This window comes from Copadichromis virginalis, linkage group LG6 (assembly GCF_057382275.1).
Source record: "Copadichromis virginalis isolate Kocher_CV1m ecotype Utaka linkage group LG6, C_Virginalis_male_GT1.1, whole genome shotgun sequence".
NCBI classification, from domain to species: Eukaryota; Metazoa; Chordata; class Actinopteri; order Cichliformes; family Cichlidae; genus Copadichromis; species Copadichromis virginalis.
This window is the reverse complement of record NC_140623.1, coordinates 13,881,603-14,020,752: the sequence shown is the minus strand read 5'-3', so window position 1 is coordinate 14,020,752 and position 139,150 is coordinate 13,881,603. Positions and strand designations below refer to the sequence as shown.

Genomic DNA, 139,150 nt, shown 5'->3' with positions numbered 1-139,150 from the left:
CCACTGATTTTCAGTACACTTCTTATGAAATTAGGCACACTTCACCCTTTTCTCCCAGTTTCCTTTCCTTAACTATGACTTCTTGACCTTTCCACTGATGGATCAACTGGATCAGGTGAAGATCCTGATGCATCTCTCCTGTCAGGAAGCAGCCAGTGTCCAAATAGGAACTTTGAAGAAAGCCTGGAGAACTATTGTTCAGGACCACTTGGAAAAATTACAAAAAAGTCCTGCTCCTTGGAAGCAGGGGTGGTAACTAAAAATATTTCAGCTAGTACTTAAATCAATTAGCCTGTACTAAAATGTGAGAACATCTTTGTGTTTTTATCTTATTATTGTATTCGTAAGTGTAAAGTCTTCAGTTGTTATTGAAAGTAAGTAGAGTATAAATATCCTTTGATGGCTTTAATTCCAAAAGTAAATACAATATATTGATGCCCTGAGTAACAGTAGAACATTTTCCAAGACCTTGTACCACACATGACAGACATGCAGTTAACATCTCAGCATCAGAAACAGATTTAATCTTTCAAAGAAAGGTGTACACATTTATACATTTACTGCCTTACTTTTTTATTATTATTAACAAAACACAAATATTTTAACTTTACAATGCATTAATAAACTGTAAAAACCAGTGTCAGAACAGATTGAATCCTCCATATGCAAGTCAAGCAGTCCAGCTCTTCCCCATGTCTACAAGCTCCATGCCTTCACAGTAGGACCGTGGTCGTGACACCCTGACCTGGTTTCATAGAGAAACATCGCATCATTCAAACTGTGAAACCACGCAGACATTTGTATCTTACCGAAACTCTCATGGAAACCACATGTACAGTCACACACTCACTGTGGGTGTCCTGTGAGAAGCCAGTTGCTGCAGAAGTGGAAATGGAGTCCAGTGAATGGGTTCCACTGGCCAGCTACACACTGAAAGGTCACTGGCCTTACCCGAGTCCAGCACACCATCCCCCATGCTCATCTCACTCCCCCTCCATCCATACTGGGAACTACAGGATGCAAAAGGATTATTTACATTATTTAATCACTTCAAGCTCAAATTAGTAGCTATTTTAAGCAACAGTTAGGGAAGTGAGTAGTGAAATCTTTGAATGAGTGGGTTTTTAGAGAGATTACTTATTAACATTTAAACTAGACTCAAGTGTATTTTGCATTTATGTACAAATTATTATGTTGTGTTAAGTCCTGCAGTTAATTATGGATAGTTCATTTCATTTCCTATCCAGTTCAACTTATTCCAAACTATATGAAGTGAGTTTAGTTTGGATTATTTTGGAGGCCCAGTCCACTGATGCCCTAACATCCTACTTCTTGGAGAAACCTCTGCTGCACATGATACATTCATTAGCGTTAGCTGCTGTGGGCACTGGCAATTAAAAGCACCTCACACACATTTAGAGCTCACGCTAATGCCTCAGAGTTTAATTAGAAACTCCATTTCAACATTAACTCTCCAGGAACTGACTAGAAATTTGGACTCTGTGCTTATGAATCAAAATCTGACATTTTATTGAAACTACCATGTATTAGTGAGATGCAGAGGTGGCGAACAGAAGGTATTTGCGACTTCTGCTGAAGTGCCAAATACTGCATGCTCTCTAATGGCAACTTGAGGCTGGCTCCAAAAGCGAGTCAATGTCCACAGACTCCCATCCATGTTAAAATGGCCAGCTTTACAGCCTTAAAAAACAACAACATGTCCACTACAAAAATAGATTGTCCCCTCTCCAAAACATCTATACGGTGGGTGATTTATTAGTTTCAATTTCTTCTTCTTATTTTAATAATTGATTTATCGGGCTACTAGAGTCTGATATTCCCCACCTGACCTGGATATATGCTGTTGATGCCATTCTGGAGCATTTGGAGAGTGACTGGGACATGAATAACTTGAGCCGATTATATAATATTTTATTACAGTGTATTTCTTACTAGGCAGCTCATTCTCTTGACAATGATTTCTTTAAAGCTATAACACATTTTGGGGTAAGACTGAAAGAAAGGCAGATTTGAAATGTAAAAGGGAAGTCAGAGGTCAAATGTTACATGATATTTGGATGCAAGCTATGATGTGAGATTTACAATCCCCATGTACCAGGACCATTTCCTAAATGCTGCCAATGCAAACACAGGCAGAAGAATTTTAAGCAGTTTTAAGATAAAATACATTTTATGAAAGTTTGACCTTAGGGTCCAAAGTAACATGGGATTTAGAATCCGAATATAGAATTCCTTATATTCCATATGCTGTCAATACAAAAAAAAAAAAAAAAAAAAAAAATGTCAGTAAGAAACAGTTTTAGCTTTACTGGCTTTAAAACATGTAAATATTCCAAGGTGACCACAGTGACCATCACTGATAACTGTGAACCAAGCTTGTTTTTAAGCTTCAAGAGTGGCATTGGTGAGAACAGAGAAGCTTTTCACTGAAAACTCTCCCACATTTTGGAACACACAACTCACTGTCAGACAATGAACACTGTGTGTGTGTGTGTGTGTGTGTGTGTGTGTGTGTGTGTGTGTGTGTGTGTGTGTGTGTGTGTGTGTGTGTTGTATATACCTGTGGGGGTAGATTGTGTTGATTCGTGTTCCGTGGCTGGGGCAGGTGGAAGCCAGTGACAGCGTGTCGTCGTGGTAACAGCAGGGGCGGTCAAGCGCTCGCAGATGCAGCAACTCATCGGAGCGTGTGAAGGCAGGATTGTCCAATGAGTCTGCTGATCCCGCCCACGAGCGCAACCAGAAGCGACCTGACAGCTCATCAAAGTGGTTGAATCTGCGATAGCTGCGCAAACAAAATCGTGAGAGGTCACAGGGTACAATGCTTGTTGTTGTTGCTTCTCTTTGCAATCTGGGTTTTCCTCTTTTTTTTTTTTTTTTTTTTTTAACAATTGTGTGCCAGCTTTAAACGTTTCACATGAACAAAATTTCAAGAAGGGAAAAAAAAAAAAAAAAAAAAAAAAAAAAATCAACCTAGTCGATGGGAGACAGCCCTTTTACAATGTGGGGTCATAACTTGAACCTTATCTCTGTGGCATTCATAGAAGCTCTTATTTTACCCCTAAAAAGAGTTTCTTCTTAAAAGCTCTTCACAAAGCTGCTCAGTTTCACCAAGGAACAAAGAACTCCTATGACAACAGAAAGGTCGGAGATGACCCCGCTCATACAGATGATGTTATGTTTCATGAATGAACTGATGTGTCACAGTGACACATGACTGCCCCTTGCCAGTGAATAACTTTCCATTTACCAGAAATAGATCAACAGGTAAGAAGAAACATTAACAGATTTGTTTAAAACATTGCAGATCAAGAACAATATAAAACTATACCGCTTAATCCCCATTTAATGGGCACAGGTGATTTTTCCAAGTTATTTTAATAGCATAAGTTCCACTTATAAACACCTTTAAAACCCAGCCATTGCCCTGAAACCAGTAGTTGTCAGCAGTTTTGTAATGAACTCTAGTTTACAACCAGGGTTTGTGTATACTGGCAGGAGATTACTGCTCTAAGATGTATAAAGTTATAAAAGGTAAATCCTCCCCATTATTTGTATAAAAATCCTCTGGAATAACTTATTTTAGGCTAATTTTAAAATATTTTCCTGTGCTAAATTATATGCTTTGCAAAGTTTCTCTAAACTCGGGCAATCATCAGCTACTTGGGATGTTTAAAAAGATGACTCCAAAGAGGCCCCAATTTCCTGGAAAACACACATTTCCTACTCTAGACATACTGGACTTAAGGCTTAGCTTCAGACTTATTACTTCCTGTCTGATCTTTGTCTTTGTACATGCTCAATATTCAGTCAAACAAACAGTATCTTGATTAAGATCAATATGCTTTTGCCTCTTGCAGTCTCAGTTTGTTATTAAGGTTCAAATGAAAAGTGCTTCGACACAAGAATCCTTGTAGGTAGACTTTCATGAAGCTGAATCCAAGTCTCTGCACGCCATCATATTAGAACCATCCAAAACCACAAGGTCATTTTTTCCAGACTACACTTGGAGGAACACCCGAGGTTTAAAAACAAACATTAATATGAAAAGAAAGTACACAGAATTGAGATTGCATTTATGCTGGATTTACTAATATTACCATGCATACACCTCTAATATTAGTTGTGTAGGAGGCATTTCCATTCAGGAACAACTAATAGGTTTCCTCATCTCCTGGCCCAGCACCCTAATGAAACATGTCACAGTATCAATGACTGTGTCTGTGTGCTCAGCTGTCAGCATATGTGGAGGTTAGACATTCAGATTGAGCCAGCAATCCAGTTCCACCTTCATCCTTAGTATGTGCGTTGTCAGCTAGACTGTGCCACCTAGTGGCAATGAGTGTTTACAGTTACTGAAGAGCATGTGCGTTTATGTCAGTCTCTGGTTTTTCTCTCATGGATCACAACAGAATACTTTCACCTATTGTGACTACTGCGATTTACTGTACGTCACAAATATGCACGTTTTTACTATAAATTTTAAGGTTTATGGAAGTACTTATCGTCCAAAAAAAAATGTAACCTTTGCAGTAAAAACCACAATGGATCTAAAAGCAAACAAGATGTGACTGAAGAGCAATCTTTCAGTTTTAATTAATATATAATATATAAATATAATAATAAAAAAAATCCACTGTGGTGGTGCAGAAAGGCAAAATTAGAAAAATTGTATAATTAACAAAATATGCATACGCCTGAACTGTAGGTGCGTCTTAATAAAAGCCTTTTCCTACCTGCTGCGAGTCTGGTCTACTTTGGCCTGAATCAGAATTGCTCGATAGCGTCGCACTGCCACAAACGCCAAAATGATGATCACTGTCACTATGATGAGTAAGATGGCAAGGCACGCACCAATGAGACGTGCGCGGGTCATCCTGACATCGCACCTCTCACCCATGAACCAGAAATCGTCACCTGCAAGGCAGCTAATGCCCAAATACAAGTCATTTACACATGCAAACAAAATATGCCTGGGTGAACAAAAAGATTTGCTTTTCCTTTTAACGTTCTTACCGGCAAACTGGAAGCTGGTGTGGATGGTGTGTGCAGATGCCGTGATGGTGGCAGTAGTCAAAGTGGCAGACTGAGGAACAGCTGTAGTTGGCAGTGCCAGGCTGGGAAACACACTTATATCCTGCAGAGCACTGCAGCAACCAGTCACAGATGTCGCCCTGCAGACCTGAGGGGAAGGCATGTTTAAAAAGAATTAAAGAAAATAATAAAGGTGGTGCCATTTTTTTTAAATTTTCTTATCATAAAGTGATCTCATTGTAATGATATATGCATCCAAAAATCAGACAGACACTGAAGTTTTTAGTAGTCACGTGAATATCATGCAATTACACATTAAGCTAATGTGTCACAAGGCTGAATTTTCAGTTGTACTTGAGATACTTGAGACTTAACTTAACAATTGTTGATTAGGTTCTCCATTAACCAGCTGATAATGTTTCTTATTTGGTCTAAACAGTAATCCGTATTTCAAAAATTGTTACAAGTATGTGCACTGTATGGACAAAAGGTTACATCGCTTGATCTTTGAGCTCAGGTGTTTTCAGTCCTGTGACCACAGGTGTGGCCCTGGACTGAGTTGTGAAAAAAAAAAATGTGTCTTTCTAAAGAGTTAACTGAATTCAAGTGTTGGACTGTTATTGCAAGGATGGTTTCATTGCAATAATTCAATTTGTCAAATCTCTTCCTTCCAAGATTTCCACCATTTAAAAGGGATCTCCACACCAGGTAGTTGTAACAGTCACCAAAGTAACCGATCACATAAAGTCACAAAGTGGTGAGGTACATAGTGTGTAAAAGTCACCAACACTCCGACTCCAAACTTCCTCTGGCATTAACATCAGCACAAGAAATGCGCATCAAGTGCTTCATGACATGAGTTTCGATGGCTGAGCATCCCCTGAAAATGGAAATGAACCGGCCACATTTTCAGTATCTTAAAGGTTTTACTTTATCACCTGGAGAAATATAAAAAATTTATTAGAAAGTTTCCCCACTTTTAGAATAATTCTCATCTTAAAGCTACATGACATCACTCTTGCTTTTCTGGTGAAGATGTCTGTAGCATGTGCTCTCCTCACATGTTATGCCTCTAACAAGCTTGCAGTACAAAAATGAATCACTGAACCTACTGCGTTTTTTACCAAATGACTATTTAAACTACACTGCAGCACTTCTGCATTTTAGATTTTTTCTGATGCCAAACATTAAAATGGAAACAAATAAAATGACTCCACGCTATAGTAAAGAAGAAAAAGTTTGTTAGACCAAGCCAGGTAGAATAATTAGATTTTTCATAATTAGATTTTGAGCTTAACTGAGTCAGGCTAACTGAGTTACGATGTTTACATCAGTTTTCCTGTATCTGGGTTAATTGAATTAAGACGTTAAAAAAAAAAAAAAAAAAAAAAAAAAAAAAAGGAACTTTCTCTCAGGTTAATGAAGAAACTCAGGACATCTTGGTGTCAATTTTTGACATTGATGACAAACACAAACACCCAGTCTTCTGCAGAAAGATGACAGGAAATGAACGGAAAGATATTAAGAACAATGTGCATGAAAAGGCAACCAGACTCCTCCCAAACTGCTCAGCCACCAGGGCTTCAGTCAGCTGCCTGCAGACCGGCACCTGAACACGGGCTTACCTCCGACTGTGATGTTGGTGATCCTGGAAGTCCTGAATGTCCTCTTGTTGCGAACAGCCTGGGCTAGTCCAGTACGCTCCAGCAGTGATGTGGGTTCTGTTATGCTGAGCCACTCCAGAGCTCTGCTGGTTTTGAACTCCAGCAGGCTCTGCACTGCACGGCCACTGGAACAAAAACAGAACTGGAGATTTACCTCCTTTTACGCAACTTTCTGTGACCGATCCCAAAGCATAACCCAATTACAATTTCCACTGTGCTTTAGTTAGATCAAAACATTCCAGTTGGGAAATTATCTGAGCCCTGTTGACAAACTGAGGGATGGCTAATAAAATTAATGTCGGGAAAGCAACATAGAGGTTAGAGACCATTACATAATTTAATGGACACTGACTTTAGTTTCCAAAGTCCCATTAGCTGCATGGGTAAAAAAAAAAAAAAAAAAAAAAAAGGTTAATACTTAAGAAAGGGGAGAAAAATGCAGAAGGATGATGAAGAATTTATGTTTTTTTCACATTTTTTCCCCTAATGATGTTTAACTCTGGTGGATTTTTGTGGTGTTTTAATTGTGTTTACTTATGTCTGAGAGTTTATATCTTCCCCTAGCAGAAATGATGTATTTAACGTCCCATAACCTGGGATAGGAAACACACACAACTGAGAAATGGACAGTGCATATTGAGAGACAAGGTGGAGCTAATTGAAATCTAGAAAGAGCCTGGAGGTGCCTTTCATTTTCAGCTTGTCTGCACCACCTCACCTGCTCCAGACTCCCAGCAGCCGGCTGAACCCCGGGGCTTTCTGTAGGTATGGCTTCATCTGAAAGAAACCTTAATTGAGAACTCTGTAAAAACTACTCAGCTGAAGTCAAAAATACTTAATTATTTGATTATTTCTGCTTTTTTGTGCCAGTGTGTGTTACTGTACAATCCCTCACCCAGGTAGTAGTGTCGTTCTCCAAATTGACATTTGAAGCCAACATGGGCTCTTCTACAACTATCTGCAGCAGCAGCTCAACTGACTCCACTGGACAGAACAAGTAAATAAACTAATTTCAGGACTTCTGGATATATAATCAGGATATTTACCTAAACGTAAAACACTTCAGTGGTGTTTGGGAAGTACCTCTGATGGCAGCAGGCTGATCTGGCACGATGTAGAACTTGGGACTGTTTGTGGAGCTTCGAGCAGGTGTGGAGGTTAAAGCAGAAGAGGGCTCCTGGCTGGGATGCATGGTTGTCTGCTGTGGAGGTTGCTGTGGTAGTCCAGATGTGGGAGTGCGTGTGGTCGTGCTGCTGGAAGACCACTGCCAGAACTTATACTTTTCTACTTGTTCTTCTCCAGCTCCATGTCCATAATCTAATGTTACAGTAGAAAGGAGAGGAGTATGTGCAGTAGTAGTAATAATTAGGGGTTGGGATTGGTTACGTGTTGGTGACATATTAGTAGAAGTCTGAGGAGGCGGGTGATTGTGTGTAGGAGGTGACATTTGTGGAGGTGAAGGCGTGGCTTTGCTGACTGTGTGGTCCGTGGTCTGAGACACAGACGAGGTTAAAGCAGGGTGTGAACTATCAGGAAATGTACTGTGTGTGTGGAGTGTGTACAAAGCTGTAGAGGACTCTGTGGATGTGGTGGAAGATGAAACAGCAACAGCAGTAGAATCTGTGGGCGAGTCATCACGTAGGAGTGTGTGAGCAGGATGCAGAGTGTATGTCACTCCAGTGGTTCCTGTGATGGCTGAGTTTTGGGTTACACCTCCCACGGTCAGCGCTGCCCCGGGTGTAGAAGAAGAATCGGTGAACCCTGAAGTCCAACTGTAAGCCTTGGTAATACCAGGTGGGGAAGGGATAGTGTTTCTAGTCGGGTGCGCATCAATGATATTTCCGCGTGCACTTTCTACTGCCGTTTGTGTCTCTTTGTCTGTCTGTGTAAATAAAGATGACGTGTAAGCAGAATGTGTGGGGCTCTCTGTGCTTTGAGGAGAGTCTGTTAGACTCCTTGAGGAAAATGGGAGCGTCATCTCAGTTTGTTCAAACTTATCAGGCAACTCAGATGTGACAGTCTGAGCAGCAGCAACAGATACAAATGAGTTAATTTGACTTATGTTTGGATGAACTGGATCAGCCTCCACAGTGCTAACAACGTTGTTGAGCTCTGTGAAGTGGGTGTTGAATGAATGAGTGCCGCTGTAAACTTCTGAAGATGATGATGATGCAGTGGGTTCAGTGTGGGTTTGTGCACTGAAGTCATCCTGCAGTGTTTTGATGGAGGATTTTAAAGGGTCAGAAGTGACAGCAAAGGTCAGGTCAGAATTATGTCTGTCTGTGCTTCTCTGGCTCCTCCAGGAATGAGGCTGTTCATCTCCAGATGTCCCACTAACACCAACACCATGTGCGGTTATGCCTGTATGACCTGTCCTGGAGGAAGATAGCTCAGCTGGAGCAGAAGTACGGAGAGGAATGCTGGCGCTGGACACTCTTTGATCCATTTGTGTGGCAACATCTTTGCCTGTGTTTTTAGATGTCTGAACGGATGTATCTTGTATAGCTTTGTCAAGCATGAGAGCTGAACTACTGGCTGTTTCCTCTGTCAATGCCATCAGAGTTTGAAGGCTTTTTTCAGTCGGGTTTGAGGGTGTGCTTGTATTGGGGCCTGCACTGAGTCCATGCTGAAAATATGGGTGTGTTGTATTTCTGGCAGCCATGGGCCCATCGGTGAGGTGAGCAGCTCCAGATGTTTCCGCTCCATTGTTTGGTTTTTCCTCAGGAAGAGGGAGAGTTTCCCTATCACTTCTCCCAGCGACAGGGAGTCCCTGCTGGGGTGAGGTGGGGTTCAGCAGTCCTTGATCCAGAGAGGAGGCACTAGACACAGACAGAGGTGCAAAACTCCTCTCCAGACCATCGTAGGTGTGATCTCTGCCCTCCTTCATGCCTCTCGTCACTTCTTGATCAACAGGAGGACTATTTGTAAAGCTGGTTCCTGTTGGAAACCATTGAGTGGGGTCTAGGTCTGGATGTTGGGTTGAGTGGTCCTCCGAGGAATTCCTCTCATCTTCCTGGACTGGAAAACCAGGAACAAACACAATAACAGAGAGAGAGAGACAGGGTGAGAAGAGACAGAGTGGAAATCACAACAACATAACATTGCTCTGTGTAACACCACAGAGGGAGATAAGATCTTTCCGACAGATTCCCAGCTCACGGCACAGTTGGAACAACACATTTTCACAGCATGTTAAGTTATACACTGCTCAACCTGACTCCTACTGTAAATCATGAATATATTTCATGTATTCACTGAGAACATCAGGAGGCAGAAACAGCTCTAAAAATACCAGAAATAAATGTCATTATGATTCTCGTGATTCGCGCTTTATCTGAGAAGAGAAAGAGAAAAACCTTGTTAGACTTTTACAGCTCAAACTGCATTTGTGGGAATAAGCTGAGGGAAGTACAACCAAAAGGTTAATTTAAACAGAGAATTTCAGAGCTTACAGAACATCTTATTTCCATTGACTAACCCCAATAATATTGAGGTTAGGTATTCCATACCGACAGTGTGCATATCACTTTGATTTAGCCTAATTTAAAGACAAAAGAATAGCAAATAGCACAATAACATCTAACATGTCAGCGGCGGGCGGGCGTTCTTACCTGTTGTGACGATAAAAAGCAACAGACAGGCGTGGAGCTGCATTTCCAATGGTGAGACATTTCAGTGTAGAACACCCTTTTAATCCAAAACACATGCAGTTTTTTTTACACTGACAACATGTACATGTTACGAGGAGGACGAGCAAACTGCGCAAATGATTAATGAGCTCCAGTCTTTCCTGTGGACTGTCCCTGAGAGAGAGAGAGAGAGCAGAGAGGCGTCAGAAACTTTCCTCCTCCATCATTTCCTTGTAACGGAAACCGCTGCGCTGTCAGGGGCACAGCGCCGTACACTCACCTAAATTAAACACACGTGTGTGTGAGAGGCAGCCTGTCCTGTACTGCAGAATGGACAGAGGCTTGCGGATGGGAAGGTTTTACGCCGCCTCCAGGCTGTTCCACACGACATTTCAGAGATGAGAGGAAGGAATCCAGTGCGTAAAGTCTACACAGGAAAATTACCGCAGGCGGCATGGAGGCATGAGAGGGAGCAGTTCATTAGAGCTTTTATACTTACGCCCCACTAGGAGTGCTCGAAAGACTAAAAATGAATGCTACGAACACGTAAACAGGTTTTAAGTCTATAGGTTCAAAAAAAGTTTAGGAAATGCAGAACAAATGAAAATATACCGGGAAAGCGGATGACATCATTTCTTAAACATGTGGGAGAAAATGAACTTTGGAGGTGTCTTTGTAATCAGAACGTGTAAGATCTGTAAACACATTAGCTTCCTCCCCTATTTTATAACACCATGACACCCCCATGGACTGACTTGTGAAGAAACGGTTGCTTTCTACAAGATGGTGACCCGAAAATCAGAACCACATTGTACAGGAGAAATTTCCACACATTTAAAAACAAACAATCAAAAACAATAACAATCACACAGGACACAGTTTTGTTTTATTCATATAATGCCAACAACAATAACCACGTCAAAGCACTTTAAAGTGTAAGGTAAAGAAATACAGTTTCATAGAGAGAATCCCAGTAAGCACGTGATGTCACTGGAGAGAAATAATAAAAAACAAACAAAAAAGAGAAACATCTCGTTTAAATCAGTCAGACCATCTGAATGAAAGTCTGCAAGGCTGTGATTGCTGCCAATAAAGGATTGTTTGATGAAGCAAATTTCAAATTAATATGAAAATACATTTTCAATCTTGGTACTATCATTATCCTTCTTTCATATTCACACATTTTATAAATGACAGTATATGTTTTCCAGGGAGACCTTAAACAAGCAAATATATATATTCTGGGAGCTTGAGGGTGCTGCGCAGTATCTTTGCTGTTCCTAGGACTGCGCTCTTCTGGACAGAGAACTCGGATGTTGTTCCTGGGATCTGCTGGAGCCACTTGCCTAGCTTGGGAGTCACTGCAGCTAGTGTTCCGATTACCATGGGGACCACCGTCACCTTCACCCTGCACATCTTCTCAAGCTTCTTCTCTGAGCCCTTGGTACTTCTCTAACTTCTTGTGTTCCTTATTCCTGATATTACTTTCATTCGGTATCGCTACATCTATCACTACGGCCGTCTTCTTCTGTTTGTCTACCACTATGTCCAGTTGGTTAGCCACCACTATTTTGTCTGTATCTGGAAATCCCAGAGGATCTTAGCTCGGCCATTCTTAACCACCCTAGGAGGAGTCTCCTATTTTGACCTTGGGACTTCAGGTCCATACTCGGCACAGATGTTTGTGTATACTATGCCAGCTACTTAGTTGTTGCGTTCCATGTATGCATGCGTGATAGACCCCAGCCTCGATTAATCTTGTGCTCAGAGCTTGTTCCTGTGCTGCTATGATTAGTGCCTCTGTGCTGTCTTTCAGTCCAGCTTTGTCCAGCCACTGGTAGGACTTCTGGATGTCAGACACTTCCTCTATCTGCCGGTGGTACCATGCCTGTCCTTCCATGATGGTTCCTCCTCTTCCTCCTCTTTCTTGGGTTTCTGCCGGCTGAGGTAATCACTGAGCACGCGGTCGGTTGGGGCCATCTTCCTGATGTATTCGTGGATTTTCGTTGTCTCACCCTGGACTGTGGTGCTGAGACTCACCAGTCCCCGGCCTCCCTCCTTCTGCTTAGCATACAGCCTCAGGTTGCCCGACTTGGGGAGAAACCCTCTATGCGTGGTAAGGAACTTCCTTGGCTTAAGTGGCTTCTATCTGCTCCTTTGACCAGCTTATTATCCCAGCACGGTACCTGATCACAGGCAGGGTGTAGATATTCATAGCCTGGATCTTGTTCTTACCGTTCAACTGACTCCTCAGGACTTGCCTAATCCTCTGCAGGTACTTGGTGGTTGCAGCCTTTCTAGCGGCCTCTTCATGGTTCCCATTTGCCTGTGGGATCCCCAGGTACTTGTAACTGTGCTCTATGTCTGAAATGTTGCCTTCTGGTAATTATATCCCCTCAGTTCTGACTACCTTCCTTCACTTGGTTACCCGACTACACTTCTCCAGTCCGAACGACATTCCAGTGTCATTGCTGTATATCCTGGTGGTGTGGATCAGTGAATCGATGTCTCGTTCACTCTTGGCATACAGCTTGATGTCATCCATGTACAGGAGGTGGCTATGGACCGCTCATGTTTCCCACTTTGAGAGCAAAGGAGGCATCTTCAAAAGCCTTCTGCATCTGAGTTAAAGCAGAAACATACTCTAAGCCATTATCCAAATAAAACTCATACATCATCAGCACATGTGACATGCATCTACAGAAAGTGAAATCAAAAATATTTAATTAATTCCATTTTTTTAGAAAGCTTGTTAGTGCTTAGTTATAGCTTGGCTGTATGTGCATATTTTCTGCTGCAGATTTAAACACACCAGTTTAGGGAGACATGGGTGCATAGAATCGGGTCGGGTGCACAGGAGAGGTGAAGAGGAGAGTGTCAGGGGAGATGTGCAACAGAACGAGAGAAAACATTTTTATAAGATGGTAAATTGGGACACTGGAAAGTTAATTACAATGACCATTGTGGCCTCTGGCAGCGGACTCTGTGCTTGTGCTGCTAGACCTCAGTGCAGCAGTCGATGCTGTTGACCATAGTATTTTATTACAGTTATTAATATTTATTAAATGGAGAGTTATCTTTACACACTGAGTTTAATTATGGAGTTCCACAGGGTTCTGTGCTAGGACCAGTTCTATTTACCTCATACATGCTTCCTTTATCATTAGAAAGGATAGAAAATATGGACCAAATATGGTTGTTTCATGGGTACCTGCTCTATCATGCTGTGTTTTTTGAACACTGTGACACAAATGCGAGATCAAATTTTTTTTATGTGAGTACACAATCCCATTGCATAACATCAGCATTTTTTATATACACTATCAGTTAAATGTTTGAACATACCTTCTCATTTAATAGTTTCTTTTTTTCATGACTATTTACATTGTAGATTCTCACCAAAGCTTCAGAACTATGAATGAACACATTGGAATTGAATGTAGTAAACAAAAAATATATATTTTAGAATCTACAGAATACACACTGTCAGGGCTCTGTGTGCAGGCAGGTGGAGAGGAGGATCCAAGCGCAGGACTCAGACACTGAACTGTAACTCAAACCTCAGCTTTATTGCTGGCATAAAACAAAACATAAACTGAGCAATGGCAATGAACGTGAACCACTGCCACAAAAAACACACAGGCATAATCTGAGAATCTGAGAAAACACAGGGCTTATATACACAGGGTAGTAACGAGGGAATCGGCAACAGGAGGGCGACACAGCTGGGAGAGATCAGGGCTAATGAGACAGGGGGAACAAAGCTGCACACACTAACATAAGACAAAGACTTTCACAATAAAACAGGAAACATGAATCACAACTCAGAGACACGGACTCAACACAGAGAGACAGACAGAAAATGACACATGGAACTGAACTGTAAGTGAAACCACAATTCCTAAAACATGGATAACAGAAACATGAAACTCTAATAATCATCATCATCATCATCATCATCATCATCATCATCATCATCATCATCATAACAAGAGAATGAGAAAACAATCCAAAACACCAAGATAACTGAAACACAAAGTACCAGAGAAACATAAAGAATAATCCATGATGCAAAATTAAACCAAAACATAATAAACTCAAAATACTGGGTCCAATGGACCCAGAACCGTGACACACACACTTTGCTTTGATCACTGCTTTGGACACTGTTGACATTCTCTTTTTTGGAGAGAGGTAGTCAGTCTGTAGATGAGGTAGGCACCAGAAATGGTTTTCCAACAAGTTCCCACTCCATCAGTCCTTCTTGGTCAAACAGCCCTTACACAGTCTGGAGGTGTATTTGGGTGTTGAAAAATAAATGATGGTTCAACTAAACGTAAACCGAATGGGATGGTATGTCACTGCAGGATGCTGTGGTACCCATGCTGGTTCAGTGTGCTACTGTTCAACTCCCCAACAGTGTCACCAGGAAAGCACACAAAGACAAGGGGTGGAACCAAAGATCTCAGATTTGGACTCAGAAGAACAAAGCACAGTTTTCCAGTGGTTTTAATGTCCATTCCTTGTATTTCTTGGCCCAAACAAATCTCTTCTACTTGTTGCTTTTCCTTAGTAGTAGTTTCTTAGCAACTATTTGACCATAACACCTGATTCGTGCAGTCTCCTCTGAACAGTTGATGTAGAGATGTGTCTGTTACTGGAACCCTGTGTGGCATTTATCTGGGCCCTAATCTGAGGTGTTACTAACTACAATCTCTGAGACTCACATGAATTTATCCTGTGCAGCAGAGGTGACTCTTGGTCATCCTTTCCTTGGGTGGTACTTATGTGACCCAGTTTTGTCATAGCACTTGATGGGTTTTGCGACTGCACTTGGGGACACACTGAAAATTTTACCAATTCTCCAGATTGACTGACCTTTAGTTCTTCAAGAAATGATGGACTGTCACTTTTATTCACTTAGCTGATTGGTTCTTGCCATAATATTAAGTCTAACACTTTTCATAGGGCTGTCAGCTGTATACTGCCAGGCACACCTGTGAAAGTGAAAACCAGTTCAGGTGGCTACATCATAATGCTCATTGACAAAAGACCAAGGGTTTGCAGCGCTGTCAACAAAGCAAAGTGTGGCTACTTTGAGGAATCTAAAATATAAGACATATTTAGAGTTATTTATCTTTTTTCTCTTTGCTACATAATTCCTCATATCTTGCTTAACATATTTGATGTTTTTAGTATAATGTAGAAAGCAGTTAAAAAAAAGAAAAATAATTCAATTCGAGTCTAAAAAGAAAAATGTTTTTACTTACCTGAGAGAGCAGAGTCAGGTGGAAAGCTAAGGAGTCTCGAAAACACTGGTGCCAAACTGAAATCCTTGTGTGCTTTGAATAAAGCACTCAAAAAATAAAATTGGGTGGTTGTTACATTTATAACTTGTAATTTAAACAAAACAACTGTTTATATGGTGAACATCATTATATTGTGTAGGATCTGCATGAAATTCAGCCACTTTAATATGAGATGATATAATCTAGAAAGAGTGGTTAGTAGCCTGGACTTGCAAAATTCACGAGATCACACAAGATTTCAAACCACGGGAAATCACTCGTGTTATAAGAGGCAGAAAAAGAAAAAAAGTATTGCTATTTATATTAGTTTAACATGTCAAGGACAAAAATATAAATAAAAATCTGTATCAAGCCTTGTAATCAGTTATTATGTTAACCAGACTAGACTTTGTTTACTGACTCCAAAAAATATCATTTTAAACTTATTTTAAAAAAATCACGGAAAGGATTTCCATGTTAATAAATGCCTTTCTAGGATTAAATATTTTTGTTGGACTAAAATAATTTGAATGGGTTGGATCAACTCAATTAAATACAGTTGGACTTAACTGCAAAAAATAGGGTTATTCATCATTAAATAATTAACTTGGTGCATAATGCTAAAACAAAGCAATGTAATCATGCTGGAATTCTATAAACTCTACAAAAGAAACCAAATTCCAAGAAATCCAAACACAGAAATGTTTGCACAAATATGTGATTATGCAAAGAGGTCCCTACCAACCAACCTCAGATCTCCACGCATGCAAACATGAATACACATGACTTTGCACACAACCAGAAATGAACTCCACCAAAGGAACCAAAATTACGAAATCCAAACACAAAAATGTTTGCACACACATGTGATTATGCACAGAGGTCCACTCTACTGACCAACCTCAGATCTCCACACATGCACACATGAACGAAAATACATTTGAACACAAACAGAGACAAAACTCAACCAAAGGAACCAAATTCCAAGAAATCGAAACAGACAAATGTTTGCACAAATATGTGATTATGCACAGAGGTCCAACCCGACCAACCAACGTCAGATCTCCACGCATGCAGACATGAATGTTCTAACATTTGCACACAACCAGAAATGAAGTCCACCAAAGGAACCAAATCCTAAGAAATCCAAACACAGAAATGTTTGCACACACATGCGATTATGTGCAGAGGTCCACCCTACCAACCAACCTCAGATCTCCACGCATGCACACATAAATGAAAATACATTTGCACACAACCAGAAATGAACTCCACTAAAAAAACAAATTCGAAGAAATCCAAAGCCCCAAATCTGTTTCAAGATGTCGCCACGGGAGAGGCTGCCAGTTACAGGAGCTCTGACCAACTTCCATTCTTTTAAATTATTTAATAATAAAAAGTAGACAACAACATACAGAGCAAGAAAAGAGCGTATGGAAAAGGATGTAACTATTGCAGTGTTTACATTGTATTAGATGGAGGAGTTGTACAGGGAGATGGCCACAGGCAGGAATGATTTCCTGTGTCGTTCAGTGGTGCTTTTCGGTAATCTCAGTCTCTCACTGAACGTGTTCCTGTGACTGACCAGCATGTCATGGAGTGGGTGGAAGGTATTGTCCAACATTGTCTTTATCTTGGACAGCATTCGCCTCTCCGGCACCACCTTGAGAGAGTCCAGCTCCATACTCACAACACTACTGGCCTTGCGGATCAGTTTATTGAGTCTGTTGGCATCAGCAACCCTCAACCTGCTGCCCCAGCATGCAAAAGCATAGAGGATAGCACTGACCACAACAGACTCACAGAAAATCCTGAGCATTGTCTGACAGATGTTGAAGGACCTCAGCCGCCTCAGAAAATACAGATGACTCTGGCCCTTCCTGTAAAGTGCAGTAGTGTTTTTTAACCAGTTCAGTTTATTGTCTATGTATACTCCAAGGTATTTATAGTCCTCCACAAAGTCCACGTTGACCCCGTGGATTGAAACAGGGGTCAAGGGTTTCCTGGGTCCTAAACTCCACAATCAATTCCTTGGTTTTTTCCACGTTGAGCTGTGGTTGATTGTGCTCGCACCACGTGACAAAGGAGTCGACCACAGCCCAGTACTCTGACTCGTCACCCCTGCTGATGCATCCAACCACCACAGAGTCATCAGAAAACTTCTAAAGACGGCAGGTCTCTGTGCAGTGGCTAAAGTCTGTGGCGTAGAGGGTGAAGGGCTACATATCTCAGACCATGAAGATTTATACCAGGGTGACATGAGCTACCTATGTGAACTATGCGGGGAACCATCAACTGGAACTAGGTGGAAAAACTCAGGGAGAGGGTCATGACTCAGCAGGGAAGATCAGTGGTACTGGAATACAGAGAGAAGAGTGTCAGTCATGGCGGCGGTTGGTCTGGTAAGAGGAGTAATTAAACTGAGAGTGTCTTGCAGGTTTTGCAGGTGGAGGCTGGCGTGAGGGAAAGGCAGTCAAAGTGGTCTGGGTGAGTGTACAGAAGTCTAATTTAACAAATTTGCACTCAGCTTTGCAGTCTCAGATTTTGTAGCTGTCCTACGTATTTGTTTAATATGCACTTTGAAGCTCATAGATGACTTCAATGACTTCAAGATTACAGGAGCTATAATTAGCTCTATGCACTGACCTCTTTCTCTCTTTTATATATACATGCTTGATTATTTGGCTCACTGCTGCTGCAAGACCGGGGGTGGTCTGCTTGTCTCCACCCCAGAGCAAAGGGAAACATCTACTGGGTCCGGGGGCAGATTGCCCCTCTGATACCTGGACCAGGGGGTATAGAGTATGTTTGGGGAGTGTGAGTGTGTGTACAGTGTTCATTTCTGTTTGTCTCCATGTTGGGCGAGTGCTGAATATTTTTATATGTGTGCATGATGGTGGGAATGCATGTTTGTGTCTCTGTGTGCCTGTTTGTCTATGTTATGTGTCAAGTCGCGTCTTAGACTCCACCGCTCTGGAAACATCTTAGGCCCCCCCATGATGTGGGGGCCAATCTTCCCTTACCACACGCCCTGCCAGTGGCTGATGCCCTCACCTGTTAGTAAAAAACGAGTAGATCTTGCTTGCTTTATTGTCTTTGTTTTTGCCTGTCCCGTTCGGCACTGTAGCAATCACAATTATTGTCTGAGGGCCAAGAAAAATGCCCAAAAGATTTATTTTCCCAAATGCCCAAATGGATCATTACATCTTTGCCATACTGGTCCACTTGATTGATCTTTATAATGTGTGTGTGTGTGTGTGTGTGCTCTATGTGTGTGTGTGTGTGTGTGTGTGTGTGTGTATTTATGTATGTATTTATTTATAACTTTTAAGTTATTACAATCAGACATGACCGGGGATAGGAACGGGAAAGACATAGACAAGAGAAGTTCAAGAAAAGGAGAGGGAAAGAAAAACAGGGGGAGAGGGACAGTGAGAAAAGACACAAAAAATCTGCTACATCACTTGCCATGCAACACTCTGCAGCATGGCGCTGCAGCAACATGCCAGCTACGCCAGAGTGGACCGCCCCTGGGCCCAGAGCCCCGAGGTCCTAAGCTGGGTGCTTCTGCCGGCTGCTTGGTAGGGCCTGGCGCCCGTGGCTCTGTCAGGCCCTGCCACGCAGCCTCAGGGAGTCAGCCAGTACACATCCGAGCACCCAGCCTCAGACACTGAGTGGAAGATCTACTTGATTTTTTACTGTGAGCTGAATGGTGAATTTTACTGTTAGAAGCAGCTTTGATGGATTTGTGTTTAACTTGGTAAATAAAACAAACAAAAAACATGGAAACCCCGGGGCCCGCTGGGGAACTGGGAGAGTACTATTGCCATTAGCACCAATGTACATCTACCTCTGCATGTCATGACTACTCTATTACTTTGCAAGCTTCTATCGATAGTGTCAGCTTTGACTGGAGGCTTTAGCTGAACTAAAAGCTACTTTGCTGCTATTTTGAATGATACTTCCTTCTCATCAATGTGCCTCACCAGCAGTGTTGTAGAGCTACATATGCTTCTTCAAATTGTAACTTGGAGACAATTATTGTCAGTCACTATAATATATATATATTTTTATAGTAAAAAAATAATGCAGCTGGGATGCAGATACACACACATACACTCACACAACATGGATTCCCTTATAATTAGGTTTATCTGAAAATTAGTTACAGTAAAACAGCAACAGTACACGTATCTTTTATTTATTTATTTTTAGTTTGTGGCAATGATTTTTTTTAAACATTTTAAGAGTAATAAAAATCAAAAACATTATCAAATCCTTTTCTTGATTTGCAAATGAATTAAGCTATTTTAAGCTGTATAAAAAAGGTAGTGGGTTCATAGTGTAATATTTTACAGTTTGAGAATGGGAGGAGACACAAATTCCTCAGGGGTGCATCAGCTCTTTGTGAGTAAGGGAGCAGCCACAAGAAGCTACTAGGTGTAAAAACGTATTCTGAGTACTTCTTGTAAGAAATTACCATCAAAACCTGTCGTTACTCACCACGTTATAATTTTGAGGGTATATAACTTCATTCATACACATTTTAAAATCACCAGATGCTGAATTTAAAAATAATTTCCCCAGAAATTCCTACTTTTTAAAATCTGTATATCCAGACAAATGCACTTGTGTTTGACCTGCCCACACTGTGACATGAAGTATAATAGTCTTTTGTTTAACAAATATTATGTGATATTTTCTTGTTGTGTTATCACGTTTCTTTCTTTCTTTTTTTAATTTAACATTACCGTGCTTTTTTCATTTGTTTGAGAAGGTAAAAAAAAGGGTTACATGTATTTGACAAACTGAAATCAAGTATAATCTGAAAAAAATGAAACTACATATGTATATAAAATATAAAAAATAACTGAATGACAAATGAAAAGAAGATCAAATTTAAAAAAATGGATATGTACGATATATATACGAGGAAAATGAAAGAAAAAACCCATCAGTCATGTGACTCTTATGTGATCAACAGATTTATCACAATTGATTATAGGAGAAAGACATGCAGCCCCAAAATGCATTTCTCATTATGGAGATGGTGTATATTGGTGACACCAGGCTCCTGTGAGATGTGAGTCGCAGGTCAGAGTGGTCTTGAACTCATAGCTGCCACTGTCAGCTGAACAGGAAAATATACGTGTCCCCTGAGTTGGACGCCGGGAACATGATCCCAGAAGATCATCATAGAACAGATCCTCATCCCATAATTCAACATACACATCACTGTGTGTGTCCACCTTCATGAGAAAAAAAGCATTAAAAATAGGATTTAATATACTGTTGTCCTACAAATAATATGCTTGAGATTTTGTACCATATACAATAGTGACAATGGTAATTCACATCTAATTCATAGAATGTAAATTCTGGTAGCACTGTTGTGTTTTTGATATTTATGTCATATTGTTACATATTTTAAATAAGGAGGAAAATGTGCAGTAGCAAGATTTGCATTCAGTACTTTATGACACATGGTTGACATTGTTAAAGCATTCATATTAACCGAAATCATTACCTTAAATTGTTTAAATATACCTGATGAAAGAATTAGTTCTGCTTAAACTTAACCAAATGGAAATAAATAACCTCAGTTAAAGAACAGCTAAAGTTAACTGTATATAAAAGATGTTAGTAGCCCAAGTTCTAAAAATTGAAATCAGTACATCAAACCTGCAGTATTAAAATTCCTTTAATATGATCCTTGATCTTATATGTAGTCAGGGTTCACTGACCTGTCCAAGATCAAAATAAGCATTCCATCGGGGATAACTTGATTCGATCATGCGAGTCTGATGATTGATGGAACCAAACCTCAGTTTAACATAGCTGTGAGTAGGAGAAAGACACAAAGATGAATAATATTGCAGATTTCTAAATCTCTAAATCCTAGAGATTCGGAAATCTTTAGAAAACTCTAAATCCTAATCCCTAACCATGCTGGTTTCACCTGTCAGTTGGGCCAAGATGATCTCCTTTCAGATTCCAGGCCTGGATGATTTCCACAGTTAGCTTCCCCCTCCAGGCTTGTCGAGGACAACAGTTGAAATCTAGGTTAGAATTGCCCCGCCAGCAATTTCGTTGGCTGTGTGATTGACTCACATCATTGTCTGTTATGTACTGCTCTATGGCAGCCTTCATCCCTGACTTCTTTGTGCCTTTCGGTATCAGCTGATACATTGGGCGAATGAAGTAGGAAGCAACATCTGCATGATCCTTCAGACTGTTCAGCCAGTTTTTAAAACCCAGGGAGTCATCATAGGCAAGTGAAAACTCTCCCAACCACCCATCACCTCCCACCACATCCGTATAGTGTTGGTGGAGACCAGAGCTATACCTAGTGGCAACATCCCGGTTTTCCAGGAGGTTTTTGCAAGAACCTTGGACAGCAGATGGATTCAGCTTTCCCAAGCCAATGGAGACACCCATCGACAGGCAGGAGTGTAACTAGAAGGCAGGAGAAGACATAAGATGCAGGACTTCCATTAAATAGGAACACATGCCAAAGAGAAGCGCTTGTGATGTTAGGCCTACATGTCATGGAACTTGTGAACTAAGTGTGTCACTCAAGGGTTATTGAAAATGTCCTAAAAATATCCTGGTGTAGAGCCAATTTAAAATGTAATAAGAAAGCTTTGTTTAAACAAAGAAAGGTATTCATGTCTCATTGTTCTGGTTCTCTCTGTATTATTGAAGGTTCTTTACCTTACAATAAACACAGTTCCTTGAGACAACTTTTGCTGTGCTATATAAATCAAACTGAACTGAGCTTCTGTCACTGGACCTTTGTGCAGTATTGGCCAGTTGTGGCTTTCCTCCCAGAGGGTACACAGTGTGGTCAATTTCCCTGTGCCTGGTATGGTAACTTATTTTTCTTTGTCTTTGTCTTTGTCTTTTTGTATTTTCTGTTTGTTAATGCACTTTATTGATATTTGTTAAAACGCAGATGTTACAAATTACTTATACATGCATTCAGTGTTGAAAATTTTGGCAATGCTAACCATCACATGATTTCTTGTAAATTATGTGTACAGATCCAGATCCATACTGTTCATATTATTCCTAAAAAAGTAAAGTGGAAACAATTTGTAGTTGATCGTTAATTCGTTAAGTCTTTAAAATGTCCGCAGGTGTTTCTCTCTCTCTCTCTCTCTTTTTACCAAGTCCTAATGCCTGTTTCGGCTAGGAGGAGGCAAGAGTGAAATCACCATTCACCTGATTTACGCTATTCATGCCCACTGGCAGTTGAGAAATTTGAAAAACAGATAAAGAAAAATGGAGAAAAGGAGAGATAACAATGAAGAAAATGTCAAATATAAGTAAGTAAGTAAATGTAAGTAATCAGCAATTTTCAAACAGCAGTCGGTTGGATGTGTCTTTGTCACAGGTGGAACTAGTCAGGCAAGTTCTTGTCACAGACAGTGGGGAGCTGACGGTGTGTAGAGAGAACACTGGATCCAAATGCAGACTAAAACGGAGCGTGAAACGTGACTTGGACAAAAAGTGAGCCGTTTCTTGTGGCTGATAAGAACAGTACACAAACAAAACAAAGGCGAGTGGGGCGAAAACTAAACTAGAACCTAAACTGGAGAAATTAAACTTTGATTACTATGACAAAAACATGAATCAGAACAGGTGCATGTAGGAAAATATGAATATAAACATGAATCATGAACTACCTGAAACTTGACATGACATGAAAGAAAGAACACAGAACAACAGGACAAAGACTGAAGGAAACACACAGACTAAATACACACAGGAGGTGATCAGGGGAAGTGGAAACACATGGGGAAACAGCTGACACAAATGAACATAACAACGTCACAGGGGAAGAGTAAAACTAAGCACATTGAACAAAGAAACACGAAACTTTCAAAATAAAACAGGAAACATAGCAAGACGTAGACATGACAACCCAGAGTTTACAATATGAAACACGTGGACAAGAAATACAAAACAACTAGCACAGAAGGCCTGGGTAAAACAGACTAAACTAAAATTCACAGCCAATTAATAATAATCCCAACCTCCACATTATCTTCAAAATATAACAAAAGAGATGAAAACCAACTGAAACTGCTGGGTCACAGAACCAGCTGCTGACAGTTCTCATACAGAAGTGGCTAAAATACACTACATTTCCAAAAGTATTCACTAATCCATCCAAATCATTGAATTCAGGTGTTCCAATAACTTCCGTGATCACAGGTGTATAAAATCAAGCACCTAGGCATGCTACAAACATTTGTGAAATACATGAAAGTTTGGTGGAGGGAGGATTGTGGTGTGGGGTTGTTTTTCAGGAGTTGGGCTCGGCCCCTTAGTCCCAGTGAAAGGAACGCTTGATGCTTCAATACACTAAGGTATTTTGGACATGCTCCCAACTTTGTGGGAACAGTTTGGGAATGACCCCTTCCTGTTTCAACATAACTGAGTACCAGTGCAGACAGCAAGATCCATAAAGAAATGGATGAGTGAGTTTGGTGTGGAGGAACTTGACAGGCTCACACAGAGTCCTGACCTCAACCTGACAGAACCTTTGCAATGAATTAAAGCAGAGTGTCTGACCTCACAAATGTGCTTCTTGAAGAATGATCAAAAATTCCCATGAACACACTCCTAAAACTTATGGAAAGCCTTACCTGGAGAGTTCAAGCTATTATAGCTGATGTCATAATGAACCCTATGGATTAAGTATGGGGTGTTACTCGGGTTGATATGCATGTAAAGGCAGACAAGCAAACACTTTTGGCAAAATAAGTGTTAAAAGGTGCCGTGTTTATGGTTGTTGTTGATGTTGAAAATGGCAGCGACAGAAGCTAGAGGTTTTTCAGCACAGCAGAGAGAGCTCCTGACAATTATAGAGATAAGGTACAATGGTTTCTTTCACTTTGGTCAGTAGAACAACTGAGAGAATATCTTTTGGAAGGGAATAAGCTCCTTGCATTCATATACAAATGCAATAAGAATGATGTCACTATTCAGTTGTTGCCAAAAAACCAAACAAAAACACAACTATTTAGCATCCCTTATGTTCTTATTCATATGGAGTAGAAATATGCAGTCTGGTGACTGTGTGCAGGCAAATGTTTTTCATGTACCTCATTTGAGGAGAATCCGTTTAGTCTGGACAAACAGGTTCGTACAGCTGTGACTCGTCTAAGACGGCCACCAAGACGAACCTGTAATGTAGCACAAAGTTTTAATAAAAAAGTGTTTTTACTCCTGAAATAATCTAATTAACAGTGTTTCTGTGTTTTAACCTTGCGAATGTAATGTGTGCCGTAGGTATCTATGACCTCGTTGTACTGATCTCTGGTGGAGGAGTTATAGCGACTTGGCAAACTGGCCACATCCCTGCTGAACTCAGAGCTAAGAGTCGGTCTGCTTGATACCCGGTAACTAGATAGAATGAAACTGATTAGTAAATTATTAAAAACTGAAATTATATATTGTTAATCTAAACTTGTGGTATATGTGGTAATGCCAGGATTTTCACAGCTAACCGATAGTGAGTACAGGTGACCGTGTGTGTGCTCAAGGAGTAGTGGTCCTCTTTGGTCTTTTTTGTAGCAAATGCATATGCCATGGAGTGTGTTCCTCCAATCCCCACGCTGGTAGATATGGGATTTATATTTAGTCCAGCCTGATAAATAGAAATGTAATTTCATTACCATTTTTGTTTTTAATAATAGTCAATGTAATGTAAAAGTAATAAAAGTATTAGATATAATAAATACTGTCTTATTATTCATTCACTCAATTACTTTGAATATAATACTTTTTTTCTGGGGATCAAAAATATTAAATTGGAAATATTAAATGAAATAATGAGACAAGGAATTCATATTTGTATCACATTTACACAGCTCAGTGAGCCAAAATTTAATCAAATCAGCCCTTTTGATGAGAACTTGCACACTAAGGTTTTTATGTTATTACAGTCTGTTTGATTCAGTGCACATTTCACTTGTAAAAGAAAAAAAAAGAAACGAATCAGCATGCAATGTTGCTTACAAATTTTGCATTTCTATTAGTTTTAATAACAAGTAATTACAGTAACAGTATTTTGTAGTTTCAAACAGTAATTTTGAAACAAACAGTAAGTGCAAGATGCTTCCTACCTTCCAGTCGTGGATGTCCTGATCAGTGTTAGAGGTAAGTAGTGAACTGTGAACACAATTTGAAGGAGAAGAATTACTTTTTATTTACTTGTTTCATTTCTTTAAAATTTTTTTACAGTCAAGCATGGAGGGGAACCATTATGTTTTGGTGATGTTTTGTTGCTAAATGCTGACTTCACCAAATTTAGGGGCCAATGGATTTTATTTACCATAAAATCTCGGTCGAGAACCCTTTTCTGTCAGCCACAACACTTAAGGCTCGTCATGGATGGGTCTTCCAACATGCAAAAGAAGCATTAAGGTGATGGCCAAGCCAATCTCCAGACCTCAGTCCTATAGAAAATGTGGAGGGAGCTGAATCTTGGAGTTGCCAAATGACGGCCAAGAAATCTAAAGGATTTAGAGAGTTTCTGTAGTGTGCCCCAGCAAATAAATATAAATTCAGTGTATGTAGTGAGATGCTGTTTCTATTCTATCAGACTGTTGTTGCCAGTATCCCCTATTTTACTGCCCTCAGCTTTTTACACTGTGATGGGAATGCAGTATGGTGAGTAAGAATAGTATGTGGCTGCACATATTACTGAAGAAGGCTGGCTTATTAATGGGCAGGACTGTGGATTCACTGGGAATTATTGTGGAAAGGTGTATGGAGAAAAAATACTAGTCACCCTCTCCATAATATTTTGAAGGGTCAGAGATGTAAACAGCAGGCTTCTTCTCCTAAGCAGTGTAGGACAGAACACATTAGAAGTTCTTTTGTTCCTACTGCTATGAGATTTCAAAATGCTGATAATCAACACAAGAAATTTGTGACCTGGTCATCACTTTACCTTCCAGTATTGTAACAATTCACCCATCTTTGTTGTTTTATTCTACAGTTGAGGAAATATCATTTGATCCTTTTTTGAATATTAAAAAGTTTACTCACAAAGAAGTTAATAGTCTTTCATTTTGTTGGTGTTTCCTTTTAATGGAGAGAGACAAAGTGCCAACCAGACATCTAAGAAAAATATGTGTCTGTCATGGCTAACTGGTATTGTGACAGACTAGGTGAAGTAATGAGATGACAATGATCTCTGGGATGAAGTCCTTTCAGCAACAAATATACTACACTATACTGTACCTAACAGTGGTGTGTGCACTGCTGGAGATATCGGTTTTGCATTGGCTGATTGCACGCCAGTCGACAACAGAGGCCGGCAGCTGAAGATAAAAAAACAGAACACCATGATTAAGATGTGCACATAACCTATCTACTATAGTTTACTGGTAATCACAGTTTATTTACTTTTTGTAGAGTTTTGTTTTGATTGCGGTTGGTGCAGAGAGTACAGGTGCCATCTGGTTTGCGGTAAGTAGCTATATCAATCAGGTAGGCTCCTTTTCGGTGCAGGGTGATGACATCAAATCCCTCCCCAATCAGGTTGTGGCCTGGTACAAATGGAGCAGACTCACACTTGCTGTTGTTCACTGTCATACAGGAAAGAACCGGGGAGTTCCATGACAGAAAGATAAGGAGGCTCAGGTAAAGAGGAGGTGGGGTTGGACTGGAGCGCATGGCTGAAGTCAAAGACAAAACAGACAAAATGACAAAAGTTTTGCAAACAGGTTTTGTCTGGGTATCACAACAGGGGTTATCAATTCTCTTTATTTTAACTGTCACTGTTCTGACTGAGGTATGCAAGACTCAGTCTCAAAAGGAACAAAATGAAGCCATGAAAAATCCATTAAAAATTATTGGTAGCACTTTCTGTTACAGCTTGGAAATAATGTGGTATTGGTGAGGTCCTTTGTCAGTGACCAAGCACTCTGTGCTTACTGTGCTAGACCTCAGTCCAGTGTTGAACACTGTTGAGCTTAATATTTTATTACAGAGACTGAACACTTAATTACAAAAAATATTCAATAATATCAAAGTAGTTCTTGTACATCAACAGAGGTTATAGCTAATAGCTAAGAAATATGACATTGAACTTTATGTAGCTGACCAGAAACTGGTGTTACGACCCGTCTAGGGCCAGGCCATAACATGAGCGAGGCACTCGCTTCCCCCCCCAAGACCCAAGCAGTCACACGAAACCAATCCGTTAGATATGAGGTGATTTATTTACAATGTGAATAAAGAGAACCAAAACGGGAGTGTCAACACTTCAGGGTGAGCCAAGGCCAAAACAATAAACAAAACAAACCTACACAAATCCCGCACCCCTGACCTTACCAAAACAAAGTCAAAAATAAAGACAGAGTCTGACCTCCTTAACTAACTCAAAACAGGAGAAAACGGGTGATCAAAAGAAATGGCAGCTCACCCCTACCCACTCCACTTCCACAACTTTCAAGCGTATACTGCAGCCAGCGGCTACCACAGGACTACTGCTGGGTGATGAGGAGAAACGCGAGGGCCTCTCCCACTGTAGCACTCCAGCCTCCTTTTAATGGGCGGGTCCTCCAGCTGGATCCAATCACGCCGGGGCAGTATATCCACGCACCAATCGGAACAGGGCCCTGGCACAGCTAAATTAACATAGAAAAAACACAACACCTGCACAAACAAACACATGGACATACAAGTTCGTAACACTGGAGACAATAATGTGGAAACAAAATCTTGCCTATGAGGCAAAACCCATTACTAATAGTTTAGCAATATATAGGCAACAATATGACAACCAGATTTTACCAAAATGGTCAAATCTGTGCATTAGAACTTTTGTATAATGACTTATGGTAGTAGCCCACAATAATAAGGCAATATTGGTTTATACTTACATTAGGATACTATTAACATATTATTAACATATTATAATGCCGGCCGGCATTCTTTTTTGTTTGAAGCTAGCAATGTAAATATTATGTTTAATGTTGTGGCTAATTGTCTAAATATGTGTGTGTGGTTATTCTGTGCAATAACCAGCAAACAGGGCTAAAAATTGCACAAACCTTTATTTGTGTAATGAAACAAAAATGATATATTGCAGTATCATAGGTTTTGGCTCTGGGACATCACATGTGACTAATTTTCAATATTATATCTGTCTCCATTCATTTTAATGAATAAAATTTAAACTTTTTATCCTCAAATTTGATAAATGCTCATTGTTGTTCATTTCTTACTGGGGTAAATTGACATGGTAATTTACGCTATGGACCTAACCTGATCTGGAGCAGGTTAGGCTCCAGGTTAAAGACAGTAGGTCATACCTACTGACCACTCAATTCTTCAGAAATAAACATTCTTAAAGATCTACTGAACCACTGCATGGAGAGTAGGAGTAGGACAAAAAAAGATAATCACAACCAAACCATTTTTTTCCAATGGTATGTATGGTATTATATATTTCAATGGTATACTTATAATGGTAAGTTCCACTCACTTAAATTCAACAACTCACAGACACCTAATTCAGCAGCCTCATACACAAAGAAGCCATCACACATGCAACGAAGTCTGTTTTGCAGACAGTGCAGCAGTCTCACGCTCTTACTTATTAGTTACTTACTCATAGATCAGTTCTTGAAACAAATACCTTTTGACGGTCTGGAGGGCAGAGCCCAAAAGAAGAGGCCTGGTCTGTTTCACAGCAGTGATGGACATGTTCAGTTTTCTGTGTTAAACTGAGTTTAACATATGAATTGCTTCTTTGTGTGAGTGGCTGCTGCTGTGTTCCTCAATAAATCAGAAGTCAGAATTTCTAGAATACCCTCTCAACTCATATTTCCCTCACTGAAAGTCAGAGCAGCACCAGCATTACTAAAATTGTTAACTTTTAATCTGTACTGACACTGTTGTGCATTTTTGACTCACTAAATAAGACATATGCAGAGGACCATATCCATGAATGCACTTTTAAAGTGCAAAAAAAAAATGATACCTGAATGGTTCTGCCAAGAATCAAAACAAATGTTGTTTTTCTACAGTTCTACGTCCACAGGTTGTTGATTTTGCAAAACTGAAATTGTTCTGTTCAGTAGGGGTGGGTGGATCAACCCAAATATCGATAGTATCGACTTAATGCTGGTACTGACATTGAATTGTTACTATTGTGATCAGCTCAATGTGTTAGTTTGTTTCTCTTATGTAAGTTCAGTATGTTGCTACTGATCATCAAAAAGGAGACATGTCTGTGCAAACTGCTTCCCTCTCATGCAGGCACACTCTTGTCCGCTCCCTCCTCCCTGCTCAGTTGTGTTTAGTTGTCCTACAGTCATATGACTCAGATGCACTAAGCAAAACCATGCAAGCTGCAGTAAGTGAGAAATTGGAACAATATATAGAGCTACTTTACAGCTGTAAATCGAAACACTGCAAACAACGATGCCTGCTAGAAGGATGTTTTCTACTTTGGCAATCCTATGAACTTATATAAAGATATGAAAGACTATGAACAGCACAACTTTGTCTTAGAAAAGCAGCAAAAGAAATGAAGAGAGGATGAAGGAAATCGTTCAGACAGACCCAGATCCCTCGCACAGAGACAGAGCCCACTGTCACAGAGGGAAATTATAACCAGGTAGTTCATATATTGGCAGTGGCAGTGGGGGGTACAGTTGGTTAAGGGGCAGTGCTGGGGGGAGGCTGGTTAACGCAGCTGTGGTTATTTGGCTAATCTTACTTGCCTCCCCTGTCATTTAAAACATTAGAATGTCAGGACCAAGATGATGTGTGTGTGTGTGTGTGTGTGTGTGTGTGTGTGTGTGTGTGTGCGTGTGCGTGTGTGTGTGTGTGTGTGGAGAGTGAAGTGAAGTGATGGCTGAAATTTGAAGGAATATTAAAATGGATTTGCTACAAACTGAACACCTCTGTGCTGTGTTGGGTGAACCAGCAACATAAAGCCTGCTACAGTAATGTTTCAGCCATGACTGATGCTGGATCTACAGTAAAAAGGATTAAATTGTTATTTGTTATCATAGCTGTTACTTTAGCAGTCCAATGCCTGCTAAAGTAATATGATTACTTATAGACTATATTCAGATAATATATTCAGCCCAACATTATTTTATTGGAAATGAAATAATATACCTTTAACATGAACTATGAAAAATGTTAATGCGAATATACTCACCTTTTTGTGTTGACTGTCAGGTTATTTTATCATGGAACACATTTAAACAACATAAACTGACCCAAAGTGCTTTAAAGCTAGACACATTTGTCTTCCAGGTCTCCAATAAAACCCAAGAACAACAAAGTGTTTCAAAATACATGAAAAAGCTTAAAGATGTGACTTGTTGTGTTCACGGATTATTGCGGAAAGTAAAAATCACAGATTCAGTGTTCATTAAAATTTGTTCAGAATTTAGCAAATTGATGAACTCTCTCTACACTCTGCCTTTATAAGTTAAACGTATCGGTAGTACTGGCAATACTTGTATTTACTTGGTATTGGATAGATTGTAGTATCGCAGAACAATACGAGAGTTTCGCTTTTAAATCGGTTGGAAGAGCCACGTTTTCACTGAGTCTTCACTTCGTGCGGCACTCTGCAAGGAGAATGTGTTGTGCAGCTTGTTAAGCCGTACCATACTCAAACCACCAAATGAGGCGCAAACTGCGTGTCGAATTATCACGGGAATGTGCATGTATTCATTTGGTGATTAAGAAAATACATAAAATGCGGATATACTTGATTATAATCTGCTGTTTTTCTTTCTTTCTTTCTTTTATTCTACTGGGATTGCTCAACAGCACTAAGAACACCTGACCAATCAATAAAATATATTTCCATTTGGTCTGCGACAAATTAAAGCGTTTTGCGTTATTAGACTTTGGCGCAGTCCATTTAAACATTTAAGTAGAGTAGGCTTAAATGTTTAAATGCCAGTTTAAAGTTTCAGAGCTCTAATGTGCAGACATCGCCTTAGGGGAAAAAGCAGCACTGAGCACGCACTCAGTGACAATAATAAGAATTAACTGCATTAAAATGTTTATTTTTGTGCCCTAAATCACCAGATTAACAGTTTGACCCAGAATTCATCTTTTGTCCTTTTTACAGCGTGATATTTTACTAAACATTTATTATTTATTTATTATTTTCTTAAATTTTAATCACCATTTAATTGTTGGTGGCACTCACAGAAATTGTTTACTGTGGGCGAAAAATACATATGATCTGTGAAACAGCCATTTTAGATTAGTCAGATACTGCCAACAGCACCATTTCATGTGAACGCGCAGGAGACACTCTGGGTTAATTTGGCGAACTGATAACCAGCTTCGTGTAACTGCTCATCCCAATTTCCAATGTCAGGGAAAGTCAATCCAGGTAATGGAAAACTATCCTGTATGTTGAACTGGCATTATAGTATCGGGTTCAGTGAAACTTTAGAGCATGAAACAAAATTATGTACCGTCTCTGCTCCAGGGACAAAAGAGATTTCAAACAGCTGCAACAAACTACCACAACTACACAGCCCGTCTTTAGATCTGTGCGCAGGTGTGCAGAGATATACGCTGAGAGCATGCACAAGAACCTTGCAAGTCTATTGTGTTGTGGAAGAACGTGGCCCCAAAACAGACTAAAAAAAAAACCCCAGTAAAATAGTGAAACAGAGTAAAATAAGCAAAAAACGAACCTTTATTTAGGAGAGCAGATAATCCAAAGAACAGCCGGTAACAAAAGTCTGTCTAAACCGCAAAAAACAAACAAACAAAAAAATTCACAAGGTACAACAAGTGCGGACAAACGCCGCAGAGAACTGAGCAGAGACAGAGGCTACAGCCAAAATACACACATGGCAATCAGGAAAAGACCAGGCAACGCCAGGGGACACAGATGAAACCAATAAGGTAAGACAAGACAGTGGAAGGAAAACGAAATATAGCGCACATGAGACAAGATGCTGTCAAAATAAAACGGGGAGTTACAAAACGTAGACTTCACGACACAGAACAGCAGGCCCTATTCCAGCATGCATACATTTGCACCTAAGAGAGTCAGATGAGCTGTTCAGCTTGTGTTAAGCACGTTCGTTATCAAACGACCTCCAGCACCAACATCGCAAAGGAAAATAAAGAACATAGATTTAATTTTAATGCAGCAGATCAGGAACTAGGAACAGCTGTCAGTGCTGACCATGATATTTAACTAAAAAAACAGGAGGGGAGAAATGACTCATTTTAATCTGCTTGGTCCACTGGAAACTGGAATTTTATTTTTGTATTTGGCTTTTAAATGTAATTATTCAGCTTTAACACACACACACACAAACTCTCTCTCTCTCTCTCTCTCTCTCTCTCTCTCTCTCTCTCTCTCTCTCTCTCTCTCACACACACACACACACACACACACACACACACACACACACACACACACACACACACACACACTGTATCATCTATTTTGAATCCGGTGTCTCATTTTGAACACGATCTGTATTCTGTATTTATAAAACGAAACATACTTACAAAATACTAATGAACTACCTAAACACTTCTATTCGTTCTGTCTCCGTGACAGAGTAACCCATGTGACTAATTTCTTCCTTCTTAAAAATTTTTTTCTTTCTTTCTTTCTTTCTTTCTTTCTTTCTTTCTTTCTTTCTTTCTTTCTTTCTTTCTTTCTTTCTTTCTTTCTTTCTTTCTTTCTTTCTTTCTTTCTTTCTACAGCACGATCAGTGACATATGTGAGACGTGTTCATATTTCTCGGTCCACGTGGTTAAAATGCAGGCTCTGCTCTGTAATGAAAAAAATTCTGGCAAACTGAAATGCCAGTGGAATGCTCCACAGTTTAATGTTTTGTCTCCATATAACCTTTTAATATAAAATCTCAGCTGTATAAGTTATCTTTTGCAGGAAATGTTCTGACTGTATTCTGTAAATATAGCTGCACAGGTGTGGCTCTGTTAGGTGTAGTTCTAATAGGTATTAGGCCAAAGCAGTACCTCTGACAATAATTGTATCCCAGTCCCCTAAAGCGCGCTCACGAGGAACCGCAACTTTGTTGTGTTCTGCAAAGGACCGCGCGACTCCAAAGCAGATAGTTTCTTTTCATTCGTCGGTGTGCTGCTCATTACTGATCTATGTTCGTGGCATAAACCTAGAATGTTGGAAAACCCCGCTATTGTATCGTTTTGAAAGTAAAGTGAATACATTTTAATATCAATTTCAAGCAAAATCAGTAAAATATCTTTTATTTATGTAGTTCAAGTTACTAATGCAAATGATTGTCTGCTAGATAAATAATTCCGATCTTCCTTTAATAAAATGGAAATTGGTAAACAAAATTATAACACTATAGAGAAAAATACGTTTTAGTTATATAACTGTTTTGTTACGTAACTGTTTTGCTCACCTTCGTTATCTTCTGGAGGTTTGTGGTTGGACCTATAGTGTACCAAAATCCATCTCCTCTTTGTAACCACTCTCTGTCTTACTTCAGTGTTACACATTTTATCAGGCTGTGACAGCCAAAAAATATGTCCCCCTCTTCTATGATCCTCAGTCCTTCTATAGCCAAGTGTTTTATTTTGCAAAGATTTCAAGGGACTTCTTGGTAACTTTATAAGCTTTAACAACACCATATGTTTAACTGATTGAGCTGAAGTCTTTAACATGCTCTTCTAGTAAAAAGTGACAACAAGTGAGGTTTATCAGAGCATCTGTTTAAAAGAGAAAAACCACACACACATACAGTACACTGCCTACTGCACTTGTTACATCACTCAGACAACTGCATAGTTCATTTCAACAATAATTATAAGGGTAACATTTCTGTTGTTAAAACATCAAATAGTGGCAAATGAGTTACCTGTCTCCATGATCCAAACAAAGACTTCAATCTGGCCCAAACGGCTTCCTTCAATTCCCATAGTGGCCACCTGAGGGCAGACAATCCCCACAGACAAACAGGTGAAACTGTCCAACTCAACAGTATTTTAAAGCATATTTATATGCTTTCACATACATTTACATGGCACAAAAAAGTTTTTGGCCTGTATGGATAGTTTCTGCCTTTAAAACATCTATACCATGGCTTATTTATCTTTTCTTCTTTACAACTAATCTATCTGAAGACTGGAGACTGTCTGACACAAGAAGCTTGAGCCAATTAGAGCATGCCACGTCTAATTTCTGCTAATAATCCCAATGCTGACGATGCCTTTTGGAACATTTGATACAAACAAAAAACATTACCTGAAAAAAAACAACCCGGTGTGAGGCTGGGACGTGGCCCCAGAGTAGACCCGGGACTGGAGAGGTTACAGATCTGCTTGGGAATGTCTCAGTGATCAGCAGGAGGAGGTGGCTGAGAGGTAGGAGGCATGAATATCTCTTCTTAGGCTGCTGAAGCCCAGCTCCAGATGAGCAGTATAAAAAGAATAGATAAATGGTGTATCTGTATTCTGCATAGCTTAATTAGTATAAATGCTTAAGGGAGACATTAAATTTTTTTAAAGACAGATATAGAATCACCAATCTTCTGGTTAGTAGGTGACCTGCTCTACCACCTGAGCTACAGCCACTCAAAATAGCAATTATACATTTATCTGTAGTGTCACGGCGGGGTGCTCCGATTGTGTTGATTTCACAACTCAGATGCAGATGCGGAGAGTAGAGTTGTGTTTGAACGAAAAGCGAGCTTTATTTAGCTGGTCACCTATATTTCTACATGCTGAGCACCTCTGATGCTTGCACTTGATTACCAAAATGGCAATCGTGAATATTTTGTCCAACACTGAGCTCACGATTATTTACCACAGTTATTCACTGATTTTATTGACAAAGATGTTTTTATTACAGAAATGTAAACAGACACCGAAAAAAGACAAAATGATCGTCATTTACAAATATTTGCATTAATTATTTGCATTAAAATAAAAGAAACCCTCATTAATCACCTAAATACAGTGCATCTCTAAGAAAAAGAAAAGTCTGCTGATAAAAAAATACTAATACAGAAAACAAAATTAAGTCATTAGAGCACGGCTTTTACCTTAACATTGTGCTATTAATTCATCTTTATAAATCAATATTTGCAGAAAAATAAGATAAAGTCTTTCCCTCCATTCATTGTAGCAGATGGCTATGAATAAAACTAGCAAAGTACTCAGAGGAAATGCCTCTCTACTTTCAATCAGTGTTCAGTGTTGTGTTTTACACCCCAAAATTTCTCAAATACATCTTCACGAAGCTTAACCCAATCTCTGCATTTCACTATATTATAAAATTGCTCAATCTGTAAGATGTAGATTTTCCAGATTTCACTGGGAAGAACACTTATAGTTAATAAGAGCATTAGTGTGAAAGCATATGTGTAATAATAAAGTAATAGTGAAGCAAAAAACAGAAGTTGTGCAAATTAGGCAGAACAAAAAAAGTAATAGAATTTTGCTTGATTTATGAATTTATTAATGTACTGAGTGTTATCATACAAACTTTTCCAATATCAATGGGCTTAATTTTGGAAATAAATTCAGGCGGAAGAATTTCTCCCCATCAGGGTGCATGGTACCATACCCAGAGTGATGAATTAAAAATGGAAGAGGTGTAGGCTCGGCATACATCATTCTGGTGATGTAGACATGCATGCAGAGCCAGTCACTATGGGGTTTGTAGCAGTGTGTGCTTTGGTAGGTTGAGGGCAGTCTATCTAGAAGCACTTTCTGTGGACGATGCTGGCGCCAGACTCATCGTACTCCTGCTTGCTGATCCACATGTCCTGGAAGGTGGACAGAGAAGCCAGGATGGAGCCTCCAATCCATACAGAGTACTTCCTCTCTGGGGGAGCAATAATCTGCAAGGGCAGAGATGAAGAGGGTTCAGCAATGAAGACTTTTAGGAAGTGCACTTACATTCTGCCAGACATACAAATTCAGCACAGTGTTAAATACCTTGTTCGTGTGAAAGTGAAGCACCTTTAAAAAAAGAGTGAGTATGAAAGAGTACATAAGAAGCAATAACTTTACCTTGATTTTTAGGTTTTTGGGTGCCAGTGAAGTGATCTCCTTCTGCATGCGGTCAGCAATGCCAGGGTACATGGTGGTACCTCCAGACAGCACAGTGTTGGCGTACAGGTCCTTACGGATGTCAACGTCACACTTCATGATGCTGTTAAAGGTAGTTTCATGGATACCACAAGACTCCATACCTGTGGAGAGTTGGAAAATTAGGGGTTAAGGTTAGCCTTGCTAAGGACTACTTTTTACAAATCACAGAAATCTGTCTTAAAACTGACGCTGCTTACCAAGGAATGAGGGCTGGAAGAGAGCCTCTGGGCAACGGAACCTCTCATTCCCAATAGTGATGACCTGTCCATCAGGCAGCTCATACTTCTTATCCAATGACGAAGAGCAGGCAGCTCTTTCAATCTCTCTCTCAAAGTCCAGGGCAACATAGCACAGATTCTCCTTAATGTCACGCACAATCTCAAAATGGAGATATAAATGGAGATATATATATATATATATATATATATATATATATATATATATATATATATATATATATATATATATATATATACACACACACACACACACACACACACACACAGTGGGGCAAAAAAGTATTTAGTCAGCCACCGATTGTGCAAGTTCCCCCACCTAAAATGATGACAGAGGTCAGTAATTTGCACCAGAGGTACACTTCAACTGTGAGAGACAGAATGTGAAAAAAAAATCCATGAATCCACATGGTAGGATTTGTAAAGAATTTATTCGTAAATTAGGGTGGAAAATAAGTATTTGGTCACCTCAAACAAGGAAAATCTCTGGCTCTCACAGACCTGTAACGTCCTCTGTAAGAAGCTTTTCTGTCCCCCACTCGTTACCTGTATGAATGGCACCTGTTTGAACTCATCATCTGTATAAAAGACACCTGTCCACAGCCTCAAACAGTCAGACTCCAAACTCCGCCATGGCCAAGACCAAAGAGCTTTCGAAGGACACCAGGAAAAGTATTGTAGACCTGCACCAGACTGGGAAGAGTGAATCTACAATAGGCAAGCAGCTTGGTGTGAAAAAATCAACTGTGGGAGCAATCATCAGAAAATGGAAGACATACAAGACCACTGATAATCTCCCTCGATCTGGGGCTCCACGCAAGATCTCATCCCGTGGGGTCAAAATGATCATGAGAACGGTGAGCAAAGATCCCAGAACCACACGGGGGGACCTGGTGAATGACCTGCAGAGAGCTGGGACCAAAGTAACAAAGGTCACCATCAGTAACACACTACAACGGCAGGGAATCAAATCCCGCAGTGCCAGACGTGTTCCGCTGCTGAAGCCAGTGCATGTCCAGGCCCGTCTGAAGTTTGCCAGAGAGCACATGGATGATACAGCAGAGGATTGGGAGAATGTCATGTGGTCAGATGAAACCAAAGTAGAACTTTTTGGTATAAACTCAACTCGTCGTGTTTGGAGGAAGAAGAATACTGAGTTGCATCCCAAGAACACCATACCTACTGTGAAGCATGGGGGTGGAAACATCATGCTATGGGGCTGTTTTTCTGCCAAGGGGACAGGACGACTGATCCGTGTTAAGGACAGAATGAATGGGGCCATGTATCGTGAGATTTTGAGCCAAAACCTCCTTCCATCAGTGAGAACTTTGAAGATGAAACGAGGCTGGGTCTTCCAACATGACAATGATCCAAAACACACCGCCCGGGCAACAAAGGAGTGGCTCCGTAAGAAGCATTTGAAAGTCCTGGAGTGGCCTAGCCAGTCTCCAGACCTCAACCCCATAGAAACTCTGTGGCGGGAGTTGAAAGTCCGTGTTGCTCGGCGACAGCCCCAAAACATCACTGCTCTCGAGAAGATCTGCATGGAGGAATGGGCCAAAATACCAGCTACTGTGTGTGCAAACCTGGTAAAGACCTATAGTAAACGTTTGACCTCTGTTATTGCCAACAAAGGTTATGTTACAAAGTATTGAGTTGTATTTTTGTTATTGACCAAATACTTATTTTCCACCCTGATTTACGAATAAATTCTTTACAAATCCTACCATGTGGATTCATGGATTTTTTTTTTCACATTCTGTCTCTCACAGTTGAAGTGTACCTCTGGTGCAAATTACTGACCTCTGTCATCATTTTAAGTGGGGGAACTTGCACAATCGGTGGCTGACTAAATACTTTTTTGCCCCACTGTGTATATATATATATATATATATATATATATATATATATATATATATATATATATATATATATATATATATATATTTTTTTTAATTTATTTATTTATTTTTTTTCTTATATTTCGGGTCGATGACTTGTATAGACTAAGAGGCATCCTAACCAAAATGACTACCACAGCATTCTGTAGCACTATGCAATACCTTCTGCTATGCACCTAGTTGGTCATGGGTTCATCCTACAGTAAGCATAAGTAAGCTACAGTAAGCTTAAGTCCAAGCTATGCCAGAACTCCCTCAGGAAAAAAGAACAAGATGCTGAGCTTGAAAACATGGTCTCCAGCACAGTCTCCAGACTTAAACCCTCTTGAGCTGGTTTGAGATAAACTGGACCGAAGAGTGAAAGCAAAGCCACCTACAAGTGCCACACATTTATCGGTACTTTTGCAAAAGATATGGGAAGAACTTTCTGAACAGTATTTGATTTCTGTTTCGAAAGAATGCCACATGTTCAGCTGCTATATCTGCTAAAGGTGGCTACTTTGATAAGTCAAAAGTTAAGAATACATTTTGGTCTATATATTGATTCCATGATTTATTTTTTAACTGCAATTGCTTATTTGTAGCTGTCATTTCAGAGTGCAATGAGACATTAAACTACATAATTTTCAATAAAAAACTGGAAAAATTGGCGCGTTCTTTTGACGGGTAGTGCAACTTGAAAAGTAGTTGATATATGAAGATAAATTTTCACAACAATCATATAAATAAATCTAATTTTTGAACCATAAAATCTAAAATCATAAAATTCATCATAGGAGATGGTTGAATAGAAAATGTGGTCTGAGATGAAATGTACCATAATATGTATTCATGCTGTTGTTTCTGTATGACTAAACACATATTATGTGTTTAGTCATACAGAAACAACAGCATGAATACTGTAATAAAATGACTCTTTTGCTATACTGACTGTATAAGTCTGAGTGCAGTAATTTGCACTGCTATTAACAGTTACTTCACGCAGACACCAGTGTAGTTCAACATTTGTTTTCTACTTCAGCTTGAGTCTGATGAGTCTAATTTATAAACAGCAGCGCCCATGCTGCAGCTCATCATTTCTGATGCATCACAGTGCAAAGATAGAAACCCAAAGCATCTGCAAAGGCAAAAAAAAAAAAAAAAGTTTAAGGTAGGTTGAAGGAGTAGGAGGAAACTGGTGTCAGCCCTCATTACCTGTGCCATCCTTTCCCTGTTTATCTTGGGGTTCAGGGGGGCCTCTGTGAGGAGGACTGGGTGGTCCTCAGGGGAAACTCTCAGCTCATTGTAAAACATGTGATGCCAGAACATCTCCATGTCATCCCAGTTGGTAACAATACCGTGCTCAATGGGGTACTTGAGAGTCAGGATTCTTCTTTTGTTCTGTGCCTCGTCACCCACAAAGCTGTCTTTGTGGCTCATACCAATCATTACACCCTGGGCAACAAAGAAAAAAACAATTGTTACAAAATTTACAGGGTATTTGAGGTTTATAAAGTACTCTTGAGGAATATGTAATGGAATACCTGATGTCTGGGGCGTCCAGCAATGGAGGGGAACACAGCATGTGGAGCATTATTTCCTGCAAAGCCAACTTTGCACATACCGGACCCATTATCTATGACAACGGCAACAATTTCGTCTTCCATTTTCTGAACGAAAAAAAAAGGTAATAGAGGTTTTTTAGACTTGATGTTAAGCAGTAATCTGGGTTAAATCTAGCAGATAGCCTGGATAAAAAGTCTTGTTGTTAAAGAGAACGAATGCTGGATGTCGCAGTGGCGCAGTGTTCAGTGTTAAGTGACCTTAAATGACAATTTTCTTCATAGGTCCAACGACAGCAAAAATGTTAATTTTACTTGTTCCTTCTACAAAATTAGTTGGACCTGCAGTCATCAGCCAGCACTGCAGGCCTTGCCAAAGCAGATGCTAACTGTAAGGAGTTAGCATCTGCTTTGTAGTCTAACAAATACTGATTTGTTAGACTACAAAACTGAAAACATCGATGACCATAGTTATTACATACCATCAAAAATCCACTCATCAGCTACTTTGTTAGGTATAAGTGTTTAAGTGCTTGTTAACACTAGAACCCCTCGCACAAAGGTAACATGATCCTCTGATTAACAGAGGCCATACCAGATAGGCTTGAACAGAATTTGGATTGAAGGTGATAATTTAAGTAAAAATTAAAAAACTCTAAAGATTTTACTTTCCAGAAATTGTCCTGATCTCCACCAAAATTTGGCAGGTCTACCAAATATGAATGACCTAAACCTTGGTTCAAGATAAGTTACATTTTCAGTTCTACAGTATGTTGTGTTAAAATTATTGTATAGTTTCTTGTCAAAATCTGGAAATACTGATACGACTCATCTGATTTTAATTTATACTATAATCAAAGTTATTTACAGTTAAAGTTACCTATAACTGTAAGTGTAATAGAGGGTAGGGGAGAATAGGTGCTGAGTATATATATATATATATATATATATATATATATATATATATATATATATATATATATATATATATATATTATATATATATATATACAGGGTGGGCCATTTATATGGATACACCATAATAAAATGGGAATAGTTGGCGATATTAAAGTCCTGTTTGTGGCACATTAGTATATGTGAGGGGGCAAAACCCTCAAGATGGGTGGTGACCATGGTGGCCATTTAGAAGACCACCCATCTCCCATGCTATAGTTAGCAAACTGCTTGCTAAGTTTCGTGAAACTGGTTCAGTGTTGGATTTGCCAAAATGTGGATGCAAGAAAACTGTCACTAATGAAGAAACATCAGTGGCTGTCCTAGCTTCATTCAGCAAGAGCCCACAGCGTAGCACTCGCCTCATGTCACTGGAGAGTGGCATTAGTCGAACATCCCTTCGGCAGATATTAGCTACTCACAAATGGCACCCTTACAAACTCCAGCTACTGCAGCATCTCAACGAGGATGACCCAGATCGGCGCACAGAATTTGCAGAATGGGCAAAACAAAAATTGGAACAGGACCCTCAGTTCACGCAGAAGATTTTGTTCAGTGATGAGGCAAACTTTTATGTGAATGGTGAAGTTAACAAACAAAACCACCGCTATTGGTCTGACACTAACCCACATTGGATGGATCCCTCCAAGACTGTTGGACAACAAAAGTGATGGGTTGGTGTGGTATATGGGGTACAACGATAGTGGGTCCATTCTTCATCAATGGAAACCTCAAGGCCACTGGATATTTGAAATTGCTACATGATGATGTGTTTCCCTCTTTATGCACTGAAGCTGGCACGTTCCCTGAGTTTTTCCAGCAAGATGGTGCACCACCACATTATGGGTGCCAGGTCCGAGCATTCCTAGATGAACAGTTTCCTGGAAAGTGGATTGGTCGTCGTGGGCCAGTTGAATGGCCCCCAAGGTCTCCCGATCTGACCCCCTTAGACTTTTATCTTTGGGGTCACCTGAAGGCAATTGTCTATGGTGTGAAGATACGAGATGTGCAGCACCTGAAACTACAGATACTGGATGCCTGTGCTGGCATTTCTCCTGCGGTGTTGCTATCAGTGTGTGAAGAGTGGGAGAAGAGGATTGCATTGACAATCCAACACAATGGGCAGCACATTGAACACATTTTATAAGTGGTCAGAAACTTGTAAATAACTCATGAAAGAATAAAGTTACGTTGAAACCAAGCACACCATTGTTTTTCTTGTGACATTACCAATAAGTTTGATGTGTCACATGGCCCTATTCCTATTGAAAAAACAAAAGTTGTTTCCAAGATGGCCGACTTCTAAATGGCCACCATGGTCACCACCCATCTTGAGGAGTTTCCCCCGTCACATATAATAATGGATTGCATTTCTATAGCGTTCAAAGCACTTTACACTATTCATTCACTCTCACATTCATACACTGGTGGAGGCAAGCTACAGTTGTAGCCACAGCTGCCCTGAGACAGACTGACAGAGGCGAGGCTGCCATATTGCGCCATCGGCCCCTCTGGCCAACACCAGTAGGGGGTAGGTGTCTTGCCCAAGGACACAACGACCGAGACTGTCCGAGCCGGGGCTCGAACCGGCAACCTTCCGATTACAAGACGAGCACCCAACTCTTGAGCCACGATCACATATACTAATGTGCCACAAACAGGACTTTAATATCACCAACCATTCCCATTTTATTACGGTGTATCCATATAAATGGCCCACCCTGTATACAATATACTCAAATTTTCAATTGAATCTGCAACTGAAGCAGTTGGTTAGTATGATTTTGACTTTTTGAATTCCAGATGTTCGACTCTTGTCTAATTTAAAATAATGACAAAAGTAAGGAATAAATATTGAGTTTGGCTCAATGACTCCACTGTGCTTGTTCCTTAGTTATGTTATGTCTATATGATGGAAAGCTTTAAGTATCTGTTACTGAATATTTTTTAATTTAACTTTTAAACATGTTAGTTTTATTGTTGTTAAAATGTACAAGTACATAAATGTCATTAACTTAAAAAAAATAAAAATAAATTTGCCTTAATTTTTGTTCTGCTGACATCCTTGGGTTTACAGTGTGTGTATGGAGGTGTTTTCATTATATTCTTTTGCTTCTTTTTCTAAAAGATAAAATATTTCATCACTTGTCTTTGTCAGCTATTAGAAAATCGTTTTTGGTAATCTAGTAGATATTTATTTAACTATTAAAACAATATTTTTTTTTACAATTCTTAAGTCAAAGTCATGTCTATTCAGAGTTCAGACAGGCATTACAAATGGTATGATTTAATGGGATTTATTTGCTTAGTCAAAAGTTTCTGTTTTTGTCTTTCTAAAAAAGTCATCACATACCAATGTGTTGATGTCAAAGGAGAATAGCTGGACTGCTTTGATGTGACAGCAAGGCAACATTAACTAAAATAATCACTTTTTAGAACCAAAGAATGCAGAAGAGCATTTCTGAACATGCAAGACTTTGAAGCAGGTGGGCTAGAGCAGCAGAAGAACATGCCAGGTGCCACGCCTATCAGCTAAGAACAAAAAAAGTCTCCAAAACTGCAAAATAAAATCGGAAAAAGATTGTCTCATTGTCTCATCTGATGAGTCTCAATTTCTGGTGTGACATTTCACTGGTAGTGGTGTGTTTGCATGAAAGTACAGATGCAACCTTTCTTGTTTCAGTGGTTCAGGCTGGTAGTGGTGTAATGGTCCTGGGGATATTTTCTTGGTACACTGGGTATCAGCCGAGCATCATCTAAACACCAAAGTCTGCTTGAGAGTTTTTGTTAAACCGTGTCCCTTTATAGCCACTGTATACTCATCTTCTTATGGCTGCTTCCAGCAGGATCCCTCACCATGTCACGAAGCTCAAAACATCTCAAACTGTTACTGGTACTCAAATGACCTTCACAGTTCCAGATCTGAATCCAAGACTGCACCTTTGAGATGTTTTGGAATAGGAGACTTGCATCATGATGACCTGTTGCTTCACAGTAAGAAGGTCCTGGGCCTTTCTTTGTGGAGACTGAAAGTTCTCCTTATGCAATCGTGGGTTCTCTGCGGGTACTCTGGCCTCCTCCCACAGTCCAATAACAGATGAGGCTTCATCATTAGGTTATTCTTAATTGGCTGTAGATGTGAATGTGATGTGGATGTCTGTCTGTCTCTCTTTGCCAACCCTGTGAGAGACAGCTGACCTCTCTAGGGTGTATCCTGCCTCCGGTAAAGTCTGGAGCTTGAATCATGTAGGAAGAATTAAGGCAGTTCCGAAGGCAAGAGGTGGTCTACGCATAGCTACCAACACATTTCTACGAAAGCTGTCAATGTATAACAAGTATAATTTAAGTGGTTATTTCAACTAAAATGAGGACTTATAGAAAACCTGATCTTTTAACTTAAATGGTGAAAAAAAACCACTTCCTGGTGTTTAAAATACAAAGCTTAAAATGTCAAATGAAAACATTTTATACATGAGAAAAACTTCCATTGGCATTTAGCACTTGTCTTACCTGTGTGAGGGAGCGTATTCAGTGTAGGAGGACTGGCAGTAAGCACTATACACTCCAGTGGGATTTAGTATCTGAATTTGACTGCAAATGAAGGCCAATAAATTGGAGGATTTTATCAGAGGTCGTGCTGCAGCCCCTCTCCATAAGAGCAGAACTTTTCACATGAGTTACTCTGATTGGCTCAGACACATCCACTGGGTATGGCATATACAGTCACTGGTTCTGCACTTTGGCAACACGGGGGGAGAAGTTCCAGTAAACTAACCTATGTACTGTCAGTGTTAACTATCTGGGGTCGGGCAGTGTTCAATAAATCCTATTTTTATCATCTGTCCAAATTATCGCAGTGTGCACAACTTTGATAGGCATTATAAGTATTGTGAATGGGGCCAATAAATCCTGATTATGTCCATTATTCATATAACGTACTCATATAACATACCCTTCCATATTTGTGCACTGGAAACCTAACAGAATAATTAATTTATATAATTTAATTAATGGGATAAATGTGATTTCACCAGAGCATTTACGTGTTGCTCATTTGCAGATACCAGGACACTGGGTCTTGGGGCCACATGCACTGGAGGCACAGACCACATGGCACTCTGTGCCAGAGATGCATGTGGTCCGACTTAGGGGGGCTAATGTTTACAGCATGATTGTGATGAGACTATAAATTTCTTATCTCCCATCACCTCTCTTCACCTAACCTATGGTGCATGTGATTTTCAAGGACTCATTAATCTTGTAGGCCTGAATGAGATATGATTAACAGTTGTGGAATTTCCCATACATACCTATGTTTGGTATCAAAATAAAGCTATTACCCCTGTTATCAATTTATTACACATGAACACATGAACATTGTAGTGGAAAACTTGTATTTCAACACACTTAACCTTTTGTATACTAATGGTATATGATTGTAGCCTTCTTGTAACCTGACTGTGTGTACAGTGACAAACAAATTACTGTAAGCTGCAAGGTCATGAGACGTTTTATGTCTTTGTTATCAAGCAGGTGCCTATAAGACCGTGATAATAAAGTTCCCTAGAGCTGATGAGACAAAGTTTATATGCACACAATAAGTATAAAAAAGCAGTTTTCTTTCTGTATTAATACTGGTGTTACGACTGTCCGTGCTATATTGGTACATTTATAAAAGAAAGTAGGGACATGCAGCGCCAAAAGATTGTTACTAATCAAGTGTCTCAGTGTTTAAGTGTCAAAAGCAAGATAGAAACCAGATTAACCTCCTGTCACAGCAGTCACTGCACAGCAGCTTACAACATCTCAGACTGCAGGATGGATAGATGCCCCTTAAATCAAAAACTGGTTAGTTCTGCAAGATCACTTTATGAAAATACTAAGATGTCATGGTCTTGGGTCTGTGACACAGTTTTTATGTGTTTGGACTTTTGATTCTGTTTATTTAATATTGTGAAGTTAAGATTCTGTTCCAAGTTCTGGTTATTATGATTGAGATCCCTCTGTTTAATATTTGTTTTCTCAGGTCTTCTTAGTTTTGTTATCTAGTCTTTAGGTTTTGTTATCAAGCCTCTATGCCCCATACTCTTGTCTCTGCAGTCTCAGTGTCAAGCTTGAATGTCTTTTTCTGAGTTTCTGAGGCAGAGAACATAGAGGGAGAAATAATGAAAGGTGTTTTCAGTGTGGAGCCACAGTACATTGGTTTAATGATTGATCTGAAAAGGCAGGAACTGAAACTGTTTGACTCGGGTCGGAGGGTGAGAAGGGGAAGGTGTCATAGCCCAAAGTATTTCCATATTAACCATTCACCCAGACAGTAGATGAAAAGAGGGGGGGGTTACATGACATCCGTTTTGTCCCTGGAGGATGGGAAATGACCACGTCCAGTGGCATATATCTCTGTCTAACTGAACTCAGAGGCTGGAGGCCTTAGTTTGTTTGTGTGCAGTAGGTGTAGCGAAAAGAACAGTTCTAACTTTGTCTGACTTTGTAGGCTACTCAGATTTAATCCTTTTGCTCCATGTTCCTGCCACAATGGCTTCTCCAACACACATACATAGTCACCAGATGCTGGAAATTATCAAGTAAACATACTTTTTAACTTTACTGGAAAAAATATTTATTTCATTTAATAATTTAAGGCACTACACTAAGGCGCTAAAATGGCCCCTAACAATCGGGAATAGCGTTTTGTTCAAAAGCTGTGTTCCCAGTACTTTAGCATCAAGGTAGGGACTGGTGCACAGTGGCTCTGTAACTGGTCACAGTTAGGTTACATCAAGTGCAGAGCAGCAGAGATTAATTGTTAATTTAAACTGATGAGACACTTAGATTCATTCACTAAATTGAACATTTATACTATAATAATATGAAGACCTTTTGGCTCTCGGAGGAGGCGGACGCACTTTTTCTCCTCTCCTCTCCCTTATCTTCCCTGGTTAGTTCTTATGTCCTTGTCTAGTCTTGTGTTTTTTTTGTATTACTTTCCCTGGAACACTCTCTCACAGTCTGTTTCTAAAACCTAAAGAGAATTATGGATTTGATCAACTGGTCTCTGAATGCTATTGACACCCTTTTCTCAACGAGAAGTCTGGGCTAGGGAGAGCCCGAGTGCCCTGGAGGGACTTTCCCTGCCGGATACACGATGGATGGGTTGCAGACATGGAGGATCGTGTGCCTGGCGGGAATGTCAATCGAGGACGCTGAAGATATCTACCTATTCGGAACCATGATAACAGAGTTCTTGCTGATCGGAGCTGGCTTGGCCCAGGCTTAACGGAGAATTAAAAAAAGCGGAACCAGCTGTTCAAACCCCCCCAAGGCTGCCCACTGGGATTGAAACGATTGGACGAGGCGCGACTTCTCAGAACGGGCTCATTGAAAGCAGCATGGTTAAGACCTTGGAGACGCTTACAGCTGCCGTGAATACTCAGAATAACACCTCTGAGCATATATTGGGTTACATCAAGGAGAGGCCTGCTCAAAATAACACCTTTGAGTGAAAGTTGGATTACATCGTGGAACAGCTCACTGCAGTCGTGAGGTCTCAGAATCGGCTCTCTGAGCAAAAGAATGACAAGACCACGGAGCGCAAGTTTGATACCATCATCGGGAAGCTCGCGGTTCTCCAACGAGAGATTGAGAGACCAGTGTTGGAGTGTTAAAGAACAGCTTTGAAATTCTCATGAGTTGTTGCAAAAGAAAAATTACCATCATAATCCGGCTACCCCTTCGGCGCCAGCTGTGGGCTCAAGGCTGGAGCCGAACAAAAACTCCCTGATAACGACTGTGTTGAGTCTGTTCCTTCCCATTCCCTACAAGGCCACCTGGGTTGGCTGGTAGACTGTTTACTTAGCCTGGCGGGGCGAAGGACACTGTCTCAGCTGAACTATGGACACGCACACACATACATATACTGATACTGATAAGCACTCACTGACGCATCACCCTCCCTACCCCGGATCAACGCCACCTCCAACGCTTACCTCTCCTCTGATGTGGACATCGGGTCAGCTGGAGGCGCAGTCGACGATTGCAGCGGTCCCAGATCAGATGTACACACTGGAACACTTTCCCATGTTGCTTGTCTGTGTTTATTGTGCTATGGTGTGTTGATATCTGTGCATTCCTGTATTATCCTTTTGTGTTACACATTTCGATGTTTTTTCCTCGCTACCTAGCCTGACCTGTCTCCCCAATGTGATGTTTGTGTATTGTTTGTACGGTCGGCAAGGTCTGTCATCTCGGTTGTGGGCAAAAGACCTGCAACGGACAAATAAAGGCTATCTCATCTCATCATAAGCAGTATACTGTCAGTGTAGGGAACGAAAATCAGGGAAAACATTTTGTGAAATATTGTGTTGCATCTCATTGAATTCAGTTGTGTAAATCCATAAAGAGCAGTAAACCTATTCGCAGCAGCAGCTGATCACAGCTCGAACACTAAGGAAATCTGCTGGAGCCCTCAGTGTAAAGTATTGTGAGTTGTGATTCTTTTCCCCACAATGAGCCAATAAAACCGATTTTAGGGTTCCCACTTAAACCCTAAAATCGGTTTTAGGGTTTAAATTGAATACCCCTTTAACCCCGGACTCATCCGATTTTTCTGTTTAGCTGTGGAGGCAAAGTAAAAGGAAAATTTTCATTCCCATGTACTAATATTATTGGTATTTTTATATTAATAGCTATACTAAAGGCTATCTCTTCACCAAAAGAGCTTCTTCTAACAGCTGCTTTTTACTTTCTTATTCTGAGTTCATTTTAGAGCCTGGACTTTATCACTTTTACTTGAGTAAAGAAGTACAAGAAGTTCGTTAGCTATTAGTAGCTTCAGTATTTTTTTTTTCATCTAGCAGCTCATATATATATATATATATATATATATATATATAGAGCTGCCTGTACTTTTGCCTCCCTTGACAGTTGGACACATTTCTCTTGTTTTGCTTCCTTTCTTTATTTCTCTGTTTCAGTTAGAGTTGACTGTGCATTCATCTTTTCGGACAAATGCTCAGTCAACTCAGTTCATCAAGTGCTGCAGCCTCCCTGGCTACCAGTCCAAGTATACCACCGACGGTCGTGCTGTGAGAAAACAGTGCAGTTGGCAATGACCAAGAAGTAAAATATCTGTAGATATAAAAATAAATAATAAACACATTCAATAAGTAAAGCAAGTGAGACCAAAAACAAAAAAAGCTAACAAAAAACTAAAGAAAAATATCACAAAACTGATAATCTTTTCTGTCAATTTTGCTAAACCATTTTAATACAAAAATCTTGGCAGATACATCTTCATGAAGCTGAAATTGCTGCATTTCAATGTTTTAGAAGAAGAAGAAGCCATAATATTTCATGTTGGATTTATAGGTTTACTAATTTACTGATATTTATCAACACATTTCCAGTATTTTTTGGAAACATTTCTTATTTTTGAAATACATTCAAGTGAAAAAGAGTTTGTTACAGAAAAACTAAGTACAAATTCACACTGAATGGGATGCTCTATGCTTCCTGCAGAGTTTCTCCCCATGAGAAAGCATGGTGCCATAGCCAAAGTGATGGAAAAATGGAAAAGGTGTCGGCTAGGCATGCACCAGTTTGGTGCTATAGGCATGTATGCAGAGCCAGTCATTTCTTTTTCTTGCAGTGTGTGTTTTGGTGGTGGTGGGGTGGGGGCAGTCTGTCTAGAAGCACTTTCTGTGGACGATGCTGGGGCCGGACTCATCGTACTCCTGCTTGCTGATCCACATCTGCTGGAAGGTGGACAGAGAAGCCAGGATGGAGCCTCCAATCCATACAGAGTACTTCCTCTCTGGGGGAGCAATAATCTGCAATGGCAGAAGTAGAGTTGTCAGCAATGAAAACACGCCACATTTAAACATCACAGACTGAGGATTGAGCAACAAGAATTTTACCTTGATCTTCATGGTGCTGGGTGCCAGTGAAGTGATCTCCTTCTGCATGCGGTCAGCAATGCCAGGATACATGGTGGTACCTCCAGACAGCACAGTGTTGGCGTACAGGTCCTTACGGATGTCCACATCGCACTTCATGATGCTGTTATAGGTAGTTTCATGGATACCACAGGCCTCCATACCTGTGGAGAGTTGGAACGTTAGTGATCACTCAGCTACAACTGCTTAACAATTCACAGAAATCTATCTTAAAGCTGACGCTGCTTACCAAGGAATGTGGGCTGGAAGAGAGCCTCTGGGCAACGGAACCTCTCATTCCCAATAGTGATGACCTGTCCATCAGGCAGCTCATAGCTCTTCTCCAGGGATGAAGAAGAGGCAGCAGTTCCCATCTCCTGCTCAAAGTCCAGGGCAACATAGCACAGCTTCTCCTTGATGTCACGCACAATCTCACGCTCAGCTGTGAGACAAGAAAACGCATTACATTTAGGCTTTTCTGGGGGTTTTCCTGGTGTAAACCATCTTTCTTTGACTGTGTCCATTTTCTCACCTGTGGTGGTAAAGCTGTGGCCTCTCTCAGTCAGGATTTTCATGAGGTAGTCTGTGAGGTCCCTGCCAGCCAGGTCCAACCTGACAATGGCATGGGGCAGAGCGTAGCCTTCATAGATGGGCACAGTGTGGGAGACACCATCACCGGAGTCCATGACAATACCAGTGGTACGACCAGAGGCATACAGGGACAGCACTGCCTGGATGGCCACATACATGGCAGGAGTGTTGAAGGTCTCAAACATGATCTGCAAGGAGAGCAGGAGAAAAGAGATGATCAGTGAAACTAAAAGCCAAAGTACTCTGAAATAAGTTTCTATGTGTTAGTTCAATTGTACGGAAAGAACAGCACACTGGGTTGAATTTTAATAGTAAAACTACTTTATAGAAAAGCAATTTATTACAAAACTCCTTTGTTACACTGACTCTACAAGTTAAAGTGCCGCAACCTGCTCCATTCTTCTTTTTTTTACATGCAGACACCTGGAGAAAAAACCTGGAGGGTTGAAGGAGGATGAGGAAAGACAGATTGAGCAGGGGAAGAAACACCCGAGTGGCAACATAGTTTCCTGTTGTTGGGCACTGCAGCTCAACAGTTTCCTGACTTAGGGGGAAGTTCGTCAAGGTGTCAGCTCTTGTTACCTGAGTCATCTTTTCCCTGTTTGACTTGGGGTTCAGGGGGGCCTCTGTGAGCAAGACTGGATGCTCCTCAGGGGCAACTCTCAGCTCATTGTAGAAGGTGTGATGCCAGATCTTCTCCATGTCATCCCAGTTGTTGACAATTCCGTGCTCAATGGGGTACTTGAGGGTCAGGATTCCTCTTTTGCTTTGTGCCTCGTCACCAACATAGCTGTCTTTCTGGCCCATACCAACCATTACACCCTAGGAATGCAAAGATCAGTGTGATTATGAAAAGGTCAGCAGTTATGAAAAGATTACAAGGTATGTGAGGTTTATTAAGGAATATGTACCTGATGCCTGGGGCGTCCAACAATGGAGGGGAACACAGCACGTGGAGCATCATCTCCTGCAAAGCCAGCTTTGCACATTCCAGATCCGTTGTCAACAACGAGGGCGGCAATTTCGTCTTCCATTTTCTGTATGAAGGGAATAAAAAGGGAGGAAAGGATTTTTAGATCAGCTGTTAAGCTGTAGTGTTTTCCATGTGGTATGTTTTATCATCTGACATCGCTGGCACAGGGTTCAGTCGAAACCCAGTGCTCAGTCTGCCCATTGCTATAGAAGGCTGTTAAGAATACTTTTCACACAATCATCTCTAGGATTTACAGTAAGTGATCTGAAAAAGAGAAAATATAATGTGAGCTGCAGTTCTTTGGGTGAAAATGCCTTGTTGATGCCTAATGTTTGAGGCACATAGTCAAAATCCTTCAAGTTGATATGATGGCAACAAAGACAACGACCACACTAGCTGCAACTCCTATTAGTTGGACAATAGAAGATCGGAAAGCCAGTGGCCGCTGTGATGAGTCTCAATTTTGTGCTGTGGCATTTAATGTAGCATAAACAACACAAAGCACTGGCATTTCACAGTGAAGATCTTTCTTCCAAACCAGCCTTTCCGTGGGGACTTTACATATTCTTCCTGTGCCTGTGTGGCTTCCCTTCAAGTTCTTCTTTGGCTTCCTCCAATCCAAAGACAGATGTGGACATGTTCAGTGTTTTTTTTCCAAGATATTTTAAATAGGGTCTAGGTGTGAACTGTATAATCCTGTTAAGTCAGTATCCCCCAGAATCTCTCTGAAGAGTACGTTGTTGAATCTATTTCACAAAAAAAAAAAAAAAAAAACTAAGGCAATTCTTAGTGGAAAAGTTGGACTGGCAAGGGGATAGGTAAGTTTTAGAACCGAAGAAGCCTCTTGGATCAAAGGTAGAATGTCTTCTAGAAACTTGAAGAAGTCTGGACGCTTTCTTTCCAACTCCTTAGTCAATACATTTCTACAAACTACAGATGGCATCCTCTTGGAATGACTGAAACCAGCCCATTGAAGTCATTATGCAAATGTACTGTTTATAAGATTGGGGAAACCTGCAGTCAGCTGAGACTGAAGAAATCACTTGGATGAGTGACGAAACGTTTCTCCCACAAAACGCTACGTCCAGATGAACAGAATCAACTTTTGGAGATTTACTTATCTGGATGATTGAGCACACATCAAGACGCCATAACAAGAACATTATACATAACAAGTGGTTTCTAATGATCGGTTCAACTTAAGTAAGAAATTTAAGTAATGGGATTAAAAGATACCACTTGTTTGAAATGTGAAGTTTACAATTTGAGAGTATTTAAAATATAAGTAAAAGACATTCAGTGGGATCTGCTGTTGTCTTACCTGTGTGAGGAAAGGTTTTCAGTGTAGGAGAACTCTGACTCAGGGCTGCACTCCCATAGGATTTAGTACCTGAACTTGACTGCAATAAAGGGCAGTAAATTGCAGGATTTTATCAGGGTCCGTTCTGCAGTCTCTCTCCATAAAAGGAGAACTTTGTGCACAGCTCCCGCTGATTGGTTCAGTTTCATCCACTGGGTGTGGTCCATGCAGAAAATTGTTCTGGGCTCTGACATAACGGGGTGGACAAGTTCCACTAAACTAACCTATGCACAGTCAGTGTTATCAAACTGAGGATAGTTCAATGTTCAATAAGCCTTTTACTTTATCTGTCAGAATTATTGCAATAGTGCTGATACACAAGGCCAGTATGAGTATGAAACCAGCTGAAATATTTCCTTTTATGTATTTGTTATTCGTCCACTAGGAAGCACATTTAATAAATCCATTCAGTCTACAGTAGAATTGCTTTGCCATGAGGTTTCCTGAGAATTGGTCCATGTATCCCAATCACAACATGTGTAAAATACCCATGTATGTTTGTACACTGGAAAATTAACAAAATAATTAATTGAGCTAATTTATTTCATGACACACAGGAATATTGTAGAAGTGGATTTCACTATTGCATTTTACCAGTTATTTGCACATATTTGGTAGTGATTTCAGTATATAGGGTTGGGCATTTACAAGGGATTGGGAGATTATAATCTTAGGGTCATTGACAGCACAGTTAACACCCTATCTGACTCATTTGCTCAGGCATACCAATGTCCCTCACACATCACCAATGTTCCCTCTAATTTTTCACGTGTCTGAGCAAACTCCCTGAGCGGTCCCTTGGACTACTGTGAGCGACATCAGACGTGTGCACTGTGGTCATGCCAGCATCGAATCCATCCAAGTTACATGGTTTATTCAAATAATCAAATTACAGCATTTATGTTAGACTACTTTTAATTAACTGCTTTAGCCCATTTACAATGAAAATGTAAAAAAAATCTAGCCATTGACCTGTGTAGTATGTTAACACTATTGGAAGTAAAAAAAAACAACTTGAACTCCAATTTTGAAAACACAACTTTCTTTCATCCCCCCCCCCCCCCCCCCCGCCTTTTTTTTTTTTTTTTTTTTTATAAAGCTCTGACTTGTATTATGAGTCTGTGGTCTGGGAGAGAGTCCTGTAACTCTCTGTCTGCAAAATATAGTATATAATGACCAATGCTGGGCAATTAATTATATAGTTACTTCTTTAAAAAAGTAACTCAGTTTGGCAAACAGATTTTTTGCCAAACTGAGTGGAGATCACAAGTTTTTTTGCAGCTATTTTTTTAAAATACAGCCAAGGCATTTTTAAATAAACATTTCAAACTATTTACAGAACAATCAGCTGATCTGCATCAAATTTGATGCCACACAAATTATTTGTGCCACTCCAAAAAATACTTTCTGTCCACTATGAGATAAAGGAGAACAACAGCCTGATACCTGCAGGCCTGACAGCAGGAGATGTATCACTGCTGTAACACCTGTAACATTCAGCAGTCGCCTCATTGTTCTGACACACACAACAAAACTATTGACTACACGACACACTAACTACACAAGATTTGCGCTAAACGTCTCAAATCTCTCACATCTCAAAGCACCGCCGTCACTCCTAAAACTTCCCCCCGTTTTTTAACAACTAGATGCCTCGTTGCCATATCATTTTTTGATTGGTCGACATGGTAGTTTTTTGGACGAATAGGAAAGGGAGAGGGGGTGGAGTTTGTTTTTGCTCACAGGTGAGCGCTTTCGAGCCTTTTTTCTTATAAAACGCCGTTTTTACCGTTTATTCCCGCAGTAAATATAAACAACGACAGTATTCAGGAAGAAAACCAAACATTGCATTTTTTTTATCATAACTCTGGTTTTACGTGGCCTATCAACACAATTTAAAAACTGGTATAAAGTCCACACTTTTTCCGTTAATTGTTCCGTCTGCTCACATCTCCAATGGTTTTACACATTGTCATCAACGTGGCTTCACGCCGCTTTGCAAGCTAAAACACCGGTGTCGGCACATAAGGACGCTGTCAAAGCCTGTCGACGACGGTGATTAGCTGCGTATATACGAATGAATCGCATCATTGGCTGGACTATGGGATAAGGTGGCATCGTGACTAACACTGCAAAACAGAATTGTTAAAGTATTAATTTTAATTTCAATTCAGGTTAGGTTTTTTTGTGCGCAACACAGATTTTCTGTGCGCAGAGACCGTGCCAGCAGTGCGCAATTGCGCACGTTCGCAGCTTAGAGGGAACATTGCACATCACACGTGCATAAATAGAGTGACAGCGTGACAGTGATAGATTTGGTCTGGCGGAGATGGGTTAATGTTTACAGTATAACTCAGGAGACTGTAAATTTCTAATCTTCCCTCACTTCATCTCTCCGAACCTATGGTGCATGAGACTTTCAAGGATTAACCTTTTACACCTGAAGAGATACGATAAGCACTTGCGCAGTTTTCAGAACTTACCTATACATGGTTAGGTCACAAATATTTGGACAGAGACAACTTTTTTCTAATTTTGGTTCTGTATATTAGCACAATGAATTTTAAATGAAACAACTCAGATCCAGTTTAAGTACAGAGCTTTAATTTCATATATGGAACAAAGAGACTGCATAAAAATGTGAGGAACTGAAGCCTTTTTTAGCGCAATCTCTTCATTTCAGGGGCTCAGAAGTAATTGGACAAATTAAATAACTGAAAATAAAATCTTCATTTCTAATACTTGGTTGAAAACCCTTTGCTGGCAATGACAACCTGAAGTCTTGAACTCACGGACATCACCAGATGCTGGGTTTCCTGTTTTTTAATGCTCTGCAAGGCCTTTACTGTAGCGGCTTTCAGTTGTCATTTGTTTGTCGGCTTTTCTGTCTGAAATTTAGTCTTCAACAAGTGAAATGCATGCTCAATTGGATTAAAACAGTGGTTCCCAAAGTAGGGGGCGTGCCCCTTGGTGCAGAGCCTAGCATAACGGACATAATGGACAGGTTTGGACAGAAGATTTTCTTGTAAAACAAAGGGGGCCTAGCAAAAAAAGTTTGGGAACCACTGAATTAAGATCAGTTGACTGACTTGGCAATTCAAAAATATTGCACTTCTTGGCTTTAATAAACTCCTAGGTAGTTTTGGCTGTATGTTTTGGGTCATTAGCCATCTGTAGTATGAAATGCATTTACAAAATCAATTTGACTCTAGGCGGGCAGTATGTCTTGAAACACCTCAGAATACATTTAGCTGCTTCTGTCCCGTGTAACATCATCAATAAACACTAGTGTCCCAGTGCCAGTGGCAGCTTTGCACGTCCAAGGCATCACACTGCCTCTGCCTTTTTTTTACCGATGATATGGAGTGCTTTGGATCATGAGCTGTTCCACGTCTTCTCCATACTTTTTTCTTGCCATCATTCTGGTGAAGGTTGATCTTGGTATCATTTGTCCAAACAATGTTTTTCCAGAAGTGTGCTGACTTTTTTTACATTTTTTTTTTTTTAGCAAAGTCCAATCTAGCCTTTATATTTGTAGCATTTCATGTTCCTTTTAAGCCTTAAGAGTATAAAGGAAATGTACACCATTAAGTCCTGCTCTCAAAATCTGATATAGATGTAACACTGTCTGTGAAACTGGATTTAAGTGCTTAAAATTAAAATTTAAAAACATATTTAGCACCATCTTTTGTCAGTACGGAACTGGACGTTATCTGGTTGGTTGGCTGGTTGGTTGTGGCAAATAGACTTACATTAATTTTAGCTAACTAGTGACAGAATCAATAACTCAGAGGAAAGTGCAGTGCAATTTGCTGAGATGTCCAATGAAAATTACATAGTTTGTCTTCAGATAAAAAAAATAACATCTAATCTTTACGTAGATGCCAGTTGTCATCGTGAGACACTAAGTGATCTCCAAGATGTTCTCTGAGACCTTACAAAAACCCTTGGATGCTATAACTTTTTCAATAGTTATAATATCATATAGTGGTATATCTCACAGAGGTCTGGGCACTGCTGTAAATATAAGTCTTGCATCGGCTGAATCCACGCCAGTCCACTAGAGACACAGGCAGCTAAAAATGAAGTTCACATAAAGTATGTGCTACAGTTTAAGTTGCTGCTAACTAACTCTCCATCTCTACCCTCAGGGCTCTTTTCACCCACTGCAGCGACCCAGACAAACAGGTCTTCAACATACCTGGCTTGTCTTCTGAGATGATGGCACTCATCATTAACTTTGCTTACACCGGCTCAGTTTCCATAGCAGGGGAAAATGTAGTGGAACTTCTCATGGCAGCTGATCAATTCAAAGCAATGGACATTGTGAAACTCTGCTCTGACTTCCTCGGGGAGCAACTGTGCCCAGAGAACTGCGTTGGCATTTGGCAGTTCACAAAAGTATGCTTATCACCCGAACTACGCGCCAAGGCCTACCACTACATCATCAGTAACTTTGAGCAGGTTGTTCTTGAGGAGGAGTTCCTGCAGCTAACTGTGGAGGAACTTGCTGACATCCTTGATAGAGACGACCTCAATGTGCAGTTGGAGACCACTGTGTATGAAGCGCTTACAAAGTGGATTAGCCATGTACCTGTACAACGGAAACAACACCTCACCGCTCTGTTGTCCAAGGTCTATAAACTTTCATTACTACATTTAGTTTGGACTTAAATCTTCAGTATTTAAGTCATAGATTGAGTCGATCCATCTGGGTATAAGGATGCTTTAATATCTTGAGATGTTGCTCTTTTCAGGTGTAGCCAAACCACATTTAAGAAATTCTCTTCAAGAGCATTAAAACCGTATCAGATCTCTACATACATACTATAGAATAAATTATATTTATTAAGTATAGTTGCTAGGGCTATGACTAAAAACTGTCCCTGTTGACGAAAAGGCTAATGGTGTCTGACTTTGGTCTCTCTCTTGCTAGCAATAAGAAAATTAAACAACATTAGGAGCATTATCCTAAAGAAGCTTGAGTTTACTAAAACTGATGTAGTTGAAATTCATAGTCACATTCTCTTCTGTCATCTCTCTATAGGTCCGACTGGGATTGATGACGTCAGACTACCTGAAGGACCATGTGCTGTCTAGTGAGCTGGTGGAGGCCAATTCTGAGTGCCTGTCCATGATAAGTAATGCCATCTTAGACATACATGATCTAGGAAGCAGACCCTTCATATCTGCCTTGTATCACCCTCTTGCTCGTCCGCGCCTGCCTCATTCCATCCTGCTGGCCATTGGGGGGTGGAGTGGTGGTGAGCCAACTAACGACATCGAAGCCTACGATTGCCGGGCTAACCGCTGGGTCAACGTAACGAACAACCTCGAGTGTCCTCGTGCTTATTATGGAGCCGCATTCCTCAACGGGTACGTCTACTCCGTTGGTGGCTTCGACGGGGTGGAGCATTTCAACAGCGTCCGTAGGTTTGACCTGACCACTCGTGCCTGGAATGAGGTGGCGCCCATGCACTCCCGCCGCAGCTATGTGAGCGTGACTGTGTTGAACGGGTTCATCTATGCCCTGGGAGGCTACGACGGGCATGTACGACTCAGCAGTGCAGAGCGCTATCAACCTGAAATCAACCAGTGGAGTCTTATTGCACCGATGCACAAACAGAGGAGCGACGCCAGCTGCACAACACTTAACAACCGGGTGGGTGAAGTAAAAGAGTAGCAGAGAAATAGAGTAGGGTCTCAGGCACACAGGCCTAGAGACCTGTCAGCAACCTTTGGTAACAACCAGTTGCTAGGGAAAAATGTGTACTCCTCAGCTGGTTAGGCAGTGATTGTATGAAAGACTACAGATTTCTACAGCAAATAGTTTGAGTATTTGCAGACAAGTCAGAATACTCCATGCAAACCTCAACAGTCTGCTTACGACCAAAGGAAACACAAGGAGGCTTGTGGTGCAACACCTTCCTGGTTACAATTTCACAGTAGTGACAGCCATCAACCTCCAGCAACCACTTGCCAACCAGTCAGGGAATACACATTTTTACAGTGAAGCGAGGTGCAAGATAGGTCACAAACTGGTTTCTATGTTCATGTTTTCAAATTTAAAAGTATAGTTTAAAGTTGAAAAATATACTAATATATATCTATTTTGTTTCTAACTGATCACAAGTGCATCTTTGCATTTATGTACAGTACTTTAGTTGAGTTGACTTGTCAACTAAAATATAACAGATATTACAAAAAATTGTAAAACACATCATTCTTTTATTATATTAAGATCCCATATTACAGTTATTTATCTGCATTCCTGAACAGAAAAATTAGCCTTATTGATTGCATGTTATGTTTGATTCATTTCTGGCTTTCTGACTCAAAGAAGTCCCACATACTCAGGTAAAATTTGGGTACATAAACATGTTTTTATGAGAGGTAATTGTAAAACACACACATTTGTTAATTGTCATATTTTTCAGTTGGACACTTGGGTACTGAGTATCGGTCTTACTTCACAAATGATGTGGAAACATTTCACTTACAGGTAACATTGTTTCCAACTGAAATCTAAGAAATGTAAAAATTTTTAATGTCCCTTTTTTGTTTTCAGATTTACATTTGTGGTGGACTCAATGGCAACGAGTGTCTGCAGACAGCTGAATATTACAACCCAGAGAGCAACCAGTGGACGATGATCAGTCCCATGAACAGCCGCCGCAGCGGGATAGGTGTCATTGCATATGCGGATCATGTCTTTGCAGTAAGACCACAAAGTAGTGCTGACACTCACGTAACATACAAATCAAATCTGTAATGTGCTTTGATCAGTAAGGTTTAACACAGATTTGGCTGACACAGAATTTGGCTAACTTTGTTTTGTATTTATCAATGATCAGATTCCTATCCTGACCACAGGTTCAGAGAAGGCATTCTTACTCATTCTATGTATTAATTTAACTGATTAGTGATGTTTCTGCCTCTCTTTTTTTTTTTTCATGTGCCTCATTCCCAAAATGTTGTGTCTTTGATGATTTCACATTTCACTCAGTACAACAGAAATACTTATTCAAAACCAACATTGTCATCCTCATCGTTCCATAAAGGACATATGTTAGAGACAATTTCAAACTTATCCTGCAATACCTTTAGAAAAATGAGGGAATAAGCCAAGTGATTAGAACTCATCCTCTGGGGACGGTAGGCATTTTAGCTGTAAATTTATCTTGCTATTTGCCTTAAAACCACTTATTTAGTTGTTTTGCAGCTGCACCCTTTGGTAAAAAGCAAAGATTTTAGTCTCACCTTCTGAGACACACTTCTTTATTTAGCTAGCTACCGTTTAGTATTTATTTTAGTCTCTATTCAAAAAAAGGAAAAGTTATCATCAGCAGAATGCAGTGACCTTACCCTGGTGCTGACCTCAGGGTCTTTGATCAGGCTTTTAGGCCCCAAGGCCTATCAGGGCTACTTTAATCTGTTATAGGAAGAAAGGACTGGAACTCAATGTTCCTTTTTGGACTAAAGGCAAAAGAGCTTTGAAGACATTTATACGGAAAACACAAATACTTTGTCGAGGGCTATTCATCTTTGTTGATAATAGCGTGGTGTAATAGACAACAGTGCTTTAATAGCTGTAGTTGAGGCTTGAGTGAAAAAAGGTCTCATACAGACTTCCACAACAGCTGGCTTCTACTTTATTTTACTTTTTCCTTTTAATTCAGAAGTCATTTTCACACACCACTGCACCCTGATCTTTTCTAGACATTCCCAACAAATGTGGGCCTGTGAGAATGCAAATACTGGGACGTTAATGAGCCTTTTTTAAACAACTTTTATGTGTAAACTCCATATAACAGCATGAGAATATGTCAGGTAGGTGTTCGCTTTATCCAGGTAAAACCCTAAACCAATCAGAGTATTTCCAGTAGTCAGATCACACCTAAGGTAAACAATCTCCTTGTATCTGCTACATATTAAGGGCAACTTGGGACAATATTGCAACTTAATTCTTCTGTCACTTTCTGGAGTATCTGTGCAAAAGCAGCTAAAGACATATAGCAGGTGCATTTTCTTACAGGGGTACGGTGAAGCTGGTTACACTTACATTCAATCATTTGAGCCACGTATTTACTTTTAGGTTGGTGGCTTCGATGGAAACAACCGTCTGCGCACCGCTGAGGCTTACAACCCGCATACCAATACGTGGAACCTCGTGTTCTCTATGCTGACCCCGCGCAGCAACTTTGGCATTGAGGTAATTGATGATCGCCTCTTTGTCGTCGGGGGTTTCAACGGCTTCACCACCACTTCGGACGTCGAGTACTACACCGCTTTAACCAATGAGTGGTATGAGGCGTGCGGCATGGATATTTTCCGCACAGCCTTGAGCTGCTGTGTGGTGTCCGGACTTTCCAACCTGACTGAGTACACCTTTCCTCGTGACTTCCTGCCACTTGAAAATGTTCTAGAATTAGCAATGGAGTCAGCAGAGTCCACGTAACATCTTTAAAGTGCAGTACTGCCATGTGTCAACATCTGAGTCTCCAACATGAAGGACTGAAATAAATCTTTAGAGCATTAAACTGCTGGTGAACTGGACATTTTTTGTATGTATCTCAAAAACTTTCAGTAGGAGAGCCTGCACTGTAGATACTGGGTTTTATTAAGAGAATGCAATTGCAACAATAACAAATTGAAAAGATTTTTTCATTCCCTGTAATGTATGGCTGCTGAGTAGCCATACCAGACATGCACACAGGGTGACCAGATCACAATAAGCCGCATGTCGGACTTATCAACTCTTGCTAGGTAAACACCATAAGAATAAAGGGAAGTTTTCACTCTCCCTTGTTATTTCAGCTGCGGTTCTGTCTGGTAACAGTCTATAGGTTTGAGTAAGGATGTATCCAATATTTTACAGTTGTACTAGCCAATACCCAATAAAGCAATTCTTACTTTTATACCAAACTAGTCAGTCTCAGCTTAGTCAATTTACTCTTTCACAGTAGAGCCTATTTTCTGAATAGTCTTCTGTCTAAACTCAACATATAAAAAAAAAAAAATCTTAAAATTAACTAAAAGCGAGGCTGTCTCTGCACTGCACAGACCAAACACAAAATGTCGGCATGTTAGCCAATATTATCGTGCACCCTTAATTATAACACTGGGCTAACCTGGCCAAATTACAAACAAAAATCAATCACAACCAACATGGACTGTAGTAGCCGTGGAAGGAGAGAGGAAGTGCTTTCCTATAGTCCATCTGACCATATTGGCTTTACTGGCCAATAAAAGCAGTCCACTCAGCCATGCCAGAGGGGCCGATGGCACGATATGGCCACCTCGCTTCTGTCAGTCTGCCCCAGGGCAGCTGTGGCTACAACCGTAGCTTGCCTCCACCAGTGTGTGAATGCGAGAGTGAATGAATAGTGGAATTGTAATTAAGCAAACTTCCTGTCACCCACACCATTTCCTGTCACACACACAGCACGCAGCTTCTCAGAGCAGCTCAAGCTGCTTTTCTGTTTCTGCAGGCTAATCAAACTTATTTTGTATTTACAATCTACAAACCCTCTGTAATTCTACTAACTTTTGATCCAAAATGTAGCATCATTCACACAATGATTTCATAATCCTCTCACACCTTTATTTATCATGTAAAAACCTTCTACTCACCACATTCACACACTTAAACTGTGACCAGAGTTGAGGAATATAACTCAAAACAAGCTTTCCTAAAAGTATTTTAGACATGCTTGTCATAATCAGAAAGAGCAAGTCAACAAAAACAAAGAAAAAAACGATTGAAACCTCTATTAATTCTCACAGCACACACAAGAAATTGAAAAAATAAAACACACCAGCAACTATTGCTGGAGAGAAGTTACTACTGAAAGTAATATGTTAATCTTAAGTATATACAATGCACTCACTATATTTATATATCTACATCCAAACTCAGTCAATTACTATACATCCACTACAGCAACTCAAAACTTTATTTATAGCCCTCTAATGAACATAAATGGTGTCTTAAACACACATTCAACAATGTTTGCAGCAGTATTTGTAAAACCAGCTGTGGCTTAAACAGTTCACTGCTTACTAATTTGCATTTTCATACTCACACACACACAGTCTAAAAATAGCTCCAGCATTGCCTCAGACTCCTTTCACACAGAGATCTCTTATTTTATATTACAAAGACGTCTTATATTTACAACCACTGTCAGATCTGTCAGCTTCAGCGCCTAAACAATTTTGACAAATTTAAGTTAACGGTCCAACCGGTAAAGTCCAACTTTTTTGTGATCAATTAACCAGTATCAGACTAACTGTTTCTGGCCTCATCTCTAAAATCCCTAAGTTAATTTAAAAGCGTCAACCAACCCAAACTTTGCCTGAAGCTCTATTTTTTGGCGTTTCACAGCCAAGGCTTACCCAGAAGTTTTAAGTTAAAGTTACACGCCCGAAGTCCAACTTCTGCTGGCCAAAAAAGCGCAGACTACCGTTCCAAACGGTAAGGAGACTAACTCCTAGTTTAATTCCAGGATGCCCTGTACCCCACAGTCAAGCCAAACTGAACTAACCCTGTTCGCCGACAGGTCAATGTCGCACGTCCACGACAAGGAGGGAGCGTAACCTCCGGGCTCTGCGCTTCCTAGCAGACTCTAACTGCCGTCCTATAAAAATTTATAACACTTTAAAACAACAATCAACACCCAAAACAAGTGTATGACTGAGGCAGATCTACCCTGATGGACAATGGGGACTCCAACCCACAAAATGACCAACAAAGGTCTGACCTAATGACCAACCAGGACTTTAACCCACAAAATGACCAAATTCCCTAAATCCTACATGAGCCTCGAACTCACTTTCACTGTTTTCTTTTTCCTTGGGACTCCAACCCAATTTCTTAGCAGACTCTAACTGCTTTAACTTCTTCGTAGCAGACTCTAACTGCTTCAACTCATGAGATTTTTCATCAAAATCAAAACAGACATCTACCAGTAATTTCAGTGAGTAGACTTAAATTTTATCATGTCCAATTTGGCACACTTTGGAAATAATTCAACAGGTAGTGTCTTACCTTTGGATAAGCCGGCTTATGCCCACTCACTTCGACCACTGGCACTCATGTCTGCCCGTCCGACCACCTCAGACCACCGAATTTCTCCGTCTACACCTCCAATTCTCTCCCTCCTCAACCACCGGACGAAGCCCCCAAATCTTAAGGTTCACATAATTGAGGAAGGAGCGTACAAACAACCATTGGTCAAACAATTGATTTTAATGAATACACGCGTGGGAAGACCACTCTGTACGCAGACAGGGATTGATCTTCGACTTAATCAAAGCATACACAGATTTTTATAGCATCAGGGTTTGAATTAAAGACGCCCCTTCATACGTCACAGACAGAATATATATACCGGTATACGTCAAATCAAAACCACAATGACTTTTAACACGGTTTAAAAGAACATTGTCTTCTATCTCGTCTGAAACACGAGCCCCACATCCTGCCAGACGCTGTTCCTCTTTCCAGAGACAAACATGACCAACTTCTCACCTATACATGAGTCTCTCTGAGTGTGTGTGTGTGTGTCTATGTCGTCCTCAAATGCTCTCTCAATTCACCCGTTGCACTTCTGACCTTTTACCAGACCAGAGGCTCATCCTTATGTGTAATAACCTAACTGAAACTACATGTACTATGTTGAATAAATGTTTTAATCAAGAACCTCTACTAAGAGCTTAATAAAAGAATATAAAAGTATAACAGACAATTTGAATAACCTAGTAATTCAAATAGCCTCGTCTAGCCTGCTCCTCAGAATAACTTAGACTCTGCTTTCACTTCTGCAAACTCTCTGCAACTTCCTGTCAACTCCTGCAACTTAGTCTTTCTGAAAGACACACACACTGTTTAAACCTCTGAATACAATATCAATGCTGCAGATTATATTATTAATGCAATGGTAATGATGATGATTATTTAACAATAGCAGTAAAATAATTTCCCTGCTCCACAGCGCTTTGGGTGCCTTGAAAAGCGCTATATAAATCCAATCCATTATTATTATCATTATGCTCTTCTTGTAAGATGATGTGAGATCTTTCTCATGGATTTTGTCCAAGAGAACCTCCGTCTGTATGACGGAAAGCAGAGTGGCTACACATTTTGGGTATGTAAGGTGAAGGGTGTAATAGTAGGCCATAAGGTATAAAGCACCCTCGGTAACCAAGTCTTTTGGAAACGTGGTTATTGGCACATCTCCTACCGCTAGGATGCAGTTGGATGGACTCACAATCAGGACTGGGCATGAGAGAGGACGTTTCATCAGATAGGTATTAGGGTCTTCTTGGTCCTTTAACAGATAACACAGACATACTTTTGTAAGGATGATGCACTTTTGTTTCAAACACATAACTAAAGCTAAATTACAACAAAAGTTGAGGTTCTGAGAAAACACATCTGAAATTGCTACTTTTAATTATTCTCGATGGAATTACTGTTCACATCTGTCTAGCCTTCCTGAAAAACAGAAAACCAAGGCTACATTTAGTTAGATATCATTGAGGTGATAAAAATGTGCTACCACGTAATGCATCCATGTTTGTATTTACTGGTCACAGAGATCTAACATGTGAGAACCCTCATTCCAAAAATGTGTTTTAGGTGCCTTTTGAAGGCTTAGAACATATAATATGTGAATATAAAATACTTTGGCACTCATCAGAAGCATTTTTTTAATACTGTTGTCCCAAAAAGAACAAAAACAAAAAACAACTACTACATTTTACACAACTCACCTCAAGGACATGCACCAGAGCCTCACTCGCATCCCGTGCCCTCTTTGGAGGAGCAGAGGTGGATGGGAACAGTGATGGCAGCACATGTAGCATCTCAAGAGCCTGTTCAGCTATACAGAAAAAAGAATCATCATCTCATTACCAAACTTAAACAAAATCCTCAAGATCAAATAAACAAACAACAACAAATATTTGGCCAGTGACAACCATCGTGGATTGAAAAGGTGAACACAACAAGACACTAGCACATGAAAGTTAAAGCTGTAATCCATAGTTTAAGCTTGTCACAGTAACCTAAAAAAATGCTAAATGGTGTAGATAATTGTAGTATACTGTGTTTACAGTAGGCTAATATGACTTATGCTTGAATGCTAACTACACCTACATTGGCCTACATTGCATTAATGTCAGTCTGTAAAACTTAATGCTCAAGAGGGGAGGGAGGGGGAACAAAAAGGGATTTATCTTACATTGTATGTTGTGTAGTGAGCCTACACAACAACCTTTTCCTAAACTGGCCTGTTGGTTTGTATTTTTAGCCTTTTGTAGTGTTGAGTCTGTTTTCCCTGCGCGTAACTAGCATCCAGAAATGCATATACTATTATATATTGTACATATATTTATTAGTTTCAGATGTAGCCATTCTTGTATTTTGCTTGTTTACATTATTGTATTTTGCACAACTCTGTTGCTTGTGAAGCTCGCACACAAGAATTTCACTCACATGTGCTGTACCAATGTACCTGCACATGTGATGTGACAATAAAAGTGATTTGATTTGATTTGATTTGATAAAGGTGCGGCTTTCAGCTCCTTCAAGAAGGAGAGGGGGAGTGGGGGATTAGGCCTTTAAAATTTCAAATTCTCCTCCTCCTGTCCTCAGTGACATTACTTTACGGACTACTGCTTTAACATGCTTAAAGATCCAAACTATACTCTGATGACCAATAACACCAAAACATCATTGCTTACCTTTATCCATTCCCATTGGGGGCTTCAGCGTCTTTTTCCATACACCAAAAAACTGCACCTTCTAGTCAAAAAAAAAAGAAAGCTTGCCATCTTCCCTTCAGTTCATTGATGAAGTTGGCATTTTCTTTATCCAAAATGTGATGAAGCTCCTCCATCACCTATAAAATATTCAGCATACCAATACAAACATGTCAATGCATCACTGAGGAGCAAGAAGTCGGTATGATAAACATTGTTTGGCTTGAATCACGTGGATTCAACAATGACTTACATGTCCAATGTCCTTGAAGCAAGGATATGCTTCTAGAAGCTTTTTGTGTCTGTCCTCCTCGCGAATAGTATTTGAATCAATGAATGCTCTTCTGGCTGAGAGACATCCTGGTGGTTTGTGTTTTTTCTTTTAAACAAAGTTTGTAGGGTCTTGTAGTGTTTGGCCAATGTTGCTGGACAGTGGGTGTCTGGACTGTTGATATCTGCAGGCTTGTTTGCTGCAAGACACAAAATTATAATGTCTCTCACTTTTAAAAAAAAATCTCATGTCATTAAAATGACAAGTGTCAGAAATCTGCCATAAAAAAATATAGACTATACTTTAATGGAGTTAAATCTTAAAACCCCCCAAAAAACTACAGCTCTGAACTTAACTATTAAATACTTATTCATTTTTCAAAATATTTACCATGTAAATGCCAATTTACATATGGTCATGCAATCATATACAATTATATGTAGGCACACAAGTGCACCACTATAAAGATGTGCCCACACACACACATAGCCATGAGGCAGTTGGATGGACTCACTATTAGGACTTGGCAGGGTAGAGGGTTCTTCTTCAAGTAGGTTTTGTGCTTTCCTTTTTCCTTAAAGACATAGCAAAGAGATATTTTGTGTCAGGGTAATACATTTTTAAAAATTAGTTTGGAACCTAAATTAAAAAAAACAGTTAAAAAGAGAAAAAAAAAGCCTCTAGTGAGGCACATTGTTTTTAAAAACATTACTTTACATGATATACTGAGTGGTTATAGACAGTGATGTTGCACAGACTTATACTATAAACACACCACAGTACCCAGCTCTTTAAATTTATAATATACTGGCTTTTATTAATACCAATACTTTATTAACATTCATTTCCACAGAAATGTTAACAAACTGATGATAAAACAGGAAAAATGTGATGTAGTTATCATTTTCTGATGCCCATTTTAAAGCCTTTTACTTCTGTCATGTCAGGACTGCCATCTTGACTCAACATGCAGGTATATTTGTTTTATTTTTTTATGATGACCACACAGTGACCGGTTTGTAAATGTAAAGTTGAAACTCACCTTCTAACTCACTTGTTTTACTGGCCGACTCTGGGCTGCTCCTCCCTTCTGTGGACAGATCCAGAATGATTGTTGAGTCACTTGAATCCATTTCTTCTACGTCACTTGGCTGATCAAGACGTCGCCTCTTGGCAGAGCTGCAAAGATTAGTCAGTTAATCAATTAGTTATCAACTATAAACTCAATCAATTCATATCTTTATTGTATAGCCATTTTCATATATACAAAGTGCTTCTTCCTTTCATGCTAAAACAGGTGAGGAAACTAAAGGCAGGTCACCAAATACTTGATTGATCATTTTGGATCACTTCTTTCTTTCCTTAATAAAATGCCCAAACATGATTTTAGCTTTTTTGTTTGTCCTCTATCGTGGAAATTAAAATTGTCAGGTTGTGGACAAAAGAAGACTTTTGGGGAAAAACTTTCACAACTTTCAGACATCGTACTGACTAAACATCTTATCAATTAATGAGGAAAATGAATAACAGAATTATCATTGCTAAAATTAAAATTAATTAGTTGCAGCCTTACCTCTTTGAATGTCTCCCATCTGGAGTGGCTTTTTGGGGGGATCTCACATTTTGCAGTCTTTTGTTTAGCTGTGTGTACACAGTAACCTGTATAGGACATTTAATACATTTTTCGAACCACTACTAAAATGTCCAACATGAAACACTTTGGTATTGAAGTGGATGCATTTCACTTACCCATGTATTCTTGATGCCTTGGTCCTGTAGCATAGGGTAGTACTGCACTATTCTCTTTGCCATTGCTGTAATTTCTGGTTTTGACGGGTATCTATCAATCAATCAAAATCAATCAAAATTTATTTATATAGCACATTTTTAAAGACCGAAGTACACCAAAGTGTTTTCCAGTAAAATCATGATACAGATAAAAATCACAATATAAAATATAAATTACAGATATAAATAAAATATAAAATAATTACATAATCCAAATGCAAAGCCAGATGTAAATTACCCTAAATCGCCTTGAATGCCAGGTTAAACAAATACGTTTTTAAACGTGATTTAAAAGACTGAATGGAATCTGATGCGCGAATATGAAGAGGAAGAGTATTCCATAACCTGGGTGCAGCAACGGCAAAGGCACGGTCTCCTCTGGTCTTCAGCCGAGACCTAGGTTGCACTAAGAGCAGTTGGCCCGATGATCTTAGTGCTCTCTGAGGGCTATACAGACAGAGGAGATCAGCTAGGTAGTCAGGTGCCATATTGTTTAGAATTTTACAAGTAAACAATAAAATTTTAAAATCAATTCGGTATTTAATAGGAAGCCAGTGTAAATTTTCCAGAACAGGGGTGATAGAATCGTACTTTCTAGTGCCGGTCAAGAGACGTGCTGCGGCATTTTGGACCAGCTGCAAACGCTGAAGAAGAGAAGATTGTAGGCCCAAGTAGAGAGAATTACAATAATCCAGTCTTGAAGTGATGAAAGCATGAATGAGTTTCTCCAGATCTTTGTGTGGTATGTAAGGTTTAGCCTTAGAAATTAGGCGTAGTTGGTGAAAGCTGGTTTTTACCACAGTAGAGACCTGTTTATCTAGTTTGAAGGAACTATCCATGAAAACTCCAAGATTCCTAGCAGCATCAGTAAGGTGGTTAGCAACAGGCCCGAATGTGCCAGTCAGTTGTCCCAGAGGCATATTTCTATCAAAAACAATAATTTCTGTCTTCTTTTCATTTAAAGTAAGAAAGTTACGTCATAACCAGTTTTTGACATCGCTCAGACAATCAAACAGAGGATGTAGTGAAGATGAAACATCCCCAGTCAGGTGGAGGTAGATTTGAATATCATCAGCATAGCAGTGAAAAGAGACATTATGTTTTTCAAAAGTGGAGCCCAAGGGCAGCATATACAGAGAAAACAACACAGGACCCAATACCGAGCCCTGGGGCACACCACAACGAAAATGGGCAGAAGAAGAGGAATATTTTCCCATCATGACAGAGAACGACCTCTCAGAGAAATATGATTTAAACCAAGATAGAACATTTCCTTTAAGGCCTACTACTTGTTCCAATCTTGCCAAAAGGATATCATGGTCAACCGTGTCAAAGGCTGAAGTCAAATCCAATAGAACTAAGACCACAGAGTATGGAAGAAATATAGTATCATCAGAATTCAAGTATTTTTAGACATTGAATTTATGACACTGAATTTTTATCCTCCAAATTTCCCTGCAAAAATATTCACCTGCAAAAATTCACCTGCAAAAATTCACCTGCAAAAAATTCACCTGCAAAAATTCACCTGAAAAAAATTCACCTGCAAAAATTCACCTGAAAAAAATTCACCTGCAAAAATTCAACTGCAAAAGTGATGAACTTTAATGACCCAAGCCAGAGCAATCAGCACCAGATCGAGTCGAGTGGCTCTCAGCCAATTAAATTACGCTGTTTGATCACATGACACCGTTAGCCAGCAGTGTGTCTCCTAAAAGAGAGCTGTTTAAAGGTGAGTGATTAAGTTTTTCTCCTAAATAGAGATCATTACAGAACGCCTAGTCCTACTTAAAATCCCATTTATTATTATTATTTTTTTTATCATCTACTCGAACTAAGGAAAACGTTTGACTAACTCAAAGACAATTTCCACGCCTCCCCTGCCTGACTGCAGAGGCAGTTTTGAATTTAGGAGCGCCAAGATGGCAGCGGCAAACCCTGGCGGCTCTCCGGTGAGTATATATATATTTTTTTATCTTCAAGTTTGTCTTTTGAAACCTTAATTTTATTTAAATCCGTTGCTCACGTATAAAGTACACAGACGGGGTCTTTGCTCAACTCGTCTGAGGCGTGTCTCACTAAGCGCTACATGCTAGCATCCTGCTAACCGAGCTACCCTTTACATGCTGTGCTTTAGAAAATAGGATACTCGTTAAAAAAAATACTCCGCAGATATTGATAGACGAACACTGCAAATATAATGTTGGAAACGAGAACGGCCTTTGGTGAAGGGGTAAAATACACCATGAATAGAGCCATAGAGTGAATGGCTGCCATGGTTGCAGAACAGCCTGATTTAATGACAAGAATGGGGAAGAGTGAGGTGAAGTGAACCACAGCCACAAAACACGGTCAGACAAGGCGGCAAAAGGGCAGTGATCTGTCCGTCAGTATGAAGTTGGTGTGTGCTTTGGTGAACAAAAACTCCAGACTGGTAGCAGGAAGATGGGAGACTCGTGTTTCACTGGAATAGTGGTGAATTAAAACATCCTTTGTTGGGGACATTTCGGTGTAAATGCATCCATACAGGCAAGACAGAGGCAGACTAGACAGTGAAGAAAACAAGGCAAACATTAGAAATATAAAAACGGAAATATAGGATGAGTCGGGGATGAGTTCCTGCCCCAAGTGGAGGAGTTCAAGTATCTCGGGGTCTTGTTCGCGAGTGATGGGAGAAGGGAGCCGGAGATCGACAGACGGATTGGGGCTGCAGCTGCAGTAATGCGGACGCTGCACCGGTCCGTCGTGGTGAAGAGGGAGCTGAGTGTAAAAGCGAAGCCCTCAATTTACCGGTCGATCTACGTCCCTACCCTCACCTATGGCCTTTACATGACTAACGTCCCCTCTTCTCCCTACCTCACATTAGCCCCCATCTTTCTTCCAGGTGGAAAAGACCCGTCACCTTCTGGGAGAGGCGGCTCCCGTGGGAACAGCTCCCACCACCAAGTCCCTGAGTGAGTCTCTGTCCCCCAGCGTGAGCTCCAGCACTCTGTCCACGTCCACCTCCGCCTCCTCGCAGATCTCCAGCACCACCTTTGAAAGCGTGAGAAGGAGCTGGCCACCAAGGTGAGAAAAACGTGGGCTTAGTGGGCGTTCTTGTTGCTGCCTTCTTCCTTCTCTGCTCGGAGCTGATCGGTCTTGTTCCTGTTGTGTTGTAGTGCCTGCGCCTTCTGACACACACCTTCAATACTGAATACAACCAGCTGGTGAACAGCATCAGTGACTGCAAGGTGAGAAATAATACAAAGAAATTAAAAAATAGCCTTTCTGTGTCACATCAGGGAGTTCCTATATTGACGTCTACCTCATCCTGCTGTTGTTTCACTTCAGCTTTCTCTCATCTCACCGATCGGACGTGATCCATCCGTGACGAGCTTCAGCAGTGCCACCCTCACCCCTTCCTCTACCTGCCCCTCTCTGTCGGACTCGCGCTGTGGCTCCATGGGCCAGAAGTAAACATATTTTTAGGAACATTGACCTCGATCTGCAAACGGTTATTGACAGGTTATCCATTTGATTCTAACTTGGTGTGATTTGTGTTAAAGGACCCCTGAGAACAGCTCACGTGCCTCCAGTCCCTCCTGCTCAGACTGTGAAAACTTCCCGATGGTTCCCACTCTGGAGACCTCCTACCTTGCGCGGGCTGCAAAAGAACGAGTTCCTGAACTTGGTGCCTGATATTGAAGAAATGCGACCAGGGTGAGTAATGCCATATTAACCCAAATACTGTCACTATGACATGTGTCTCACAGACCAAATGTAAGTCGACACTCATGTTCTCTAGTTCAAGCAGAAATGATGTGGATCGATTCAAATTCCTGAGCCTGGATGATTTCAGCTGGAAACAAACTGTCGGGGGAAAACTCTGTAAAAAACCCAGGAGAAATAAAGACACAATGAGACAAAGTTACTTTCTTTATCAAACGTGTACACGGGTGAGCTGCTAAGAACAACTCACACCATGCACAGTGGCTTGGTAATTTTTATAGGCACAGAGCACAGAGACAGTGAGAACAGGATAACAAATAATAAACAGATAAAATAAAACAACTCCATATATGGTGCTAGTCTCGTCAGCAGAGAGCTAGGGAAGATAAAACAATCTAAAACAATATGTCCCAGAAACAAGATGTGTTTGCTGGGAAAGTCTAAAAAGATAATTCTAAACTAATCTAACCACAGGCAGAGGGCAGACAAAAGGCATCTTTGTACATTTAAAAGAAGGTAAAGAAACATAGAATCATTTTTCCTGTAACATTCCCTCCTGTTTTAACTTATTTTAAATGTATACAACAATTGTCTGTGAAGGTTATTTATTAAGTATCTTAAGCAGTTTTTTAATTTTCAAAATGTCAGCATAGCAGAAATGGAAGTCATTTGGTCTAAAGAATAAAACAAAAGAAAATAATAAAAAGAAAAACATAGTAAATGAAAATCATAGTAAATGAAATAACAAGTGGAATAAACAAGAAAAAATAATAAAACTAAAACTACAAAAAATAAAGGATAAAAACTAAAATGAAAACTTTGTATTTAAAAATGATGAAAACCTAATATGTAAAATGAAAACTTCAAAAAATACAAGGATGAGAACTTCAAAAAATAAAAGGATGAAAACTTTATATTTAAAATGAAAAACTTTATGTTTAAAACTGAAAACTTCAAAAAATAAAAGGATGAAAACCTGCATAACCTACTAATGTTTTAATCAGTGCGTGATCACTTGACAAGTCATTTTTAATCACCACGTCATTCATTAGCAGTTATTACAAGTTCTCCTCTAACAGAATTGCAACGGGATGCTGGTCTTCTTCAGGCACGGCAACATAAGCAGTCATTGTAGTTGTTATCATCTTTGAAATCATTACTCTTAGGCATGGCAACACACACAACACTAATATGAGCAGTGCTATCATGATGAGACCTAGAAGGAAAAATGGCTTTGCTACAGCAGCCAGCCATGAACCGCTGAACAGCCAGTCCAGCCAGCCTTGTGCTGTAGCTGCTCCAGGTGTGTGGTCAGTGACATATTTTTGCAGAGCGGTCAAATTCTGCAAAGCTTCATAAATGTCCCCTCCAGTTTCGTATCCATCAGGGATAAAAGTGCAACATGTTTCCCCGATCAGCTTGCAAACTCCTCCTTGTGATGCGGTTAGCAGGTCTAGTGTCAGTCTGTTCTGCAGCACCATCGTTCTGATGGCCTGCTGTTCTCCTGCTAAGGCGGTTCCCAGGGTCCTAGTCAAGTTGATGTGTCGTAGCAGAGCATATCGGTTGATTTCCACGTGATCCCGCACCTCGGCAACTCCAATGCCGGGGATCAAGCTCTGTAAGAATTTCACTCCTCCTCAGATGCGAAACTCTGGTTCCTTTACTGCTTGGTGCCGTCCGTGCACATCCTGTCTGGTAATGAGTCTTTGTTTGTAGTATCATTCGGTAGCTGTAGTTGGAGCGACAGTTGAGGCTCATCAGTGTCGCGTTACTGGCACAGGTTTCGTTGAGTGAACAGTCCATACACTTCCTCTCGTTCCTCGGTGGGCAGAAAGTGTATATGTATTTGCATAGCAGTCAGTTTTATTATTCAAGTAAGCTGTAGTGTTCATAAACTGCCACCAGAAATTAGTGGCATAGCCATGGGGAAACGTGGTGTACTTTCCTTTGTCATACAGTGTCTGCCTTTTCTTCATATAGCGTGACTTATTGTCCCTCACGGAAGCAAAGGTGAGGAGCCCGGCCATGGTCAGGGCCGCTGCAGTTGTTAAGAGCCACCACCTCATGACGACGGGACACACCCTCCTGTCGCGAGTAGACCCCCCGGCCAGGAAAGCTGACCCCTCCACCGGGCGAGATCACAACAAGTGGGCAAGCCTGCCGTCAGCTGTGTTTAGATGGCTTCACTGACTCGCCTGCAGTGACTCTGATGGATCCAGGATGGTCGTTCCGCAATTTTGCAAGCGGTCGGTGTAGTGAGGAGGACTTGGTATGGCCCCTCCCACCTGGGTGTGCTCCAGTTTTTCCTTTGGAGCACCTTGATCAGAACCCAGTCACCGGGCTGTGATCTGCAAGACACTTGATAGACATCATTACATTCTTCGTCATTTACAATCATCTCTTTATTTTCCTACAACTTAGACATACATTTTGCTACTGAAATTGTATCTGCCTTTTTCACTGGGTAGATTTCTGGCCACTTTGAGAATACATCTATAACCACTAGGGTGTATTTTTACCCTTGGCATTCATTTAGCTCAATAAAGTCCATATGGATTGTGTGGTCTCAGGTTTCCCTGAGCATTATATTTTTGACACGTCATGCACGTTCTGACAAATTGTTTTGCTGAGGTTTCAAAATTTACAGTGTAGAATTTACAGTGTAGAAATGAGAGTTGACAATACTGGTCAGTCCCCCCGTTGACAAATGCGTACAGCCATGAGTCACTAATGCCGCCATTTTGTGGAGGAAATTTGGCAACACTGGCTTGCCATAACACATCATTAAGTCGTTTGTCAGAACTGCACCGTGTTTTAGCCATTTTGCCTGCTCTGCTGTGCTTGCTGCTTTTGTTCATTTTTCAACACATCCAGTGGAATCTGATGTGTGTTTACTGCCATCAATGTGATGTTTGTCTTTTGTGCCGCCTATTTTGCTGCTCTGTCAGCAAAATTGTTGCCTGTAGTAATGAAAGAGTCAGTAGGCGTTGTAAGAGGTTGGCATGGTGAACCGGTTTGCCAGTTGGTGTAATCATTCCTCTGTTATGCCAAATTTTTTGCAAAATGATGCACAGCAGAGAAAACATACTGGCTGTCTGTATGTATGTTTATTAGTTTGTCTTTGTGTATTTAGCTTTCGCGTATCACAGCTATCAGCTCAGCGCTCTGTGCAGGACATGAAGAAGAAAGTGGTTTTGCTTCTATTATTTTACTATCTGTGGTTACTGCGTAACCTACACAGTTTCGGCCTGTGCTGTAAGGTCAAATGCTGTTCTCCTAGCTTCCACACTTGCTGATCATAAGGTGGATCTGGGCCTGGAGTTTGTTTAAATCTCAGAATGTTGTGATACTCGGTCGGTTTCTGGCACTCAGGTGTAATACCAGAAAAGAATGGCATGACTGCTATCTTAAGTTTTGTCAGAGCGTCTCTACCTAGCAAATTTACTGGACACGACGGGTCATATATGCATTTAATAAAGCACCTGCGGCCACTTGCTGTGTGTACTAGTTCTAAAAGGGCAGTTAATTGTTGTACAGTTGTGTGGCCTGAAGCTGACTTTACAACTAATTTGTCCTTTACTCCTACAATCTCGTGGGAAGTGACCTTCCTCTCCACGGTTCTAGCAGGCGTTGTCTCTATGTTATCTGCTGTTTCTGCGTGGCTGTCTGCAGCCTTGGTGTTTGTGACTTTGCTCGCCTCTCTGTTCCTGATAGCCACCTGCGGATTAGTGTTTTAGTCTATTGTCAACAGTCAGCCTTATTTTGAAGTTACAGAAAGCTTCTTCTTTTTTGTTTGTCTTGGTTTGGGAGAATAGATGCAACACTACATTTTCACTTGAGGCAGTTTTGAATAATTTCTAGTTTTTCAAACAATTCATGGATCTCACACATTTGAAACGTTCAAGTTAGGGTTGTTTCCCATTTATTTATATATATATATATATATATATATATATATATATATATATATATATATATATATATATATATATATATATATATATATATATATTTAACTTTGCATAGCTCACAGCTCTAAACCTAGGCATTTTTCAATCATATGCCTAATCACTATGTGTCACTGTGACTCTCAAGTATTGTCACAAGTTCGTTTAAATTCGTTTCCAAAACCAACAAAATAATCAAACAAAAACATAAACGTGTCAGGACACAAAAGAAAAAAGAAAAATGCTGCCACCCGAACAAGGCAGAAGTCTGCATATGTTGGCTTTTAATAGCATGCAGCTTGTAACATGGTAGACTAATGTGCCTGTGTTAATTCAGCTCCATATTATTGTGTGAAGTTGCACTGGGTTGGGAGTGGTTTTGTGGTTGTCACATTTTTGGTGAGCCAATGGCTGGAATGGGGTTGGACTAATTAGAGGCAGGTGTACTTGATTGCACTGATACACTGGTCTTCTTATAGCCCACACTACAAACACTGCTGTGTTGTTTTGTCTCTCTGTGCAGGTATGTAATGTGATGAAATCAGATATGATTGGGATGGATGGGTTTTGCACTATGAATTTTATATTAGGTGTGTCGTTTTGTCTCTCTGTGCAGGCCAGGGCCTATTATATGCCACAGCCTAAAGGCAGCAGGGTTGCAGAGGCTTGAGTGACCACTGACTATATGCTTGCAGGGTGGTGGGTCTCCAAGGACAACTTCTAACCCTGTTAAAGGCAACATGTGGAGTGCAACTTGGCTGTGTGGCATAGCTGGCTCTGGCCTTGGGACTGTGTGTTTTTATACAATTCTTAAGTGGGACACTGGACTGTTTTATCTTTTATCTCTTGATATATTTTTTGTCAATAAATTATCTTTTAGAATTTTATTGACTGTCATCTTTTTCCCACGACTGAGACGGTTGGTCAGACCTAGAGTCTTTCTTTGGGTGTGTTACAGCAGCTTCTGCTCTAAAAGAAACAAATAAATAAAAAGAAAAGAAAATGTGGAACATGCTCATCAGCTTAGCAGTGTCTACATATTTAATTCAGCTTCTCAATCCTGTAGTTGTAGCTGTTGTCTACAGGGTTTTGCTTATTGGTTGTTATTATAGGTGTGCTCTATCTCAGCAATGTGTCATTCTAGAATGATAAGTTTCAAGCTGGTCAAGTGCCTCTATGCACTTCATTAGTTTAGTTATTCTCTGTATTGTCTTCATCTCACATGTCATTACACTGAGTTTCAGCAAACCTTAAGCTTGATGCAGACTACTGCTTAACAATTATTCACCTCACATCATAACCGATTAAGGTGCCTCTTCATATTAATATTATGTCATTGTTAATATTATCCTCTTTGTCTTATATAACAGCAATAGCATATTATAATATTTTATCAGTGTGTACCACTATACTACTACTGAGCCAATTTGATAGTTAGGATCATCTTATTCAGCAAACAGATAATTTAGAATTCATCCAATCTGCGGTCACATTTGTTCTCTCTGTTACATGGCGGACCAGGCAGTTCTATTATAATGTATTATTTATATTTTATTTTGTATCCATCAAGGGCTTCAGATGACCTGCAGAATCATCCTTTTCCCAAGGTGGAGACAGTTACCTTTTCACACACTGTCCTTGGCTGAACAGTGACACAGCCTTAATATACCTTATTTATTTTATTAAAATATTTTCGTGTGAATTATTTGCTTTATATTCATTTTATACATGCTGGGCATGGTCATCATGCCAACTGTGTTTCATTGATAATATCACTTTACAGGTTGTTATCCTTGCTATTATTAATTTCAAATACTCTAAAGATAATTTCTACTGTAATTTTCCCTTTGTTTATCTTTATTTCGTACTTTTTATATTTATATCTACTCAGTGGGGTCTGTTTTCAACCCTTTTAAACTACTTCAAACTACTGTGATCTCTAGTTTTCACTTAATAAGGGATTATTAAGTTCTTCCTGATATGGGTGGTGCTGCAGATGCGGCTGCAGGAGTGAGTGATGGTTTACTAAAAGGATTGTGGGGACTGCAGTGTCTCGTCTTCTGGTTTTACTAAACTGGCAGTTGAGTTCTGGTCTTCTGACTGTTTATATTTTCTTTTCTTAAATCTCTCAGTTTACAGACACTGTTTTTGTCCGGCGTCTGGACCTTTTTTTTTTTCTCACCACTGCTCGTCAGCAGGAGTGAGTTTTAATTTCACTTGCTTGATTACCCATCTTATTTATGTATTTACTTATTTTTGTTTAAGTAATATATACACGATACAGCTGCTATCACCTTCGCTGGTATTAGAGACGAGAGTGGTTGCTCACACGCCCTTCTACTTTCGGACTATTTCCAAAAGCGGTGTGAACTTTACGAGACGGAACTCGACCGTTCTCTCAACTCACCAGCACGTCAGTGAATAGCAGTAAAAGAAAAACACAGTAGGAGCAGCTCAGTCTCTTATTGGACCGTGAAAATTCAGCTTGCTCCATTAATTACAACAATACACACACATACATTCACACTTATTCGCGCGATCGGAACCCTTATCATAAGGGGAGCTGCCAGTCTTTCTGTAGACGAGCTACTTATTCCCTAGACCCTGTCTAGACCCAGCTGGGGGAGCTACCCAGAGCTCCAAACCTAACCCACAGAAGTGGGGAGCTTCCAGTCGACGAGCTCCAAGCTACCAGCCGACGAGCTACTTTAAACCCACAGAGGTGGGGAGCTTCCAGTCGCGACGAGCTACTTTCGCTATTTTAAATTCCCTGAATTTAAAATACGCTTTTACGCAAGATTGTGTCAGTGTGTCTGTATCTACCTGGTCGGTGTCGCCGGGTCTGGTCCACCTCGATCGGGCCCCACCACCGTGGGTCGCTTTCTAAGACGTTGGCCAAGACCCGAATTTAACGCTCTTGGTCTTTTTCCACACACCTGGTGTGTGGGCTGTCGACAGGCGAACAACGTGGACTGGTCACGGAGATGGGACACGATGGAGGTGCTCCGGCTGTCGAAGGACCAAGAAATGTTGGGGGAAAACTCTGTAAAAGACCCAGGAGAAATAAAGACACAATGAGACAAAGTTACTTTCTTTATCAAACGTGTACACGGGTGAGCTGCTAAGAACAACTCACACCATGCACAGTGGCTTGGTAATTTTTATAGGCACAGAGCACAGAGACAGTGAGAACAGGATAACAAATAATAAACAGATAAAATAAAACAACTCCATATATGGTGCTAGTCTCGTCAGCAGAGAGCTAGGGAAGATAAAACAATCTAAAACAATATGTCCCAGAAACAAGATGTGTTTGCTGGGAAAGTCTAAAAAGATAATTCTAAACTAATCTAACCACAGGCAGAGGGCAGACAAAAGGCATCTTTGTACATTTAAAAGAAGGTAAAGAAACATAGAATCATTTTTCCTGTAACACAAACCAACTCTGCTTCTTCCTCAGATAATTCAATTCAATTTTATTTATATAGCGCCAAATCACAACAAAAGTCGCCTCAAGGCGCTTCATAGATACAGAGAAAAACCCAACAATCATATGACCCCCTATGAGCAAGCACTTTGGCGACAGTGGGAAGGAAAAACTCCCTTTTAACAGGAAGAAACCTCCAGCAGAACCAGGCTCAGGGAGGGGCGGGGCCATCTTCTGCGACCGGTTGGGGTGAGAGAATGAAGACAAGATAAAAGACATGCTGTGGAAGAGAGACAGAGGTTAATAACAGATATGATTCAATGCAGAGAGGTCTATTAACTCATACTGAGTGAGAAAGGAGACTGGAAAGGAAAAACTCAATGCATCATGGGAATCCCCGGCAGCCTACGTCTATTGCAGCATAACTAAGGGAGGATTCAGGGTCACCTGGTCCAGCCCTAACTATATGCTTTAGCAAAAAGGAAAGTTTTAAGCCTAATCTTAAAAGTAGAGATAGTGTCTGTCTCCTGAATCCAAACTGGAAGCTGGTTCCACAGAAGAGGGGCCTGAAAACTGAAGGCTCTCCCTCCCATTCTACTTTTAAATACTCTAGGAACAACAAGTAGGCCTGCAGAGCGAGAGCGAAGTGCTCTAATAGGGTGATATGGTACTACAAGGTCATTAAGATAAGATGGGGCCTGATTATTTAAGACCTTGTATGTGAGGAGCAGGATTTTGAATTCAATTCTGGATTTAACAGGAGAAATCTGCTCTCTCTTTCTAGTCCCTGTCAGGACTCTTGCTGCAGCATTTTGGATTAGCTGAAGGCTTTTCAGTGAGTTTTTTGGACATCCTGATAATAATGAATTACAGTCGTCCAGCCTGGAAGTAATAAATGGTAAATGCCCTGTATTTATATAGCGCTTTACTAGTCCCTAAGGACCCCAAAGCGCTTTACATATCCAGTCATCCACCCATTCACACACACATTCACACAATAAATGCATGAACTAGTTTTTCAGCGTCACTCTGAGACAGGATATTTCTAATTTTAGAGATGTTGCGCAAATGGAAGAACGCAGTCTTACATATTTGTTTAATATGTGCGTTGAAGGACATGTCCTGGTCAAAAATGACTCCAAGGTTCCTCACAGCGTTACTGGAGGCCAAGGTAATGCCATCCAGAGTAAGAATCTGGTTAGATACCATATTTCTAAACTTTTCAGGGCCGAGTACAATAACCTCAGTTTGATCTGAATTAAGAAGCAGAAAGTTAGCGGCCATCCAGGTCTTTAAGTCTTTAAGACATTCCTGCAGTGTAACTCATTGGTGTGTGTTATCTGGCTTCATGGACAGATAGAGCTGGGTGTCATCTGCATAGCAGTGAAAATTTATGCTATGTCTTCTAATGATGCTGCCTAGGGGAAACATGTATAATGTAAACAGAATTGGTCCTAGCACTGAACCCTGTGGAACTCCATAATTAACCTCAGTGTGTGAAGAGGACTCTCCATTTACATGCACAAATTGGAGTCTATTAGATAGATATGTCACAAACCAAACTGTACACTGGTAAACTGTTACAATAAAAAAGACCGTAATTTTCTTTACTCTTCTTTATTTATGTAACTTTTGTTTTCACTGGCAATTTAGTGTTAGGTTAGGACAAAAAACAAATTAGGAAGGTTAAAGACAGAACATTACTAGATTGTGGTTTTAATTAAAATGTAGCCTTTGACAATGCTGAACACATGAGAAGCTACTTTAAGGCATATCACCCAATTTGTAATATTGCTAAACATTTCTTAAGGCAGACAAGTTATGCTGGCTGGGTCAGTGTCATTTTTGTTGTAATTGATGTCTGGTTTGTTCTGTTCCCTAGTGATGGGTAGGGATGGGTACCAGTATCCGGTGTTCTGACATAATCCTTGAAATAGTAATAACACTAGATGTTTACTTCAAGTCTTCAGATTTTTACTGTCTTTTATTTGATTACTTTAAAGTATATGATTACATTAGAGTAATTAAATAAAGACAGTTTTGATGGAGCTCCTGAGCCAGCCCAAGCTCTCTATGAAGACGAGGAAAAACTCCCCTGGGGGGGCCAGACTGACGGGAAGAAACCTCGGGAAAGCCCATTCAAAGAGAGATCCCCTTTCCTGGGATGGCTGGGGGGGTTACAGGAATTCCAAAACACTGAAATTTAAAGTGGGCCAATTAAAAAAAATTATTTCCTGAAAAAAAGAAAGGTAATTCATACATCACACATAAATGATAACGTCTGAATTGTGTGTGTTTGTGTGTGTGTGTGATAGGCTTATCTCAGCCAAGTGTGATGCTGTAGCTCCTCCAGCGTCGGCCGCGTCTCCGGGACTTTGGTTAAACAGGCGTCCAAGAAATCCCGGCAGTCTGGAAAGAAAGGAAAGAGAAAAAACATGAAGATGATAGTTCCAGTGGTCCAAGCCATCAGTCAGTCTTGAAGTGTGACGTTTTCTTACTTTTGGACAGATGTCTTTTGAATTTCAGGCGCTTTTTGAGGAAGCTCGTGGTGTTAAAGTCCCCGGCATGAAGCGCTTCGTACAGAACCACTCCCATTTGCCATACCGTGGTGGGTCCACACCTGTAGCAACTGCGCCCGTACCACTCGGGAGGGGAGTAAATTTCTGTACCTAATAAACAGACACAATTGCAATTTCTTCTAAAACAAAAGGCGAAAATTGTGACATCTGTGAAGAGCAAGAGCAGAATATGTTACCATAGAAGACGCGGTACTGCGACTGCTCCTTAACAAAGCAGCTCAGTCCAAAGTCGATGATACGAACACGCGGTACATCTGAGCCGGTCTCAATTAGAATGTTCTCACTCTTGATGTCCCGGTGAAAGATGTGTTTATCCTCCAGGTGCTTCGCAGCATCAACCAGCTGCTTCAGAATGACCTGGAATCAGAGCAGGGCGATATGACCAAAAATATTTATCACGATATACATTTGAAAAGTTGCGATGACGATATAACTGACGATATAACTGACGATATAACTGACACTAGACAAAATACTTTACAACTCCACAACTTTATTAGTGCAAAAAACCCCATAAATGTATTTTCACTTAAACAAGCAGCTGTTTTTTTTATGTGCATTAAAGTTATATAAAAATGTAACAGTGCAAATGCAAATTCCTTGCTGACAGTTTAACCAAAAGGCATTTCCAGTGGAAATTGGCCGACATATCCTCAGCATAACCATGTAAAATATCCACAAAGCTTAAAAAGAGGTTATTCACACACAATACGGTAATATCACGTTGAGGTGCAGTACGTATCACTCCGCGAGGCGCCTGCCTACGATAGCCGTAATGCTCCGACAATCCATCGAGCGGTGCGGCTTTGTAGCTTAGCAAAGTCGCCGTGTACATAAAATCGTTTTGAGGTCAGTAAACACAACCAGAATTCATACATAAGGCACACGGGATTATAAGGGGCACTGTCGAGTTTCAGAAAAATCAAAGGATTGATTTTAAGTGTGCCGTATTTTCCAAACAACACGGTAATAACGGCGGCCCGCTAGCATGCGCTACCAAAAATCGTGCTTTGTTGTGTATCTGACGGACGAAAGCTAAACCAGTTCCACACCACTAAAGTTGCAGCATTTTTACAAACCAGTTCTGGTTCATCCGTTTCATTCAACGATCCACTTTTGCTCTTCTCTTTCTGCGTCACTGCCATCTGCGTATGTAAACATAGGCACTGCGCATGCGCGTTTTACCTATTCTAGCGCGATATTTCATTTTCCTATCGTTGCCCAAAATTACACCGGTATTACCGTGAATGGTATGATATAGCCCAGCCCTACCTGGAAACGATGAAAAAGACAATAATCAATCAATGGGTTACTGTTTCTCTAATACTCTGTGCTTTGATTGAATGATGTACAGTCTAAGACTCTTCTAAGGCAAGTCAACTTGCCTTGGCCTTGTCCTCTGGCAAAAATCCTCCATTTTCTTCTATGTATTTATCCAGGTCCACAGCGGGGACAGGTCTCTCCATCACCAGGATCAGCTCTCTGCCAAAGTCAAACCACTCCAACAGAGACACTGGGGCTGATGTTTCCACTGATCCATCTGCTTCAGCTGCAAGCTTCAGCATGATGGCAACTTCCACTGACACATTCTTCCCGTTATCATCCTGAAATATTTCAACAAAGTGGATGATGAGGCACAGACGTTCCACAGGTGAACGCTGCATGCAATCCACTAATGTAAAAACAATTCAAGTCTTGCACATTTACCTTCACTTTGCAGTACACTTTCCCCTTTGGGATGTGTTTGATGGCCACCTAAAAGACACAGGGCATTGATGAGCATTTCCTCAGTATGACATCATTAAAGGTGTAAAACAGCATACATCTCAGCTTACGATATTATCCCTTATCTGCATTACTGCCTGTCTTACTACCACCATCTGAACACTTACTGGTAAATGATCCTTTATGCGGTAGCCAGCGCAAACTGCTCCGCATCCTCCTTCTCCAAGCCGGTGCTCCTCCACGTATCTCGCTTGGAAGTCACCTAAACAGACAAACACAAATTGGGTTTTACTACAGCTGTCACACAAATTACTCTCTGCTGTACCCTAAATGTTCATTTTGCTCTTCACCTGAATATAAAAGCTAAGCTGCTTGCTACTTACGTTTCTGTTCAGCCACTGACTTTTTGGCAACGGTTTTGGTTTTGCCCTGGTCCACGTTCTTTTTCTTAGGTGGGTCCCTGGTGTCTCCCGCAGCTTTCCTTTTGCCAGCCTTTTTGTTTTTACTGCAGCTCTCTGAAATCTCTATGCTGCAGTCTGCAGATGTGGAAAACACCAAAAGCACGTCAGCTTATTAGATAATAGACACAAATATCTCCCAAACACTAATATCTTCAAACTAGCAACCAGATGTACACTTAATCTACCCCTCACTCAACTAATTAGCCTACCTTTACCAGTGTCCAACCAGGAAGATGCCTGCCCCTTGTCACCGCTCACATGCTCAAGAAGTTTACGCTTCTTTGCTGTATTGGTTGTCCCCGCTTCATCTTGTTGGACCTTTCGCTTAACTCCCCCGACCACATGAGCATCTGAGCTGGTGGAAGGACCAGCCTGCTCAGTGACCCTCCTTCTTTTTATGGGGGTCGTTTTTTCAGGACTGGCCTTTCTTTTAGCCATCCTGCTCTTACAATCTATAAACAACAACAACACATTAGTGAAAAAGAGCGCTCGACATCAGGACTAGAAGGATTTTGATGTCATTGAATTTTAAATTAGTATTGCTTACAATATAACAACAAGTTTATCCTTTTGATAAAAAACACACCATACTAGGTCTACTAAGTCTAGATACCGATGACACTTGTTGCTCTGTTTTCACTGCTCAGTCCAAGAATAAACTTGTCACATTATTTTACCAAAAGACAAAGTGCCCCAGTAACCTTTCTTTGATTAGACATGTTGCACTCAGGTTAGTTTCAATCAAAACCAGGATTTAAATCCTCTAAAAATGAATCATTTTATACACAGAGCCTCAACATTGTTAGAAATGTACATTCTGTTATTTGGGGGATTTTTTTTTTTTTTACTTACTTTGATCTCCTGGATCTTTCTTATCTGCCTCAGTCGTAACTTTTCTTGTTTCCTTTTTCATCTTAATTTTTTGAGAACTTTTAAAATAGAAAATGTCACCTTAATGAGTGAATAGTCCTTCAAATGTCTGGATGCTTGACTTTTCTAACTAAGCTGTATAAGTCAGTTCTGTAAGTGAGCTTTAAAAGTAAACTCCGGAGTCTATGGCAACACAACATTAGAACCTTGCCTTTTAGTGACATCACTAAAAGGCAGTGTCCCAAGTAGTTTAAAGAAAAACACTCTGGCATTTCATATAATTCAGTAATTTCACATTAAACTTTCTTTCATTATCCTTTCATTATTTGTTTAAAGACTTGATGTGTGGATGCTACTATGAAGACTTCTAGTTGAGCAAACACTAATAAACACTGACTAGTTTATCTGAGATAAAATATAACACTTTTTTATTAAGTCAGTGTTAACTCTGTTTTTTTCTGTTAGGATCATTCAATAGTATCAGAAGAGAAAAGAAAAGTATGTTTTGTTTTGTTTTTTTTCTTCAAGATCTGTTCACATGTACTTAGCAAGAGTGAGTACACAGCGTTAAAAAATGGTACTTAGTGTAGTGAGGAAGGCGAAAAGCAAAGAGAGCATATGAAGGTAATATTGAAGAAGGCGCAGTTTTGAAGTGGTGAAAGGCAAAGGCATGAGTGCAAGCGTAATAAAAGGTAATAGGAGAGATGTAGAGCAGGCGGAGGACTTGGCTGGAGCAGGAAAAGGCAAAAGGGGAAACGCGAGTGCACGTCTGAAACTTCTTCACTGTCAGTGAATCCTAATTCTTAAGACTAACTAAGAAGAATAAATCTATGTATGAATGTCGTTTTGAGCACATCTCCTCTTTCTACTGATCAATTCTTCCACCTAGTGGATAGATGATAGTATTGCAGCTTGTCTCATCACCTGTTGTGTGTTTTGTGTGCTCCAGAACCTGCGTCCTGTTGGAGTACTGTACGTAAAACACACAAACACTGGAGTGAACACAGCTGCTGAACATCTCTATATTCATAACTTCTTCCTGTTATCTCATATCTGTCTCCCTTCATCTGTGTAGGAACGGTGTACAGATGTATGATTATGTCACTCCTGCTCCTCCACCTAACACCTCCACTCCAAACTAAGTTTGCTCTGCTGCTTTGGTTCACTGATCTGCAAGTATCTGTCATTTGTTTGCAGATGTCTGCAGGAATTATTGTAATGATCCATTAATGGTGCCTGATTTCATTCAGTTTTACAGCTTGTCTCGTGTTTTTGAACTGCTTCCCTCACAGTTGTACACAGTGCTAACATGTGCTCTTACTCTGTGTTTTATTCCTGAAGAAAAAGAAAGTGCCCAGCCCAGCAGGATGAAGATGGGCCATACGTCAAGAAGCCGCCAAATGCCTTCATGCTCTATCTCAAAGAGCAGAGGCCAAAGGTCATTGCTGAACTCAACATCCCTGGAAGTGCAGCCGTAAATGCAGTGGTGGGACAGAGAGTAAGTGTGTAACTCTGCATACATTTATGCATCTGTTAATGTTGTCTGCTCATGTTTTTGCATGTGTCCCAGCTGTCCTGTAGTTATGTGTAGTAGCAGTGCTCACAGTGTGTTCTTATGATCTTCTGTCCACAGTGGAAGTCGCTTTCAAACGACCAGAAAGCCAGATATTTCAAGCAGGCTGAAACAGAAAGACAGAATCATGCCAAAGAGCATCCAGCCTGGTCGACCAAAGAAAACTATGTATGTCCAAAGTGCCAACATGCAGTTCACACATGTGTGCATCACTGCACTGAATGATGAAACAGTCACTGCACAGAGTTTGTATCAGCTAATGAAAACTCTGTGTTTGTTTTCAGGGCAAGAAGAGGAAGAGAATCAGACTTAGAAAAGGTGAAAGAAGATTTCTTGGTATCACAGCATCTTACATAAGAAATGTGATGAAAACGAAACAAAAATGTGTTGAAAAAAAGAAGACTTAATGTATTTTTGTTTGCGTTGCAGAATCTGCATCTGTACATGAAGAAGAAGCTCAACAAGCCAACAACTTGTGTATGAGGCCAGCTGAGTCACAGCCATCTTCTTCTTCTCATTCATTTCTGACAGAGCCACATGAGCAGCCACAGACAAAGCCAGATGACAGCAGCGTGCCTCGCCAGCAGCCAGTGTGTTTGCAACTGCCAAACACACAGGCATCACCCTACACACCTCTCTGTCAAGAAAATCAGGTCTCCCCTGCCTCTCACATGAATTTCCCTGAGGACACCTCATTGGACTCCCCTGTTGCAGCCCTTCAGTTCCAGACAGAGGAAGCCTTTGTCGCAGACAGTGAGGAAGAACTGCTGTCAGTGCTGGAAGAGCTTGACCCCCTCCCCATCACTGCGCAGTCTCAGCAGCCCTCACCCACCCCTGCCTCTCCTGTAGATGCCTCTCAAACTGCATCAGTTCAACCCCGAGTTGAATTATTTCAAGACCGAGATGAGCCCATCTGTTTTGCTGAAATCCAAGAAGACATGTGGTCAGTGCTTGACTACCTCCCCGTCTCTCAGCAGTCTAATGTGCTCTCCTCTCCTCATTCACACAACTACTCGACTCCTAAACAAAATCTCATCTGTCCTGCTGATTCCCCTCCATCCAAACTGGCGTCCTCCCCTGTTGCATTCACTGAATTGCCGTCAACAACCCCCATCTTTTGCCAACTAATGAAAAACAATAATTTCATTATAGACTATTGGACTGATTTCAATTGAATTAAACTGTTACTCCTGTTATTTCAACATCTGTCTTTGTGTAAATAAATAAAAAAATAAACAAAAGATGCTTCTGTCATAAGTTACAGCAGGATGAAACAACCTTCATGTAGTTCTTGTTTTTAACACTGCAAACCTTCTTTAGTTCTTTTGTTTCCTTTCATATTCAGCACACATCTGTCAGTGTCCACTAACTGTCAGGGAAAAGCCAGATAAAAACACTGTGGGGTCTTTTGGGACACGTGCTGGTCATAGATATCAGAAATGATCTGTTCTGTATTCAAAGGATACACGAAGGACGTTTGTATTAAATGCAATATAGCGACTGATCATATGCTGCTTTCTTTGGGGGGTTTTCACCACCATGTTACACAAATCCAGTTTCTAACTGAAAAGAAAATCCTTCACCATTTTCTAATCAAATTCCCTGGTTTCCCATGTCAGAGATGTCATGGCTGAAAGGATCATCGCATATTGAGCTCAAAGCTAAACTCTTGTGTAGGGCCTCTTTCCATGTTGCACCATTCATTTTAAAAAGTCCTGGTAACAAGAGACAGAGGTGACTTGATGTATTACAGTTACTTCCCAATTTACAGAAATGATGTGACTTCTGACATTTTCCTAGCAGGAAATGTGCTACTGTGGGACACTGAAAGAATAAACAGCAAGGCACGTTTTGTTTTAATAACTTTTCTTTACTTCATTTGTATGAACTAGGTTTACCTTACAAAATCTTATACTGTATATAATGTTTTATGTTTAATTCATGTCAATGTCAGCTCGTGTTTACTCGGGTGAGCAGTACCGGCCCACAAAGAGAATGCTCTTGGTGGGTTTATGTCGGATGAAGAAGATGAAGGGATGGTCGGCAACAAACTCAGCGGGAATCGTTATAGAGCGGACTTCCATGTCAACCCCAGTGGCAGCAGCAGCCTCAGCTCCTTCTTCATTTACATCCACCAAAGCCTTGTGGACAACTTTGGACACTATCAGGTCATTTGCTTGAGACATTCCTAGTAGATGAAGAGCCCAGAAATCAGTTGTGTTTTATTCTTTAACAGATGATGTTTTGCAGTTTTTGTGCTCTCAATATAACTGTATAATTGATTCAGTGTGTCTCATTGGTGCAATATTTCTCACCAGAGAAGTCTCTCTTGTAGATGTCAAAAGCGTTCTCCATTCCCATGTTGGTCAGGATTTTCTCCAAGTCATACTTCTCCTCCATCTTAAATCGAGGGAGCTTGACATCAACCTCGTTGGGGCTCATCATGTCTGGGCGAGTCCAGTCCACAAAGTTCTGATAGGTCAGCTCCTTCTCCAGCTGTGTGGATACAGTGTCACTAGCTTGTCTGATTGAAACTGGACATTAAAGTACTGGTAAGTGCATCTTACCTTTTCCAAGCCTGTGGTATCATCTTCTATGTCATTAGGCAGGAATATGAGCATGCTGAGGTCATTTCCTTTATACGGCATCTCAAGAATCTGTCCAGAAACATTGTTTTTATTTATTACTCCATCAAAGATGATCTGACTTCCTAATCTAGAAATTTAGGCTGATATTTGTAAAAGACAAGTTTTAGATCATGCTGGTGAAATCCTGTAATAAGCTGAAAGTGATGGATGTTACCTTGCAGTTGGCCTCAGGAATGGTCGCAAAAGGAAATTTACTTTTCTGCTGCATCATCTTCACCGGCTTAGTGTCGTTCTGAAAAATAGGGGAGACAAGAGAAATGTTTTTTGTGTTTAGTCTCAAAATGATCTCAAAAAGTTCTGTCATGGTTTTATTCCAGCCATTGAGTGGATTTGGATGTAGAGCACACGTCACAACACAATTTGTTCTTGTTAGCCGAAGTTTGTGATGTGCTGTTGTTTGAGATTTATTTGAGAACTTATTGGATATTACATGAATAATAAACTGCATTGCATAACTGCATAAAGTTGGAAAGTGATCGTCCTAAAAGCACGATTTTATCCCCTCAGAGCTCCAGGCTTCATGTTCTCATTCAGCAAAATCCACAGCTCGTTTGTAGTATGACGGATCAAAGTATAACTGCACCATCCTATGCTGCCTTTCTGCACTGTTACCTTGTTCAGTCGAAACTGCACATCAGCAGTCTTCTCCTCCTTAAACTGCGTGTTCCAGCTGCCCTTGAAGTAAATGGCATTCACGAGAACCAGCTTCGTCAGGCTACCCACTGCATCCTGGCTTAGCAAGTCCTTGATTTTATCTGGTAAAAAGGATTTATGAAAACTATTAACTATTACCAAAGATGCACTAGTTACTGTACAACATCTTCAGCTATAAAATCAGAAAACAGGGCAACAGCAAGATGGTTTTTATTTTAAAAAAAGGGGGAAAAAGCTTTATGATCAGTATAACAGGGAACAAAAAACAAAAATTCAAGTGTAGGCTTGAACAAAATTCAAGCCTACGCTTGAAGCCACTGAGGCACAGCTGGCTGCCGGCAGAGCCGGCGGGCACGCCGGTGCAGCCCCCTCTAGCTTCTGCTCGGTGGCTACTGGGTGACGCCTCGTCTGGGGATCCTCAGCCCTTCCCATGAGGGTGGCACGGATGCCCCTCCGGTGGTCCTCCTTGGGCTCTCGCACTCTGGGGCCTCTGGATGTCTGGGGCCTGGATCTCCTCCATGCCTGCTTCATGGCCTGGGGGACGGGGCTATGGCTCGCTACATCCTCTTGCAGACCATTACATGTGGAAACCATTTGAATACAAGCGCGCTGATCCACACAGGTGTGCACACGGGTGTTCACTGCTCGTAGACTTAAATTACACCTTTCTTGGCTGCTACTTCAAAGCACATTGTGTGCTGTCTGTCCTGCGTGCTGCACAACAACATTGAATATTTAGTATTTACTGCTGTTTACACTTAGCTAGATTAATGCGATGGTGTTGTGTTTAGAAAGTTGCTTTGTTTTTTTTTGCTTGTTTTCTATTCTTTCTCTCTCAACAGGTGATCCAGGAGATTTTATTTATTTATTTTCCCCCTTTCTCACTGTCCCTCTCCCCTTCTGTTTTTCTTTTCCTTCCTCTTTCTTTCTCCCTTTCCTGTCCCTCACTCATGTCTGTCCCGTCTGTAACAACTGAAAATAAAATAAAATAAATAATAAAAACAAAGGTCGATCAAATGGACCAATACGGCAATGCCGCGATGATCCATTTGGCAAAATAAATCCATTGGGTATCCTTGTTGGTCTTCAGACAAATATTCTGACGGCTAAAGAACCAAATGGGACAGGCAAAAAAAAAAAAGAAAGAAGCCACTCAGGAGGTTGTTAGCGGGGGTGACGCGATGCTTCTGGTATGCATGAATTAATTAAACAGTCCAATAACTCCAGCAGTACTTATCTTGTCCTTTTTGGTCTTTGTTCCAAACATTTTAAGATAAAAGCGCAGCGGTCACAAACGTTTTGCCTTCTTATGATTAACAAAACACCTGACGCTGATTACGTGCGTCCACCTTAAATACCTTACATAAACCTACCATACAGGAACTTAAAAAGGTGGAATCCTCAGTGGTGCTTGGTGCCACACCCTCAGGGACTTTAATGTTATATAAAAACACTGACAGCTCAATATCTACCTCAGTCACTCTCCCTGATCCAGCTGAGTCACCAATAGGAAAAATCTGCTTTTCACAGGAACTTGGTAACAGCAATAAGAGAATACGTAGTTTATTCCAAGAAGATATCGTCTCTCTCCCATATATAACATCTTATTGGAACCGATATGTTCCAGATATCAAGTGGAAGACAGTCTGGATGGTCCCCCATAAATATTTGATTGTAAATAAGGTGAAAGAAGTCTCATTTAAAATTCTACATAAATGTTATCCAGCCAGTCACTACATGGTAAAATTTAAAAGGGACATAAATACTAATTGTACTTTCTGTGGGGATCATCCAGAAACTGTGACACATCTTTTTTGGTACTGTTCTTTTACACAGAGATTCTGGAAGGAATTTAGCAGGTTTGTTATTGTCCATATTTTAAGGGAGTTTTCTTTACGATGGGAAAATGTTTTATTCTGTTTGTTTAAGTTCCCCAAGAAGTATGAGAAATGTTTTTTATGATGAATTTGTTCATACTTTTAGCTACATTTTTTATCCATAAATATAAGTTTACTAACAAAACACCATATTTCTGTCATTATTTTAAGGATGTGGAAATGTACATACAATCAATATCAGACTCCACCAACACAAAGGCTCTCAAAACAATACATGTATGTGTATTCTTATAATTGTTACCCTTTTCTTTTACTCTTGGCTTTTTGTGTTCATGTTCTGTTGTTTTGTATACTTCATCTGTTCGTATGTTGTATACTCATTGTTTGTTAAATAAAGTAAAAAAAAAAAAAGAAAGAAAAAGAAACTTAAAAAGGTTACCTCTAGCGGCAACATGAGGTATCAACCCAAAAATGGCTCCTACAAAAATAATGGGATTAAGATTGTCTCATTTCCAGCAGGTGGCACCACAGTCCTATAACCCTCATAGAAAGTCCTTGTATCCTATTATTATAGATGGTAGATTTATAAATGGCCTGTATTTGTATCGCGCTTTTATAAAAACAATGAATGAATTTCCTGCTGCACTTAAGATAATATAAAGATATAGAATCAATAGCAGCCAATCCTAAATGGGCCTGAAAAATAAAAATATGTTAAAGACACAAGTGATCAAAGTAGAAGTACCCATCACATAATATAATAAGAATAGAAGAATTGGCCTGCTATTTACAGCAACATACTGCTGTGATGGTTTTATTAATAGCATGAAACCAAACAGTAAAACCCAGAGATAGTGCTGCTTAATACTGAATAGAAATTAGACTGGAAGAACTGGAAACAGAAAATAATGTGGACGGTGGACAATCCGGTAATAATGTCTCAACTGAACACAACACAACTGATCCCCAAGGATTTACAGTGGAGATCATTTAAAGTTACATTATGCTTACCTTGTGTCTGCTTCTCCACCCAGCTGTTGATGTGGACCCTGGCCTCCTCTGCATTTCCTTTGAAGTCCACAGACTCGAGCTCAGCGTTGTAATGCTTTTTGGTGCCTTTTAAAAATTCCTGGAATTGTGAAAATAAGTCACTCGAAACAGATTCAACAAACTACGGAGACTTCAATCAAGTTCAGTCACTGTGTTAAAACATTTTCAGTCCTTTGGATGCAGTTGAAGCTTGAACTAACCAGTCAGCCTTTGTCTAATAAAAGATTAAAGCAAATAGCTTGTTGGATGCCAATTTAAGTAGCCAGCATAGAAAAATACACAGATTGTGGGTAAGCTGGTTTGTAACGTTTCGGTTCAGATGGCGGCAGTTTTTGCTGACAAATGTAAGTTTTAGTATTTCTAAGTATTAATAAATTACTGTTTTACTTCTTTATATATTTCTTTATACTATTTGCAAATATTTTAAAAGTTTAATCTGCTGTGATGACTGGAACACAAAGGAGAGAAATGGTGCCTTGTCTCTTGTTATGAACTGTAAATAGCTAAGTGCTTAGAGCAGCTGGTCCTAGCACACTTCAAATCCTGTCTCCCCCCCACCCTGGACCCCCACCAATTTGCATACCGCCAGAACAGGAGCACAGAGGATGCAGTCTCCATCGCACTGCACTCTGTCCTCTCACACCTGGACAACAACAACACCTACGCCAGAATGCTGTTTATAGACTTCAGTTCAGCATTCAATACAATCCACCCCTCACAACTCATCAGGAAACTGACAGACCTGGGCATCAGTTCCCTCATCTGCAAATGGTTACTGGACTTCCTGACCAACCGCCCCCAACATGTCCGGCTGGATAACCACTGCTCATCTACCATCACAATGAACACCGGTGTACCACAAGGCTGTGTGATGAGCCCTTTCCTCTACTCCCTCTTCACCCACGACTGCAGACCTGCTGATGGTTCCAACACCATCATTAAGTTTGCAGATGACACCACGGTGATTGGCCTCATCAGTGACAACGATGAGGCCGCCTACAGGGAGGAGGTGGATCGTCTGGCTGAGTGGTGCGACAGAAACAACCTGCTGCTTAACACCGAGAAGACCAAGGAGCTCATCGTGGACTACAGGAGGAATGCTGACCCACATCCACCCATCCACATTAAGGGGACGGCTGTGGAGCGTGTGAGCAGCTTCAAGTTCCTGGGAGTCCACATCTCCGAGGATCTCACCTGGACGACCAACTGCTCCAAGCTGGTCAAGAAGGCTCACCAGCGCCTCTTCTTCTTGAGGACTCTGAGGAAGAACCACCTGTCCTCAGACATCCTGGTGAACTTCTATCGCTGCACCATCGAGAGCATCCTGACCAACTGTATAACAGTCTGGTACGGGAACTGCTCTGCCTCGGACCGGAAGGCGTTGCAGAGGGTCGTGAAAACTGCCCAGCGCATCGCCGGAGCACCACTTCCTGCCATAAAGGACATCTACAGGAAGCGGTGTCTGAAAAGGGCTGGGAAAATCATCAAAGACCCCAGTCACCCATCACATGGACTCTTCACCCTCCTGCCCTCTGGGAGGCGCCACAGGAGCCTCCGGACTAAGACCACCAGGTACCGGAACAGCTACTTCCCCACAGCTGTCAGACTCCTGAACTCTGCCTCCTGACATCTGACCCACGTTAAACTCATGGACTGAACATACACACACACACACAATGGACAACTGTACCCTCAAACACACAATAATAACATGGAGTGAACCACCACTCACAACCACTAGCACTTTATATAGCCTCTGTAGAAACTATCTACACCCTCACTTATCTTAACTGCACTACTGTATAGCTCTGTGTAAATAATCATTCTGTACATTCAATAATCTTTAATCCTACAACTGTTTACAACTTGCATAGTTGCCGGGGATTCCCATGATGCATTGAGTTTTTCCTTTCCAGTCACCTTTCTCACTCACTATGCATTAATAGACCTCTCTGCATTGAATCATATCTGTTATTAACCTCTGTCTCTCTTCCACAGCATGTCTTTATCCTGTTTTCCTTCTCTCACCCCAACTGGTCGCAGCAGATGGTCCTGCCCCTCCCTGAGCCTGGTTCTGCTGGAGGTTTCTTCCTGTTAAAGGGGAGTTTTTACTTCCCACTGTCGCCCAAGTGCTTGCTCATAGGGGGTCATATGATTGTTGGGTTTTTCTCTGTATCTGTAACCGGAAGGTCGCCGGTTCGATCCCCGGGCTCTCTGTCCTGGTCGTTGTGTCCTTGGGCAAGACACTTTACCCTACGGCCTACTGGTGTTAGCCAGAGGGGCCGATGGCGCGATATGCCAGCCTCGCTTCTGTCAGTCTGCCCCAGGGCAGCTGTGGCTACAACCGTAGCTTGCCTCCACCAGTGTGTGTGAATGTGAGAGTGAATGAATAATGGCTTGTAAATGTAAAGTGCTTTGGGTGCCTTGAAAAGCGCTATATAAATCCAATCCATTATTATTATCTATGAAGCGCCTTGAGGCGACTTTTGTTGTGATTTGGCGCTATATAAATAAAATTGAATTATCTGAGGAAGAAGCAGAGTTGGTTTGTTTCCAGCTGAAATCATCCAGGCTCAGGAATTTGAATCGATCCACATCATTTCTGCTTGAACTAGAGAACATGAGTGTCGACTTACATTTGGTCTGTGAGACACATGTCATAGTGACAGTATTTGGGTTAATATGGCATTACTCACCCTGGTCGCATTTCTTCAATATCAGGCACCAAGTTCAGGAACTCGTTCTTTGCAGCCCGCGCAAGGTAGGAGGTCTCCAGAGTGGGAACCATCGGGAAGTTTTCACAGTCTGAGCAGGAGGGACTGGAGGCACGTGAGCTGTTCTCAGGGGTCCTTTAACACAAATCACACCAAGTTAGAATCAAATGGATAACCTGTCAATAACCGTTTGCAGATCGAGGTCAATGTTCCTAAAAATATGTTTACTTCTGGCCCATGGAGCCACAGCGCGAGTCCGAGAGAGAGGGGCAGGTAGAGGAAGGGGTGAGGGTGGCACTGCTGAAGCTCGTCACGGATGGATCACGTCCGATCGGTGAGATGAGAGAAAGCTGAAGTGAAACAACAGCAGGATGAGGTAGACGTCAATATAGGAACTCCCTGATGTGACACAGAAAGGCTATTTTTTAATTTCTTTGTATTATTTCTCACCTTGCAGTCACTGATGCTGTTCACCAGCTGGTTGTATTCAGTATTGAAGGTGTGTGTCAGAAGGCGCAGGCACTACAACACAACAGGAACAAGACCGATCAGCTCCGAGCAGAGAAGGAAGAAGGCAGCAACAAGAACGCCCACTAAGCCCACGTTTTTCTCACCTTGGTGGCCAGCTCCTTCTCACGCTTTCAAAGGTGGTGCTGGAGATCTGCGAGGAGACGGAGGTGGATGTGGACAGAGTGCTGGAGCTCACGCTGGGGGACAGAGACTCACTCAGGGACTTGGTGGTGGGAGCTGTTCCCACGGGAGCCGCCTCTCCCAGAAGGTGACGGGTCTTTTCCACCTGGACGAAAGATGGGGGCGAATGTGAGGTGGGGAGAAGAGGGGAGGTTAGTCATGTAACGTCTGTACTCTAAGAAAAAACTTTTTAGAATAGCACTTTGTTCTTTGAGTTGAAAAGTCATTTTTCCCTCTACGATATTAAACAGATTTATTTCTTTATGAATCTTTTAAGGCCCCACCTCCTGCAGCTGCTCCATCTTCTCCAGCTCCCACTGGTGCTCTAGGATGAGGCTATCTCCTCTGGGCCTCCAGCCGGCCAGGTTCTCCTCTCCACGCACATAAGCCACTGATGTGTCCAGGACCTTCCTCCTCCTCCGCATCCCTGCTCAGGACATGAGCCCTCATTAGGATGAAGCTCTCCACAGAATTATGATAAAACAGCTGCCGTTCTTTAAACATGTTTCATGGCCGCTCACCTGGGCTTCCAGTGTCAGACATCTTACACAAGCTCAGCTCGTAGATCCCAGTCACTCGGTTGTTATAATGAAGCAGAAGTTTTGAACAAGGAAACTTTGTAACAGGGCAGATATCTTTGATTGTGAAACAGAGATGGCCACAGTGCAGCAGCCCAGATTTACCAGTCAGCAGTTTTGGAGTATCCAGTCCCAAAGAGGTTCTTGAGAGAACGGGGTGGGGAAATCTTGGCGTCTCGGGAGTAAAAGACCGTGCAGATGTCTTTGGTGATAATGGCAGGCTGGATGCAATGGTCCAGCTGCAGAGAGGAGATAAAGGGTGTGTGTTAGACACGATGACATCAAGAGACTTAAAAACACGTACAAACAGGTACAACACGGCGGAGCAGCGGCTGACCTCCAGATACGCAGATAAGGTCATGTAGATCTTCTCTCTGTAGGGAGTGACGCGGTTGAGCAGGAGGGAACCTTTTAAGGGTGTTTTTATTTGTGCTCCCTGGCCTGGAAATAAACGGTTTCCGATCAGACCTGCTTCATCTTCGTGCCCTTGGTATCTGACTCGCTTGCTCCCCCATGCATTTTAAAAGAATCCTTCTCTTCAGCATGAAGTTCTGGCTCAGCTTTAGTGTCTGCGTTACGTGTACACAAAGACAGAAACATTCAATGATAAAAACACACAGTGGAATAAAATTGTGAGAAGTCATCAGTTGATGCAGTTTAAGGACACTTGCTCTTCTGTGCAGTCTCACCTGGAGCTCACGCTTCTAGTTCATGCCATCATCACCAAAGATTCTTCAAATAATAGTTTAGAGATGTCCATGAATGCACTGCTAACTGCTCTTCACCCTGATAAAAATCAACATGCATTTAGAATAAGAAACACTTTTACAAAACCAAAAGCTTCACTGTACTTAGTGATTTATATGTCTAAAAAAACAGGTTCAGTTTGTAACTGAGAGAGCGGCTCAGTGGTGCTGAATTATATTTCCAATAGAAACACAATTTCATATGTTGTAGTAACAACACACTGCCACAAGATGGCAACCTAGGCCTACTTTACCATGCTGTTCCAGTAAAAAAGAAAAAGTGACAGAGCCTTGAAAGAGTGACAGAGACACTTTTTATGAACTCATCTGTAATGTGTCACCTTTTCTGTAGGATGAAGAAGTGCTTCCCTTCTTTTAAAGTAAATACAGGCTTACAAAGATCCTCTAAACATGTTTCTGAAATAATAATAATGGTTTGGATTTATATAGCGCTTTTCAAGGCACCCAAAGTGCTTTACAATGCCACTATTCATTCACTCTCACATTCACACAATAATCCTAAACACAATCATTAAATCAAAATTTTTTTTTCGTTTTTTTAAATCTATTTAGCTTGTTGTGCAGTATTGTCGCTGTAAACAGTGTTGCTGTAAACAGTGTGTCACGTTACTTGAAAAAAGTAATCGGATTACAGTAACGCGTGGGCAGTTAACATCTCTGTTAACTAGTCATGATAGAAGCCAATATTTCTGTCCTAACATGGTCTGAATATGTTTGACTACAAGCTAACATTTACAGCATGACTTTAAGCTAGCACCATAAAGACGGTAAAAGACACTGTAATATGTAGAAATGCATGTGAAAAGTGTTATATTAGCAGTGGCTGTGCTACTCCACATAGCCACTTTAACATTACTGACACTGTATTTCTTACCTGTAAACAGCGGTCGTGTGGGATAAAAGCTTGTGCAGAAAGTAGCAGGTGTAGACTGGCCCATAGCACTGTATGAAGTGATAAGATGTGAAAGGACATATATAGGGTACCTTAAAGGGCGCCTTAAAAGTGTTTCCCTGAGCTTTTACTTGCAGCTTGATATCTAAATAAATGTGAATGAAAAAAAAAAGCTGGAAAAAGGAGGAGCCCGGAGCTTCGTCTTTCGCTCGGCCTACCCCGCTATAGCAGACAGACCGTCAGAGACTCGAACTTGGCCGTTAAACTCTGGGGTCTGAATGCTGGCCTCTTAACGCTGCGCACCACACAGCCGGCCAGTTGAAAATAGAAAAAAAGGACATTTATCTTCTGTTGTTCAACAATTTTTTTTCGTTTTTTAAAATCTATTTAGCTTGTTGTGCAGTATTGTTCCACACAAATGACACATGGAAACCTAGCTATTTTTTTTACTGGCTTTCACAAAATGGGACTGCCAATGTTGGAGGTGTTACTGCGCCAAAGTCTTCCTGCTAGCCGGAAACCTGCTGGCGGCGCCACTATGTTCTCAGCACACTCTTCAGCGTCAGCTTTGTTGCCTGTTTTCGGCACACCTACCTAGTCCCACTCATCCACTTTATCTGCTCATGGCAGATTTACCCACACTGAGCACTCCTTGGATTAAGGTAAATTGAAGCAGGTCATTATAAAAAAGACACACAGTTTATCATCTTATCCTTGTGCAACAGCTAAAAGCACTCTGTTCATTTGTTTGCTAGATTAGCCGCTAGCATACATACACTGTGTTAGAGGCTTGTTGCTACCTAGTTAGCGATGCTACACACCTGTTACTGTGTATTTTTCAATGATTCAGCACTCCTTGGATTTTTAGACAGTAATGAGATCATGTGCACACTCCACAGAGGTCCAGAGTCCAAATGTGACCTCTAGCACCAAACGCTTGCTGCAGTTGTTGGTGTCAGAGGTGACACACAAGGTATCAGGTTTTCTGTGTGATTACTTTTTCATATAGGACCAAGTATGTTTGGATAGCGTTTTGCCCTTGAAAACTGCCGTTGAATATTAGACATTGTTGTCTAATGTTATAAATGTATTGATGTGAAAGGTGTAAGTGTGACAAATATGGAATAAGATAGGAAATGAGAAAGGAGGCAAATACTTGTTCACAGGGCTATAGTCTGTAAATGGTCTTCTTTTGGCTATAGTAGATCTTTTACTTGTTCATTTTTTAATTGTTTGTTAAAATAGTTTTTTCCATCATATTGAGTATAGAGGAATGCAACTGTGGGCTTTAGCGATTAGCCCGTTTCAACAGGACCGTGATCCCGATGTGTGAGACAGCAGGGTGCTGCCACTGGTGTTGTAATGTGTGATTTAGTTCCTCCTAACATTTCAGTTTGCTTCCAGTATCTATCCTCTGTGATTACTGGCTCTTTAGACAGATTTAGTAGAAGTGTGTGAGCTATTGGCTCAGTATAAAGGGTCAGTAGTGTTTTCATGTCACCTATCCATCCTCCATTTAGTCACCCAAAGCATGTAGTAAATACTGCTCACTTTTATTCATCTTCTCTTAAATCCAGAAAAATTCCCACTTGTTAACGTTGAGCGTGTGTGTGTGTGTGTGTGTGTGTGTGAGAGAGAGAGAGAGAGAGCTGTGCATGAAGTGTGGTGGAAGCAAAACAGCAAAAGTCAGAGTGAATTCATGATGATGTTTTTGTGAAGCGTAGTTTGGATCTTCTTTTGCTGCTGGTTCAGTCAATATTGTTTTGGAGAGACATCAAACTAACAGCTTTAGAATCAGCGCAAAAAGGGCGTAAACACAAAGCGCGGAGCCGCCGAAACATCAGAATCAGTGAGCTGTCTGCTTTCAGCCCCGAGTGTCGTGCCGTCGGGTGAGAAAGGCGACGTCTCACCGATTCTGATCCGCGGGTCTTTGTGTTTACGTCTTTGTGCAGAATCCGTGTTCCTGCTCTCATTTACTGTTTTAGCTGGTTGGTGGTTCTTGAAATTTTGTGAGGTTTGACCGGAGATTCTGTGGAGAGCTTCATCCTAATGAGGGCTCATGTCCTGAGCAGGGATGCGGAGGAGGAGGAAGGTCCTGGACACATCAGTGGCTTATGTGCGTGGAGAGGAGAACCTGGCCGGCTGGAGGCCCAGAGGAGATAGCCTCATCCTAGAGCACCAGTGGGAGCTGGAGAAGATGGAGCAGCTGCAGGAGGTGGGGCCTTAAAAGATTCATAAAGAAATAAATCTGTTTAATATCATTGAGGGAAAAATGACTTTTCAACTCAAAGAACAAAGTGCTATTCTAAAAAGTTTTTTCTTAGAGTACAGACTTTACATGACTAACCTCCCCTCTTCTCCCCACCTCACATTCGCCCCCATCTTTCGTCCAGGTGGAAAAGACCCGTCACCTTCTGGGAGAGGCGGCTCCCGTGGGAACAGCTCCCACCACCAAGTCCCTGAGTGAGTCTCTGTCCCCCAGCGTGAGCTCCGGCACTCTGTCCACGTCCACCTCCGTCTCCTCGCAGATCTCCAGCACCACCTTTGAAAGCGTGAGAAGGAGCTGGCCACCAAGGTGAGAAAAACGTGGGCTTAGTGGGCGTTCTTGTTGCTGCCTTCTTCCTTCTCTGCTCGGAGCTGATCGGTCTTGTTCCTGTTGTGTTGTAGTGCCTGCGCCTTCTGACACACACCTTCAATACTGAATACAACCAGCTGGTGAACAGCATCAGTGACTGCAAGGTGAGAAATAATACAAAGAAATAAAAAAATAGCCTTTCTGTGTCACATCAGGGAGTTCCTATATTGACGTCTACCTCATCCTGCTGTTGTTTCACTTCAGCTTTCTCTCATCTCACCGATCGGACGTGATCCATCCGTGACGAGCTTCAGCAGTGCCACCCTCACCCCTTCCTCTACCTGCCCCTCTCTCGGACTCCCGCTGTGGCTCCATGGGCCAGAAGTAAACATATTTTTAGGAACATTGACCTCGATCTGCAAACGGTTATTGACAGGTTATCTATTTGATTCTGACTTGGTGTGATTTGTGTTAAAGGACCCCTGAGAACAGCTCACGTGCCTCCAGTCCCTCCTGCTCAGACTGTGAAAACTTCCCGATGGTTCCCACTCTGGAGACCTACCTTGCGCGGGCTGCAAAGAACGAGTTCCTGAACTTGGTGCCTGATATTGAAGAAATGCGACCAGGGTGAGTAATGCCATATTAACCCAAATACTGTTACTATGACATGTGTCTCACAGACCAAATGTAAGTCGACACTCATGTTCTCTAGTTCAAGCAGAAGTGATGTGGATCGATTCAAATTCCTGAGCCTGGATGATTTCAGCTGGAAACAAACCAACTCTGCTTCTTCCTCAGATAATTCAATTTTATTTATATAGCGCCAAATCACAACAAAAGTCGCCTCAAGGCGCTTCATAGATAATAATAATGGATTGGATTTATATAGTGCTTTTCAAGGCACCCAAAGCACTTTACATTTACAAGCCATTATTCATTCACTCTCACATTCACACACACTGGTGGAGGCAAGCTACGGTTGTAGCCACAGCTGCCCTGGGGCAGACTGACAGAAGCGAGGCTGGCATATCGCGCCATCGGCCCCTCTGGCTAACACCAGTAGGCCGTAGGGTAAAGTGTCTTGCCCAAGGACACAACGACCAGGACAGAGAGCCCGGGGATCGAACCGGCGACCTTCCGGTTACAGATACAGAGAAAAACCCAACAATCATATGACCCCCTATGAGCAAGCACTTGGGCGACAGTGGGAAGTAAAAACTCCCCTTTAACAGGAAGAAACCTCCAGCAGAACCAGGCTCAGGGAGGGGCAGGACCATCTGCTGCGACCAGTTGGGGTGAGAGAAGGAAAACAGGATAAAGACATGCTGTGGAAGAGAGACAGAGGTTAATAACAGATATGATTCAATGCAGAGAGGTCTATTAATGCATAGTGAGTGAGAAAGGTGACTGGAAAGGAAAAACTCAATGCATCATGGGAATCCCCGGCAACTATGCAAGTTGTAAACAGTTGTAGGATTAAAGATTATTGAATGTACAGAATGATTATTTACACAGAGCTATACAGTAGTGCAGTTAAGATAAGTGAGGGTGTAGATAGTTTCTACAGAGGCTATATAAAGTGCTAGTGGTTGTGAGTGGTGGTTCACTCCATGTTATTATTGTGTGTTTGAGGGTACAGTTGTCCATTGTGGGGGTGTGTATGTTCAGTGCATGAGTTTAACGTGGGTCAGATGTCAGGAGGCAGAGTTCAGGAGTCTGACAGCTGTGGGGAAGTAGCTGTTCCGGTACCTGGTGGTCTTAGTCCGGAGGCTCCTGTGGCGCCTCCCAGAGGGCAGGAGGGTGAAGAGTCCATGTGATGGGTGACTGGGGTCTTTGATGATTTTCCCAGCCCTTTTCAGACACCGCTTCCTGTAGATGTCCTTTATGGCAGGAAGTGGTGCTCCGGCGATGCGCTGGGCAGTTTTCACGACCCTCTGCAACGCCTTCCGGTCCGAGGCAGAGCAGTTCCCGTACCAGACTGTTATACAGTTGGTCAGGATGCTCTCGATGGTGCAGCGATAGAAGTTCACCAGGATGTCTGAGGACAGGTGGTTCTTCCTCAGAGTCCTCAAGAAGAAGAGGCGCTGGTGAGCCTTCTTGACCAGCTTGGAGCAGTTGGTCGTCCAGGTGAGATCCTCGGAGATGTGGACTCCCAGGAACTTGAAGCTGCTCACACGCTCCACAGCCGTCCCCTTAATGTGGATGGGTGGATGTGGGTCAGCATTCCTCCTGTAGTCCACGATGAGCTCCTTGGTCTTCTCGGTGTTAAGCAGCAGGTTGTTTGTGTCGCACCACTCAGCCAGACGATCCACCTCCTCCCTGTAGGCGGCCTCATCGTTGTCACTGATGAGGCCAATCACCGTGGTGTCATCTGCAAACTTAATGATGGTGTTGGAACCATCAGCAGGTCTGCAGTCGTGGGTGAAGAGGGAGTAGAGGAAAGGGCTCATCACACAGCCTTGTGGTACACCGGTGTTCATTGTGATGGTAGATGAGCAGTGGTTATCCAGCCGGACATGTTGGGGGCGGTTGGTCAGGAAGTCCAGTAACCATTTGCAGATGAGGGAACTGATGCCCAGGTCTGTCAGTTTCCTGATGAGTTGTGAGGGGTGGATTGTATTGAATGCTGAACTGAAGTCTATAAACAGCATTCTGGCGTAGGTGTTGTTGTTGTCCAGGTGTGAGAGGACAGAGTGCAGTGCGATGGAGACTGCATCCTCTGTGCTCCTGTTCTGGCGGTATGCAAATTGGTGGGGGTCCAGGGTGGGGGGGAGACAGGATTTGAAGTGTGCTAGGACCAGCTGCTCTAAGCACTTAGCTATTTACAGTTCATAACAAGAGACAAGGCACCATTTCTCTCCTTTGTGTTCCAGTCATCACAGCAGATTAAACTTTTAAAATATTTGCAAATAGTATAAAGAAATATATAAAGAAGTAAAACAGTAATTTATTAATACTTAGAAATACTAAAACTTACATTTGTCAGCAAAAACTGCCGCCATCTGAACCGAAACGTTACAAACCAGCTTACCCACAATCTGTGTATTTTTCTATGCTGGCTACTTAAATTGGCATCCAACAAGCTATTTGCTTTAATCTTTTATTAGACAAAGGCTGACTGGTTAGTTCAAGCTTCAACTGCATCCAAAGGACTGAAAATGTTTTAACACAGTGACTGAACTTGATTGAAGTCTCCGTAGTTTGTTGAATCTGTTTCGAGTGACTTATTTTCACAATTCCAGGAATTTTTAAAAGGCACCAAAAAGCATTACAACGCTGAGCTCGAGTCTGTGGACTTCAAAGGAAATGCAGAGGAGGCCAGGGTCCACATCAACAGCTGGGTGGAGAAGCAGACACAAGGTAAGCATAATGTAACTTTAAATGATCTCCACTGTAAATCCTTGGGGATCAGTTGTGTTGTGTTCAGTTGAGACATTATTACCGGATTGTCCACCGTCCACATTATTTTCTGTTTCCAGTTCTTCCAGTCTAATTTCTATTCAGTATTAAGCAGCACTATCTCTGGGTTTTACTGTTTGGTTTCATGCTATTAATAAAACCATCACAGCAGTATGTTGCTGTAAATAGCAGGCCAATTCTTCTATTCTTATTATATTATGTGATGGGTACTTCTACTTTGATCACTTGTGTCTTTAACATATTTTTATTTTTCAGGCCCATTTAGGATTGGCTGCTATTGATTCTATATCTTTATATTATCTTAAGTGCAGCAGGAAATTCATTCATTGTTTTTATAAAAGCGCGATACAAATACAGGCCATTTATAAATCTACCATCTATAATAATAGGATACAAGGACTTTCTATGAGGGTTATAGGACTGTGGTGCCACCTGCTGGAAATGAGACAATCTTAATCCCATTATTTTTGTAGGAGCCATTTTTGGGTTGATACCTCATGTTGCCGCTAGAGGTAACCTTTTTAAGTTTCTTTTTCTTTCTTTTTTTTTTTTTACTTTATTTAACAAACAATGAGTATACAACATACGAACAGATGAAGTATACAAAACAACAGAACATGAACACAAAAAGCCAAGAGTAAAAGAAAAGGGTAACAATTATAAGAATACACATACATGTATTGTTTTGAGAGCCTTTGTGTTGGTGGAGTCTGATATTGATTGTATGTACATTTCCACATCCTTAAAATAATGACAGAAATATGGGGTTTTGTTAGTAAACTTATATTTATGGATAAAAAATGTAGCTAAAAGTATGAACAAATTCATCATAAAAAACATTTCTCATACTTCTTGGGGAACTTAAACAAACAGAATAAAACATTTTCCCATCGTAAAGAAAACTCCCTTAAAATATGGACAATAACAAACCTGCTAAATTCCTTCCAGAATCTCTGTGTAAAAGAACAGTACCAAAAAAGATGTGTCACAGTTTCTGGATGATCCCCACAGAAAGTACAATTAGTATTTATGTCCCTTTTAAATTTTACCATGTAGTGACTGGCTGGATAACATTTATGTAGAATTTTAAATGAGACTTCTTTCACCTTATTTACAATCAAATATTTATGGGGGACCATCCAGACTGTCTTCCACTTGATATCTGGAACATATCGGTTCCAATAAGATGTTATATATGGGAGAGAGACGATATCTTCTTGGAATAAACTACGTATTCTCTTATTGCTGTTACCAAGTTCCTGTGAAAAGCAGATTTTTCCTATTGGTGACTCAGCTGGATCAGGGAGAGTGACTGAGGTAGATATTGAGCTGTCAGTGTTTTTATATAACATTAAAGTCCCTGAGGGTGTGGCACCAAGCACCACTGAGGATTCCACCTTTTTAAGTTCCTGTATGGTAGGTTTATGTAAGGTATTTAAGGTGGACGCACGTAATCAGCGTCAGGTGTTTTGTTAATCATAAGAAGGCAAAACGTTTGTGACCGCTGCGCTTTTATCTTAAAATGTTTGGAACAAAGACCAAAAAGGACAAGATAAGTACTGCTGGAGTTATTGGACTGTTTAATTAATTCATGCATACCAGAAGCATCGCGTCACCCCCGCTAACAACCTCCTGAGTGGCTTCTTTCTTTTTTTTTTTTTGCCTGTCCCATTTGGTTCTTTAGCCGTCAGAATATTTGTCTGAAGACCAACAAGGATACCCAATGGATTTATTTTGCCAAATGGATCATCGCGGCATTGCCATATTGGTCCATTTGATCGACCTTTGTTTTTATTATTTATTTTATTTTATTTTCAGTTGTTACAGACGGGACAGACATGAGTGAGGGACAGGAAAGGGAGAAAGAAAGAGGAAGGAAAAGAAAAACAGAAGGGGAGAGGGACAGTGAGAAAGGGGGAAAATAAATAAATAAATAAAATCTCCTGGATCACCTGTTGAGAGAGAAAGAATAGAAAACAAGCAAAAAAAACCAAAGCAACTTTCTAAACACAACACCATCGCATTAATCTAGCTAAGTGTAAACAGCAGTAAATACTAAATATTCAATGTTGTTGTGCAGCACGCAGGACAGACAGCACACAATGTGCTTTGAAGTAGCAGCCAAGAAAGGTGTAATTTAAGTCTACGAGCAGTGAACACCCGTGTGCACACCTGTGTGGATCAGCGCGCTTGTATTCAAATGGTTTCCACATGTAATGGTCTGCAAGAGGATGTAGCGAGCCATAGCCCCGTCCCCCAGGCCATGAAGCAGGCATGGAGGAGATCCAGGCCCCAGACATCCAGAGGCCCCAGAGTGCGAGAGCCCAAGGAGGACCACCGGAGGGGCATCCGTGCCACCCTCATGGGAAGGGCTGAGGATCCCCAGACGAGGCGTCACCCAGTAGCCACCGAGCAGAAGCTAGAGGGAGCTGCACCGGCGTGCCCGCCGGCTCTGCCGGCAGCCAGCTGTGCCTCAGTGGCTTCAAGCGTAGGCTTGAATTTTGTTCAAGCCTACACTTGAATTTTTGTTTTTTGTTCCCTGTTATACTGATCATAAAGCTTTTTCCCCCTTTTTTTAAAATAAAAACCATCTTGCTGTTGCCCTGTTTTCTGATTTTATAGCTGAAGATGTTGTACAGTAACTAGTGCATCTTTGGTAATAGTTAATAGTTTTCATAAATCCTTTTTACCAGATAAAATCAAGGACTTGCTAAGCCAGGATGCAGTGGGTAGCCTGACGAAGCTGGTTCTCGTGAATGCCATTTACTTCAAGGGCAGCTGGAACACGCAGTTTAAGGAGGAGAAGACTGCTGATGTGCAGTTTCGACTGAACAAGGTAACAGTGCAGAAAGGCAGCATAGGATGGTGCAGTTATACTTTGATCTGTCATACTACAAACGAGCTGTGGATTTTGCTGAATGAGAACATGAAGCCTGGAGCTCTGAGGGGATAAAATCGTGCTTTTAGGACGATCACTTTCCAACTTTATGCAGTTATGCAATGCAGTTTATTATTCATGTAATATCCAATAAGTTCTCAAATCTCAAACAACAGCACATCACAAACTTCGACTAACAAGAACAAGTTGTGTTGTGACGTGTGCTCTACATCCAAATCCACTCAATGGCTGGAATAAAACCATGACAGAACTTTTTGAGATCATTTTGAGACTAAACACAAAAAACATTTCTCTTGTCTCCCCTATTTTTCAGAACGACACTAAGCCGGTGAAGATGATGCAGCAGAAAAGTAAATTTCCTTTTGCGACCATTCCTGAGGCCAACTGCAAGGTAACATCCATCACTTTCAGCTTATTACAGGATTTCACCAGCATGATCTAAAACTTGTCTTTTACAAATATCAGCCTAAATTTCTAGATTAGGAAGTCAGATCATCTTTGATGGAGTAATAAATAAAAACAATGTTTCTGGACAGATTCTTGAGATGCCGTATAAAGGAAATGACCTCAGCATGCTCATATTCCTGCCTAATGACATAGAAGATGATACCACAGGCTTGGAAAAGGTAAGATGCACTTACCAGTACTTTAATGTCCAGTTTCAATCAGACAAGCTAGTGACACTGTATCCACACAGCTGGAGAAGGAGCTGACCTATCAGAACTTTGTGGACTGGACTCGCCCAGACATGATGAGCCCCAACGAGGTTGATGTCAAGCTCCCTCGATTTAAGATGGAGGAGAAGTATGACTTGGAGAAAATCCTGACCAACATGGGAATGGAGAACGCTTTTGACATCTACAAGAGAGACTTCTCTGGTGAGAAATATTGCACCAATGAGACACACTGAATCAATTATACAGTTATATTGAGAGCACAAAAACTGCAAAACATCATCTGGTAAAGAAAAAAACACAACTGATTTCTGGGCTCTTCATCTACTAGGAATGTCTCCAGCAAATGACCTGATAGTGTCCAAAGTTGTCCACAAGGCTTTGGTGGATGTAAATGAAGAAGGAGCTGAGGCTGCTGCTGCCACTGGGGTTGACATGGAAGTCCGCTCTATAATGATTCCCGCTGAGTTTGTTGCCGACCATCCCTTCATCTTCTTCATCCGACATAAACCCACCAAGAGCATTCTCTTTGTGGGCCGGTACTGCTCACCCGAGTAAACACGAGCTGACATTGACATGAATTAAACATAAAACATTATATACAGTATAAGATTTTGTAAGGTAAACCTAGTTCATACAAATGAAGTAAAGAAAAGTTATTAAAACAAAACGTGCCTTGCTGTTTATTCTTTCAGTGTCCCACAGTAGCACATTTCCTGCTAGGAAAATGTCAGAAGTCACATCATTTCTGTAAATTGGGAAGTAACTGTAATACATCAAGTCACCTCTGTCTCTTGTTACCAGGACTTTTTTAAAATGAATGGTGCAACATGGAAAGAGGCCCTACACAAGAGTTTAGCTTTGAGCTCAATATGCGATGATCCTTTCAGCCATGACATCTCTGACATGGGAAACCAGGGAATTTGATTAGAAAATGGTGAAGGATTTTCTTTTCAGTTAGAAACTGGATTTGTGTAACATGGTGGTGAAAACCCCCCAAAGAAAGCAGCATATGATCAGTCGCTATATTGCATTTAATACAAACGTCCTTCGTGTATCCTTTGAATACAGATCATTTCTGATATCTATGAGTAAACCCAACCAGCACGTGTCCCAAAAGACCCCACAGTGTTTTTATCTGGCTTTTCCCTGACAGTTAGTGGACACTGACAGATGTGTGCTGAATATGAAAGGACACAAAAGAACTAAAGAAGGTTTGCAGGGTTAAAAACAAGAACTACATGAAGGTTGTTTCATCCTGCTGTAACTTATGACAGAAGCATCTTTTGTTTATTTTTTTATTTATTTACACAAAGACAGATGTTGAAATAACAGGAGTAACAGTTTAATTCAATTGAAATCAGTCCAATCGTCTATAATGAAATTGTTTTTCATTAGTTGGCAAAAGATGGGGGTTGTTGACGGCAATTCAGTGAATGCAACAGGGGAGGACGCCAGTTTGGATGGAGGGGAATCAGCAGGACAGATGAGATTTTGTTTAGGAGTCGAGTAGTTGTGTGAATGAGGAGAGGAGAGCACATTAGACTGCTGAGAGACGGGGAGGTAGTCAAGCACTGACCACATGTCTTCTTGGATTTCAGCAAAACAGATGGGCTCATCTCGGTCTTGAAATAATTCAACTCGGGGTTGAACTGATGCAGTTTGAGAGGCATCTACAGGAGAGGCAGGGGTGGGTGAGGGCTGCTGAGACTGCGCAGTGATGGGGAGGGGGTCAAGCTCTTCCAGCACTGACAGCAGTTCTTCCTCACTGTCTGCGACAAAGGCTTCCTCTGTCTGGAACTGAAGGGCTGCAACAGGGGAGTCCAATGAGTCCTGCTTGAAATATCTGGCTTTCTGGTCGTTTGAAAGCGACTTCCACTGTGGACAGAAGATCATAAGAACACACTGTGAGCACTGCTACTACACATAACTACAGGACAGCTGGGACACATGCAAAAACATGAGCAGACAACATTAACAGATGCATAAATGTATGCAGAGTTACACACTTACTCTCTGTCCCACCACTGCATTTACGGCTGCACTTCCAGGGATGTTGAGTTCAGCAATGACCTTTGGCCTCTGCTCTTTGAGATAGAGCATGAAGGCATTTGGCGGCTTCTTGACGTATGGCCCATCTTCATCCTGCTGGGCTGGGCACTTTCTTTTTCTTCAGGAATAAAACACAGAGTAAGAGCACATGTTAGCACTGTGTACAACTGTGAGGGAAGCAGTTCAAAAACACGAGACAAGCTGTAAAACTGAATGAAATCAGGCACCATTAATGGATCATTACAATAATTCCTGCAGACATCTGCAAACAAATGACAGATACTTGCAGATCAGTGAACCAAAGCAGCAGAGCAAACTTAGTTTGGAGTGGAGGTGTTAGGTGGAGGAGCAGGAGTGACATAATCATACATCTGTACACCGTTCCTACACAGATGAAGGGAGACAGATATGAGATAACAGGAAGAAGTTATGAATATAGAGATGTTCAGCAGCTGTGTTCACTCCAGTGTTTGTGTGTTTTACGTACAGTACTCCAACAGGACGCAGGTTCTGGAGCACACAAAACACACAACAGGTGATGAGACAAGCTGCAATACTATCATCTATCCACTAGGTGGAAGAATTGATCAGTAGAAAGAGGAGATGTGCTCAAAACGACATTCATACATAGATTTATTCTTCTTAGTTAGTCTTAAGAATTAGGATTCACTGACAGTGAAGAAGTTTCAGACGTGCACTCGCGTTTCCCCTTTTGCCTTTTCCTGCTCCAGCCAAGTCCTCCGCCTGCTCTACATCTCTCCTATTACCTTTTATTACGCTTGCACTCATGCCTTTGCCTTTCACCACTTCAAAACTGCGCCTTCTTCAATATTACCTTCATATGCTCTCTTTGCTTTTCGCCTTCCTCACTACACTAAGTACCATTTTTTAACGCTGTGTACTCACTCTTGCTAAGTACATGTGAACAGATCTTGAAGAAAAAAAACAAAACAAAACATACTTTTCTTTTCTCTTCTGATACTATTGAATGATCCTAACAGAAAAAAACAGAGTTAACACTGACTTAATAAAAAAGTGTTATATTTTATCTCAGATAAACTAGTCAGTGTTTATTAGTGTTTGCTCAACTAGAAGTCTTCATAGTAGCATCCACACATCAAGTCTTTAAACAAATAATGAAAGGATAATGAAAGAAAGTTTAATGTGAAATTACTGAATTATATGAAATGCCAGAGTGTTTTTCTTTAAACTACTTGGGACACTGCCTTTTAGTGATGTCACTAAAAGGCAAGGTTCTAATGTTGTGTTGCCATAGACTCCGGAGTTTACTTTTAAAGCTCACTTACAGAACTGACTTATACAGCTTAGTTAGAAAAGTCAAGCATCCAGACATTTGAAGGACTATTCACTCATTAAGGTGACATTTTCTATTTTAAAAGTTCTCAAAAAATTAAGATGAAAAAGGAAACAAGAAAAGTTACGACTGAGGCAGATAAGAAAGATCCAGGAGATCAAAGTAAGTAAAAAAAAAAAAAATCCCCCAAATAACAGAATGTACATTTCTAACAATGTTGAGGCTCTGTGTATAAAATGATTCATTTTTAGAGGATTTAAATCCTGGTTTTGATTGAAACTAACCTGAGTGCAACATGTCTAATCAAAGAAAGGTTACTGGGGCACTTTGTCTTTTGGTAAAATAATGTGACAAGTTTATTCTTGGACTGAGCAGTGAAAACAGAGCAACAAGTGTCATCAGTATCTAGACTTAGTAGACCTAGTATGGACTCGTGTTGGTGTGTTTTTTTATCAAAAGGATAAACTTGTTGTTATATTGTAAGCAATACTAATTTAAAATTCAATGACATCAAAATCCTTCTAGTCCTGATGTCGAGCGCTCTTTTTCACTAATGTGTTGTTGTTGTTGTTGTTTATAGATTGTAAGAGCAGGATGGCTAAAAGAAAGGCCAGTCCTGAAAAAACGACCCCCATAAAAAGAAGGAGGGTCACTGAGCAGGCTGGTCCTTCCACCAGCTCAGATGCTCATGTGGTCGGGGGAGTTAAGCGAAAGGTCCAACAAGATGAAGCGGGGACAACCAATACAGCAAAGAAGCGTAAACTTCTTGAGCATGTGAGCGGTGACAAGGGGCAGGCATCTTCCTGGTTGGACACTGGTAAAGGTAGGCTAATTAGTTGAGTGAGGGGTAGATTAAGTGTACATCTGGTTGCTAGTTTGAAGATATTAGTGTTTGGGAGATATTTGTGTCTATTATCTAATAAGCTGACGTGCTTTTGGTGTTTTCCACATCTGCAGACTGCAGCATAGAGATTTCAGAGAGCTGCAGTAAAAACAAAAAGGCTGGCAAAAGGAAAGCTGCGGGAGACACCAGGGACCCACCTAAGAAAAAGAACGTGGACCAGGACAAAACCAAAACCGTTGCCAAAAAGTCAGTGGCTGAACAGAAACGTAAGTAGCAAGCAGCTTAGCTTTTATATTCAGGTGAAGAGCAAAATGAACATTTAGGGTACAGCAGAGAGTAATTTGTGTGACAGCTGTAGTAAAACCCAATTTGTGTTTGTCTGTTTAGGTGACTTCCAAGCGAGATACGTGGAGGAGCACCGGCTTGGAGAAGGAGGATGCGGAGCAGTATTTGCTGGCTACCGCATAAAGGATCATTTACCAGTAAGTGTTCAGATGGTGGTAGTAAGACAGGCAGTAATGCAGATAAGGGATAATATCGTAAGCTGAGATGTATGCTGTTTTACACCTTTAATGATGTCATACTGAGGAAATGCTCATCAATGCCCTGTGTCTTTTAGGTGGCCATCAAACACATCCCAAAGGGGAAAGTGTACTGCAAAGTGAAGGTAAATGTGCAAGACTTGAATTGTTTTTACATTAGTGGATTGCATGCAGCGTTCACCTGTGGAACGTCTGTGCCTCATCATCCACTTTGTTGAAATATTTCAGGATGATAACGGGAAGAATGTGTCAGTGGAAGTTGCCATCATGCTGAAGCTTGCAGCTGAAGCAGATGGATCAGTGGAAACATCAGCCCCAGTGTCTCTGTTGGAGTGGTTTGACTTTGGCAGAGAGCTGATCCTGGTGATGGAGAGACCTGTCCCCGCTGTGGACCTGGATAAATACATAGAAGAAAATGGAGGATTTTTGCCAGAGGACAAGGCCAAGGCAAGTTGACTTGCCTTAGAAGAGTCTTAGACTGTACATCATTCAATCAAAGCACAGAGTATTAGAGAAACATTAACCCATTGATTGATTATTGTCTTTTTCATCGTTTCCAGGTAGGGCTGGGCTATATCATACCATTCACGGTAATACCGGTGTAATTTTGGGCAACGATAGGAAAATGAAATATCGCGCTAGAATAGGTAAAACGCGCATGCGCAGTGCCTATGTTTACATACGCAGATGGCGGTGACGCAGAAAGAGAAGAGCAAAAGTGGATCGTTGAATGAAACGGATGAACCAGAACTGGTTTGTAAAAATGCTGCAACTTTAGTGGTGTGGAACTGGTTTAGCTTTCGTCCGTCAGATACACAACAAAGCACGATTTTTGGTAGCGCATGCTAGCGGGCCGCCGTTATTACCGTGTTGTTTGGAAAATACGGCACACTTAAAATCAATCCTTTGATTTTTCTGAAACTCGACAGTGCCCCTTATAATCCCGTGTGCCTTATGTATGAATTCTGGTTGTGTTTACTGACCTCAAAACGATTTTATGTACACGGCGACTTTGCTAAGCTACAAAGCCGCACCGCTCGATGGATTGTCGGAGCATTACGGCTATCGTAGGCAGGCGCCTCGCGGAGTGATACGTACTGCACCTCAACGTGATATTACTGTATTGTGTGTGAATAACCTCTTTTTAAGCTTTGTGGATATTTTACATGGTTATGCTGAGGATATGTCGGCCAATTTCCACTGGAAATGCCTTTTGGTTAAACTGTCAGCAAGGAATTTGCATTTGCACTGTTACATTTTTATATAACTTTAATGCACATAAAAAAAACAGCTGCTTGTTTAAGTGAAAATACATTTATGGGGTTTTTTGCACTAATAAAGTTGTGGAGTTGTAAAGCATTTTGTCTAGTGTCAGTTATATCGTCAGTTATATCGTTATCGCAACTTTTCAAATGTATATCGTGATAAATATTTTTGGTCATATCGCCCTGCTCTGATTCCAGGTCATTCTGAAGCAGCTGGTTGATGCTGCGAAGCACCTGGAGGATAAACACATCTTTCACCGGGACATCAAGAGTGAGAACATTCTAATTGAGACCGGCTCAGATGTACCGCGTGTTCGTATCATCGACTTTGGACTGAGCTGCTTTGTTAAGGAGCAGTCGCAGTACCGCGTCTTCTATGGTAACATATTCTGCTCTTGCTCTTCACAGATGTCACAATTTTCGCCTTTTGTTTTAGAAGAAATTGCAATTGTGTCTGTTTATTAGGTACAGAAATTTACTCCCCTCCCGAGTGGTACGGGCGCAGTTGCTACAGGTGTGGACCCACCACGGTATGGCAAATGGGAGTGGTTCTGTACGAAGCGCTTCATGCCGGGGACTTTAACACCACGAGCTTCCTCAAAAAGCGCCTGAAATTCAAAAGACATCTGTCCAAAAGTAAGAAAACGTCACACTTCAAGACTGACTGATGGCTTGGACCACTGGAACTATCATCTTCATGTTTTTTCTCTTTCCTTTCTTTCCAGACTGCCGGGATTTCTTGGACGCCTGTTTAACCAAAGTCCCGGAGACGCGGCCGACGCTGGAGGAGCTACAGCATCACACTTGGCTGAGATAAGCCTATCACACACACACACACACACACACACACACAAACACACACAATTCAGACGTTATCATTTATGTGTGATGTATGAATTACCTTTCTTTTTTTCAGGAAATAATTTTTTTTAATTGGCCCACTTTAAATTTCAGTGTTTTGGAATTCCTGTAACCCCCCCCAGCCATCCCAGGAAAGGGGATCTCTCTTTGAATGGGCTTTCCCGAGGTTTCTTCCCGTCAGTCTGGCCCCCCCAGGGGAGTTTTTCCTCGTCTTCATAGAGAGCTTGGGCTGGCTCAGGAGCTCCATCAAAACTGTCTTTATTTAATTACTCTAATGTAATCATATACTTTAAAGTAATCAAATAAAAGACAGTAAAAATCTGAAGACTTGAAGTAAACTTCCATTAAAATAAAACTTGTTTAATTCATCTTTGCTGAGGATACTGTGTTATTACTATTTCAAGGATTATGTCAGAACACCGGATACTGGTACCCATCCCTACCCATCACTAGGGAACAGAACAAACCAGACATCAATTACAACAAAAATGACACTGACCCAGCCAGCATAACTTGTCTGCCTTAAGAAATGTTTAGCAATATTACAAATTGGGTGATATGCCTTAAAGTAGCTTCTCATGTGTTCAGCATTGTCAAAGGCTACATTTTAATTAAAACCACAATCTAGTAATGTTCTGTCTTTAACCTTCCTAATTTGTTTTTTGTCCTAACCTAACACTAAATTGCCAGTGAAAACAAAAGTTACATAAATAAAGAAGAGTAAAGAAAATTACGGTCTTTTTTATTGTAACAGTTTACCAGTGTACAGTTTGGTTTGTGACATATCTATCTAATAGACTCCAATTTGTGCATGTAAATGGAGAGTCCTCTTCACACACTGAGGTTAATTATGGAGTTCCACAGGGTTCAGTGCTAGGACCAATTCTGTTTACATTATACATGTTTCCCCTAGGCAGCATCATTAGAAGACATAGCATAAATTTTCACTGCTATGCAGATGACACCCAGCTCTATCTGTCCATGAAGCCAGATAACACACACCAATGAGTTACACTGCAGGAATGTCTTAAAGACTTAAAGACCTGGATGGCCGCTAACTTTCTGCTTCTTAATTCAGATCAAACTGAGGTTATTGTACTCGGCCCTGAAAAGTTTAGAAATATGGTATCTAACCAGATTCTTACTCTAGATGGCGTTACCTTGGCCTCCAGTAACGCTGTGAGGAACCTTGGAGTCATTTTTGACCAGGACATGTCCTTCAACGCACATATTAAACAAATATGTAAGACTGCGTTCTTCCATTTGCGCAACATCTCTAAAATTAGAAATATCCTGTCTCAGAGTGACGCTGAAAAACTAGTTCATGCATTTATTGTGTGAATGTGTGTGTGAATGGGTGGATGACTGGATATGTAAAGCGCTTTGGGGTCCTTAGGGACTAGTAAAGCGCTATATAAATACAGGGCATTTACCATTTATTACTTCCAGGCTGGACGACTGTAATTCATTATTATCAGGATGTCCAAAAAACTCACTGAAAAGCCTTCAGCTAATCCAAAATGCTGCAGCAAGAGTCCTGACAGGGACTAGAAAGAGAGAGCAGATTTCTCCTGTTAAATCCAGAATTGAATTCAAAATCCTGCTCCTCACATACAAGGTCTTAAATAATCAGGCCCCATCTTATCTTAATGACCTTGTAGTACCATATCACCCTATTAGAGCACTTCGCTCTCGCTCTGCAGGCCTACTTGTTGTTCCTAGAGTATTTAAAAGTAGAATGGGAGGGAGAGCCTTCAGTTTTCAGGCCCCTCTTCTGTGGAACCAGCTTCCAGTTTGGATTCAGGAGACAGACACTATCTCTACTTTTAAGATTAGGCTTAAAACTTTCCTTTTTGCTAAAGCATATAGTTAGGGCTGGACCAGGTGACCCTGAATCCTCCCTTAGTTATGCTGCAATAGACGTAGGCTGCCGGGGATTCCCATGATGCATTGAGTTTTTCCTTTCCCACTCAGTATGAGTTAATAGACCTCTCTGCATTGAATCATATCTGTTATTAACCTCTGTCTCTCTTCCACAGCATGTCTTTTATCCTGTCTTCATTCTCTCACCCCAACCGGTCGCAGAAGATGGCCCCGCCCCTCCCTGAGCCTGGTTCTGCTGAAGGTTTCTTCCTGTTAAAAGGGAGTTTTTCCTTCCCACTGTCGCCAAAGTGCTTGCTCATAGGGGGTCATATGATTGTTGGGTTTTTCTCTGTATCTATGAAGCGCCTTGAGGCGACTTTTGTTGTGATTTGGCGCTATATAAATAAAATTGAATTGAATTACCTGAGGAAGAAGCAGAGTTGGTTTGTTTCCAGCTGAAATCATCCAGGCTCAGGAATTTGAATCGATCCACATCATTTCTGCTTGAACTAGAGAACATGAGTGTCGACTTACATTTGGTCTGTGAGACACATGTCATAGTGACAGTATTTGGGTTAATATGGCATTACTCACCCTGGTCGCATTTCTTCAATATCAGGCACCAAGTTCAGGAACTCGTTCTTTTGCAGCCCGCGCAAGGTAGGAGGTCTCCAGAGTGGGAACCATCGGGAAGTTTTCACAGTCTGAGCAGGAGGGACTGGAGGCACGTGAGCTGTTCTCAGGGGTCCTTTAACACAAATCACACCAAGTTAGAATCAAATGGATAACCTGTCAATAACCGTTTGCAGATCGAGGTCAATGTTCCTAAAAATATGTTTACTTCTGGCCCATGGAGCCACAGCGCGAGTCCGACAGAGAGGGGCAGGTAGAGGAAGGGGTGAGGGTGGCACTGCTGAAGCTCGTCACGGATGGATCACGTCCGATCGGTGAGATGAGAGAAAGCTGAAGTGAAACAACAGCAGGATGAGGTAGACGTCAATATAGGAACTCCCTGATGTGACACAGAAAGGCTATTTTTTAATTTCTTTGTATTATTTCTCACCTTGCAGTCACTGATGCTGTTCACCAGCTGGTTGTATTCAGTATTGAAGGTGTGTGTCAGAAGGCGCAGGCACTACAACACAACAGGAACAAGACCGATCAGCTCCGAGCAGAGAAGGAAGAAGGCAGCAACAAGAACGCCCACTAAGCCCACGTTTTTCTCACCTTGGTGGCCAGCTCCTTCTCACGCTTTCAAAGGTGGTGCTGGAGATCTGCGAGGAGGCGGAGGTGGACGTGGACAGAGTGCTGGAGCTCACGCTGGGGGACAGAGACTCACTCAGGGACTTGGTGGTGGGAGCTGTTCCCACGGGAGCCGCCTCTCCCAGAAGGTGACGGGTCTTTTCCACCTGGAAGAAAGATGGGGGCTAATGTGAGGTAGGGAGAAGAGGGGACGTTAGTCATGTAAAGGCCATAGGTGAGGGTAGGGACGTAGATCGACCGGTAAATTGAGAGCTTCGCTTTTACACTCAGCTCCCTCTTCACCACGACGGACCGGTGCAGCGTCCGCATTACTGCAGCTGCAGCCCCAATCCATCTGTCGATCTCCGGCTCCCTTCTCCCATCACTCGCGAACAAGACCCCGAGATACTTGAACTCCTCCACTTGGGGCAGGAACTCATCCCCGACTCATCCTATATTTCCGTTTTTATATTTCTAATGTTTGCCTTGTTTTCTTCACTGTCTAGTCTGCCTCTGTCTTGCCTGTATGGATGCATTTACACCGAAATGTCCCCAACAAAGGATGTTTTAATTCACCACTATTCCAGTGAAACACGAGTCTCCCATCTTCCTGCTACCAGTCTGGAGTTTTTGTTCACCAAAGCACACACCAACTTCATACTGACGGACAGATCACTGCCCTTTTGCCGCCTTGTCTGACCGTGGTTCACTTCACCTCACTCTTCCCCATTCTTGTCATTAAATCAGGCTGTTCTGCAACCATGGCAGCCATTCACTCTATGGCTCTATTCATGGTGTATTTTACCCCTTCACCAAAGGCCGTTCTCGTTTCCAACATTATATTTGCAGTGTTCGTCTATCTATCAATATCTGCGGAGTATTTTTTTAACGAGTATCCTATTTTCTAAAGCACAGCATGTAAAGGGTAGCTCGGTTAGCAGGATGCTAGCATGTAGCGCTTAGTGAGACACGCCTCAGACGAGTTGAGCAAAGACCCCGTCTGTGTACTTTATACGTGAGCAACGGATTTAAATAAAATTAAGGTTTCAAAAGACAAACTTGAAGATAAAAAAATATATATATACTCACCGGAGAGCCGCCAGGGTTTGCCGCTGCCATCTTGGCGCTCCTAAATTCAAAACTGCCTCTGCAGTCAGGCAGGGGAGGCGTGGAAATTGTCTTTGAGTTAGTCAAACGTTTTCCTTAGTTCGAGTAGATGATAAAAAAAATAATAATAATAAATGGGATTTTAAGTAGGACTAGGCGTTCTGTAATGATCTCTATTTAGGAGAAAAACTTAATCACTCACCTTTAAACAGCTCTCTTTTAGGAGACACACTGCTGGCTAACGGTGTCATGTGATCAAACAGCGTAATTTAATTGGCTGAGAGCCACTCGACTCGATCTGGTGCTGATTGCTCTGGCTTGGGTCATTAAAGTTCATCACTTTTGCAGTTGAATTTTTGCAGGTGAATTTTTGCAGGTGAATTTTTTTCAGGTGAATTTTTGCAGGTGAGTTTTTTTCAGGTGAATTTTTGCAGGTGAATTTTTTGCAGGTGAATTTTTGCAGGTGAATTTTTGCAGGTGAATATTTTTGCAGGGAAATTTGGAGGATAAAAATTCAGTGTCATAAATTCAATGTCTAAAAATACTTGAATTCTGATGATACTATATTTCTTCCATAACATAGCGCCCAGAGTCGGCGATTAGAAGAAGGTCATTGAAGACTCTTAGTAGGGCAGTTTCGGTGCTGTGACGCGGTCTAAATCCAGACTGGAATTTATCACTTATACCGTTTCTCTCTAAGTGGGTCTGTAGTTGCTGAAGCACTATTTTCTCTAAAACTTTTGACATGAAGGGGAGTTTAGAAATCGGCCTGTAATTTGATAGAGTGTTACGATCAAGGCTACTTTTCTTGATAACAGGTTGCACGACTGCATGTTTAAAGACAGTCGGAACATAGCCAGATGACAGTGATGAGTTCATTAAAAATAAGATACAGGACCCGGTTGTATTCAATGCATTCTTAATGATACGAGAAGGAATAATGTCATGCAGAGAATTTGAGCTTCTCAGGTTATTAATTATTTCCTTTAAAGTCGAGAATGACACAGGTTCAAACTGTTGAAAAACCGTTGAACATTCAGAAACTGGGGCTAGATTTACTACTGGAGAATGTGGGGCCCTTAACACCGAGATTTTATCTATAAAATAATTTAGAAATTTTTCGCAGAGGGCCGGGGAGGCACCCATCGAAACGTCAGAGCAGGGATTAACCACTGAGTTAAAGATTTTGAACAGAACTCGAGGATTGTGACTATTAGTCGCAATAATGTTTGACAAAAAAGAAGTTTTTGCCATTTTGGCAGCCTTCTGAAATTTAGACCGGCTCATATGCAGGATGTCAAGGGACACCTGAAGTTGATCTTTTTTCCATCTCCTCTCAGCTCGACGACATTCACGTCTAAGAGCGAGGGTGGATTCATTTAGCCAAAGTTGGCGAGAGGTTTTACGGCGTTTGGTCTTTACTGGAGCCACAGTGTCCAAAATAGAAGAACATGTAGAAATAAAAGAGTTGACTACGCCATCAACCGAGAGAGGTGCATTACTGATGTCATCATAACAGAAAGAGTTAGCAAAGGCCGCAGAGAAAAGGGCAACAGCCTCAGAATTAATCAGACGCGATAGGCTCAGTGGACCCTCAGAGTTCAGTTCCATATTGCATAACTGAACAATATGAATACAAGCATGCTGATCCACACAGGTATGCACACAGGTGTACACACGGGTATTCACAGACGCGGACTACAGCTTTCTTGGCTGCTGCCTCAAAGCACATTGTGCGCTGTCTATCTTGCGTGCTGCACAATATCGTTTATTATTTAGTATCTACTGATATCTACTGCTAGCTAGTTTATTGTGATGGTGCTGTTTTTTTTTATTATGTTGCTCTTTGTTGTTTGCTTTCTCTTGTGTTTTTTTTCTCCATACAGGTGACCCAGGTGTTTTTTTTTGTTGTTGTTTTTTTTCTTTCTCCCCCCCCCCTTCTCACCGTCTCTTCTCCCCTTTGGTTTTCTTTCTCTCCCTCTCTTTCTTTCATTCTTTCTCCCTGTCCTATCCCCCAGTCATGTCTGTCCCGTTTGTAGCAACTGAAAATAAAATAAATTCATAATTATAATAAAGGTCAATCAAATGGACCAATATGGCAAGGCCATGATGATCCACTTGGTAAAATAAATCCGCTTGGCATCTTTCTTGGCCTTAAGACAACAATTCTGATGGCTAAAGATCCAAACGGGACACACACAAAAAAAAAAGGAAAAAAAAAGAAGCCTGTTAAAACATTTAAATACCCCTAAAGCTCACATTAGCTAGTTATATAGTATTGTTGTCTAGATGCAAAAAAATGTCACTTGTGAGTTTTACAGAGAAGACATAAACACTAAACATGCAGCAAAAGTCTCCTGCCCACTTGAAACCAAGAACAATACAGCACTTGAGTGCCAGCTGTCTCCAGGCAACCTCAAGGTAACAAGACTTCCCAAGTTGCTGTCTATCCAATAATAATTTAAAGTCCATACTAGCAAAGAACAATCTAAGACGTGATGGGAAATCTGTTACCTTTACACAGTCAGCCTAGATGTTTCCTCTAAAACTCTAAAACACAATTATAATGCAGTTTAGTTGGAGTTTCATGGACCTGGATTAACGTTACATTAATGATAATCCAGGTGCTAATCTAAGCTAAATAACACCTAGCACCTTTCTTACTCCTAAGGGTTTTACATAAATTCTATACTTTGACAAAAACTATTATTATGTACTATATTTATATTTTAAAGTTAAGCAACAAGTTTGCTGCAGTGTGTATAATTGCATGCAAACTGTGTGCTGTGTCTATTCCACCATGTAAAGCGGGGTTCCCCAATCCCAGTCCACGGGGGCCAGTGTCCCTGCAGGTTTTAGATCTCACCCTGGGTCAACACACCTGAATCACATGATTAGTTGATTACCAGGCCTCTGGAGAACTTCAAGACATGTTAAGAAGGTAATTTATTCATTTAAATCAGCTGTGATGGATCAAGGACACATCTAAAACCTGCAGGGACACCGGCCCTCGTGGACTGGGATTGGGGACCCCTGATGTAAAGGATGCTACAAAGGATGAAGCATTTTCTCCAACAACAGATCTGCTCAAACAGAAACTGAAAACAGAACTCAGGAAAGGTCCCAGAACAAACTTTATAGCTTTACAGACACATTTCAGTGGACAAACAACCAACACGGCTGATTTGTTGGAAGAGTTGGTTAACTGGACATCTCCAAAATGTTAGAATACACCTTTAATGCATTAATTGCTTTATATTTCATGTCCACATGAAGTGTGCTAAATTAATTAACTTTGCTTTCTGTAGGGCTGCTGATCTTCTACTGATGTGAGCTTACCAACAACTGTTGCCTGATAGTCGTTAACGCCTCAATGGAGCTCATCCAGTTTGCTTTGCTGCCTCAGGAAGTCCCTACAGCTACCTGGAGCAACACCTCTGCCCCCTCCTACTCTCATTTCCTGCTCCTTTCTGCTCCCTCCGAACCGCTTCACAGCTTCAACCAAGATGACACTTCGTTTCTCCTTAACAGCTCCTGTCAAAATTGCACCAAAAGTAAACCAGGATCCCTCCCTGGCTTGGCTGGAATCTTCATCCCACTCATTTATTGCATCGTTTGTGTCGTTGGCTTGGTGGGAAACACTCTGGTCATCCATGTTGTTGTCAACTACACAAAACACGAGTCAGTCACAAACATCTACATCCCCAATCTAGCCATTGCAGATGAGTTTTTCATGCTGGGCCTACCCTTCTTGGCGGTACAGAACACTTTGCTCTCGTGGCCTTTCGGCTCTCTGATGTGCCGAGTGGTTATGACAGTGGATGCCATCAACCAGTTTACCAGCATCTTTTGTCTAACTGTGATGTCAGTGGACGGATACCTGGCTGTGGTGCATCCCATCCGCTCTTCTTGGTGGCGGCGCCCCCACGTGGCTAAGGCTATCAGTGGCACCGTTTGGGCGGGGTCCTTTGTGGTGGTGCTGCTGGTAGTGGTGTTTGCGGACGTGCTGAAGGATGATGGGAACTGCAGCATCGTATGGCCTGAACCAGCAGAAGTGTGGAAGACATCGTTTATTGTCTACACGTGCACTGTTGGATTCTTCTGCCCCCTGCTGGTCATCTGCTTGTGCTACCTGCTGATCGTCATCAAGGTATGACTTTTAGAGTAACACTGAAATAATTTGAGCTTTTAAGATAAAGGAGGAAGTTGGAGACATTTTTGAGAAAGTGTAGTCTATTCAATGCTCTTTTCTAAAAATATTACATAGTCTAACTCAGATGGGCAATAGTGAAGTAGGAGCCTTTTATTGTTGATTAAAACACCGCAGCATTAGTGTCATGGCCAACTTAAATCAAACTAGAATCCACAAGTAAACCAATTTCAGCTGCAAACTGTTTTAAGAGTATTGTGGCTTCAGTCAACTAATGTTGATCTACTTGATTGACATTTTATGATTGAGATTTAACTGTTCATCCACTGTCTAAAAAAAGCCATTTCCTTTAAGGCCACTCTTACACCCTCAGGAAAGGGCTAGGGGATGAGGGGATTAACAATGATAAGCTCAGGGGAGAGATAACGAGTCAACTATACTGTTATATCACTCCAACAAAGGATGTCAACAGACTAGAATCTGCTGAAAAGACAAGAAATGGTTAATCAAAGAAAAACTTCACTCTCACATAGGGCACTGGCTGCTCACTACTAGCTCAAACACAGCGCTAAACTCATCGTCAATACGTCAAAGCACATCACTACACAAGCCTCTGCAGGCTGGGAAACAAACCCCTAAGGTCACCACAGTACTGACACTGGCGTACACCGAGAAGCTCTCCACAAGCTTGTATCCAGCAATACACTGGCTCCTCAGGAGAAATGGGCGGCAGCTGAACCTGTGGGAGCCTGCTAGGGTTATAACAGCCATCCTCACTTTAAGCCAGCTTTCTTCTGTTCATTATAAACAGGTTGAAAAGCAGTGGTGAACCAGCAACAGGGTCATGTGCAGTGCATGAGGCTGCATAGCTGCAGACCAGTCAGGGTGCCCATGCTGACCTCTGTACATTCATGAAAGCACCAAAAATGGGCACATGAGCATCAGAACTGAACCACGGAGCAACAGAAATACATGGCCTCTATAGCTGTGCCCTCTTTCAGCAACGCAAACATGTTTCAGGACTGGTTTAAAGAGTACAACAACATGTTTAAGGTTGAGAAGCTCCGAGGCCCCACCTCGCAACTTCCAGAACTTAAAGGATCTGTTGCTAGAATCTTGTTGCAGATACAGCATACCTTCAGGGCTCCAGTGGAGTCCATGCTTCAGGGCTGTTTTGGTATCAAAAGGGGGACCTGTGGCCTGTGGTCATAATGGTATCCCTGATCGGTATCTGCATCAGTGTGTGTATACACTGTTACTGTAACTTGTTTTTATGTAAACAAGGTTATAACTTTTCATCTTCCACTTTCACAGTTGCTAATCTTTTTGCAGTCATGATTAACATTGCTCATGTTGACTCATTGTGAATCATGTTGCTGCATCTGTGGTAAACATAATTGAACTTTGGGAACATAATGGCTCCTTCCACACTAAAACTCTGTCTCGGTTATTTTTGTTTAAAAAAAAAAAAGAACCTCACTCCTCTCCACAGTGACGTCCTCCTAAACTTACATTACTCAGAAAATCTGCCAACATATGCATAGATGTAAATGGACTACACTCTGTTAATATCACTAATGGCACAGGAGGATGAGTGTATTTAAGTAGTATTTGCACAGACCTAATGGAAAAGCAGAGTGTGCCATGGTTAGCAGGTGTTTCTACATTTTGGGAGAAAAACAGCAATCAGACTGCGTGAATGTTGTTCTTCCAGCAATCTGAACTCTTAACTCTATAAATATGTTTAAACAACAAACAGAATCACGTATATCCTCCCTAACCACCAGCAGGATCTCAGATAGTGTTGACTGTTTGTCATAGTTGTTCTATGTTTGACAGTTTACGTTATTTCAGTGACTTTTCTATTTCAGGAAATCCATCCATCTTTTTAACTACTGGGTCATTAAGTAGGCTGAAGCCCATCCCAGCTGTCATTAGGCAAAGGGCGGGGTAGACCTCGGACAGGCCATAAAACAGGATTAATCTGGTACACTAGTCTCTTTTTTTCTTTAAAAAAAAAAACAAATGTGTCTGCAAACATTTGTGTTATCAGTTTCATTTGAGCCTGAATACATTTTGGATGAAATTTCTCAAGTTTTTAAAATTGAGAAATTAAACTGTTATTCTACTATGAGACCACACGGGGGCAGCCCTGCCTTATTATGTATTATTCTCTCTTACTAGACATGGTTAGGATGGCTTTTGTGTCAAACTAACCAAAGTAATGTTGTTGGTTAATGTTTTTGTGAACAGTGGTATTTCAAGTATGGTCCTGTTTTTTTCTCCATTACAGGAGTTTCACTGGTTAAACAATCAGTGAATTGAAAGATTGTTGAATGAATGAATAACCAATGAAATGAAAGGTTGCCTATGACTTGTTGGCTGATCGCTGACCTTCTCTACTCTCTCCACAGATTCGACAAATATTCAGCTAATGTGATGGTGGACAGCAAGCCGGTCAACCTGGGCCTCTGGGATACAGCTGGACAGGAAGATTATGACAGGCTCCGCTCCGTACAGACTCACACATGCACACACAATAACTAATGGACATAAAGTTACACAGACAGAACTTATATAACATGTCAGCTAATTAAAACTGCAGCAGCTATTCTAATTCTTTGTCTCCTTGTCTCTCCATCCAAGATGTTTTCCTAATCTGCTTCTCCCTGGTTAGCCCGGCATCCTATGAGAACGTCAGAGCTAAGGTGAGTTTTGGCTGTTTTTTATGAGGCCTGTCTCTCAGCTGCCAAGGAACAAAATGTAAAAAAGAACAAACGGAACAAAAGCAGTAATTTATTATAGAGAAAAATAATAGGTACTTGGATTACAAAATGGAGAAAAAGCCTAAACAGGTCTAATAATTGATGTGAATGAATGATTGATGCTGTGGGTGAAAGTTGGATGATGTATTTCTCTCATCTTTAATAGCTACAGCATATCATTTGTTTTTCATGCCTTCATCCACCTTTCTGTAACACCTAGCATCAGAGCTTCATCTCCCTCCACCTTTGATTCTGTTTTTTACCTCTAACACGTTCCTTGATTTTGCGTGTTCCCCTTTCTTGCCTCTTATTTAGTTTTCCTTTACTCTGTATTCTGCCAGTGGTACCCTGAGGTCCGTCACCACTGCCCCTCCACGCCCATCATCCTGGTTGAACCGAACCGCCGGAGCAAACAACTCTCAACTTCACATCATTATCATCATCATCATCATCATCATCAATTTCTCCTTCTCGGCAGTGTTCGCGTAAACCGGCCTAAGTGAGGACTTCGGACACTTCCTGCTTCCCCGTCCTGCGACCTCCTTCTGCTCCGTTCTCCTGCTCCTCGCAGGGGAGGGCTTAGCCGGACGGGCCCCGGGTTGCGCGTAAACCGGCCTAAGTGAGGACCTCGGACTCTCACAGCCTCCTAGTTCAAAGAACAGTAGTTCAAAGCGGTTACTATTTAAATGGTGTCTAGACAGAAATATTGACTCCTGTTATGACTAAGTTGCTAAGTTACTAGTTAATGAAGTTACCAGTAACATGGTTAATCGCATCCACAGATTCACAGTAAAGATCCCGATTAGCTTCAATGGATCTATAATAAATTTCTGCGCTTCATTTAAACCGTATGATACTCATACTTACCCATAGTCAGTGTAAAATAAAATTCTACCTGTGTGAACAAAGTCTGGCTCCTTTAATCCTGCATGACAAACTTCAGGATGCAGGTTTATTGACCCTCTTTCCTGCTGGCACACCTGTGACACCTGAGAGTCAGCTAGAAACTTACAGGAATGTTTACATCAGGCAAAGACTGATAGACTCTGTAATACTGTAAATGATCAGTAACTTAGGTTAATACTAAACATTTGTGCCTCTCTGTCTGTGCTGAACCATTTAGAATCAGGTTTTGAGTCAGGCTGCATTGAGTGTGGGACTTAAAAGCATTAGGCTTGAAGATGGTATGAAAATCTCTACTTACCTTCTACGCTATATTTTTGTTACTGATTTATTAATACATTTTACATTGTTTCTTTTGTTTATCAGTAGAGAGAACACAGATTTCAGAGGCGCAAAGAGAAGCACTGTTGCTTCATACTTAATACTTTAAAGCTGCATTAGGGGAAGACAAGAAGCAGAAGTACTTCCAGGCACAGCCGCAGTGAGGGAGCAGACACCTTACACTGAGTTCAGAGAAGTCAGAATTTCAAGAAGCGTCTGAAACAGCTCAGGTTTGGAAAGAAGCCTTTTATGTTGGGTGTTATAAAAAATATACACATATTTATAAATACATTTTATAACAACAACTATAATATTATTATAAATAGTAGTTATTCTCTTATTATTATAAATAAATATCAAACATTTCAGTTGATTTTCTATCACATATATTGTGTTAGCCCTGTGATAAACTGGCAGCCTGTCCTGCTTTTGCCCTGTGGCAGCTGGGATAGGCTTCAACCTCCCACTGTCACGATCCTGGGTCTTTTGACCCAGCGTTTTAAGTTTTAGGTTATTTTTGATATTTGTGGTTTATTTTTAAGTTCATTAGGTTATCTAAGCTCATTTGTTTATTTAGATTCCCCTTGTGTCTTCTACCCCTGTGTTTTAGTCTCCCTTTGCCCTTTATGTGTTTCATGCTGCGTGTCTTATGTTATCAAGTTTATGTCTTGTCTGCGTCTCATGTTTCCTGTTTTATTTTGAAGGCCTGTGTCCTATGTCAGTGTAGTCAGCTTTGCTTCCTTTGTCTCGTTATGTCAGAGTAGTGTCAGCTGTTTCCCCATGTGTTTCCACTTCCCCCTAATCACCCTTGTGTGTATTTATTCTGTGTGTTTCTGTTCATTCTTTGTCAAGTTGTCTGTTGTTCCATGTCTCCAGGAGTTTCCATGTTTATGTTTTTTGCAACGTTCAAGGTTTTGTTCTTTGCCTTTTGTGTTTAGCATTCAGTTTTCCCAGTTTAGTTCTAGTTAGGTTCTTTCTTGTGTGCATCTGCCTTTTATCAGCCACATTAAACGGCTCGCTTTTAACCTGACCATGTTTTACCCAGCAGACATTTATTTCAGTGACTCTTTGGAATGTAACGGACTTTGGATTATTTCCTGTGCAGGAGGAGGAGAAGGAGGCTATTCAGATGACCCGGATAGCCACGGCTAACCCAAGATTTCTGGATTTTTTTGCCTGATGATTTAAAGAACTTTGTTACTGCCTCAACCTCAGTAGTAATATAACTTTTTAACTAGTTTAGGAGCATTTCACTTTTCTTTTGTGCTCTGAAAGACACAGAGGCTAATAGTTTTTAAAACAGAGTACCACAAACAACATGTATCCCTTTAGAAATAAACTTTTCTTGTGATACTTCTAAAAACCACATATTCTTAACTAGCCACAATAGCACTGTATCGACGCCCCAATGTTCCTTTAATGCAACCTATAATTGTCTAGTAGCCACACAAACGCACTGCAACAGTAAGACTTGATGATTAGACAGGGGGGGTTACAGGTAGGGCCCCAACAGTCAGCAAAACAAGTCATAAAACAATAAAAGCTGCATACTTATCAAGAGCATCCCAGCACACACATCCCAACTGTAGTTCCATAGTTTTTCACCTTTTTTCTTTACAAACTGCTCTTTTCATCTCTCCATGTCAGAGGTCAACTGAAACCAAGTCCACCTATATAAAAACACCCCATCAGACACACAGTATTTTCCTCAGCACTTCACAACTTTCGCAAGGTATATCGTTTTAACTTTTTTTTTTCGGACCCCGGACACAGCGCTGTGAGGTAGTTAGCACACAATTTGGCCATGTAGAAAGCATCGTTTGTTTGGAACGCGTCATCACTGTTCATAAGAGTTTAATTTAATCAAACCTCATTTTAGGATCTACGTGGCTCCTCATCACTCGCCGATTCATCATTTTATTTAAATATCTGAATGTTCGGAATGGTGATCTAAGCGGGACACAGGCTGCTAGTTTTAACGCACCAGAATGCCGCAAATATAAATAAAAGCCTGACTGTCCCGAGAGCCTAGCCGCAGCGACACCTTTCTTTCAAATGGATGCCTGCAGGTGCGTTGGAGCCGACTTTGCTACCCGCACAGAGCGTTTCTGACAGTCGGGCGCTGCTTATGCAATAAAGAAAAACAACAATACAGCATGTTTCTCTGCTCCAAGACATCCGCGGTCCTTTCACACGGTAAGCATGTCTGTTATACCCAGCGCATAAATGCCTGTATGTCAGCGCTGATTATTCAAACCCTGTTTAAAATGTGACACGTTTGTTGTCCAAAAACATTTCCTCTAAATTTGCAAAGTTACTGATTTAAAATCTGCTCTAAGAAATATTTCCTGTGATCTAAAATTTGGCACATTTATATTTGTGTCTGGTAACAACAGCAGCAAATGTGCTGTACAGCTGATTCTTTTGAGGGTGTAGCGCCTTCAAAGGTTGACGTAGGCACCATGTAGAGTTATAAAACGGGGTTTATTCTGGTCTCGATGACCCGGGAGAACTGCTCAAAGAAGAAAACGATTTTTTTAAAAACATCACATCAAAATGGATTCTTCTACTTTGTGTAAATCAATCACAACGTAATCAATCACAGAAAATAAAACATTTAAAGAACACAAACAAAGTAAGCTGACCTCCAGGAGGGGCTAAATAGTCCTTTGTGGCCTTATTATCTTTTTCTATCACCCTCCTGGGTGATAAGTTAGCAGCGATGCAGGTGGATGCTTCTCTGGTGTCCTGGATTGTTGATTACCTGACAGGAAGACCACAATATGTACGTCTCCCACAGTGTGTGTCTGACAAGGTGATCAGCAACACAGGGGCACCACAGGGGACTGTCCTCTCCCCCTTCCTCTTCACCCTCTACACCACAGACTTCAGCCACTGCACAGAGACCTGCCATCTTCAGAAGTTTTCTGATGACTCTGCGGTGGTTGGATGCATCAGCAGGGATGATGAGACAGAGTACCGGGCTGTGGTCGACTCCTCTGTCACGTGGTGTGAGCAGAATCATCTGCAGCTCAACGTGGCAAAGACCAAGGAACTGATCGTGGACTTCAGGAAGACCAGGAAACACTTGACCCCTGTTTCAATCCAGGGGGTCAGTGTTGACATTGTGGAGGACTATAAATACCTTGGAGTACACATTGACAATAAACTGGACTGGGCTAAAAACACCACAGCACTTTACAGGAAGGGCCAGAGTCGTCTCTATTTTTTGAGGCGACTGAGGTCCTTCAACATCTGCCAGAAAATGCTGAGGATTTTCTATGAGTCTGTTGTGGCCAGTGCGATCCTCTATGCTGTTGCATGCTGGGGGAGCAGGCTGAGGGTCGCAGGTGCCAACAGACTTAATAAACTGATCCGTAAGGCCAGCAATGTTGTGGGGATGGAGCTGGACTCCCTCAAGGTGGTGTCGGAAAGGCGGATGCTGTCCAAGATAAAGACAATGTTGGATAACACCTCCCACCCACTCCATGACATGCTGGTCAGTCACAGGAGCTCGTTCAGTGAGAGACTGAGATTACCGAAAAGCACCACTGAACGACACAGGAAATCTTTCCTGCCTGTGGCCATCTCCCTGTACAACGCATCCACTTAACACACTGTTTGCTGCTACAACTACACATGTTTCTTTTCCAACTATTTATTTATAAGTGACTTATGTATGTATGTATGTATGTATATATATGTATATATTGTACTATTCTTAGTTAGTGTATTGTCTGTCTTGTCTTAATGTTGGTTTATAATGGAGCACTGTAACGAAAAATAATTTCCCCCAGGGATCAATAAAGTATTCTGATTCTGATTCTGATTTCTTGCACTTATTTAATTTTGAACATTACTTTTTCCATGTGTGGAGCTAACGATGTGTGCTAGCAAAAAAGGGGTTGGGTGGAGACCCAAAAATGCAACCAACTCTACATTCCACTGTTCATCACCAGATGGTGCAAAAGCGCAAGATCCAGACATAAAGCATCAAATCCAAAAGTCCTTTACAGAGGGTTTTTATCATTATTATTATTTATTATTTAACTAACTTTTTAAATGTTTCACACATTAAACATTAATGCATGAATGGATGTGTATTTTAAAATGAAATACTTACAGAAGACATTGTTAATTATTAACAGCTTAATTATTGTGCTTTGTATATGCTACATGTATATATAGTACATGCAGTATGACAGGAACACAGAGGTTTAGTGCCAGACTTCACATAAAAAATATCAACTATGTTAGGATCCATGATTATCATGTGTGGTGTTAGTTTACATTAGTGGCTCCTCTCATGAAGGTGTGTGGATCTCTCACCTCTCTCCAAATTGTGGTTGTGTGTTTGATGCTGAAACAGATGAAGAATGCTGATTGGCTGAAGTAGGGTACAATATATATTTTTGGTTTTTGGTTTGGGCAGTGCTCACCGCTACATTAAATAAACTGCTGCTCGTGTGTGTTTGTAGGTTCTCAGTCATCCAGCTCATGGTTGTCTAAGGAGCCTGGAAACACTTCAGCCACCTGGAAATACCCAGCCTGCAGAGTACATCATATGATTTATTGATTTATTTTGTGTTCATGTCACATGGATGGATGTGAAATTAATTTATGATTGTTTTGTTTTTTGTCTGTTTCTAGAGGAGACGTCGTTCAGGTTGCAGGACTTGGTGGTTATAGAGTAAATGCCACCGGCCACACACGTAAGACCATATTTTGTTTGATTATTTCACAGTTAATGCTAGAATCTGATTTCGGTTTCTGTGACTGTTTTATACTTACATTTATGTTTTTGTTTAATACTGAATGAAGAACAAGTTTTTTATTTTTGTAAATTTTGGAGTAGATATACTGTGCGCCAAGTTCCTTGTTTAAAAATCATTTGGAAACATAAAAAAAGACGAAACATCATTCTACTCAAAATTTTAGCTTTTGAAAGATTATGAATAACTTTTGTTCTTTTCCTTTTTCTCTAGTCCCTGATGAACCACCTAATCTTCAGTGTGCAGACGTGTGTTGCTGACTGTGAGCCTACCAGATACTCTCAGTGTACTGCATATGTGCCATATAACAACAGGCTGTGTCTGGAAGAACATCAAGTAGATGCACGTGGGGTTGGTTGACTGCTAATATTACTGTATATCATCTGTGTTTGTTTTAGATATTTTGGGGAGCACAAACTACATTTCTCTTCTCTCAGGGTGATTCTGGTGGTGGAGTGATTTACAACAACATGATTTATGGTGTAATCAGTTCTGGTTTTGAACGTGTCTGTACTGGACCAGCTGTTACTGTGAATGTTTGTTCTAACATGAACTGGATAAATCAGAAAATTGCTCAAAATAATGGAAAATAACTGAATGAAAATAACATCCAGAATAAACAATCATCTCTACATGAAACTTGTGTGCTGTGTGTTGTTTCTACTCTAGAATATCTTCATGTTAACTGCAAATTGTGAACCTTTTTCTTTGGTCTAAAATATTGTGTCAGATTTGCAGCTTATGTGTGTTTGAATGTGGTGTCAGGTGTGTAGCAGCTCATCCTGTTGTTCAGAAACTCTCAGACTCACACTGTGAAGATGCAGAAAGGCTTTCTGATCAGACATGCCACCAATCAGCTGCAGGGCCTGAACATGATAGACTTCATAAATCTGAGTTGATTGTTGGGGGTGGAAATGTTTACGTGGAGGCTGTTGGCTCATTGGTGTCAGATCAAATTTTTTTCAATCACTGCACTGAGGGCATTAAAATAAATACAGTAACCATCAAAATAAGTTTTGTTGATAAAATACATTTCTTGAAACCGTCCATTGTTTTGTCCGAACTCTAAACACTGAATTCAATGCAGTGCTTTCAAATTACTTTTGAAGTAGTACAGAGAAATTACTCTTCTCCTCGTCTTTTAAATTGCATCAATATTTTCCAACTGAGCAGTAAAAGGACACGGAACTCAAACATGAAGCATCAACGTGATGTTTAGATGTCGATTAATATTACAATAAGAGACTAAAGTAACTCGCTTTGAACACTTCAGTTTTCTCTCTTGATGCTTCTGTTTGTTTCCTCCTCCACTTGTATTTTTCTGCACTTCAGTGAATGTGCATAGCGCCCTCTGTTGTATGTTTGGGAGAACTGCACTGCATTGTCATCAAATGAAACTGTGCAGAGGTGGAAAATGAGCAAAGGAAGCACATCAACTGAAGAAGCTTCTTGGATCAGAAGTTAAACATCATCCAGAACCTTAAAGAAGTAAAGTCGCTTTCTTTCCAGGCTCCTTAGACAACCATGACCTGGATGACTGAGAACCTACAAACACACGAGCAGCAGTTTATTTAATGTGGACCTGAGCAGTGCCCAAACCAACAACCAAACAATTTTTATTGAACCCTACTTCAGCCAATCAGCAGTCTTTATCTGTTTCAGCATCAAACACAAACCACACCTTGAAGAGAGGTGACAAATCCACAAACACCTTCAAATGTAAACACACATCACACATGATGAACATGGATCCTAACATAGTTGATACTTTTTTTTGTAAAGCCTGATACTAAATGTATGCAGGCCACCTGAACTGCTTTGTCTCGAGTGCCGCCCACTGGGTTGGTCACTAGAACTGTGTGTTGCCATCACTGGAGCTGGTCTTTTAGATTATTTAGACTGGGACTGTTTTTTGTTGATTAGGCGGCATGGTGTCCTGATGGCTGCCTCTGTTGTTTTTTTTCCCAGGAGGAGGAGAGTGGAGCACAGGTGGACAGCAGCCATGGGAGCAGAGAGCACAGAGTTTTGGGTGAAGACATGACACAGGAGTCGAGGGAGCTCAAGGGATTATTGTGTTGTCTTATTTACTCCACTGTAAATAAAGAGCACTGTCCATCGCACGAGTCCTGCATTTGGGTCCTCCTTCCCCACTTCACAAACACTGAAACTAATTATACAGGTAATAATAAAGGAACCAAAAGTTCACATCTATAGCTTTAAATTTGGACAAATCTGTCAACACAACCATCAATAATAGAATAAAATACAAACAAACACTGAAACTAATGAAAAATTACACATGATATATGAACTGTGGAAACTAACTGAACAATAAAACTCAGAATAAACAAATTCAAACATTAAATGAAAGGTATAAACTGATTTGCATCTTACTGATTTGCAGGCTCACTTTGCTCCAGGACTTGACGACTGGCCCAACCGTACAGTCTTTGGCTCTTAATACTGAATGTTGAAAACTGATACTCATGGACACCTTATTTCAGCCTCTTTACTTTGGATAAGAGACCCAAAGCATTACATCAACATGATGTTGTCTAGTGGACCAGCACGTCCATTACATGTTTTGCCGTTATTGCTGTTTGTTACGAGTTCAAATATTGAGGGTGAGCACAAAACAATAATGGTCCAGAAGAGCTTCGGTCAGACAATGATTTTAATGAACACGCGCGTGGAGAGATGAACACTGCCCACAGACAGCATCGATCTCCGCCCAATGATACACAAGCAGTTGTTTTATACCATCAGGGTTTACGTTTATGACGCCCCCTCATGCGTCAAGCAGATACAACACATGCATAAGTTTCAAAACCACAAATGTTCTGTTGACGACTTTGGACACATTTAAAAGGACATCTTCTCCATCTCGAGGCCAGGTGCTTCCTATTAATCTTCTAACTCTCGCTTATCTCCTGGAACAAACTGTCCCTTTATGGAACGCCAGGACTGCCATAATGAATTAATTAAATACACCATTAAATAATTAATTAAATGTGGCAATAATTAATTAAAATTGGAATTAATTAATTAAATAAATAGTTATGACACATGTAATTAATTAATTATTGACACATTTAATTAATTATTTATGTATTTCACATTTTAATTAATTATTGACACATTTAATTAATTAATTATTGACACATTTAATTAATTATTTATGTATTTCACATTTTAATTAATTATTGACACATTTAATTAATTATTGACACATTTAATTAATTATTTAATGATATATTTATTTATTTCATTTTGGCATTCCTGACGCCTGGCTCTCATCATGAAATAATTTTATCTGTCAGCCTCACCCATCAAACTCAGGGGGCGGGGTTAACGCTGATCGAGTCAAAACCATTGCTTTGGCCTGGTGGCCATTGTTTCTAGCACACAACAACCTGCATGTGGAAGCTAACAGAACTGAGCTTTGAAAAACCCTGTTTGTGTGTTACCAAATACCGTTTTAATATTTTTTTTAGCCGAGAATGTAGTGGTTTAATCTTCATGTGTCTGGTCGGTTTGTCAAGATACAGCCTCTTTGCAAAAGTGTTTCGATGATTTCGGAGATGTCTGCCCAGTCTCACGGCAAAGCGTGGGATAGACCCGCTCGCCTCGCAAGCAATCCCACCGACAAAGCGCAGGCCCCGGTACACAGCTGTAGTAACCCCCGCTGACTTCTTTTACTGAGGTTATATTTATCGATGTTTTATTTCCTGATGTTCTTATGTGTCCTACGTGTTTCAGTCGCCAATTCTGAATTATAACTAACATTAAAAACATGTTTAAGGAGGAGAGAGAGCAAATAAATCTGTTTAACATCTGATCTTTGGGTTTTTGTTCAGTAATCAGCGTGACCTGTGTATAAACGCATAAAAGAGATAACGTTGGTGTTTCCGTCATGTAGTAACTGCTGGCTTTAACTGTACAAAGGTTGTTCGACACTATGAAACACATACAGACTTCATGATGTTCGGCTAATATTTTTATTGTGAATATTAATCATGCTGACCTCGCTCTGTACACCACGCAGCGAGGTCAGCATATCCACGATATCCTCAGCTCCATGAGTTAACACAAAGTTTCCCAGCTGACTATCTAACTGCCAACTATTCCAGAGACGTGAAAATATACAGCATAAAGAAAAGTGTAAGAGACTCAGCAGCAGATTAGAATAACAGTTATAGATTTAATAAATCACCAAATGAATCCAAGAAACGAGCAAACCTGTTCCGACAATTTGAATTTGTATTCCCTCAGCTGCAGACTCGCTGCTGTTTAAATGTTTGAAAAGGAAGATTAGATATAAAAAAACGTCAAACATAGACTCAGTCTGCCTTCACATTTGATATGAGGCCAGCACGTATAGTGGCCTCAGCAGGCTATTACTGAAATACACGTGCTATATCATAAACTATGATATAAACAGGGAGGTCCTATTAACATGTTTAGTTTTAAAGGACACCTTCCTGCCTTTAGTCTCATTCATGAGCAGTATTAGTTTTCTTCTAACATCCAGAAGTCTGCACAATGTGTTTCATAGTTTGTAACAAGCCTTTGACAGGTAAACATAACATGACCGAAAAAGAAAAAAAAAAAAAAGAGAGAGAGTGTTGACATAAGAAGAGAAAATTCTCTCAATTATGGAGACAGGCAAATGGTTCATTTATGTTTGATGTGTGTTTATTCCTCCCTAAATATCGTCGGTGAAGTTCGCCATGCACGTCAGATTTTCCTGCGCATTTTTATACCTCTGCCAACAGAGAGAGAGAAAAAAAAAAATCACATTCTAACAGACAGCTGGTGCTTAGAATACAGTTGAATAACTATTAAAAAACAGATGATATAATATTTCTGTCCAGGTTGCAGACTTCATGATGAACATGCTGTTGCAAACTCTGCTTCTCTCGGTGGAAATGCGCCTTCTCTTTCCTCTTTGTATAAAAACACTTTAAAAGTCAGTTTCATCTCAAAATTCACTGTTAAATCCAAAACACACCAGATAAAGAAAAGCGAATAGTTCAGTCTAACACATGTGCCAGTGAACCATTAAACGTCTGTGAAACTATGCAGTTATGAAACGTAACTTTAACCTCAGCCAAACCGATTTGCTCAGTTGTAAATAAAACAGCGAAGTAAACGTGACCCGACAGACAGAACCTGAGTGAATGAAGTCCAGCGTTTAACCACTGAGAGCTAAAACTCAGCTGAGGTTTGAAAGCTGTGTGCCGGTGATTGGACATCAGCCGCTGATAAAGCTGTTCGCCTATAAAGTGCTGTGGCATGAATAAGGCACGGCGGGACCACGGAGCGACGTTCAGAGCCAACTTTATTTGATTCACGTCACACCACACCACCACCAACCCCTGAGTCCCCGTGTTTTAACACGGCGGGCGTGATTGCGGATGCCGTGCAGGTGCGTCCGCACGGCCCCGCAGACCACGCCCCACCACAAGTGCTCTGTAAGGAAACGAGCTCCAGCAGCTCTGCGCTCGGGGAAAACACTATATTTACTTATCTTGTGCAGAAAAATGCGCTGACATTGCGTTATATCGAGCACCGGCTGCCCAGTTAAACTGTGACTATCACCAGGTAACTAGGCGTGTTTCTTGAATTAGCAGCAGGTGTTAAACAGCTGACAGATGAGGAGGAGGATGCATGCAGGTAAACTGAGGGTCTGTTGAGCTGATCGCTGGTTTCGTGAGAAAAATGTCAGCTCGTTCTTTATGTTACAGAAGCACAGAGACACAAGACCAGGCGGAAAGAGACGATCGTTCGGTGAAAATGAGAATCTGCGAATGCAACATGTGGAACACGGAGAGTGGAATATGTAAACAAACCGGTTAACGTAACCCCCTCGGTGCACTCTGCATGCTAACTGTTAGCAGAGCTAGTGAAATCTCTGAAAACATCTGAGCACTTTTGCAAACATGTTCTATGTTGACAACCTGACCAGACATATGTCGCGACATTCGCGGCTAAAACACTGTTAAAAGTGTAGCTGGTGACAGAAAAACGGGGTATTTTAAAACTACACCACCACCATTGCTGCTTGTGATTTGATCTGCATTCTGGGATAACTGGCTGCCCCAAGTCTACACAAGCAATCGATTTTCTAGGATCGACCTGTTTTGACTTACTTTGCACGGCAACCAATCAAATGTTAGAGAAGCTGCATGGGCAGCGTTAACCCCGCCCCCTGAGTTTGATGGGTGAGGCTGACAGATAAAATTATTTCATGACGAGAGCCAGGCGTCAGGACTGCCAAAATGAAATAAATAAATATATCATTAAATAATTAATTAAATGTGTCAATAATTAATGAAATGTGTCAATAATTAATTAAAATGTGAAATACATAAATAATTAATTAAAT

The 139,150-nt window shown here is 41.0% G+C and overlaps 14 protein-coding genes, 3 long non-coding RNA genes and 2 pseudogenes across 22 annotated transcripts; 9 read left to right on the top strand and 10 right to left on the bottom strand.

The window, feature by feature from the left end:
* Nucleotides 1–390: 390 nt before the first annotated feature.
* On the bottom strand, nt 391–10,513 carry vap (vascular associated protein). The gene is made up of 10 exons (XM_085458794.1): nt 10,328–10,513; nt 7,800–9,734; nt 7,612–7,700; nt 7,435–7,493; nt 6,678–6,841; nt 5,035–5,200; nt 4,755–4,946; nt 2,582–2,803; nt 851–1,010; nt 391–745 (listed from the first exon to the last, which is right to left on the bottom strand). The coding sequence occupies exons 1-10, from the start codon at nt 10,368–10,370 to the stop codon at nt 671–673; spliced, it is 3,105 nt and encodes a 1,034-aa protein (XP_085314920.1). The 5' UTR covers nt 10,371–10,513; the 3' UTR covers nt 391–670.
* Nucleotides 10,514–19,813: 9,300 nt separating this feature from the next.
* On the bottom strand, nt 19,814–32,408 carry LOC146707450 (perforin-1-like). The gene is made up of 10 exons (XM_085458792.1): nt 32,343–32,408; nt 27,058–27,329; nt 26,893–26,972; nt 25,770–25,815; nt 25,152–25,291; nt 24,909–25,047; nt 24,747–24,827; nt 21,593–22,089; nt 21,378–21,471; nt 19,814–20,882 (listed from the first exon to the last, which is right to left on the bottom strand). The coding sequence occupies exons 2-10, from the start codon at nt 27,325–27,327 to the stop codon at nt 20,673–20,675; spliced, it is 1,557 nt and encodes a 518-aa protein (XP_085314918.1). The 5' UTR covers nt 27,328–27,329; nt 32,343–32,408; the 3' UTR covers nt 19,814–20,672.
* Nucleotides 32,409–36,359: 3,951 nt separating this feature from the next.
* Nucleotides 36,360–40,539, bottom strand: LOC146707449 (actin, cytoplasmic 1-like). The gene is made up of 5 exons (XM_085460760.1): nt 40,417–40,539; nt 40,088–40,327; nt 36,954–37,134; nt 36,676–36,857; nt 36,360–36,503 (listed from the first exon to the last, which is right to left on the bottom strand). Exons 1-5 carry the CDS (start codon nt 40,537–40,539, stop codon nt 36,360–36,362), a joined length of 870 nt encoding a protein of 289 aa, XP_085316886.1.
* Nucleotides 40,540–49,606: 9,067 nt separating this feature from the next.
* Nucleotides 49,607–53,277, bottom strand: LOC146707448 (actin, cytoplasmic 1-like). Its single transcript, XM_085458791.1, has 7 exons — nt 53,207–53,277; nt 51,824–51,949; nt 51,495–51,734; nt 50,854–51,100; nt 50,572–50,763; nt 50,304–50,485; nt 49,607–50,216 (listed from the first exon to the last, which is right to left on the bottom strand). Exons 2-7 carry the CDS (start codon nt 51,944–51,946, stop codon nt 50,073–50,075), a joined length of 1,128 nt encoding a protein of 375 aa, XP_085314917.1. The 5' UTR covers nt 51,947–51,949; nt 53,207–53,277; the 3' UTR covers nt 49,607–50,072.
* A 4,121-nt stretch (nt 53,278–57,398) lies between these two features.
* On the top strand, nt 57,399–61,748 carry LOC146707447 (kelch-like protein 10). Its single transcript, XM_085460864.1, has 4 exons — nt 57,399–57,880; nt 58,293–58,907; nt 59,814–59,963; nt 61,341–61,748. The coding sequence occupies exons 1-4, from the start codon at nt 57,464–57,466 to the stop codon at nt 61,701–61,703; spliced, it is 1,545 nt and encodes a 514-aa protein (XP_085316990.1). The 5' UTR covers nt 57,399–57,463; the 3' UTR covers nt 61,704–61,748.
* Nucleotides 61,749–65,735: 3,987 nt separating this feature from the next.
* Nucleotides 65,736–69,109, bottom strand: LOC146707446 (uncharacterized; annotated as a pseudogene).
* A 1,542-nt stretch (nt 69,110–70,651) lies between these two features.
* On the top strand, nt 70,652–88,866 carry LOC146707443 (uncharacterized). Of its 2 annotated transcripts, XM_085458786.1 has the most exons (7): nt 70,652–70,803; nt 70,911–71,023; nt 71,938–72,137; nt 87,130–87,286; nt 87,422–87,529; nt 87,646–87,679; nt 87,791–88,866. In XM_085458786.1, exons 1-7 carry the CDS (start codon nt 70,755–70,757, stop codon nt 88,534–88,536), a joined length of 1,407 nt encoding a protein of 468 aa, XP_085314912.1. In that variant the 5' UTR covers nt 70,652–70,754; the 3' UTR covers nt 88,537–88,866. The 2 variants fall into 2 exon arrangements, with proteins under 2 accessions (XP_085314912.1, XP_085314911.1); XM_085458785.1 differs by lacking the exons at nt 70,652–70,803; nt 70,911–71,023; nt 71,938–72,137 and adding exons at nt 84,319–84,383; nt 86,864–86,960.
* On the top strand, nt 72,709–76,578 carry LOC146707445 (uncharacterized). Its single transcript, XR_014920835.1, has 2 exons — nt 72,709–72,770; nt 72,856–76,578. It is a non-coding gene; the product is annotated as an uncharacterized LOC146707445 (long non-coding RNA).
* Nucleotides 82,119–85,937, bottom strand: LOC146707444 (serine/threonine-protein kinase pim-1-like). The gene is made up of 9 exons (XM_085458784.1): nt 85,771–85,937; nt 85,128–85,370; nt 84,841–84,993; nt 84,625–84,719; nt 84,440–84,487; nt 84,118–84,336; nt 82,909–83,089; nt 82,652–82,822; nt 82,119–82,562 (listed from the first exon to the last, which is right to left on the bottom strand). Exons 1-9 carry the CDS (start codon nt 85,829–85,831, stop codon nt 82,471–82,473), a joined length of 1,263 nt encoding a protein of 420 aa, XP_085314910.1. The 5' UTR covers nt 85,832–85,937; the 3' UTR covers nt 82,119–82,470.
* Nucleotides 88,867–89,122: 256 nt separating the features above from the next.
* Nucleotides 89,123–90,679, bottom strand: LOC146707442 (leukocyte elastase inhibitor-like). Its single transcript, XM_085458789.1, has 5 exons — nt 90,622–90,679; nt 90,164–90,241; nt 89,929–90,018; nt 89,677–89,857; nt 89,123–89,549 (listed from the first exon to the last, which is right to left on the bottom strand). The coding sequence occupies exons 2-5, from the start codon at nt 90,218–90,220 to the stop codon at nt 89,323–89,325; spliced, it is 555 nt and encodes a 184-aa protein (XP_085314915.1). The 5' UTR covers nt 90,221–90,241; nt 90,622–90,679; the 3' UTR covers nt 89,123–89,322.
* A 2,883-nt stretch (nt 90,680–93,562) lies between these two features.
* On the bottom strand, nt 93,563–99,309 carry LOC146707441 (kinesin-like protein KIF1B; annotated as a pseudogene). Its single transcript, XR_014920834.1, has 9 exons — nt 99,175–99,309; nt 98,223–98,319; nt 97,477–98,102; nt 97,240–97,382; nt 96,880–97,061; nt 96,716–96,787; nt 96,494–96,615; nt 96,248–96,400; nt 93,563–93,630 (listed from the first exon to the last, which is right to left on the bottom strand). The product of XR_014920834.1 is annotated as a kinesin-like protein KIF1B (transcript).
* A 402-nt stretch (nt 99,310–99,711) lies between these two features.
* LOC146707440 (kinesin-like protein KIF1B) lies at nt 99,712–105,075 on the top strand. The gene is made up of 7 exons (XM_085458790.1): nt 99,712–99,854; nt 101,265–101,407; nt 101,586–101,767; nt 101,860–101,931; nt 102,032–102,151; nt 102,245–102,394; nt 105,010–105,075. The coding sequence occupies exons 2-4, from the start codon at nt 101,267–101,269 to the stop codon at nt 101,873–101,875; spliced, it is 339 nt and encodes a 112-aa protein (XP_085314916.1). The 5' UTR covers nt 99,712–99,854; nt 101,265–101,266; the 3' UTR covers nt 101,876–101,931; nt 102,032–102,151; nt 102,245–102,394; nt 105,010–105,075.
* Nucleotides 105,076–107,965: 2,890 nt separating this feature from the next.
* Nucleotides 107,966–109,501, top strand: LOC146707439 (leukocyte elastase inhibitor-like). Its single transcript, XM_085458788.1, has 5 exons — nt 107,966–108,023; nt 108,400–108,477; nt 108,623–108,712; nt 108,784–108,964; nt 109,092–109,501. Exons 2-5 carry the CDS (start codon nt 108,421–108,423, stop codon nt 109,316–109,318), a joined length of 555 nt encoding a protein of 184 aa, XP_085314914.1. The 5' UTR covers nt 107,966–108,023; nt 108,400–108,420; the 3' UTR covers nt 109,319–109,501.
* A 360-nt stretch (nt 109,502–109,861) lies between these two features.
* LOC146707438 (uncharacterized) lies at nt 109,862–113,761 on the bottom strand. Of its 2 annotated transcripts, XM_085458779.1 has the most exons (5): nt 113,695–113,761; nt 111,300–111,322; nt 111,100–111,196; nt 110,774–110,930; nt 109,862–110,638 (listed from the first exon to the last, which is right to left on the bottom strand). In XM_085458779.1, exons 3-5 carry the CDS (start codon nt 111,177–111,179, stop codon nt 110,111–110,113), a joined length of 765 nt encoding a protein of 254 aa, XP_085314905.1. In that variant the 5' UTR covers nt 111,180–111,196; nt 111,300–111,322; nt 113,695–113,761; the 3' UTR covers nt 109,862–110,110. The 2 variants fall into 2 exon arrangements, with proteins under 2 accessions (XP_085314905.1, XP_085314904.1); XM_085458778.1 differs by lacking the exon at nt 111,300–111,322 and having other exon boundaries at nt 109,863–110,638; nt 113,695–113,759.
* LOC146707437 (serine/threonine-protein kinase pim-1-like) lies at nt 112,124–116,007 on the top strand. Its single transcript, XM_085458776.1, has 9 exons — nt 112,124–112,289; nt 112,708–112,950; nt 113,085–113,237; nt 113,359–113,453; nt 113,591–113,638; nt 113,742–113,960; nt 114,977–115,157; nt 115,244–115,414; nt 115,504–116,007. The coding sequence occupies exons 1-9, from the start codon at nt 112,229–112,231 to the stop codon at nt 115,593–115,595; spliced, it is 1,263 nt and encodes a 420-aa protein (XP_085314902.1). The 5' UTR covers nt 112,124–112,228; the 3' UTR covers nt 115,596–116,007.
* Nucleotides 116,008–118,569: 2,562 nt separating this feature from the next.
* On the bottom strand, nt 118,570–120,211 carry LOC146707436 (uncharacterized). Of its 3 annotated transcripts, none has more exons than XM_085458780.1 (4): nt 120,054–120,211; nt 119,834–119,946; nt 118,730–118,929; nt 118,570–118,637 (listed from the first exon to the last, which is right to left on the bottom strand). In XM_085458780.1, exons 1-4 carry the CDS (start codon nt 120,100–120,102, stop codon nt 118,622–118,624), a joined length of 378 nt encoding a protein of 125 aa, XP_085314906.1. In that variant the 5' UTR covers nt 120,103–120,211; the 3' UTR covers nt 118,570–118,621. The 3 variants fall into 3 exon arrangements, with proteins under 3 accessions (XP_085314906.1, XP_085314907.1, XP_085314909.1); XM_085458781.1 differs by having other exon boundaries at nt 118,730–118,911; nt 120,054–120,209; XM_085458783.1 differs by having other exon boundaries at nt 119,834–119,891; nt 120,054–120,209.
* Nucleotides 120,212–122,979: 2,768 nt separating this feature from the next.
* On the top strand, nt 122,980–124,007 carry LOC146707435 (somatostatin receptor type 3-like). The gene has a single exon (XM_085460863.1). The coding sequence runs from the start codon at nt 123,225–123,227 to the stop codon at nt 124,005–124,007; it is 783 nt and encodes a 260-aa protein (XP_085316989.1). The 5' UTR covers nt 122,980–123,224.
* Nucleotides 124,008–125,888: 1,881 nt separating this feature from the next.
* Nucleotides 125,889–127,159, top strand: LOC146707434 (uncharacterized). The gene is made up of 3 exons (XR_014921069.1): nt 125,889–125,988; nt 126,416–126,709; nt 127,108–127,159. It is a non-coding gene; the product is annotated as an uncharacterized LOC146707434 (long non-coding RNA).
* A 2,829-nt stretch (nt 127,160–129,988) lies between these two features.
* On the top strand, nt 129,989–133,462 carry LOC146707433 (uncharacterized). The gene is made up of 4 exons (XR_014921068.1): nt 129,989–130,186; nt 132,469–132,545; nt 132,641–132,702; nt 132,976–133,462. It is a non-coding gene; the product is annotated as an uncharacterized LOC146707433 (long non-coding RNA).
* The last annotated feature ends 5,688 nt before the right edge of the window (nt 133,463–139,150 follow it).

Excerpts from the sequence above, each read along its gene's own strand:
- LOC146707437 (XM_085458776.1), top strand. The coding sequence starts at position 112,229 with ATGAAAAAGGAAACAAGAAAAGTTACGACTGAGGCAGATAAGAAAGAT. Across the intron at positions 112,290-112,707 it reads GAAAGATCCAGGAGATCAAA|ATTGTAAGAGCAGGATGGCT; the intron begins GTAAGTAAAAAA and ends TGTTGTTTATAG. Across the intron at positions 115,158-115,243 it reads GCAGTACCGCGTCTTCTATG|GTACAGAAATTTACTCCCCT; the intron begins GTAACATATTCT and ends TCTGTTTATTAG.
- vap (XM_085458794.1), bottom strand. The coding sequence starts at position 10,370 with ATGCAGCTCCACGCCTGTCTGTTGCTTTTTATCGTCACAACAG. Across the intron at positions 7,701-7,799 it reads TCAGCCTGCTGCCATCAGAG|TGGAGTCAGTTGAGCTGCTG; the intron begins GTACTTCCCAAA and ends TGTTCTGTCCAG. Across the intron at positions 1,011-2,581 it reads AACACAATCTACCCCCACAG|TTCCCAGTATGGATGGAGGG; the intron begins GTATATACAACA and ends TGCATCCTGTAG.
- LOC146707439 (XM_085458788.1), top strand. The coding sequence starts at position 108,421 with ATGATGCAGCAGAAAAGTAAATTTCCTTTTGCGACCATTCCTGAGGCC. Across the intron at positions 108,478-108,622 it reads TTCCTGAGGCCAACTGCAAG|ATTCTTGAGATGCCGTATAA; the intron begins GTAACATCCATC and ends GTTTCTGGACAG. Across the intron at positions 108,713-108,783 it reads ATACCACAGGCTTGGAAAAG|CTGGAGAAGGAGCTGACCTA; the intron begins GTAAGATGCACT and ends GTATCCACACAG.
- LOC146707436 (XM_085458780.1), bottom strand. The coding sequence starts at position 120,102 with ATGACACCGTTAGCCAGCAGTGTGTCTCCTAAAAGAGAGCTGTTTAAA. Across the intron at positions 119,947-120,053 it reads TAAAAGAGAGCTGTTTAAAG|GAAAACGTTTGACTAACTCA; the intron begins GTGAGTGATTAA and ends ACTCGAACTAAG. Across the intron at positions 118,930-119,833 it reads CAAACCCTGGCGGCTCTCCG|CCCCCATCTTTCTTCCAGGT; the intron begins GTGAGTATATAT and ends ACCTCACATTAG.
- LOC146707440 (XM_085458790.1), top strand. The coding sequence starts at position 101,267 with ATGCGGAGGAGGAGGAAGGTCCTGGACACATCAGTGGCTTATGTGCGT. Across the intron at positions 101,408-101,585 it reads AGATGGAGCAGCTGCAGGAG|GTGGAAAAGACCCGTCACCT; the intron begins GTGGGGCCTTAA and ends TCTTTCGTCCAG.
- LOC146707449 (XM_085460760.1), bottom strand. The coding sequence starts at position 40,539 with ATGGAAGACGAAATTGTTGCCGTTGTCATAGATAATGGGTCCGGTATG. Across the intron at positions 40,328-40,416 it reads CTGGACGCCCCAGACATCAG|GGTGTAATGATTGGTATGAG; the intron begins GTATTCCATTAC and ends TTTGTTGCCCAG. Across the intron at positions 36,504-36,675 it reads CCAAAAACCTAAAAATCAAG|ATTATTGCTCCCCCAGAGAG; the intron begins GTAAAGTTATTG and ends CTGCCCTTGCAG.
- LOC146707444 (XM_085458784.1), bottom strand. The coding sequence starts at position 85,831 with ATGAAAAAGGAAACAAGAAAAGTTACGACTGAGGCAGATAAGAAAGAT. Across the intron at positions 84,337-84,439 it reads AAGTGTACTGCAAAGTGAAG|GATGATAACGGGAAGAATGT; the intron begins GTAAATGTGCAA and ends GAAATATTTCAG. Across the intron at positions 82,823-82,908 it reads GCAGTACCGCGTCTTCTATG|GTACAGAAATTTACTCCCCT; the intron begins GTAACATATTCT and ends TCTGTTTATTAG.
- LOC146707435 (XM_085460863.1), top strand. The coding sequence starts at position 123,225 with ATGGAGCTCATCCAGTTTGCTTTGCTGCCTCAGGAAGTCCCTACAGCT.
- LOC146707443 (XM_085458786.1), top strand. The coding sequence starts at position 70,755 with ATGACACCGTTAGCCAGCAGTGTGTCTCCTAAAAGAGAGCTGTTTAAA. Across the intron at positions 71,024-71,937 it reads CAAACCCTGGCGGCTCTCCG|CCCCCATCTTTCTTCCAGGT; the intron begins GTGAGTATATAT and ends ACCTCACATTAG. Across the intron at positions 87,530-87,645 it reads GGTCGACCAAAGAAAACTAT|GGCAAGAAGAGGAAGAGAAT; the intron begins GTATGTCCAAAG and ends GTTTGTTTTCAG.
- LOC146707438 (XM_085458778.1), bottom strand. The coding sequence starts at position 113,719 with ATGATGAGGCACAGACGTTCCACAG. Across the intron at positions 110,931-111,099 it reads CTGCTTTGGTTCACTGATCT|AAAAAGAAAGTGCCCAGCCC; the intron begins GCAAGTATCTGT and ends TTATTCCTGAAG. Across the intron at positions 110,639-110,773 it reads ATGCAGTGGTGGGACAGAGA|TGGAAGTCGCTTTCAAACGA; the intron begins GTAAGTGTGTAA and ends TTCTGTCCACAG.
- LOC146707450 (XM_085458792.1), bottom strand. The coding sequence starts at position 27,327 with ATGCGCTCCAGTCCAACCCCACCTCCTCTTTACCTGAGCCTCCTTATC. Across the intron at positions 25,816-26,892 it reads AGTGCACACACCACTGTTAG|TTCACTACTTACCTCTAACA; the intron begins GTACAGTATAGT and ends TTGTGTTCACAG. Across the intron at positions 24,828-24,908 it reads GCACACATTACATTCGCAAG|GTTCGTCTTGGTGGCCGTCT; the intron begins GTTAAAACACAG and ends GCTACATTACAG.
- LOC146707447 (XM_085460864.1), top strand. The coding sequence starts at position 57,464 with ATGATGGCACTCATCATTAACTTTGCTTACACCGGCTCAGTTTCCATA. Across the intron at positions 57,881-58,292 it reads TCACCGCTCTGTTGTCCAAG|GTCCGACTGGGATTGATGAC; the intron begins GTCTATAAACTT and ends ATCTCTCTATAG. Across the intron at positions 58,908-59,813 it reads GCACAACACTTAACAACCGG|ATTTACATTTGTGGTGGACT; the intron begins GTGGGTGAAGTA and ends TTTTGTTTTCAG.
- LOC146707448 (XM_085458791.1), bottom strand. The coding sequence starts at position 51,946 with ATGGAAGACGAAATTGCCGCCCTCGTTGTTGACAACGGATCTGGAATG. Across the intron at positions 50,486-50,571 it reads CTTCCAGCCCACATTCCTTG|GTATGGAGGCCTGTGGTATC; the intron begins GTAAGCAGCGTC and ends AACTCTCCACAG. Across the intron at positions 50,217-50,303 it reads CCAGCACCATGAAGATCAAG|ATTATTGCTCCCCCAGAGAG; the intron begins GTAAAATTCTTG and ends CTGCCATTGCAG.
- LOC146707442 (XM_085458789.1), bottom strand. The coding sequence starts at position 90,220 with ATGATGCAGCAGAAAAGTAAATTTCCTTTTGCGACCATTCCTGAGGCC. Across the intron at positions 90,019-90,163 it reads TTCCTGAGGCCAACTGCAAG|ATTCTTGAGATGCCGTATAA; the intron begins GTAACATCCATC and ends GTTTCTGGACAG. Across the intron at positions 89,858-89,928 it reads ATACCACAGGCTTGGAAAAG|CTGGAGAAGGAGCTGACCTA; the intron begins GTAAGATGCACT and ends GTATCCACACAG.